The following is a 144,179-nucleotide window of genomic DNA, read 5'->3' as shown; positions in this document are numbered from 1 at the left end:
CTTCACAGGTATTCAAAAGAAATCCTTATTAAAATATCTCCTGAGTTAAAGTAATAGATTTGGAGAAGATTTCAGTGTTGAGTGGTCAAAGAAAAGAGTTTTCTTCCAGATGGTATTTGAATTAAGGCAGCTGAGGCAGGCAGAAAGCCCTCACCCACGCAGCCCCTGACAGAGCCTCAGTGAAATGGGGGCAGCGCTGCTGCCTCTCTGCAACTCCCCTCCCCTCAACCCCTCCAAATTTTCTGGTAAAAGCAAGCGCCAAAAGCCACCATCCCAGAGTCCGCAAAGCACCTTTTCTAAAAGCAGTGCTATAACCCTTTCCACTGCCAAAAAGTATCTTTAGAAAGACTAGTTTTCCTTGTTTACTTGCGTTTCCTGCTCTCCTCTTTGCTCAGCCACATTTGATCTTGGAAAGAGCTCGAAGCTGAAATGTGTTCTTAAGGGCCAGAAGCTGTCAAGGCTTTTGGTGAGCAAGATTGATCGCGCCCAGACTTCCTTCAGAGCTTTGTTTGGAATAAAAGCAAGAAAACTGAAAAACCTCACATTTTCCAAAATAGCATCTCTATCTGTAAGGCAATGCTCTGGGCTAATCAACGATGGAGGCCACTTTGTATTTAATTTCTAACCCAAACCCTCTTTGATGCGGGTCTCAGAGATGGAGTCTTGCCCTTGGTCATTCGTCGGCCTTGTTTTCTACGCAGATTTTTCTCCCCACCAACCTCTCGCTCCCTGGCCATCAGAATGATTTATTTTCCTGCCACTGATGCCTGCTGGCCTGGGGGAGTCTGATCACTTGGTCCATTTCAAAGGAAGCAAAAGCGAATCGCCATCCTCAGGGTTGGGGGGGTGAGTTACCTTCTGATCTCTCTCTCTCTCAGCCTCCTCTTCTCTTTCTGGCTTGGTGGGTTTTTTAAAAGTTATTGTTTGGTACTTCTAGGTGTTATCTTTTGAACCCTTCAGCACCGTCCAAGATTCACTCAGTCCCAAGTCTCCGAATTGGGAAAAAGAGAGAATGAGAACCTTTATAATTCCTCCTTGGGTGGCACTCTCTCCCCCGCGTGCTGTTTCTCGCAACAGAACCCTGGTGCCAACATCTCTGGTGCCCAAGAAGGAGGAAGGTGTGGGAGGCAATTCGGGCTGCCAGGGAACACTCGCTGCATCTGAACCAACCAGCCCCCAACCAGAGCGACAAGGACAAGGAGAAGAAGGGTAGGAAGAGAGAGAGAGAGAGAGAGGAGAGAGAGAGAGAGAGAGGAACACGTATCTTCTCCCTCCCTGCTGGTAATTTCCAACAGACTTCCTGGAAATCGGAAATACTCACCACACCCGAGCCCTATGGGTATGAAACCCAGAATGCCAGAAGCCGCACGCTCCTGCTCGGGGAGGCATTTCTTTGGCTGGCCGCCGCCCTGGCTACAGGGATTTGGACACATGGACCTGGGGTTGTCTCGATTGGCACATGCATCTATCTTTCTCGAGCCTCTCCGGAGAAGTTGATGGCGCAGGAAGGTCGGGAAGCTTCGAGAGCCGCCTCCCGTTTTCCGCTTCCCGCCGGAGCCAGATGCAAAGCCGCCGTGGAAAAGCCAGCAAACAATGGGCCGGGGGCGCGGACTCCAGGCTGGACATTGGAGGGGGTGAGGGGCTGCAGGGGGGGGGAAGGAGAGGCGGACAGAAGAGCGAGAGGGAGGGGGAAAGGGGATAGAGGAAAAAGAGGAAAAGAGTGAAAGACAGAGAGGAAGGAAAACAGAGACAAACACAGAGAGATTGGTTCTGAGATCCATCCAAGAACTGTCTTACAAAAAGTGGAGGAGAAAAGGGGAAATAAAAAGGGAAAAGAACCCTCCCAGATCTTTCTTCCCTCTTTCCTGTCTTCTCTCTCTCTCTCTCCATCCCTCTCTCATCTCTTTCCTCCCTCTGCTCCTTCCTCTTGCCTTAACAGAACTTATGTGGCTGGGATGCGGGGCCCTCCGGTGTCAAAACTTTGAAGATTAATGGATTACTTTGTTAATGACTCCAGGCGTCAGAGTGAGGTGCTTAAATGATTTGTGAGGTGCGAGGCGTCTTCACGACAGTCCCAAACAATGCGCGGAGTGTGCGGGGGAGGCAGAGGGCAGTCGCCGGCGGGGCTGGCAGCAGGGCTCACACTCGCACACACTCACACACACTCCCAGGCGCACACACCAGATCCTCGTTTACCAGGAGGCGGGCAGGCACACTCGCCCCCACGCACTCCCGGGCATCCCCACCCACATCCACATATATGTATTTTTGCCCTGAAAAAAGTGTAAATAAAGCCTCGCTGGCCCCCAATGAGGCGTTCCTTCCCGACTTTTTTGGATCAATCAAACAGACAGTGGCTTCTTTTGATTAAAGCCCAAATTGTCATTGGGCAGAAGCAATCATGTGACAGCCAATTCGGTCCAATTTCAACCTTGTCTCCATGAATTCAATAGTTTAATAGTAGCGCGGTCCCCATACGGCTGTAATCAGTGAATTAGAAAAAAAACACCCCGGCAGCGATCTTCTATGATAGATTTTTTTCCCCCTCCGCTCTCGCCTTGTTCCTGGGCCTTGCCCCCCCAAAGCCCCTCCAAAAGAGGGAACTTTTTCTCCGAGGGGGCTCCAAGGAGAAGGCCATGAATTACGAATTTGAGCGAGAGATTGGTTTTATCAATAGCCAGCCGTCGCTCGCTGAGTGCCTGACATCTTTTCCCCCTGTCGCTGATACATTTCAAAGTTCATCAATCAAGACCTCGACGCTTTCACACTCGACACTGATTCCTCCTCCTTTTGAGCAGACCATTCCCAGCCTGAACCCGGGCAGTCACCCTCGCCACGGCGCTGGCGGCCGCCCCAAGCCGAGCCCCGCGGGCAGCCGTGGCAGCCCGGTGCCCGCCGGCACCCTTCAGCCGCCCGAGTACCCCTGGATGAAGGAGAAGAAGGCGGCCAAGAAAAGCGCGCTGCCGGCCGCCGCCGCCGCCGCCGCCGGCCCTGCCTGCCTCAGCCACAAAGGTCAGTCCAAAGACTTGGCCCCAGGTCCCCGGGACCCTCTTCCGCCTCTGGGCTGCCCCGAGAGCGGTCGTGGGGGAGGGGAGTGTGGGCTGCAGAGAAGTGGGAGATGCTTGGCTGCCTTTCCCCTGCCCCTGTGGGCTCAGGAGTGGGTTTGGTGGAGAGGAGAGAGGATCCTGTGCTCCACATTGAGACACATATATTTTTAGTCAGAGGGGGGGAAACTTTCCCTAACTTGTGTAATGTGGGATGATTTATTTGAGTTGGAACTGACCTCCTCTTGTCTAGTTGTCCTAGAGTTTGGCTTTTTGACAGTAATGAAGAGTGATAGATCGCTCTTGCTCAGCTAAGCAGCTGATGCATTAATTATAAATTGTGTGGTGGCTAATATAAAGTTTGCTCCCAGATGAAGAGGCTGGGGGCAGCTGCAGGCAGGAATTTGATGGCGGTGGAGGAGAGGGGGACTCCCGGGGCTGGGCTCCCAGGAAAGGCAGCACAATGGCCCTGGTGCATCCAGGGCGGCCATTTTGTTGCGGTTGATCTTTTCTGCTGTATTTATTCTCCAGTGGAATAACCCCGCTCGGACCCCTCCACCTCCAACTGTGCCCGTGTCTCTTGTTGGTTTCCCTTTCCGCAGAATCCCTGGAAATCGCCGATGGCAGCGGCGGGGGATCGCGGCGCCTGAGAACTGCTTACACCAACACGCAGCTTTTAGAGCTGGAGAAGGAATTTCACTTCAACAAGTACCTTTGCAGACCCCGAAGGGTGGAGATTGCGGCGCTGCTGGATTTGACTGAGAGACAAGTGAAAGTGTGGTTTCAGAACCGGAGGATGAAGCACAAGAGGCAGACCCAGTGCAAGGAGAACCAAAACAGCGATGGGAAGTGTAAAAGCCTCGAGGACTCCGAGAAAGCGGAGGAGGAGGAGGAGGAGGAGAAGTCGCTCTTTGAGCAAGCCCTCGGCGTCTCCGGGGCCCTTCTGGAGAGGGAAGGTTACACTTTTCAGCAAAATGCCCTCTCTCAGCAGCAGGCTCCCAATGGACACAATGGCGACTCCCAAAGTTTCCCAGTTTCGCCTTTAACCAGCAATGAGAAAAATCTGAAACATTTTCAGCACCAGTCACCCACTGTTCCTAACTGCCTGTCAACAATGGGCCAGAACTGTGGAGCTGGCCTAAACAATGACAGTCCCGAGGCCCTCGACGTCCCTTCTTTGCAGGACTTCAACGTCTTCTCCACAGATTCCTGCCTGCATCTTTCAGATGCAGTCTCGCCCAGTCTGCCAGGTTCCCTCGACAGTCCTGTAGATATTTCCGCTGACAGCTTTGACTTTTTTACAGACACACTAACCACAATCGACTTGCAGCATCTGAATTACTAAAAACATTAAAGCAAAACAAAGCATCACAAAACAAAAACCCCTTTGACCAGGTGGTTTTGCCTTCTTTTATTCTGGGAGTTGATTTTTATTCTATTTTCTTCTTGACCGACCCCCTCCCTCCTTTAAATGTCGAGGATTTTCTATTTAGTGATTCCCCTGACCCAGTTTCAGAGCCATCTCTTACAGATTATTTTGGAGTTTTAGTTGTTTTAAACCTAAGCCAACAATCCTCTGTGTGATTTCCTGAGAGCAATATATGAGGCCTGCAAGAAAGTGATCATATAATTGTATCTTCACTTTCTTTTTATTTTTGTATTACATTAGGATGCATTGTGATGCGTATTTTTGGTAGAATAAATTCTCCTTTGCTATAAGTAGATTTCTTATTTTTTCTCCCCCTCTTTCTCAAGTCTCATAACGGTTTCTTTTTCTTCCTTTAGTCTAACTTGGTAAATAAAATTCTGGTCACAATTTATCTTTTTCAATTTTAATATATTTATTAAGGTGACATGTTCAAAGTCTTCAACAGACAGACAGCAAAAGAAAGCCAGAAAATGTCTAGGGCTTCGGACAAGTGTTTTTTGCGTTTTTTTTTTTTTTTAACTTTTTTATTTTTAAAGGCTATGGATTTGGTTTTCAGTGTAGAGGTTCAAGCCATAGATTTAAACTGGTAATAGAAACAGGATTGGGCAGCCTAAGAGGTGGGCCAAGCCAAACCTTTTAAAAATAAAGAAATTAAGTGCCTACAGAAACCCCCCAACTCCAGGAATGAGTAACACGGAGTTTCTTTAACAAGCTACCAGTCTCCAGGTCAACAACTAAGTTATCAACGATTCATTTATTTATATAACACGTTTGTTTCAAACATCTATATTACAACCCCTCACCCACAAATCCCTGCACATTTGCAGTGTGGTTGATTACTCTCCCAGCTGTTGATGGGTTCAGGCAAAACAGACCTAAAAGATAGAGAAAAACAAAAATAAAACAAAACGATGGTTACTAGCTGGAAAATGCACTTCAGAAAGGGTTATTTCCAATCCTCTGATTCAGTCATTGTAGGCTTCTTCTGCTTTTTTTTTTTTTTTCAGGGTCAGAAAAATCAATATTTCATTCTTAAATCTGTTTACATTGCTAATAATGGATCATTAAAGCTTTGAAGTCCGGTTAGCAAGTTGAGATTTAAAAAGGAGTGTTTCTGCACCCGGGGTTATAAATTAATACCGTTTCTAGAGAAAGAGAAAATGCACTTTAAATGAAATCCCAATAAAATGTGATCTAGGGTGTGTTACTGGGTTGTTCTGTTTTTTTCCCTCTTCTTATGTCTCCCTCATGTTTATTTTTCCCTTTCTGAGCTTTGCTCTAATGACTACTTACCGTGAGAAAACACAGCATGTAAGCAACATGTGTGTGGCGGGTTGATTTAAGAACCGGCTCTTAACAGCAAAGATTTGGAAGTTATGAAATAGCAATCTTTCTTCATGGGTTTGCTTCCTACCTCCCCTCACTCCTTCACCCCCTAAATCCCGGCAGCGGCGGAGACGTGTGGGGACTGCAGCCGGTTTCCGGCCCCAGGCTCAGCGCCGAGCAGGGCGTCCCGGACGAAGCCAGGGCTGAGCAGCTACTGGATGCGATTCGTCCTACGCTCATAAATCAAACGCTTTCTATGAATGAGAATGTCATCAAAGAGATCAATTGCAGGAACACATGCACAAATAAAAATCCTCTTACGTATTTGCTGGGGATCCCCGTCCGAAAGCATTAAGTTAGAAGGCGTTTAGTCATAATTCATTTTTATTGCTCTTTTAAAACAACAGCTTGGCTGAGCTGCGGATGCCATGAACAGCTCGGGGCCTCGGCGGCGTTTCGTCTCCTACTCGCTCCTTCCCTTTCCAGTAGAAGAACCCTTAAAGAGGCGCTTCCAGTCGAGCCAGCCGCTGGCCGGCGATCATTTGAGTAGTGACCAAGCTCACCCTTCGCCCACCCTCCTGGGGCTTTTTAAAGACTTTAGGTCGAGTCTTAGGGCGCGGGCCTACTTGCCCAGAGGACCAGGGGTCTCCTACGCCGCGGAAAGGCTCCCAGGCTTTCTTGGGGGGTGGGGAAGGAACCAAGCTATGGAAGCCTATGGGCTCGAGGCCAGAGGAGGCTGCTTTTGTGAACCGCTGGGGAGAGCGGCGCTCTGGGCGGCCGGCCGAGGCGGAGCCGGCTAGGCTGAGAGCGCGCGGCCTGCAGCGAGCCAGGAGCAGTGCGCGGAGGCGGGACAGTCGCTGGCCTGTGCCTCTTTGGACCTTTGTGCGAGTGCAAGCTTGTGATCCCAGGAAAAACACCGAGCCAGGCTGCCCCCGAAAAGAAGCCAGGGGAAAGGACGAGCGGTGGAGAGAGAAGAGAGCGGAGGACGAGAACTAGTAGAAGGGGGAGACAGCTGCGGCCGTCCGGGAGGCTTTGTGGCTGGCGCCCTGCGGCCGAGGGGGTCGCGCAAACCCGGGCGGAGGAGACCAACAAAGGTACAGGAATGAGGCAAGGAGGGGAGAATATATCGGCTGGCTCCGGCTCAGAGAGCAGATGGTCCGCACTGCCGGCACCGACCCCCTCACACCCTGCCCTCTCCCCTACCGGAGGGCCTTCTCTCCCCATTGCTGGAGGCTTGGCATTCCCAAGGAAGCCGCCTCCAGGAGGGCCGCCTTGCCTTTTCCCTTCTCCAGAACGAAGATTCCCCAGAGCTGAAATTGGGGTAGGGACGACCTTTCCTGCCCGTGCTCCCTCTTAACCATGCTTGGGGAATGGGTGAAAGGTCACAGAGAAATACCCTTCCGAAAGGAAATGTTTGGGGGAAATGTTTCACTGCTACTGAGAGAGTCCAGAGTCAAAGGTCTTCATGGGTTTTGTTTCTGGAGGGGACAGGTTTGGGGGGAACTTCTATACGTGGAGAACAGAACATAGAAGCCCGAAAGGGTGACTAACACATTTGAAATGTGCCTTCCTCTAGCAAAACTTCCTTCTTCTAAGAATGGTTGGGAGACTGCAGGGGAGTAGGAACCCCAACCCACATACAACTCTCACTGTAAATTTCATCTGTCTTATTACAATGCTGTAAACATGGTCAAAGTAAAATCTATACAGCGTCGGTTGTAAAGCTTCTTGGATGATCTCTGGATTTCTTCTATCTAAGAAAGCATCAATTAATTCTCAGTCTCCATTTGGCCTTTTCTCTCTACAAGCCCAGGGCTGACACGAAAACTAATAGTAAACAGCAATTAATGACCCCATCAGGATCAGGGAAGGATGAGGGCGATGGAGAACAGGACCCCCTGGCCTGGGATGACGCTCAGATTTGCACGTGTCTCTCCAGGGAAAGATTTGAAGGTTCACACAAGCAACTACACAGTCAGTTGAAAAGAGGAGGACGTGTTGGGAAGAGGAAAGTGTTCTGTCCACCATCAGCCATCTGTCCACCTCCCCCCCCCACCTGCCAGCCCCCACCCCCACTCCAGGCGTGCAGTAGAATGGGGGGGGAGAGGGGTAAGAAAAGGCTCGCCTACTCCAAACCTCCCCCTCCAGAAAAGGAGAAAAGTGGCGGGGGGAGTTTAGCATACTTTGTTGGGGCCGCGGATCAGCCCTTCCAGGCCCGTGCCGGAGCGCACAGGCTCCTGGGTCTTGGGGAGCCGGCGGATGGCCTGCAGCTCGCGGCCCGGCCCCCACGCTGGCCACGTCGGCTAGCGTCATCTCTCTCCCCCGCCTCCCACCCTTCAAAATCCAGCGGCAGGGTTGCTCGGGATCCCGGAGGACTCCCAGAGCAAAGCTGAGTGGGGAAGGAGAAAGGGGCGGAGAGCGAGGAGAAAGGGAGGGCGGAGAAGGACCCGGCCACCCCCAGCCTTTTCCGGCTAGCTCTGCTTTAAGAGCTCACCCACCCCTGGGGGTCGAATTACAGAAGGTCCTCATTGCCATGCTAATGGCGAGCTCGAGCTGTAGGAAGAGGGCTATGGAGAAAAGAAGTCTCTTTTCTTGCCCTTGTTCCCTCCACGCCCACCTGGGTTCCTCCCAGCCAGCCCGCTGCGCACGTTCCTCTCCATTCCGAGTTTGGAGAGCCGGTGGCCCAGCCTCTTTCTCCGCCACCGTTCTCAGCGCTCCTCATAGCCCCACGGCCTCACGGCAGGGACTGTGCCGTGGACGCGCCCTAGGAGCCTGGGGCGCTGTGTCCTCCGGTTTCGCACCCTTCCTGCTCGGCGCGCTCCGGGGTCGCCAGCGTACTTGCGTCCACCCAGCGAGCACTGGCCCGCTGATTCCCGCCCCGAGAGAGCCGGATGCCCTCTTCCCTTCTCACCTCTTACCAGTTCATCTTTCTGTGCAAGGTGGGGAGGGGGACGGAGGTGGGGGATGCCTCCCAGCCCCCACCTCCCGGAGGGTGGGGGGCGAGCGGAGTCGGGCGCGCGCAGAAAGCAGCCTCTGCTCCCCTTCGCCCAGCGCTCCGAGTCTGCCGTTGCAGCCGCCGCAGCTGCTGCAGCCGCCTGGGCTGCCTGGGGGGGCGACTGCGCGTCACCTAGACGGAGGAGCGCCGGGGATTTAAATGCCACTGAAACAGTGATCCATCACCACCGGAGCCGGCAAACTTTCGCAGGAGGCTCAGCCATTGGCTGACAAAGTCACGTGCCCCTCCCCTTGCGCCCTCCGCCCTCCCGCCCCCCCGCCCCCCCGCCCCCCCGCGCACTGTACATTCATATCATTTTTCTTCCTCGGCCCCATGGAGGAAGTGAGAAAGTTGGCACGGTCACCCAGGGCTTCGCAGGACCCGGTCACTCAGTGACAGATGGACAATGCAAGAATGAGCTCCTTCCTGGAATACCCCATCCTCAGCAGCGGCGACTCGGGGACCTGCTCAGCGCGAGCCTACCCCTCGGACCATGGGATTACAACTTTCCAATCCTGCGCAGTCACTGCCAACAGCTGCGGCGGCGACGACCACTTCCTAGTGGGCAGGGGGGTGCAGATCAGCTCGCCCCACCACCACCACCACCACCACCACCACCACCCCCAGCCGGCCACCTACCCGACTTCCGGGAACCTGGGGGTGTCCTACTCCCACTCGAGTTGTGGTCCAAGCTATAGCGCGCAGAACTTCGGCGCGCCTTACAGCCCCTACGCGTTAAATCAGGAAGCAGACGTAAGTGGTGGGTACCCCCAGTGCGCTCCCGCTGTTTACTCTGGAAATCTCTCATCTCCCATGGTCCAGCATCACCACCACCACCAGGGTTATGCAGGGGGCGCGGTGGGCTCGCCTCAGTACATTCACCACTCATATGGACAAGAGCACCAGAGCCTGGCCCTGGCCACGTATAATAACTCCTTGTCCCCTCTCCACGCCAGCCACCAGGAAGCCTGTCGCTCCCCTGCGTCGGAGACGTCTTCTCCAGCGCAGACCTTTGACTGGATGAAAGTCAAAAGAAATCCTCCCAAAACAGGTCAGTCCTGCCGGCCGGTGGACGCTCCTTGATGATTTTGGAAGGAGCTGGCATGCTCAGTTTCCAAGGAAAATTAATGATTTTTTAGAAAGGTTCTTCCTTCCGACTAGTGTTGTAGGGCGTGGGAAGAGTGCCCAGGTGTGTTGGTGCGAAGAAGCCCATGGGACTGGTGTGTTTTCAAAGAATTTTAGGTGTTCTGCAAGTAAAAGTACGGGGGTGGGGGGGTTCTGTTAATATCTCCAGGCTCCATTAATCACCGGTCTGCCCACGCTAATGGCTGACTTCAGGTTAACACTTTACACCTCATCACTCACCCTCCCAAGCCCTGTTTGTGTTGAGAAGTTCTTGATCTCCCCTTTATTTGAATGCTGCTCTGAAGCGTGTAGGGGATCTCATATCGATTTAAAATTTTTACCTTTTCCTCTCATCGCTTCCCCCTTGCCCCAGGGAAAGTTGGAGAGTATGGCTACGTGGGTCAACCCAACGCGGTGCGCACCAACTTCACCACCAAGCAGCTCACGGAACTGGAGAAGGAGTTCCACTTCAACAAGTACCTGACGCGCGCCCGCAGGGTGGAGATCGCCGCGTCCCTGCAGCTCAACGAGACGCAGGTGAAGATCTGGTTCCAGAACCGCCGCATGAAGCAAAAGAAACGTGAAAAGGAGGGGCTCTTGCCCATCTCTCCGGCCACCCCGCCGGGTAGCGATGAGAAGGCCGAGGAATCCTCGGAGAAGTCCAGCTCCTCGCCCTGCGTTCCTTCCCCGGGGTCTTCTACCTCAGACACTCTGACTACCTCCCACTGAGGCCGCCTCAGCCCCCGACTCCGCAGCCCAGACTTCTTCTTGGGCTGGGACTTCTACCCAAAGCACATTCTTCGCTTATCTTTCCATTTACAGTCTCTCTCTCCTTCTCTGATCCTATCTGGGGAGCTCCTGGCCAGGATAATGTGTTTCCAGAGATTTCTGGACCAGAGGTTTGGTGAGGGGTTAACTCTTTAATACAGATTGGGTGCCAGCATCAATTTTCTGATGGCCCCTTTCCTCCCTCCCTGCTTTTAGGAGATTTTCACAGAACCTAGTGTTTTCTTTCAGATGCCTTTTGGAAAATAGTTCCCTCTGCCCTCAGAAATATGTCAGAGGGAGGCCTCACATCTTGTGTCTAACAGTATATTTACAGTTCTTCCTACCTTGCCCTGAAAAGTAGGATATAGAGAAAGGAGAAATTCCAGGAGCTCATGAAAAAGAGCTGCACTATGAGTGTGTTTACAGAATCAATTCATCCCTTAATTTAATTCAGTTTTGTGTGTGAGTTTGCTGGTTGTAAATACTTTGTCTGGAGAGATTTAACTTTATACAGATTTTCTAGAAATGTTTAGGTTAGGTGACTAAAACAGACAGGGTGGGCAAACTCTCAAAACTGGTACAATTTTATATGTGATTATAGGAGAAAAAATAAATTCCCTCATTTAAACCCATTTGGATGCCTCAGAGGGTAGCCTCAATGTGTTCTTTCAGTGAGTTAGGAAGGCCTGCGAGCACAAGGTTAAGAAACCTGGCTTCCTGTGCTAAGTCTCTCCTCTTCCCTACCCTTTTCTTCTTGCTTCCCTGGCCACCCTCCATTTAAAATTTATGCTAGATTTTTTGGAACCTATAGGTATTATTCAAACCAACTTCTTCCTTCTACAGTTATCTTAGCTGGATATGATGTATTTTCAGCTCAATTAATGTGATGGATGGCACAATGAATGTATATTTTGTGTGATTCGTGAATAGTCTTTTGCATGTCGCACAATGTTTTGATGTCCCTGAAGTACCACACTGAGTTCTATCAGTTATCCTTTGTGAGCCTGTGATGTTCCCCATTTCCTGTACAATCACGAACAGCTCTGAGATCCTGGAGTGATGTGATCCAGAGCAGAATTTACGGGTCTGATGTCTGTAATAAACATATTCAAGTTTCAGGTATGCTTAAGCATCCATGTATTTTGCTGGGCTATAATTTGTTGATTCCTTCAAAGCTGGCTCATTTCATGTGGGGAAGGGAAGAAGGTGATGTATATTTTCAGGGAGGTGGGCCTCTTCTTGAATAAAAGTGAATGCTTTCCATTATCGTGTAGCTGAAACTTCCCCCATGACTGTAATTCCACCTAACCAATGTCTATCTAATAGGTTGATTCTCTTTAAAGTAACAACAGCTTCTTTATTATAATCAAATTTCATAATGGAAAAAAAAAAGAATGGTGAAGAAATTTATGAAGCAGATCTATTTTTGAAACAAACATGGATACTTCCTGGGTCAAGTGCTAACCTTTTCACCTCCAACTGAATGTTGACGTACGTATAAACAGAACCCCCTTCAAAAGCCAAAACTGTCTTCAGTCCATCTTTCCTCACATCAGTGAACCAAGAGCTAAGAGATTCACATTTAATTAGCTCCAGTATAAAGCTGTTGTGAGGATGGGTCCCCCACCCCAACCCTCTTCCTTTTTTTTGGGTTGTCAGGCAGTGTTCCAATATCTTCCACCCTTTAAATTGAGTGTGGTCTGTTTTCAGTAAACTCTTGCATTCCTCCCCCATTCTTCCTGTCAACATCCATCCATTCCCGCCACTCCTCATCCCCTCATCCCCATCTTTGTGTTACACATCTCCTTCCCTTTAGACTCAGCTTTGATATTGTAGCCACCAAGGCTGTAAAGAATCCACAGTTCCAAATCCATGCCACATAAGCCAGAAAAAAGAAGCTTTTGTTTTCTTCTCTGTGCTCAACAGCTTCTCTCAGATGATCCTGTGGAAACCACCTTGAATTCTTTCAACATCCAGTTGTTTCTGACTAAGGCATGAGTCTGCTGTCACACAGAGGAAGCCAGCAAATGATAGAGTTCAAAGTGGCTCTCCTCCCAGACCTCTTACTACTTTTCATTTGCTTTCACACATTTTTGGAAACTTTAATTTAGCCTCCAGTGTAGAGCAGAAAATTTACAGCATCACAAATAAATACAAGCATATGACTTCCTTCCTCCTACAGGGTGTTTTACAAAGGATGAACTGGGGGAGAAAACCCTACAAAAATATGGAATTTGCAGGCCTTCTAGAGCACCTGTGAGATTTCCAGCACTTCCCTGTCAAAGGGGGCAAGCCTGGGTTTTGCAGGCACAGTTGTTGCGGCCATATCAAGGGCACTGGGTGCCCTCCCCTGAGCTGCTGGCTTCTGAGGTTGCCTCTAAAAGACTCAAATGGATGAAGGAGAACTTCAAAGAAGGCCAACCATTTCTTTCATTTCCCGCCTGGCCTTATACTGTATCTTTTGTTTATTGGTGTAAGGCCACACAGCAAAACAGATGGCTGGTTTCCAAATACTTTAATGTGTTAAAGTGCATTTGCATGCCACTACCTCAATTTCAATATCTAAAAGCAGGGCCCGACCCTCTGGAATCCTGGAGATTCCAATCTTCAAGGTGCTGGTTTTAATGTAGCTGAGAGAGAGCAGAACGATAAATTATGGCTAAACATCCCTAGCCTTCTATAGGTCACAGAATAAATCAGTTAACAAGCAATGCATTTAGGAAACATTAATATACCTTTCAACAAGGAAAACATTTGTATCTTTTTAGCTGTCCCAATCAATTAAATCAAAGGCGCTTAACACATTCTATTTCAAGGTCTCTCTTTTTTCTGGTTTGGTCTCTGAGGAGCACAGTTAGCTCCTTGAAAGATGACAGCAATGGTAACTGAAATGACATAAAAAGGGAAAACAGAAAACATTTTACTGATAAATTTAAAAGGGAAACAAGGGTCTCTAAGGGATCTGGGATAATTGCAATATAAAATTCCAGTTTTCGAATGCTTTGTTCTCACTTCCTTTACATTAATCCATATTCCCAAAATTCAGGGTGTCCCCAAACACCCTGAGTAGAGTAGTGGTCTTGCTGTGGCTCTGAAGTCTGCTCTGGGCTTCACCTTTGGAAGTTTACTTTTGGAGGCTATTCTGATGCCGTGGTGTTTTCCTCTGGGGCAATCAGATTCAAACCGATCAATATTTACTCAGTCTGAAAGGGTTGTTGAAAAGGCTGCTAACAACAAACTGCTTAGCTGCTCACCCCTGTTTAATCTCAGGTTCACCGAAAGTTCAAGAAGAGATGAATGCAGTGATGGGTCACTTTAGAATGAGTCCCAGCGGTTTATCTGAGCTCTCAGCTAAAGGCAACAATTATAGTTCCATCCCTCTTTGGGAAAGGGGCAACTTTCCTATTATTCTTTTGCTAAACAATGTTTACTAGAAACTTAAAACACTTTCCTCTCCCCTCTGGTTTTTTTTTTTTTTTTTTTTTTAAGCTTCCAGCTGCCCTCCTCTTGCCCCTTCCTCCAGTTTTCTGCCAACCCACTACGTTTTATTTGACTTAAAATAAATTACATCGAATATTCTTAAAGTGTTAAATTAGTCTGACAGGAGAGATCCGATTTATTTCAGATGCCACGAGCTATGAAATGAAGCTCTCTGGGCCATTAGAGTTTATCTTCGTGAAAGTACAGGGCAAGATAGAATTGAAATCCATTTGTGTTTGAGTAATATCGACAATTAGAGCCCCAATATCCATCTGAGATGGCGATTCAGATGCGGGGGTGGAGGAGGGGAACCTGGCTTGTGCAGTAGCAAATACCTCAGGTGGAAAGTCAACTTTAAGTTTTTATGCCCTCCTAGTGCATGAACTACCGAGAGATAAAAAGAAAGACCCAAGGAAGCCAGTGGGGAATGGCGTGTAGAAAATGTTGGACACTGAGGCTAATTGCTACAGCTCTTCAGAGGTCAAAGTTCATGTAATCACTGCATAAATGCATACTAAATAGGGATTTATTAAGCTTTCCTGATGGCTGAGCACGTCTGTGAAAAATGGTCACTGCTGTTTGTGGTTTCTTTCTTAAGTATAATCATTCTTGAAGTTGAAAGCTCTAGGCGTTTGAGTCTTTAATTTACTATTTTGAGAGGCAGGCAACCCTTCTGTTTTAAAATTTTGAAATCAGTGCAAGGACAACATCTTTCTTTATATTGGATGGGACTGTAAAATACCTCTCTCACTTTTAGAAATCCTACAGCTTTTTGTATTGAAAAAGATACACATGATACAGACAAGAACACAGTCAGCATGGTCTTATCAGATAAGCTACTCACCGGATGGCTAACTTTGGTGATCCTCTGCCTGCATTTCTGAGAGCATACAAAAGTTTTCCCTTAGGACTCCATGTGTCAAGATGACCAGAATTGAAAGGGACCCATCTACCCAAACCCTCATTTTATGGATCAGGAAAAGGCGCCCGGAGGTGGATTGATTTGCCTGAGAGCACACAGTCAGCATCAATATCCTTATTCCTAAATAAAAACCAGGGTAGCTTGAACCTGAGTGCAGTGCACTTTTTAATTCTAAAGTCCTGATTTGATTCCTGCCCCCTTCCCTCCAACTTGTTCTTTGTGATTTGTTTACTGTTTTCCCATTTCTGCTTTACTGGCCACCATCTCAGTCAAATTCTTGATTTTGAGGCCATCAGGATTACTGAATCTTTGAAACAACCTCCAAGTTCAATGTTTCTGCCATTTTGTTCTAATAATAAAATGTTGGGATACTTACCTTTAAAGACATAAAATCTTAAAATATAAAAATAGAGATAGAGAAGGTAAAATTCAATACACACACACACATACGCACATACATATTTGTTTTGTTTTTAAGCCTAGGCTAGAGAAGAATAAATGAAAGAGGAGTTGCTTGCACCCAAGTTTGACCTCCATTAAATTGTCAAGAGGTATCAGCTAGAGAGGGCTTCAAGATGCAAAGAACATTCCAGGAGGGGTGCTAACCTTGAATCTTTTGTTTGTTTGTTTGCTTGTTTTCTTCTGTCTGGTATGTAGCACAGCATAGCCTCCTGAACTGTTCTGACCCATATTTCTTATTTTTTTCCATGATTCACTTATGCATCTAATACACATGCACACATACCCAAAGCCCAAACCATTAACATAAAGTTTCCTTGCAACACAACTTTCCATATTCTCCTTCATTTCATCTCCATGGGGTCCTACTGATCTCAAGGGAACTCTTGCTCAAAGGGACATCAGTGGCTGTCAGTGTTTGAGGAGCTGAGCTGGAATCCTCAGTGTTTTAGTGCCTTACTTTTAATAACACCAGTCGTCAAATACAGCTGGCCTTTGATTGCAGAACTGCAAGCCAAGTAACAAGCAATTCCGGTCCGTAGGCCTTAGTTTGTGAAGGCTCTTTTTTGTTGTTTTTTTGGCAACCCCAACCCTCAGTTATGTACTGCAAGATATCCTTGAAAGACTGCGTTTGAGTTTATTGAAAGTAAATGAAGAGACCAATGTTTCTTTTTCAACATTTCCAGACAAAACTAAAATACGTCTCCATTTTTTAAAACAGCCCATTAAATCTTACTCTTTTACAAAACGTGTTGGTAAAACGTCTAGTTGCAAGGCTAATCTACAGAAGTCAGATTGTTTCGTATTTTCATTTTAGGCTTGTGTGGTTCATCGGTCAGGAAAAAATACGCAACTGCTTGTAACAGAAAATAAAGGAAAAATTATTGAACGACTTTTTTCTTCTCACACTGGGATACTTTTTAGCCGCGCTGGACATTTTACAAATATGCCCTGCTCCGTTTGAAAAGAAAATCACCACAGAACCATAACGAGAATGCAGAAAGCAAAGATTTGCGATCGTAGGACCCCCCTCCCCAAACATTCGCAACAGGCTTCTGCTGAAGTATGAACGGGAATTTGCCATTCAAATGGGTGCCTTCCTGCAGGGCGCGCAGGGACAGCTGTCCGAGCCTCGGGGAGAGCGCGGCGGGGGCCACCGAGCCGCCCGGGCGGTGGCGGCCGCGCGAACCCGGCTCTGCCGGCGCCGCGGCGGGCGCGCGGATCAGCGCCGGGGAGGGACAGCGCGGGGAGCCCCGACGCCGCGCGAAGACGGCTTTCCTTGCGGGGCTTCCCCGCCTTCGCTCCCCGAATTCTTCATCGAGCGCCGCCGCTCCCGCTCTCGTCTCTCCCGGGCCCCACGCAGAGCACTAAGGCGGCAGCACTCGGGCCCTGGCCGCGGTCCCCGCGTCGCTGTCGGGGCCGGCCTGAGCCCGCGCGTTGACCGGCCCGCACCCTTGGGGACCTTGCAGTGAATGGAAAGTGAGTCGGGGCACGTCCGCCGAGGCTGCGAACAGCCCCGCGCGTCTCAAGGGACCTCAAGGCCTCGCGTGTCCTCATTCTTTTCCCGCCAGCATAGCCTGCTTGCAGGTGCTCCTGAGGAGCGGCCTTGCGCTGCTCCCTGACTCCTCCCGGAGATGGCCTCAGGACTTCATCCCAGGGTGAAGAAGGCTGCACATGTCTTCCCCTGAGGACATGTTTTTAAGATCAGAGGCCTGACCCCCTCATCGATCTTTTTAAGAATTTTAAGGGGGAGGAAGATTTGACTCCCTGCCTGCCTCCTTCCCCAGATATCTTCAGAATGTACTTAATTTAGTAACAAAGTCATTGCCCTTCTAGTTCAACTCAGTTATTTTAAATAGTGAGGTGGGGGTTGCAGGTGTGATGGGTGGAAGTTTCCTGGCAGTGGATGTTCAGGGAAACATACTTGCCTTGCATCTCAAACGTCCTCTCCTCATTCATTTGCCGAGTCCAACCCTGCCTTAAAGCCTTGCCCCAAGTCTCACTTCTTTCTAGAAAGTTTCCTGTATTACTTCCGGCTGAGCCCTTTCTAACAACTCCACCTTTCACACAGGAAGCTTTGCTATATACACACCTAACAGGGAGTGTGAACTAGACCATCTGTATGTGTTAAACTTGACTCCTCAAACGGACCTCAAGCTTTTTGAGGGCAGGGACCTTGACTTCCAATAAGGTGGAGAACAGTAACAATAGGGGAAAGAGCGCTGGACTGGAATTCAGAACACCTGTGTTTAGTCTTTCGTCATTCACAGTTTGAACTTGGATGGGATACTTAAACGTTCTATGCTTTCAGATTCTTAAATTATAAAATAAGGTGACTGTTCTTGTTGACTTTTAAGTTGTTCTCTAAAATTTATGTGCTTTTTCAGTATTGTGAAAATTTGATTCAGGATTAATCTGAGCCAAGCTCTATGCCAAATACTTTACATAGTATTCCTTACACAGTCCCAACCAGGAGAAGCAGGAGTTATTTTTATTATTCTGATTTTACAGATGAGGAAAAGGAGGAGTCCAGGATGTTAAGTAACTCATCCACTCAATCCACAGCCTAAACTCCTATCCACTTCATTGCAGTGTCTCTCCAGAGGCCATAGGACTGGGCATAAGTCCTTTACAGGAGTTACCAGGCTGTCGTGTTTTGACACAGGTGGCATACTATAGTGGGTAGTTGCTCACTGGTAAAAAATTAGAGAGCTGGACAAACTGACTATTTAATGTCAGACACATATGCAAACTGTGGCTATACATTCTTGGGGAAATAAAACAAATGACAAATACTTGACTGAAAACAAACCTAAAGAGAGAGGTCAAATTTAAAAATAAAGTCAAAGAGAGAACTAATTTAACAAAAGAAGGCTTCTCCCCTTATAACTGACACTAATTGCAGGAATTATTTAAGGGAGAAGAAAGACACTCTTTATATTCATATGTCTGTGGCATGCTTAATGTTGACAAAAATCATAATATTCAATATAAAATACAAATGTTTCATTTCTATGAAAGCTGGCATCCACATGGTTGGAAGCGTGATTTTCTACTCCCCAGTTTTCATTTGGATATTTTGCATTCTGCAGATCTAGTCACAATTTATATTTAAAGAAAAATAGAAAAGAATAATTTATCTTCACCCCAAAGGGTTAATCCTCATAGTTTACAACTTAACACTTCTTGACTAACACTAACCAGAAAAACCATGTTCAACAAAAATTTGAAGGAATATATTATGAGGCCTAAATAGAGCAAGTCTTTAGAAGCCAGTCTTTCTCAGAAGTCACTTGACACAAAGTCAGACTGAGTTGTGTGTAGAAGATCATGCTGCTGCTTCCTCCCACTTTTCAAACTTTCCTAAGTGAACTGTCATAAATGAACAAGGACTTGGCATAATTACAGACATTACTTAGTTATATATAGAATCACAGAATCGAAAAAGAGACAGAAGTCATCTAATCTGGTTTCTCCATCTTTCAGGTGAAGAAACTGAGGCCAGAAGGGTGTTAGCAGCAATAGTGGCAAGAAAAAATATTTACTTATGTTTTTCATATACACTTAAGTATATATTAATAATAACAGGCAAAATTAATTCCATGCTAGATATATTAATAATATTAGTAATAGTAATTACAGTAATAATTGAATACTGAAGATCTAAAAGTTTTTAAGAATAAGGAGGTTTAAATAACTAGGTATTTGGCCAAAGGGTTTCTTACTTCCTTCTCACCTCCATGAACCCTACAGAAAGGGTAGCAGCTCAGATCTCTCCTGCCCCATGGGTAAAAAAAAACTTGCTGATTCATTTTCTCTCTTCCATTTCAGAAATTCATTACATGGTTTGCCAGAGAGGCAGAGACAAGATCAAGACAGCCATGCTTCTTAATTGCTCTGCCCGAGCCACTCAGATGGCATGTTAGCTCCCTGGTCACTGTTTGATTCAGGCACCATAGAAGTTGAGGACATTCTGGCTTCATTGATGTATTCCCTATAGAACATTAAGTACTTAACTTGCAATTCATCACCTTATGCAAAAAATGCTCCCTCTGTGAGATTGATCCAGACTTTAGCAAATTGTAACAACTTATTATTATTATTGTTGTTAAAAAAATTTTTGGGGTGTTTGGCTGGAAAGGGGATCCAAACCCTTGACCTTGGTGCTATAACACCATGTTCTAACCAACTGAGCTAACTAGCCAGTCCCAACAACTTATTTTTCTATGTTAACATTTATTGAATACTTTCTTGGTACAAGATACTAAGAGTTTTATATGCATTATCTCAGTTATCTCTCATAGCAAACCTTATGAGTTTTGTTATTCCCATTTATAGATGGAAAAAGTGAGGCTTAGGGAAGTTCTGTAAGTTCCTCACCATTACACAGTGAGTGATTAACAAAGTTGGAATTTGCAGGCTATGCATTTAGTCATCACATGTTGAAGTCTCATATCTTAAGAATGCAAGGATAATGATGTAATTAAGACTAATCTTAATTTAATTACAGATTTAAAATATGTTTATATTTTAGAAGCCTGGTGTTAGGTTGCTGTAAATCTATCTATCTATATATATAATATGAATGATCTTAGTTCTGTAAAATAAAAACATATAACCATATACATGCATAGAAAAAAGTTTATTTTCTAGGGGGGAGACAGAATTGAAGCTCTCAGAATAAGAATGACTTACTTGCAATACTGACAACCCAGTGGTGAAATAGCATGTTTCTATAGTATTAAAAATATACAATTACTATAGACAATAAGGAAATATATACTCAGTTACCATCACATTCCCCCAAGTATAGCTGTTTTCTACAGTCCAGTCTTTGTCCGTATGTGTGCTTTTATTTAGCAGGAATTATTATGTGCCCACAATTTTGAATTCTACTCTTTTTTCACTTAATGGTATAACAAACTTTTTTGTGTGTTTATGTGGCATGATTTTATTTAATGCTTGGTTGAAACATTGGATATACCACTACTTATTGAACCAGATATTTTTCTTTTCTTTTCTCTCTCTCTCTCTGTCTCTCTTGATTGGCTACCATCTGAACCTTTTGTGTTTAGGGAATTTCTCATTCAGAATCTGAGAAGACCATCTTGGTAGCCTCACCTATTTCCAGCACAGCCAGGTGAAGGTGTTAGAGATGGCTTGGGGCAGGGGCAGTTGCCTCCTCACCAGAATGGCTCTGTGGCAACAATTAGCTCTGGCTGCCAAGCTTTCCACTTATCAAACTTGATTTCTAGTCTTTCCAGCAATTTTCTGAGCTACCCAGATGTTCCTGTTCCAATTAGTACACCAATGGTCAGTTTCTGTCTCACACAACTAAGAATCCTCATACTTGTACTACATGATATATCAAATAATGGTGCTTTGAAATTTTTTAAGGCCTGTGGCTGTGACCTGGAATTTTGGGAGGAGAGCTGGACTACATGATTTAGAAAGTATTTGTAGAAGATGGGCCAGATGGCAGCTTCTTCACATTCCATTTTCTTTCCTTCTCCAGCTTTGGACTGTTTTAATGCACATCCTCTTTGCTTTGTTGAATTTAAACAAGTACATAAAAGGAACCAAAGATGGACCTTTTCTTTGTCCACCAAGAAAACACAAATTTGTCTAATTGCACTGGAGAACAGAATTTACTTTCTATTTTATTTTATAACCTTCCTATCTTACCAGCTTGAGTATTTATCCTTCTGGGGTTGAGTCTATGTGTACAAGAGTAGCTGACACTTGTTGGTTACTTATATTGTGCTAGGCACTGTGCTAAGCACTTTATATGGATTGACTCATTTAAATTCTCTCCACAACCCTATGAGGTGTAAGTACTAATATAATCCCCATTTTACAGAAGAGAAAACTAAGGGTAGGAGGTTGCCCAGCCAGAAAATGACAAAGCCCACTTTAAACTGAGCAGTTTGGCTCCTGAGCACTCAATAACACTGTGTAGTCTTTCCCCTAACTGGTCTAACTGATCAGATTTTTCTTTTCCTTTTTTTCTTACCTTCCCTCTTTCTCATCTCTCTCTCTCTAAGTTATTTTTTCTTATTTGAGAATGACATGAAAGCATCCACCGAGTCCCTGATTGAGCATCTATAATTGTGTGAGGTGTGTGGTTTGGTACCTGTCAGCAGCAGGTGCCTTTGATTTGCCGGTAGATTTGCTCTTCTGGCTCTGGGAATTTCTCCTGGCTTCACCTCTTCCTGACCCATGCCAACTCCATCCCTCCCCCCACTTGGAATTTCTGCTCTCATCCCCTTATTCTGGTTTCTATCTTGCTGCCTCATATTCGAATTCTGTCTCATTACTTTGCTGCTTCATTAATTAAAACACTCATTAAAGAATGATGTAAAATTTTATGGACAGAAAATACCATCCCCTTTCAAAGAGTTTACAATTCATTGTAGAACAAATAACCTATTACCTAATTTACATTGTATTGCATAATAATATCTTTATTAGAATTTAGTTAGATGTTTAAACTTTAAGGGTTTTATTATAAAAAAAAAATCCTATAGAGTAATTAGAGGTAACATTCATTTCTCCCCAAAATGTGCAGCTTGAGAGTAAGCCTTTAGTTCTGGTTGGGTCCATGTAATCAGCATGTGATTTGGTTCAACTGCTAAGGTTTTATGATGACATTTACAGGACAAGGCAAGGGGTCTGGGAAATGTTAACATAAACGTCATGACCCCAGTTTGTGGAAGTCAAGAGAATGGAAAGAGAAGAGGGTAAAAATTAGATAAAGTTGGGTCTTTCCAAGTTTTTGTGAGTCAGAAGGGTTGAAAAGAGAGGCTGAGATCATTGGAAATGGCCCTGGGAGACACTGTGTGCTTAGGAAAAAGGGAATCTGCTTTTGGGAAAACTCTGTAGGTAGAGTCTAAGGACGCTACCAAGTCAGACAGAGTTCTTATGGTTTCAAAGTGACCAGTTTTTTAAGATCTGGTGCTGTGATATGTGAGAGACTAGAAGACGTGCTGGTTTAAAAAAGAAAGTAGAGTCAGGATCAACTGTAAAACTAAAGCTAATTTACCCATAGTGTTGTTTAATGTGTCTATGTAATTATATGTATATATGTATACATGTCTTTCTTTGGGAAAGCCTTTCTTCTTGATGCCACATTGTTCACATTGTTCACCTGCTTTCTTGAGTTTCGTCCAAAGAAACACAGGTATTTCTTGCCCCACAGACCTTGCAACCTGGAGTGGTCTCCTCCTCCCCATTTTTTTTTTGTGACCTTGAGGCATTAGCTAAATGATACTTCCTCAGGGAGGCCTTACTGGACTACCCAACTCAAAACGGATCCCTCTCTGTTATTTTCTGCCTTAGCTCCCTCTTTTTTTCTTTAAAATACTTACTAACGTCTGAAAATTTCTTTTTATCTTTTTTGTTAGTCTCTCCTAACTATAAGCAACCTACATCCTGGGAGCCTTTCTATCTATTCACCACTTTGTGTTTCCCCAATGCTTGATAGACACTGAATGTTTATGTTAGCTAAGGTTCAGCTAAGCTGCTGTAACAAAGAGACCTGAAAATATAAAGTGGCTTAAATATAGCTGAGGTTGAATTCAAACTTAAAATTTCAGAGGAATGGAAGAGCCCGGACTAGTGGGGTGCCTTAGCACCATGAGGTTATTCGGAATCTGGGTTTTTTCCATTGTGCTGACATTCCCTAGGTCTTGTCTGCATGGTTGAAGCTATGTCACCTCCACCTTCCCCTTCCAGTTCTTAGGAGGAGGAATAGAGCAAAGTGGAGGGCAAGCAATGTCCTATAAAGTTAGTGACTTGTAAACTGCACACATCACTTGCACTCACATTCTGTTCTGATTAGCTTAGTCACATGGCCACAACTAGCTGCGAAGGATACTAAGAAACACTGAGTCTGGGTGGGCGGCCACAAGCCCAGCTAAAATGGAAGGAGAGAATGGGCACTGGGGGATAACTAACCCTCCACCTCAGTGTTGGATAAATGCTGTTGAAAGAATGAATATTTATTATTACATTTTCAGAGTTTGGAATAAGATAGTGGTTTAAGGACTGTGTTTTAGAACTCCAGGAAACATGGGTGTGATACAAAAATATTAGACACTGACTAAAAAAATACCAAATATGCTTCAAATGTAACCTATTCATCTGCACATTTTGGGGCAAAGGAGGGTTAAAGATCTGAGAGAATTGCTTAGGCTAAGAAATTGTGCCAAACATGGGTTCAGGGCAGTTCTGGGGCTTGTGGGGACACACTGGTTTTGTTAGAATTTGGGGACAACAGAATGGGAGCTTCTCTGCATCCAGCAAGCTTCCAGAAATAAGCCTTTAACTGGTACAGCTAGGTAGACCTCCTTCTAATTTTTCCCTGGATAGAAGGGAGCTATTTTGATGCAAGGACATTATTTGGTTACAAATCTTTATTGTCCTAAATTCCACACCAACAAAGGCTTTGAAACTCTAAGGCCAAAAACAGAGCAAAAACAAATGATAGCTTTTATAGGATATGGATAAAATTTATGTTCCACTGACATATTCTGATGCAAAAATAGCTTTTTGAGGAGTGTAGGCTGAGCTTAGAGTTGCACGAAAATGCTCACACCTGTCTTCCCCTGTAAGTGGGTGAGGGAGTCTTGGCAAGCCTTGTCATCAACTGGCCTCTCCAAAAGAAGAGGCCCAGCTGCTGCCACAGACCTTTTTCTTTGTGGCTACAGGAGACACTGGGCTTGGAATTAGCCTCTTCTGCTTTAAACTCCCTCTGCACAAAAAAGGAAAGAATCCATTTTCTTCCCATCTCCCCTCAAATTTGGCTGAAAGTTTGGGGAAACACTTTGACTCTTTCCTTGCCTTTCAACCTGTCAAATTCCTTGAAGCTGAGATCACAGGTATGTCTTTATGAAACTGGCTCTGACTCTCCCCAGGAGGAGTAAATCCCTGCTCTGCTCTCCTCCTTTAGCATTTTCTATTCATCAAAGCACTTCTCACTTTTGGACTTCAAATATTTTTAACCTGTTTGTGACTCTTTGTAAACTGCTCCAGGATAGAAACTATATCTTATTAATCTTTGATTCTCTCTGCCTCATATAATACCTGGCACACGTAGGCACTTGGTAAATGTATGCTGAATGCATGAATGAGTGAGTAAATGAGCAAATGATTCTTTGGATTGTTTCTGTAGCTTCTCAGCGCTTCTAATGTGGTTCATGACTCCCCAAGGCAAGGAACACAAAAGTGTGATTTCAAGTTCTTCCTTGTTTCCAAAATATTTTCTCACTTGCTTACTGAAGTTAAATTGAAGCTCAAAATTCTTTAGTGGAGAATCAATGGCTTTTCATTATACAATGAGGGGTAAAATGTCTTAAAATGTAAATGTTGCTTGAATTAACATACTGACTAAAGCTTCTTGAAACTAAAGTGTAACCAGTCAATCAAAAAGTGTAAATAGGTGATACTAGAGTCTTTTCTGTTTTGACAGAGGGTGGAGGTCAGAGAGAAGTTGGTGTTTGAGTCTTATTGGGGGTGGGAGGGGATGGAAGGGTCAAAAGGTCATCTAGGTAGCTACAGAGCACAGAAAGGGAAACTAGAGGGCACTGATTTAGCACTTCCTCAATGTCTCAATTTTAGGGAAGAAGAATGGCATAACTGCTCGTGTTTGCAGTTTGTGAGAACATTGCTGGGAACTGTATGGCATAGGAACACTTGCATAAGATTTGTTATGACCTAGGGTGTTTCTGTATGTGCGCACTTAAAGAAGATGACTTTGTTGCAGAGGAACAGCATTTTCAGAGGAGCTAATTAAGGGGGTCATATAATCTAAATTGTACCCTAAAATATCTCTCTCAGTAGTAAAACAGTTTAGGTACTTTGCATGACTGACTAAGTGATATTGGAAATGGCCCCAGACAGGGAAAGGTAGAAGATATGCCAAGATTTGATTTTGAGTTAGAACCCCCTGTATGTGGGCTGCCCTGATCTACATTTTATGGTAAATTGCTATATCAAGGGATCTCTGATACCTCAGATCAGTCAGGTAAAGCTGCTTAAATAGCTCAAGGCACTTTGCAAATTTCTAATTTAAATATGTGCAAAGAGGCCCAGTGCTACAAACCTGTTTGAAAATGTGCTGCTTATGTAGGGCCAAATTATCAGTTTGACTTTTTTTTTTTTTTAAATCTCCCTTGAACTAGAAATTGAACTAGAGTCTGAGAGTCAGACGTTGTAGGTTTTTGTTTCTGGCTGCACCACTGATTAGCTGTGTGACATTGCATAGATCATTTCTCCTCTCTGGATCAAGGTGAAATGATGTGACCCTCAGGGCCCATTCCAGACTTAACACTTTCTATATATCTGTCCAGTAGCAACAATTAAAGTATATAACATAGCAAATCAGTAGCATAGTTGGGACTGGAATACATGTTTTAAAACCCATTTAAACTCTACATGGAAACTTTTAAAGCTTTTTTTATTGACATATAACACACATACAGTAAGTGCATAAAGTGCACTAGTCTTAAGTGTACAGATTGTTGAATATTTTTAAGTAGGTAATTAATTATAGCTTAGCTATAATACAGTTCAACCTTTTTAAATGTATAGTTTGATGAGTCTTGATAACTGTATGCAGTCGCATAACCACCACAACAGTCAAGATATAGGCAATTTCCGTTGTCCCAAAAAGTTTCCTTGTGCCCCTTTGCAGTCAGTTCCCTCCTACCCAAAACTTCTAGCAACCACTGATCTGTTTTTAACCCTATAGTTCTGCCTTTTCCAAAATGTGAAGTTTGTGTTTTCACAGACTTTGTGTCTGACTTCTTCCTATAATGCTTTTAAGGTTCATCACATACTTGTATAATTGTCACCTAGATCAAGATATAGAATTTTTCTAGCACCTCAGAAGGTTTTCTCATTCTCTTTTCCAGTGAGTCTCCCCACCCCCACTATTCTGACTTCTACCATTGGATTAGTTTTCTTGTTTTTGTATTTTATATCAATGGAGTCATATAGTAGGTAATGCCTTGTTTTTTAGCTTAATGTAATGTCTGTAAGATTCGTTCATGTTATAGCTAGTGTAGAGGATTGAATTATGTCCCCCCAAACTCACTGAAGCTTGAATTGTGTCCCCAAAGTTTTATGTATTAGAAACTTGAGACCCACTATGACTATTAAGAGAGTGGGAAATCCTATTATGGTAATTGAAAGGTGGAGCCTTGAAGAAGTGATTGGATTGTAGGACCGTGCAGTAGTGAATGGATTAAAAATGGTGGCCAGGGTTGTGGTTCTGAGAGCTTTAAAAGAAGAGAGCTAAGAGTCCCTCTCTCTGCTCCACCATTTTGCATGTGATACTCTGCCATCATTGTCACCACCACGAAGACCCTCACCAGATGTGTTCCCTGAACTGTGGACTTCCTAGCCTTCAAAACTGTAAGCAATAAATTTCATTTTCTTATAAATTACCCAGTTCTGTGTATTTTATTATAAACAACAGAAACGGACTAATACAGCTAGTAATAATACCTTGTTCTTTTAAAAATATGTGTAGTATTCCACTGTATAAATATACCACGTTTCATTTATCTATTCTACTGTGATGACATTTGGGTTTTTTCTCATTTTTGGTTATTTTGAGTAAACCTTTTATGAACATTCTTCCTGGTGTCTTTTGGTGAGAATATGCATTCATATCTCTTGGCTGTATTCTGAAGGTCATAGGCTGGTTAGGTCATAGGCTAGGAATATGTTTAGCTTTCATAGATGCTGCCAAACAGTTTTCTAAAGCCATTGTACCAGTTTATACTCTCACCATCAATACATTGTTCCTATTACTCCATATTCTCCCTAGCACTTGGTATTGCCAATCTTATTAATTCTAGCCCTTATGGACAGTGTAGAGAATAACCATTACTTTTAGAGTGAAATTGCATGTACAGCACCAATAGTGCCATTCAGATGTGTGGATCTCCTTACTTGCCATTTTACCATGGTGGTGGTGAGTGAGAACCTTCCTTCCCTAATTCAATAACTCCCTATCCCCTTTAATATTTATTTAGTCCCAGTTTCCCTAGAATAAAATACCTGGGGGGTTGGTTGGTGAGGACCCCCTTATTCAGCCTTGTGGAAGAAAATAGGTGAATTTATTCCTCCTTCACTTGAAATGGCCTTTGGAAGCCTGTATCTCACCTCCACTGAAATCAGAGTAATAATTATTCAATAATGGCAAAGTGACTGCAGAGAATCCATGAATGGAGTGTGGGTCCATGTGCATGTGTAGAGCAGAAATATGCTTTTTATTTGCAAAGATAATAGTCTCCAGGAAACATAGTGAGCCTACAGGGTCCATTTAGGATTCCAGCTATTATCCTTGAAGCAGATAGCATCAGGCAGGTTTGAGCTGGTGGGCTATGGGTGGGCCCTGCAATGTGGTTCTTCATAAAATAACATGCCTATGAGAGCACAACCGAAACTGCCAGATTTTTTGTACTCTAAATCTGATGTAGACTGTATAATGGGGTTTTTATGTGTGTCTAAGAATCACTATGCATTTTACAGTATTTCTGGCCACTCTACAAATACATGAATCAGATTAAAGAATAGTCGGTCAGACATGAATTAAATATATATTCCCATAATAGTGATTATCTTTTTTTCTTGGCTTGACATTAGTATAGCAAGCTAAAATAATAGGAGATAAGTAGCTATTATAAATGAACCATTAAAAGCAACAGTAGGCCAAAGTTATCATTGATCTCTCCCTGTCTCTTACTTTATAAAAACTAATGTATCGAATTGCTATGGAGTTACCTACTTTGGTAATAAATCTGTTGTGTCAGAGTAGTGACCTGATGTTTTCTTTTACATATAATTTATAGTCTATTGATTTAATTCTCTGAATATCTCACCCTATTGGTATAGCATAAAACCATTTCTTGATTGAAAGGCAAAAGAAGCCTGGGATGGAACCACATGGCAGAATATTTTTATTGAAAATTTCCACTTGATCAGTAGCCAAATAAATATGAACTTATTTTCAATGACAGTTTCAAGTTTAAAGACCAGAAAAGGAGATGCTTTGGTTCATCATCTATTTGAGTGATTGACTTATAGATGTATTTAGAAATTTAGAAATTTTTCCTGTGGTCAGGGGAGTGAAGCTTATGGAGACATTTTAAGAAGACACTAGCTTCTTTTTTTAGTGAGTCATAAACCAGAATGTGGAAAATGAACTGAAGTAGCAGACAGTTTAATGTTACTACATAAAACATTGATGCTGTGCTGCTAAAGCTCTTCCTTCCCTCAACGTGTAGAAGAGAAAGCCAGTACTTTAAGCTCTTCCAGCCAATATCTGGCACATTGCCATTTGGCTACACATACCAGGATGCCAGGCACCACACCACCACTCTCTAACTTGAATAGAGCTGCTGGCTTCTTCTTAAGTGCCAGTTCCAAATTTCTGGCAATGACCAACTATTACCATAAGTCCTGTCATCCCTACTATCCATCTGCACAAATCCTGAGCTTAGCATCCAGCTCCTGAATTTTTTTCACCTGTCTCAAGCAAAAGTATAATGAGTACCTTTAAATATCACTGAGAAAAAACTGAGAAATAGCAAATATAATAGAAATTAACACAAGTTAATTTGGGAGAGTGCTTTTCTCTATTTTTGCCCACCTCCCTACTTATTCATTTGTTTGTTGCTTTTCTTTAGATGTCACAGATCTAACCCAGCTAAGCTAAAAAACAAACAAAAAAATGATCATGCATCGTTGTCATATCATAAGCATAACTACTTGGAGGGGGGCAATTTGAGGATGGCTATCCTATTGCTGGGCCTTATTTTTTTCCTTTACCTAATGCACATAGCCATAGAGATTATGGAAGAACACCTCAATACTCACTCCTAGAAGAGAAAGCAGTGACTTTTTTTATGGTCCTTGTAACTCATGCCATCAATTTTATCTGTGATAGGTTCATGTCAAAATCAGAGTAATTAAATGGAATGACAATTCTGTTAAATGTGTTCATGCCATTGCATTGGCAATAAAGCATGCACAAATTTACAATTAAGTCCTGTCTTTCTCCTTAGCCATAGAGAATTGTGACAAAAATTAAGTTGCACAGGCATGGGGATCCAAAAGGGTATTCATCAAAATAAAAACACCAGGTGGATACTCTCAGGATTATAACGTCTTCTTATGCAATTACTCTTTTTCACTGCATATTTTTCGACTGAATAATAATTACCTTTGCACTGAGAAAAGGCAGGATCAGCTAGTTTCAACCTGTTTTATTACAACCTCTCCCTCCCTTTTTAAATTTGCAAGGCAGCATAGAACCATAACTGTTTATTCAGATAAAAGTATATTTGTTCCAGTTCTTAGCTTTCAAAGGCTAACAGGCTTTCAAATGTAGCACACTGAGCTTTTAATACAGTCACTTTGGTGCTTCAAAACACATCATTTAGATGCATATGGATGTTATGGTTAATTTCCTAAGCGATCACTAGGAATCATCAATATAACAAATAAAGGAGACTTGAAACCTAGCCCAAGCAGTGAATTGACAGCCGTCTTTAACCACCGTGACCTAAGAATGACCCTGAGCTCTGCTGGGTGCGGGAGTTAGATCTGTTGCAGAGCACAGGAGTCAGATGTCTAACAGGCCTGGAGACTCCCACTGTGCAGCAACTGCAGAATCACTTGCAAGGTCTGATATACACACGGGTGACAAACAGTGACGCAAACTTCAAGCTCTTTTATTATATATTTTGAAATAAAGAGTTGTGAGTGCTTGGTAGTTATTTTAACTGCTTCCTGGTTTGTAAAGTTAACATTCATAAAAGAACAACTAGGGCCGAGCCCCCTGGCGCACTTGGTAGAGTGCGGCGCTGGGAGCGCTGCGACGCTCCCGCCGCGGGTTCGGATCCTATATAGAACTGGCCGGTGCACTCACTGGCTGAGTGCCGGTCACGAAAAGGACAAAAAAAAAAAAAAAAAGAACAACTAATAAGTTTGATGTATTATATAAAATGTTCTAATTTGACTATGTCTTCAAATATTGGTACTGTGTGTAAATACATTTTGCACGCAGACACACACGTGTCAAGAATTAATTTTATGGTAGCGGAACAATATATTAAAAAATGCTTATAATCACATGTGGCCCTGTACCCGTTGTTTTGTTTTTGGTAGCTTTTTACCCCTAAGATATGCTTACATTTTAAATTTCTTGCTTACATCTTTATAACTAGATCAATAATGATAGTTTAGTGGGAAAACACACGTACAGCATGGTAGAATATAGATTTGGGCTTTATTGCCATGCTATCTTGTTGCAGAAATGCTATCTGAAACAATTATTTTAATAAAGCAGAGTTGTTTATAAGGGGATAGACATTTAAAAGAACTAAACAATAAAAATTCAGGCTACCTTACTAGCTTTTCAGTCGTTAGTGACTAAAGTGGAGAGTTTTGGAGTTGTTTTCTCTTTTGAAATGCTTCTTTTCCTAAGATTCTAGCAAATGAAAAGTAGATAAACTTACCCTAAAACGAGACATAAATCCAATTATTTGTACTACTAGCATATGCATAATGACTAAAATGATTACATATTAGTGAAAATGCAAATGAATGATTTTTGTACAATCTCCATATGTAAAATGCATTTTAAAAATTATTCACAAGCAATAAATAATCATAATATTTGATTTATTCCTCAAGTCTCTCTGACTTTCAATTTTTCAAAGGCCACTGCAGCTTGCAGGTAGATTCTACATTTGGAATTTGCCAGAGTGAACCTGGGAGTGCCGTGGGCAGCACCCTGGGATCTGGATTCCCGATCTTTTTGGGGTCTATCACCCACAAAAGAGGTAGTGCTAAACACTGGACAGAGCTGGAGTTCCCATCCTGACTGCATGGGGGGGTGGGCAGCCTTCTGGCTCATGCTTGCAGTGCTGAAAAATGATAAAAGTTTTGAATCAAATCCTTACAAATACCAAATTTTAGCTGAGTCGCCTTCTCAACTGCCATATTTACTTTCAAGAGCTTGCTTTTCCTAAGATAGCATTTTATGGTTTTTATTCTTTCCTGTGCTTTTAATAAGAGAAATAGGTAGTGGTATGCATATTATAGTTGGTAATGCTTTCTCATAACATTGTGATCCAGGTTTATATAACATTTTTCTCAGAAAAGTATAGAGGGATCTGTGGCTAAGAGAAGAGTATTACCTCCCTGGCTCTGTGACAAATGAGGATTTTACTTTGATTCATAACCTTTTACAAACAGCTCCATCTTGACCAGACCACTGTATCTGGTGACCTATTCAATTCATTAATGTTTCACATTGGGCCTAAGTGCCTACAATGGGGAAATGACAACAAGTGAGTACCAGTGACCTCATTAACTTGGCTAACACTGCTAAACGAATGGCTTGGCATTATGGAAGTTTGGCCCGTCTACCTGAGGACAATAACACAAATCTCACTATGGGCTGCTGCAGAGATTTACGTGGTCGCCACTTTGCTCGCTTGCACACACCCCAGTGCTTTTTCTTTTATAAATACTATTTTTTGTGCCCAAATGACATCTCCTTGTAAATAGGTTGCATCTTTGGCCTGATGTGCTTATCATCACAAATCTGTAATGCTCTAGGAAGTAGAATGTGTCAAGGTTTAGTTTCAGGATGCAGAAACAATTCTAGCTCTTTTTCTCTCTCTTTTTTTTTTTTTTTTCTTTTTTTCTTTTTCGCGACCGGTACTCAGCCAGTGAGCGCACGGGACATTCCCATAGAGGATCCGAACCCGCGGCGGGAGCGCCGCTGTGCTCCCAAGCGCCGCACCCTCCCGAGTGCGCCACGGGGCCGGCCCCAATTCTAGCTCTTTAAAGAAGAAAGAGATTTAAATATAGGAAGTTATCCTTATAAAATTGGAGTAGTGAGCTCAAGGTTGGGCTTGCAGGATTGATTCCCAGAACAATACTGCTAAACTGGCCTGAAATTTTAGCTGCTACTTGATCGGGAAGGTGGGAAATCAGAAGGCTGCCATGGAACTGTAGAATTCAGAGCTCATAATAGCCTCACAAAACTAGCAACTGGACACTGGAACTCTGCTGCAGAAAAAACGCAATATCTATCGCTCCTCCTCAACTGTGCTTGCCAGCAGCAACAGAGAAGGCAGCAGGGTGATTGCCCTCACCTCTCTTCTACCTGTCAGATCTCACATGGTTGCATCTAATTGGCAGGTCCTGATCCAGAACTCTTGCCGCAAGGGAATGCCGGGAAATATAGTTTTTAGCTTTCTACCTTTGGCAGTACTGAAAGGAAGTTGGAATGGACGTTCATTGCTAATTTGCCATTTCTATCTCACAACCTAAAGAAGCAAAAGCTTGTAACAGGATAAGAAATCCCTGGATTTTCTTTCTCTTCCTGATGTCCTTTGATTTTTATTTAGGTGAGTGAATTTTTTTCACTAAAGTATTAAAAATTGAAGGCGGCTCTCCAATATTTTTCTACTGTTTGTCTGAAGTAGCTTGGCATCACCACAGATCTTTCCCAGGTGTTGACTGAAGATGTAATAACTAGGGTCTCAGCTTTCCATTTCCTTATATCTTCTGTTCCAACTAGCTGCTCCTAATTTCTCCATTGTCTCCCACTTATTTCTGTCTCTCCCTATGCACGTTCTCCTCATATTGTTGTTTTGTTGGGATTCTGTCGCTTGGCCTCAGCTTTCTTTCTGGAAGCTATTGTTGGGATCTTCCTTGTTTCTAGGCTTAGCAGTCGGTGGATGCCTTGCTCAAATTCCCACTCCTGTTCTTAAAATCCCAGAATAGAAATCACCTGGACCCCCAATCATCCAGGAGGGAGTTGGGCCAGTAAGAGTTATGTTACTGAAATGCTTTTAGAATGTTTTGCTATTAAAATTTCAAAGAGAGCTAGATATGTCAATTGAGCAAACTGAAACATTTAGGGACTGATTTTATTTTCCATTGCTGAGCTGCCTTGATCTTGCAGGAATCAGCACTTAGCACAGTCACAATATAGGCATGCAATGTTGGCTAAATTAACCACAGAATGTAATGGCTATGAAGCACATTTGCAGAACTCATTCATGTATTTTGATAAATAAGAATTATGCTTTAAGTTTATGCTTTTCCTTTGGAGTGCAAACCTTAGAAAGTACTATGTTGTCAAGTCATTCGACTGTACCATGTAGCTTAATTACAAAAGGGAATGATTAAGCTATGGATCAGTCAGAGCTCTTCAGGTAATTTATTGGCACACATAACTGAAAGTCCAGTGCAATCTTTGAGGGCAGCTGGTCAGGGCTCACATGATGTCATTAGAACCTGTTTTCTTTCACCTTCAGTTGTTATATGGCTACCTTCTGCTGTATTTGATTCATTGTCAAGCTATATATGATGGTTTCAAGGAACTACAAGAACACATCAACCTAACACTAAATCCAGTATTTCCAGCAGGAAAGAGAGTTTACTTCTCAATAGCACAAACACTAGTCTAGACATGAACCTCCTTAGCCCTGATTGGCCTGACTCAGGTTATTTGCCCATTTATGAACCAATCAGTGACTGGGGGGATGGGACGCAATGATTGACTTGGTTTTGATCTTAAACTCCACTTCCAAATTCAGAGGTAGAATCAGCTTCTTCATAGACTGAGAGTAGGGTTGGGGTGGATCCCCAAATGGACATTCAGGAATTGTTATCACAGAAAGCAGGGTAGATGCTGGACAGCAAAAGCGACACATGTCCAACACAAGCAGAAAGCAAGATACCCCTACCAAGAAAATACTGTGTCTCCAGAAACTTAGAAATGAGATGTGAAGTCAAGAACCTCCTGACGTTTCTGGCTTTGTTTCAGTGGTCTGGGCCACAGGTCCAGTTGACTTTCTGAAAGCAATTTTTTTTTTTTTTTTTAAGGAAACAACTGAAATCAAAGCTGAGAGCCAATATTAAGGACATAAGTCTAAAGTGAAACCGATGGAATACACCCTGCAGTTCCGAAGAACGATTCAGGACTATGGGCACTATTTGTCCAAATTTCTATTCTTAATTTAAAATTGTTTTTGCAATAAAGTAACACTTAAAAAGAAAAAAATTCAAACATGCAGAAATGTAGAGAGATAGTACAATGAAACCCCCTCTACTCACTACCCAAATTAAGTCACTATCTGGATTCTGTCATTTCCTTCATCCATCATCTCCTTTTCCCCCTTGCTGAAATATTTTAAAGCAAATCCCAGATATCATGCCATTTTACCTCTACATACCATACCACAGTATCAAATGCTCTTTTTTTAATAGCCTTTTATTTGTTGCTGTTATTTAATGCTATAAATGATTCAGCTATAAATCTAAATATGGTGGAGCATTAGGAGCTTAAACTCCTTTCTCCTAAAACCCCAAAAGCCAAGTACACCTCTACCAGACCTAGAGAGCATTCCACAAGATTGCAGCATTCCAAACAATGAGAAAGAAATCAAAAGGATAAGTTTGTTTTATTTCTAAATGGACAGCACTTTGGCTGGCTTCCTGTTGTAGCAGTTTAGACATTTGAAAGCTACTGCAGCTGCTAGGTCTGTGGATCTGATCATCTTTAACTGTTGTCTTTTTATGAGAGAATTAAGGTTACCTCCTTTGGGATTTCAACATAATTGTTTCCTGAAAATTGAACTCCTTAGGAAACTATAAGTGTGAAGCTCAAAGTTTATTTTAATGTTTTTAATTCTATCTTGGGTTTTAACACCAAGATAGCTTAGTCTGGTTAGCCTGAGCCAATTTCTATATACAGTTTGATGTGCAGGTTTAAGCAGGTTCTAAAAGAAACTGGTGGTTGGAATTTTTATGCTAAAAAAATTCAATTGGGACTTCTGTCAGAAAGATTATAAATCAAAGTTTAGACATGTGGTTTAGCAGTATCTTTTTAAGTAAAATATCTTGGATAGTTTCTACGAAGTTGCCAGTGAACCTTGTCCGCTAAACCTATAATTCAGAAGGTCCCCTGAAGCTTTGATCTCTGGCAGCATTTCCATTGATATTGATCTAGATGAAACAGGCAAAGTAGAAAGAGCAGCTGGAAATAGCTATTGATTTATTCACTTGACAAATATTTTTGAAGCTTCTGTTATGTGCCAGTGCTGTGCTAAGTTCTGTGGGTAATTCAAAGAAGAAATGACAAGGGTCCTGGTTACAAGGAGCTTGCCATCTACTGGAGATAAGCCTGCACATAAAGTAGAATATGAAGTGCCATAAAAGGAATATGGGAATTTTGAAGAGGAAAAGATGTACTACTAGATTCTAGGATTTGAGATGGCTATATGGAGAGATGAGAACTGAAATAAGCTTGGGCATATATATTGGATTTGGACATGCAGAAACAGGCAGGCAAGAAAATAAAGGCCCTGCAGTTGACATAAACTGTTGTATCTTTTAGGGAAGAGCCATAGGGAGATTGCTGGCAAGGTCCATCAGGTGTGTGGACAAATAAGTGGTATTGTGGTTTGTCAGCTTATGCTTTATATAGAACTTCTGTGTTATATATGTTACACACAACTAGTTATAAAAAGGACAAAAAATTACATGTCAGATATTCTGATGTTATACCTAATCAGCATTCTGTAAATCTGTTGAAAGCTTTACTTTTATAAATTCTCCAAGATTTTGGGATGAATAGAAGAAAGATATTGCTTCCATCAGTATTTAATGTGAAATAGTGTTAATTCATAACTTTTAAACCCCCTCCCCATAGGTAAAATGCACAAAAGTATAAATAAAAGGGGACAAGATGTAATAAACAGCACTGATTATGTCCTGTTTGTTTTACCTCCTTAATTTTTCTTGAATCTGTTTGTTTTTCCTCATCTTTATTGCCACTGTCCAATTTCAGGTGGATAGCTCTCATTTAGGACGCCTGGCCTCTAGCCTTGTTCTCTGTCAGTCTATCTCCATCCTACAGAGTGAGATTTCTAAAACACCCAATCTGATAATGTTTCTCCGTGCTGTGGAATGATTCCATGGCATTGCATTGCTCTTAAGATAAAGTCTGAATTCCATTACATGATTTGTAAGGTGATCGTTTCATCAGGGTTGATGTGTGTGTGATCAAAGAGTATCTAAATATAATTTAAGCCACTGAAAAAAAATCAGTTGAATGTTATGTTTTGGGTGGTAGGCAGTAATAGTTACCAAATGATAATATATTTACTCTGGCTGTTACTTGTTTGACATTTTTCTTATCCTGTATTTTACATAAGCCATTTAGGTGAAGCTTACTTTATGGAATAAATAGATTCTTTAAAATATTCCCTGTAAAATTAATTTTTGTATTTTAAGCCTTTTCCACACTAAATTTCATTATTGAATTAGAAATTGATTCTCCTGTAAGGACCGTTTACCTTAAGATAAAAAATTTCAATGTTGAAAGGAAGTGTAGGTATATTAACTTGTTTTAATAGGTAAGTATCTATATTTAGTATATAAATTTAAAGCAGTTTTAGGATTATTTATATTTTTAATATAATAAAATAAAGGTTAAACTAGAAAGATGTCAATGACTTGATTGAACATAATACAGCAGAATGAATAATCTTATGGGAAAGCACATTTATTGGCACTTATTGAAGGGGAATTAAAGTGATGAGAGTAATATCATAAATGTGTTACTAACACCTAGGTGAAGGTCTCCTGAACTTTTCAACAGTCTGCCAGGGTGATGCTTTCATTCATTTATTTGTTTATTCACCATTTATTCAAAAAATATTTGCTGAGGGTCTATGCCATGACAGCACAGTATGTCAGTCCTGGGGATGTGATGGCAAAGAAGTGAAGTTCTGACTCTCTTAGAATTTACAATCTAGTGTGGAAGTGAGTGGGAACAGACAAATAAGTAGATAATAAATAAGAAAATTTCTGGAAGAGGTAAGTTCCATGAAGGAAATAAGACAGTGGAAGGTGATAGAGACTATAGAGAGAGTGATTATTTTATACAGGCTGATCAAGAAAGGACATTTTTTTTTTTTAGTATTTATTTATTTATTTAATTTATCAATATACAGTGTAGTTGATTTTCATGTCCCTTTACCAATTCCTCCTTTCCCCTCCTCCCTGTCCCCCCTCCCCCACAACAACATCATATCTGTTCACTTGTCTTAACAAGTTCAAGTAATTGTTATGATTGTTGTGTCTTCTTCCCCCACCCTGTTTATTTGTTTTTATCATTACTTACTTATTTTTATTGGCTCCCACAAATAAGTGAGAACATGCAGTACTTCTCTTTCTGTGCCTGGCTTATTTCACTTAATATGACTTTCTCTAAGTCCATCCATGTTGCTGTAAATGGTAGTATTTCATTTTTTTTTATAGCAGAGTAGTATTCCATTGTGTAGATATACCACATTTTCCGTATCCACTCATCTGATCATTGGCATTTAGGCTGATTCCAACTCTTGGCTATTGTAAACAGTGCTGTAATAAACATGGGAGTACAGGTATCTCTTTGACATGATGACTTCCATTCCTCTGGGCATATACCGAGCAGTGGAATAGCTGGGTCATATGGTAGATCTATCTGTAATTGTTTAAGGAACCTCCATACCATTTTCCATAAAGGTTGCACCATTTTGCAGTCCCACCAACAGTGTAGGAGGGTTCCTTTTTCTCTGCATCCCCACCAGCATATATCATTCTCAGTCTTTTGATATTAGCCATCCTAACTGAAATGAGATGGTATCTCAAACTGATTTTGACTTGCATTTCCTGGATGCTGAGTGATGTTGAGCATTTTTTCATGTGTCTGTTGGCCATTTGTATATTTTCCTTTGAGAAATGCCTATTCAGCTTCTTTGCCCATTTTTTAATTGGATTACTTGTTTTTTTGCTGTTAAGTTGTTTGAGTTCCTTGTATATTCTGCATATTAATCCTTTGCCAGATGTATATTTTGCGAATATTTTCTCCCACTCTGTTGGTAATCTTTTCACCTGTTAATTGTTTCTTTTGCTGTGCAGAAGCTTTTTAGTTTGATATAATCCCATTTGTTTATTTTTCCTTTGGTTGCCTGTGCTTTGGGGTTCATATTCATAAAGTCTGTACCCAATCCTATTTCCTGGAGTGTTTCCTCTATGTTTTCTATAAAGAGTTTTATTGTTTCGAGACGTAAATTCTTTAACCCATCTTGAGTTCATTTTGGTATATGGTGAGAGGTATGGGTCTAGTTTCATTCTCCCACCATTTACTGAAGAGGCAGTCTCTTCTCCAGTGTGTAGTCTTGGTGCCTTTGTCAAAGATCAGATGGCTGTAGGTGCATGGGTTGATTTCTGGATTCTCTATTCTGCTGCCTTCATCTGTGTGTCTGTTTTTATGCCAGTACCATGCCGTTTGGGTTACTATAGCTTTGTAGTATAGTTTAAAGTAGGTAGTGTTATGTCTCAAGCTTTATTTCTTTTGCTCAAAATTGTTTTGTCTATTCATGATAAGAAAGGACTTCCTAAGGACAGAGCAGAGACCTCTATGATGAGAAGAGTCAGAGAAATAGACTTGGGAGAAGAATATTTCTAGTTGAGGGAATAGTAAGTGTAAAGGCCTGGAGATAGTAATAAAATTGGCATGTTCACAAGAAACTCAGGGGCCAAAGGGTGATGTAATGTGGACAGGCTGGGAAAAGATCATACAGGGCTATGTAAGCCATGATATAGAGTTCGAATTTTATTTTAAATGAAATTGTTGAATACTTGCTATGCCAGATATCTTCACGAAGTTCACGGTCTAGTAGAGAAGACAAAAATATAAAGAAATAATGGCAAGTCATATGATAAATTTGGAAAGAATTGATTTCTATTTCCTATTAGTGGTTCTCAATTCTGACTGCACAGTAGAGAAAATTAGGAACTATATGTGCCTGGGTGCCATCCCCAAAATTTCTAATTTTAATCGAACTGTGTTTGGGCTGGGGTTATACAAGTTTAAGAAGGTACACAGGTGATTCTAATGCCATTGAGGTTGTGAACTGCTGCTGAAGACAAAGACTTAATTCTAGTGGGCAGATGTTAGTTTCCAGGCAGGTTCACTCAAGAAACAAAAATTACAGCACCCTGGAAAGTTTCCTTGAAGATCAAGCCTAGAATCAAATAGCTCATACAATGTCCGGAAGTTTATGATTATGAAGAGATGTGTTCAAAGGATAATCACAAAGCAGGTGGTTGATGAGTCTTATGTAAAAAGAAAAATGGAGAGTAGCTTTTCAATAGAAAAATGGTACAAGAAGAAAATCAGAGGTGATATACATATTTTAGAAGAGAAATAAAAATGAAGCTACTAATTCGATAGTCAAATTATTGAGTCCTGATATGGGACCCTAGGCTAGGGGAAAGGGTCCCTTTGCTAAAATAAGAGCTGCTGGGGTACTGGAAGGAAAGCACCCTTAACCACGCAAGAGCATTTGAACTAAGTTTGTGTGGTGGTAGTAGGAGGTGCCAGTATGGGGTTGCAAGTGATTAGAATAAAGGTCCTGGGGCTCAAAATTGAAGTAACTCTAACCAAATAAACACCCTTAACAAAATGAGAAGCAAGGAAGTCCCCCCTCCAGAATAAGGGACCCCAGGTTCTGGGAGGAAGGCTCCTTCACAGGATTGGGATGGGGATTGGGCAGACTTGGCTTATGTCTTCTGACCCCTCATTCCCAATTCCTGACCTTAATAATACTGGATTTTTAATGAACTGTAAAACCAGGTCAACCAATGTCTATCTGTCCTTGTGGCATGGCCATGGGATGGCTATTCTGACCAGTGTGTGCCTGGCCAGGCCTAGGAGAGCAGGGAGCAGGCCAAGGGGGTGGGCCTTCTTTAGGGGGGTTGAGGAGTGGATCCTCAGCTGGTGTTTGCATCCAGGGGTCCAGCAGGGTCCTCCAGTGAGGGCCGGGAAGAGTGTTTGGGGGAGATAAGGGCAGGGGAGTGGAGCTCAGCCTCTCAAAGATAATGTCCCCATACACCATGTCATAGAGGAGGATACCCAGTGACCAGACAGTGGTTGGAAGTGCATGGTACTGGTGTTCAGAGATCCACTCCAGGGGGCTGTCCACCCTTGTCCCATCAAAGTCAGTATAGGATTCATCATGAAGCAGGGCACCTGAACCAAAATCAGTGAGTTTGGCACAGCCCCAGCAGAGGTCTATCAGGAAGTTCTCATCCTTGATGTCACAATGGACAGCTTCATGGGCATGGCAGTGCTGGACGGCTGCCATTACCTGGGCAAAGAAGCAGCAGCTTTGGCCTTCACCCAGCAAGCCCTTCTCTGTGATGTAGTCAAAGAGATCCTGGGCAGACAAAGGCCTCTCAAGGACCAGCATGAAGCCCTCTGGTGTCTCAAACCAGTCAAGCAGGGGGATCACACCAGGGTGCCCACAACTGCACCCACCTTCCATAGCAGTGCCACTTCTAGTTGCCCACTATTTGATGTTCTAAACAGTGTACGACATCTGCCTATGGCAAGGGAAGAACAAAGAAAGCTATAGAAATGCTAGTTTTTAAAAAATGGAACCCTGGCAGATGCTGTCTTCCGTAATCCAAAGATTCACTTTATGATTTGTAGGATTGATCTTGGTACATTCACACAAAATAAACAACAGCTTTATCAGTCTTTACTTTTTCTTTTATTTTATACTTCAAGAAAGCCAAGGCAGTGACATTAATTTTGGGTCACTGTCATGCTCCAAAATTAAAATTGGGGTATTACTAATTCCATTTACAAAAACATTAAATAACAATACATCTTAGTTTAAAAAAAAATAGAGCAACACTTGAGAAAATACTCTTTTCCTTAGGTTTGTGAACATCAGAGTCGAACAGAATATATTCATAATGTATTGAATTGATTCTACTATCTCAATTTAGTGCACACATGCTGACCTTATTGTCACTGGGTTGTATGGGTGGGTGTGTGTGTATTTGGAAATAGTTTGGATCATCGAAGCTTATATCCTCATTCTATTTGTATTTCATATTTTCTATTTAAATTATTCTATCAGTAGCTTCTCCTTTTATATTAAAACATTTTTTACATTTTACTAAATTACCTTTATTAAAGTCTATTAAGGAGATGTCAACAAATAATAAGCCTCTAATCCATTTCAATTATACTGCTCCTAGCTTGTCATTCCACTACTATGAGACTGTTCCAATTGCTTACAGAATTAAATATATACTTTTCTCTCTGTTACCTCTAGGACAATAGTTTCTAAACTTTTGGATTTCATGCACTTGTAAAGTTTTAAAATAAAGTTGGGAAACTCCCACATGTTTGCAAATGTTTTATTTTCTCAAATAAGGTCACTAAGGAAAATAAATATCTAATAGAATAATCATCTCATTTAAAAAAGTGTTAACTAAAAAAGCAAGGACTCATTGCTTTAATATTCCTTCTAATTCTAAAGTTCTATCTTAAATGCTGATTCTGTAGAAATGATAGTTGTCTGTCCACATTCCTCTATAATAATTGCCACCATATTTAGCATAGTGCTAAGTACATAGGTGATAGCCAGCAAATATTGTAAAACTGTATTCTAGTTGTTATAGACTCACATGTTACCTGACAGAGAGTGGTAACTACTCAATAAAGGTTTATTGGAAGACTCACTGAATAAATGAATGAATGTTCTTTGTTAGTATATTCAGAGAATTTGACACTGATTTCCAGCACTTTGAGCAGGTGTATATGATCACCAAAGCCTGATGAATGAATTATTTTCTTTATCTGTCACTGTTGCTGTAAATAAAACAGCCATAAATAGAAATACAAATTGTGATTACAAATGATCATGTTTCTGCTATTGATTAATTAGCTCATCTTATATAGGTAATTTTTAATAAGTACTTAAAAATTTTCCAATTTAATTTTTATTCTTATACTCGAATGTGAACTGATCAGTAAATTTCTAAATTTTATCTGTTCTGGCCTATCCGCTAAGTACAATAATCTTTTCTTTATCTACCCAGTACTTTGCCATTGAAAAGCTGATTTAAAAGGTCAGGTAACTTTTTAGGGAAATGATACATGTGTTTAAATGCTTCCCAGTCTTGCTTTGATCTGCAGGCTGCATATTCTATTGATTATTAAGTTGGATACAAGTCACTTAACTCATTACTCATTCATTGGAAGTTATAGCAATTAGAGTCAAGAAATCATGAACGCACACAGGTCTCATCCCAATTTTTTTTTGGAAAATTGTGAAAGTAGTACCAGCTCACTGAAAATATTTATATTATACAGAAGGATATAAAGTAAAAAAACAAACAACAAACCCTCCTGGCCATCCCCTTTCTCCATTTCTAACAACTGTTCTTGCTAACAATTAGATGTTTTATCCTGATACACACCCACATACATACTAATTTTGGTATAATTATACTTTTAAAAATTGTGGTAAACAAAACACGTAACATAAAATTTACCATTTTAACCATTTTAAGCACACTAAACACCAATTCAGTAGTGTTAAGTGTATTCACATTGCTGTGCAACAGATCTCCAGAACTTTTCATTTTGCAAAACAGAAACTATATCTATTAAACATCATCCTCATTTTCCCTTCCTCTCATCCACTGGCAACCACCCTTCTATTTTTCATTTCTATGAATTTGACTATGTTTTTATTTTTTTAAAATAGGATCAATCTATATCCACTGTTAGATAATCTGCTTTTTAAAAAATTTGACCAAATATGAAGAACTTTCTTCCATGTTCCTGTTTTTTAAAAAATAAAGTTTATTTGCTATCAGTTCTCAACTCATTATTTTTCTATGATTACAAAAATAGTACATTCTTGTTATAAAATAATTAGAAAATACTGAAAATTTAGAACCAGAAAAAATTTACCCACAGTCTCCTCAAATTAGAAGAAATAACACTGTTTTTAATAAGGAGAAATAACACTTGTCAATAACATTCCCGCTTGATCTTTCTTTTTCTAAAATCCACTTTCCTACAACTATTCCTATTTAGATCATTAGGTCACAGAGCACATACAATTTTTTTTTTTTTATTATTGGCAGCTGGCCAGTGTGGGGATCCAAACCCTTGACGCTGGTGTTCTAATACCATGCTCTAACCAACTGTGCTAACTGGCTAGCCCTTCACATACAGTTTCATATCCTGCCTCTTTCATTTTATAAGCATATTAGCTTGTCACTAAAAATATTTGTACATATGATTTTTAATAACTACAAAATATATTCCATTCTTTCTATTACCGTAATTTGCTTTAAGCATTGCTTTCATTAGACTTTCAGATTGTTTCTGGCATTTTGCTTTTATAAATATCTTTAGCACATCTTTGGGGGTAAATAGTCAACCTTTTGCATCACTTCCCAAGGATGACTCCCAAAGTAGTAATACTGGGTCAAAGGGTTAGGTTATTTATGAGGCTCTTGATTCATACAACCAAATTACTTTCCTGGAAGTATCAGTTTACTTTCCAAAATGGAGTGAACATATGCGTCCATTTCATTGCACCCTGGCCAGCATTAGAAATAAACATAAATTTAAATCTGTACCGATTTGATTTTTGGAGAGAGTATTTCATAATTTTCAAAGATTTTAAAATACAGAGATTGTTCTCTTCTTTTTATATTGACCCATATGTTTTATATTTTATCAAGCTCCCTACATGGAATCTAGAACATATGGGAAGAAAGCTAACAAATTTAGTATCAGAGATCTTTGAATGTAAATAATTTGTCTACTCTTGAAATAAATACCTGGCTGATAGTGCTAGACTGGGATAATGTTGTAGCTGAAATAGTGTCCTCATATATCAGATTGCAAACATTGTTAAATTACACCAACTTAATAACTTCTCTGCCACTGTCTCTATAGAACAGAAATTGGAATACAGAGGTTAAAAAATATAAAAGCCATCTGAAATGGCACTACCGGGAAAATCTTCCATAAATTCCTACAAGAAAGATCTATCAAAAGCAAAATTTATTGTGAAGTAAAGAACAAGGACGTTTATTTAAATAGTTGAAAAACATTTCCATTCAATTTTAATGTCTTTAAATGATACATTTCCTACTGTTAATAGCAGTAATCCCCATGGTGAATAATCTTGTTGAAGTCATAATAGATCTCTATTCACTCATTTAACAGCTTGAAGTCAACACTTTCTAGACAGTAGAAAGGTAATTAACCTTTGCTGCAATATTTCTTCAATGACTTGTGAAAAAGCAAGATTTTTTAAGTTTATCATTACAGTTGATAAATCTGTGGAATTACTCCCACATGGTTTAAAAGAACTTTAAAATTTCTTCAAAGAAATTTTTTTCTTTACAACTGCACATCCTAACTTGGACCCATGGAAAAAATTATGTTTTTACATGTCATACTATGTTTCTCATTTAAAATTTGTCAGAATATTCTGATATTTAGCACAGTGTTTTAATATACTAATAGTCTAATTCGATAGTCAATATTCTCTGAGAACACATTTCTATCAAATAAGAATTTCATGTATTATACTAGGAAAGTTAGCTAGCTGAACTGGGTCTTTATAATATATTAGTTTACATTTGTTTCTCATTTTTCACTGAAGGATCTTAATATAAATATACTTTATAGATATTTTCCCAACTCAACAATTGTTATTATTCTTTTTGAAAGAGAAGCAGAGGTTATAGATGTTAAGTGGCTTGCCAGGGCCATAGAACTAAGAGGAAGATATTACGATGCTGATTCAGTCCTTATCCATTAGGCCAAACTGTTAGTATATAATGATACATAACAGTTGTTAACCTTTTGGGGCCTCTGGAAAACACACGTGTGCATATGAAGGGAGGTATGTTCTAAAGTCAACATAAAATTAAACAAAAATATGATTAAGGAAGAGCTTATTAAAAAGGAAGCATTAATAACTACAGTATATTTCATTGAGTTACCTCAGCATGCCTGTAAAGTATTATGATAACTATTATAATTTTCTTTTCCTTTTCAAAATACAAAACGAATATTTTTTAAAAAAGAACACAAACCTAAAATTATATCATTCTAACTTAACTATTTAATTGTCTGTAAAATGCATTGCTGTTTGTGGGTAGTTGTTTAGGCTTTGCTCACATCCATAATTTTTCTCTTTATGTAATTGCAATTATTATATATACATATACAATTTTTTCTATGGAGTTGTATAATTTTATTTTACACTGGGATTTAAGTAACTCAAGAACTCATACGAATTGAAAATTTATGAAGAAGGAAGTACACGCACTTTAATTAATTTGTTGGGTATAGTTGTGAAAGGACAACAGCAATACAGAAATTCTTAGTGATGTGTCAGAACAGAATCAAGTATGAACAGGCCATTTGGGGCACAAATGGCAGGATGGTAAGGAATAGGTCTGTAATTGAACAGAGGTTTTTGAAATGGTCATTATCATGAGAGACTCTGGGTAGGTTTAAAGAGGAAGTCCAGTCTGATTGGCTGTCCATGGTATATGAGGTGGAAGATGTGCCAGTAAAATTATATATACCTTGAAAGTCCCATGTGGAGATAATGGTGTTCTTCAACAGGCATGCAAAGCACAGGTGCGTCTGAAATCCGTATGGTCAAATTGGCATTACAATATCCTTGCCTCGGGACTTAGGATCTGATGCAGGATTCTCTTCTCTGCGCAGAGCCTGACAAGAGTCTGGCAGGGTCCCAATCCCCAGGGACTGAAATACCAATCCAAGTTCAGGGAGTGAGACTGTCAAGGATTGACTTACCATAAATGGAGGTCTGGATGGATACCGAAGCCCTTTGGAATAAGGCCAAAGTGCTCTCTACAGAACTAGGCTAGTTGGGCCAGTCAGAAGGGATAAATTCAGCCTGGTTCTATAGTATTGAGTTAAAACTCACTAAACCACTATTGTCTAAGGTCATAATTGATTGTAGAGACAGGGGTCAGAGTTGAGCCCAAGGGTGGGGGAATAGGGGAAAGGGATGAGGACAGGCATGGAATGCTGTTGAAGTCAATTAGCTTGAACTGTGAAGGGGTGAGAGAGGATGGGGAGCCTGGCAGGAGAGGATTATCTGGAGGCAGGTATAAGGCACTGGATATTTATAGTATTCTTTACAAGTAAAATGGAAAGTCAGAAAATTTTTTAGTTTCAGGGATACTTAGGGTAAAAATTACCTGGGATTTCTCAGTAAAGATGGACAAGTATTTGGGCAAAATAATATAACTGTTACACCAGCCACATGAAAGCTTTAGTTGCCATTTTTAGTGGTTTGTCTTAATGATCAAATTAGCTTTTTATTTTTCCTGAAATAATCTCTTTCCTTCTAAATCAGTGCTTGAAGTTCTCTTCATTTAGTGATTATTAAAATGATATGGATGATTTGACTTTACCCCTTTTGACCTCCATTCTCTTTTGCTATTTGATTGACCTGTCAAGTTCAGCAGTACTCTGACCAGGCAGAGAAATTTTTTAGGAATTTTAAGTGTGGTGACTGTATAATTTCTTGTCCAAACTGGGATCCTTGTGAGAGTGAGAGGGGGTGCTGTTAATAATTAAGCTGAGACAATAGGTATTAGCCAGGACTGTCACAAGCAAACCAGGACATATTGTCACCCTAGCATTGGGTCATAATTCTCCATGGTTCTCTAACATTTATGTATGTCTTTTATTCTGGACTTTCCCCCCCTCCATGACTGTTGGCATAGCAGACATCCTTGGAAGAGAGAAAGTCTTTCTCTGGAGCAGAAGGAAAAGACTGGGGTTTTCTAAGCTCAGGGTTCTTCTCCTGTAATACAACCCATTGTGTGTGCAGCTGTCTCTTGGCCTTCATTGTGTCACCCTGTGGGAATTGGGACTTGGAGAACTGGTACAAGAAAATGAAGATGCTCTGGGTACTGCTATTGCTATGAATGACAAACTGTCCTTTGTCTCTCATCTAAGAATCTCTTATCCTCTGCCAGCATCCATGGAACTTGGAGCCTGTTAGTTTGCAAATAGGGTAAAGTCTCAAACACTTCATAGTTTTTGCCAGCTGGTATAATTATAAATCATTTTACAAACATAAGGTATCATAACAACTGTTATTATTGGTGTTCTTATTAATTCAGTTGAAATTTCATTCCATGCATTTAAGAATTTCTCTTCCAAAGAATGTTCTAAGACATTAACAGCAGTAAAAGCAAAGATAGGCATTGTTGGATCTGGTCTTGTTGATATCAGACAGACTCTTTCAATTAATCAGATTAAACATATAACTGTTATAGTTAATCATTAAATTATAAAATAAATTATAACTTTATCTTGATGCACAATTTAATTGCTTAGTTGTATGTTAAATTGATTTCTTTTTTTTTTTTTTTTTGTCGTTTTTTCGTGACCGGCACTCAGCCAGTGAGTGCACCGGTCAGTCCTATATAGGATCCGAACCCGCGGCGGGAGCGTCGCTGCGCTCCCAGCGCAGCACTCTACCAAGTGCGCCACGGGCTCGGCCCTTAAATTGATTTCTTAAAACTACATAGAATATTTTGAACTCAAATATGTGTGGCTAAATTTTTTCTTCTAGAATAATGATCTACAATTTCAAGAGGTATGTGCTATGGGTTGAATGTGTCCCCCAAAAGTTCAGGTGTAGGAAACTCGATCTCCACTGTAACTATGTTTGTTAAGAGGGTGGGTAATCTGATTTTGATATTTGAAAGATGGGGCTTTTGAGAGAATTGGATCATGAGGATGTGCCCTTGTGAATGGGTTAATCTATTCATGTAATAATGAGTTATTATGGGTGTGGACTTGTGGCTTTATAGAGAGCACATTGGAGAGCTCTTCCCATTCTAGCCTTGTGATACCCTGCATTGCTATGGAAAGTCACCACTCAGAAGAAGGCCCTCACCAGGTGTGTTTCCTGGACCTTGGACTTCCCAGCCTCCAAAACTGTAAGAAATAAGTTGCATTCCTTTAAGAATTACTCAGTTTCAGGTATTATGTTATAAGCAACCAAAATGGACTAACAGAGTGTAACTTGGTGTAACAAGAAGCATGTAATAAAATGTGCCAAATTCCAAATTTCCCTTTCTTCTACCCTAATTTAACCCACATGCTTTTTTTTAAAATTTCTTGAACTTTCTCTAACCTTTGTGAGTATTCCAGCAGAGAGGCACCCTTACAAGCCATAGCATTTTAAGGTGGCAGATAATTGCAAAGAGATATACAATGTACACTAATGATAACATTTAGCACTTAGGCAGTGCTTTAAGAACATTAACCAATTAATTCACACAGAACCCCCTGTGAAGCAGAAGTAGCATTATCTCTGCTTTCACAGCGAGAAAATGTGCACACAGAAACTGGTTGACTTTCTTGAGATATTAAAGCTAGTGAGATCCTGAATACAAATTAAAATTCTCCTGTGACATAAACTCCATTCATGATAGAAGTTTATTTGGAGGTCCTTGAAAAAGGTATATTTTTTAGGCTATATGTCTTACATCTATTGGAATTATTTATTTTGCAAAGTATTTTATTGAAATACTTTTATCCAAAAAATAGAAATCCTTTTATTAACCAAATGTTTTTGTGACCGGTAAGGGGATCAGAACCCTTGGCTTGGTGTCAGCCGCACCGCGCTCTGCCAGTGAGTGCACTGGCCATCCCTATATAGGATCCGAACCTGCGGCCTCGGCGCTCCCAGCGCCACACTCTCCCGAGGGAGCCACAGGGTCGGCCCCAAATGTTTTGAATTAAATGCCCTTTCATAGCAATTACAAAAAGGCAATTATCCTTAGAAGTGGAACTCTGTGACAAACTTTCCAGTTATAATAAAAGTGAGACAGATATTGGATATTAGTTCGATTAATTTAAAGGTCAGTAGTTAACATTATTATTTTCCTCTTATAACCAAGTCTTACATACTGAAATATTGGAAATTTCCGTATCAAAAGGATGCACAGCTCATTTATTATTAGTTTAATTGCTAAATTATTTGTCTTAGAATGGCGATGAACTGTGTTAAACTATTTCTATCCCTCTGCTTGTCTAATTCTCCTTGCATTCATGGGAGAGATGGCTTGTTGGAACAAGATATGAAATTGTGACTAGAACAAGGCCAAAAGACCCTTTTGAAAATTGAGTCCTCGACCTCAGCTCCTTGCACAAATAAACTGAGCTAATTAGCCACAGTGCCTATTGCAATGTGGTACAGCTTGGCAATTGCTTTTCAATGAGTCAATTACGTTACTGGGTCACTAGTTTAACAAACATTTATTGAGCACCTACAATGAGCAGGCAATGTGCTAGATACTGGGTATACAAAAGTAAAAGAGACACTTCTTGTCCTTGAAAGACCTAGATGATTATCTGTAGCTAGCAAGTAATTTCTAAATTCCCTAGTTGTGAATCAAAATATGTGGTTTCATGTATTACCCATATTTTTGTTTTAAAAAGTTTCAGTGCATATCCATAGATAAAATAGTCAAATCATTCAGTAGGAATGAGCTACATTGTCAGCTTGTCACTGTTTCTCCTATTGGTAACATGTAACATGTACGTGCCAAAGATATGGTGCATTTTGACAGAATAGGAGCTGGTTTAGACTCAGTGCATTTTGTTTCCTCTTAAAATAGCATCACTAGCAGCTCTTATCTTTGACTTGATTTGGGCACTTGATAAAGCATTTGGGTCAGTTAGATGTGAGTGAACAAATTCAGTGAAAAAGCATATTAATAAAATTAACTTGGGAAAGAGCAATGGCATAGTCAAATAAAGCAGCTTTGTTATTCAAGTGCTCTAAAAGGAAGATTTAGGTTTGGAATAAATTCGAGGGTTTGATTTCCTTTTTCCTCAATAAAGACTATTTTTATGTAAGTTAAATCAGTACAGGTACTACTAGAAACAGAAAGAGAACTGTAACCTCCAGAAAGAGATGTGCTTTTCAAGGTACATGAAAAGTACCTGAAAATGAGAAGCAAATATTTGCAATTTTGTATTTAAGATAATATAAAATCACTTATGTTCAAAATGTGACTTTATGAAATGAGATTTGATAGATAGTAGACACTTTCTTTTCTTCCTCTTTTTCTGTTAAAAAAAAAATTTATCCAGTATGGAAACATTTAGTACCATGAACTACATTTGAAAACCCTGTTAACCTTGACATTTGCTCAAGACCTAGAAAAGTACTTAAGCTTGCTGAACACATGCTCAAATATGATTCTTTCAAACAGAACAACCTTATTTAAGAAGGATAAGGTTCAGATGTGAAAGTAAAAGGTAACTGCAGATTCTGAAATACTCTTAAAAATAACATTAGGGCATTTATGACTCACATATAAAGCTAGAAGACAGGTCCTCACAGTGAGTGACAACATATCTAAGTAATAAAAAGAGGAGTGACTTTTTTACTCACTGATTAAAATTATTGAAGTTATTTCTTAGTATGGGCAGAAGAAATATGGTTTAAATTTCTCCTTGGTTGTCTACCAAGTACTGCTTAAATACAGCATAGCTTAATTTAATTAGTTTATTTTTATTTAAGAAAATGAACTATCCTAGAGCCTACATATATATAATGAAGTGATACAATCCAAAGACACAATTTTATTTTTATTTTTTTTTACAATTAAATCAGCTTTCTGCTTCATGTATTTATTTTTTATTTTAACTTCTCAATATACATTATAGTCGATTTTCATGACCCCTTACCCATTCCTCTTCCCTCCTCCCAAAGACACAATTTTAATAGCTTGCATCTATATAGTTTTTTAGCTACTGTTCAAAGTTTACTTTTCTTTATATTTTCAAAGTAATATGTCTTTATTTTGCAATATTTCAAAAATACAAAATAATATAAAGAAGAGACAATACTTATTATCTTCTTACCCCTAAAAATCTTTTATTCGTATTTTGTTGTACTTCCCTTAACCAAATTTTTTTTGTGTGTTTCTTCTTTACACATTGTCAAAGTAGATGTACAATTTTGATACTACATTTTTCTTTTAACACTAGATCTTATACATTCTTCATGTTTGTAATTATATCATCTTTTAAAATAATTTCTATGATTTAAAAATGGTTGTATAATGTTTTATCAAGTCAATGTGCAGTAATTTACTAAGGCACTTTGTTGGATGTTTAAATTATTTCACACTTTTTACTATTATACATAGTATTTGAACATAGTTGTACTGAAAATTATTTCATGTTTACAGTTTTTCCTTAGGATTGATAATTGGAAGTATAACTAGTGAATAAGAAAAAATGAAAAAATTAAGGCTCTCGATAAATACTGTCAAATTGCTTGCCAGCGAATGTGCTATGGTCTGAAGGTTTGTGTCTTCCCCCAACCCCCGCCATTCATATGTTGAAACCTAATTTCCAGTCAAATAATATTAAGAGGTAAGGCCTTTGGGAATGGGATTAGTGCCCTTATAATAAGAGGCTGCAGAGAGCCTTTCTGCCCTTCTACCACATGAAGACACGGCAAGAAGGCACCACCTGTGAAGCAGAGAGCCCTCACCAGACACCAAATCTGCTGGTGCCTTGATCTAGGACTCCCCAGTCTCTAGAACTGTGAGAAATAAATTTCTGTTGTTTATAAGTTACCTGGTCTAAGATATTTTAAAAATAGCAACCCAAATGGATTATGACAAAACATGTAGTACTTGTAGTTTTCAAGAACACTTTCACGTTTATTATCTGATTTGATGGCATGACAAACTCCAGTTAGGCAGGACAGATATTATTATGCTCGTTTGCTAGATAAGAAAATTGAAGTATGCACATTAAGTGTGAATGCATTCACTGGGCTCACTCTCCTGATCCTTAGGAGAATTTGGAGGGGGCACTGTGTGAAGTGCAAAATGAATAAACTCAAAAGTTTAGTTGAAGAGACAGATATGGAAACCAATAACTATAAAACAAGGTGGCTTAGGAGACGGTGCAAGAGAGGTCAGAAGGGCAATGAATTGGTGCCCAGATTTCTCTGGGTGCTCAGATTTCTTCTGGCCAGGGCCATGTGAAAGCACCCTGTGGTGGTAGGTGAGGGTGAGGGCGGGAGGGTGCAGGGAATCTGAGCTGAGCTGAGCTGCGCAAGGCTGAAAAAGATTTCCATGAGGCATGGTGTGGAGATAGGAGGGGAGATGGAGAGGTGTGGCAGGGTATTCCAGATACAGCAAGCACACGAACGTAATGATGTGAAGAGACTGAAAGAGGTGATATTTGAAGAATACTTCTTAGCTAAATAACAACCATTTTCATGTTATTTTAAAAATATACTAATCTTAGGCTGTGTTAGAAGGATTTTGTTAAAAATATTGTTTCATTCTATCCTGTTGCTGGCTTTTAGTAAAGCACAAAGCATTCATTTGTGGTGATACTTTTCTTTAAACATCCTGGGATTGTTTTCATCATGTTTGTTAATTAACCCCTAATTATGGTGCTACAATACTGGACTTGTTTTGGGTACTAGATGACCAAACTCATGTTTTGAACTAGTTAAAGACTTTCTTCAGGCAACTGAAAGGCAGACAATCCCTAGTAGTGTGTGCTCCCAGTAGCTAATGGCCTAACAAGCACTGTCAGGCAGACGTGCATTTCAGCTGTTCGTTTTGCTGAAGGCAGATAATTTATGCTACATCCCACAGCACAGACCAAGTACATAAAACCAGAGAGGAATGTTAATGGAAAAACATTACAAATTCTTAAAGTGACAGGGTTTTTATATTTAATTGATTTCATCCTGATGGCAGTATTATCAGATCACAGGAAAATTTGAATGAAATGTGGATAATGACAAATAAAAGAACTTTGTAAGAGTGAACAAATACAGTATATTTGATATTAAAACAGAGGGCAGTGTCTGGCACATAGTAGGCATTCAGAAATGTTTATTGAATAAATAAATGAATGGGTGTATTTATATTTTCTGATGTCCTTAATATGTATTTTTATTTCATTGCTGCTTAATTTTACTAAACTAGCAAACTTTTTAAATATGTGGAATGAATTATTGTAAGACTGACAAAGCTTTAAGCAAATGTGTTTTGTTTGATTTTTGCTAGAATTTTTTTTTTTTTTTTTGCCTTTTTTGTGACCGGCACTCAGCCAGTGAGTGCACCGGCCATTCCTATATAGGATCCGAACCCGCGGCGGCAGCGTCGCCGCACTCCCAGCGCCGCACTCTCCCAAGTGCGCCACAGGCTCGGCCCGCTAGAATTTTTTTGAGACATTTTCTTTACTGCTTTTATGGCTATGACTTAATTATAAAATACAGTGCATAAATATGGGTGGAATATTAATCATAGCTCCCAAAGACAATTCAAATTTTTCAATTACCCCAGATAACTTTCCTGCATAGTTTAGTTAAAGCATAATAATGACAGCCAGATTGTAGGGTGGTCTAATCTAAAAAAGTTATGATACCCTGGGTAAATCAATCTTTCTAGGGAAAACTGACAAATTTTCTTCAGAGAAGAAAAGTTGCTTCTGATGAGAGCAAGAACTGATTCACAATAGGCAGTATATTTTGCTTTCCTTACTCAGAGAAGTGGGCTTTAAATTTAATTAAAAAATAGCCCTCTGATTATTATTATTTTTTTTTGCAGTGAAGGAAACAATAATACCTGTCATTATTAATCAGTTTTTATTTGCCAGGGACTGTACTAAGACATACATTGTCTCATCTTATCCTTACTCCAAGCAGCATTATGAGGTAGGTACTGTTATTATCATCCTCATTTTACAAATGTGGAACAGAGGTACAAAGCTTATGTGACTTGTCCAAGGACACAGAGCTAGTGAGAGGTGGAGCTGGAATCCAAACACAGCTGTGATTGTAGGTATTTAGTCACTGAGATTGTTGCTTTTTTATATGTGTGTTCAACTTATCTAAAATAGTTCATAAAACAGAAACATTTGAAATTTATCTCAGTTGCCAGTGAGTGTGATAGGTCTCTTATGTTTGATGCTGAGAAAAAGATTTCATTCTCTTCCACTCTAATTTCCTATTCTTTAGACCCAAGGAACTAGGTAAGCTAGTAAACTTGCCTTTTGAAACGATACTGTAATAACAAACATTTATTGATTGCTTACTTTGTGCCAGGCACTTTGTAATTGCTTTACACACATTATCTTATTTAATCATTTCAACATTGTTGAGGAAGGTACTCTTATTAGCCTGTATTTTACAGATCAGGAAATGAAGCTTAGACAAGTTTGTTACCACGGTTAAGCAATTTAGCAAAATTAAGCAACCCCAAATCACACAGGTGAAGTTAGTAAGAATTGGAATTGGGACCTGAACCCAGGTTGTTTGACTAACAGTTGGTTTGCCTAACTGCCCCGCTCTTCTGCCACCTTAAATCATGAGCAGTAGGCCTGTCTCTGAGCAGGTTCAGACACCACTTCCCCTCCCCTGTGAAACATGCCTCCTGCTGACATTTCTAGTGCACCAAGTGAGAAGCCTGCAAGAGTCAGACTCCCACAGAACATTGCTCTGAGCTCTATCAGGCCTCCACATGTTGGAACGTTCTGTATAGATTTTTTGCTTTCTCATGGCTAGAACATTGACAGCCTTCAAGATTCCCCTGAGGGAGGACAAACTTTTTTCTGAATATGAGCCACTCTGATTACAGATGGAGGGTGTGGATTGCATCTGTCTTGGGGCTGCTTCTCTCTTTCTCACTCACCAGCTGAAATGCCCCAAGCACTTGTCTATATCTTTTCATTCTCCCACTATTTCCCACAGGTTTTTTTTTTTTTTTTTAAGGTGAAACATAGATCTTTCTGTTTCATGCTGCACCAGATGTCTGGTTTGTCCCCCTTCACCTCTTACCACCAATACCAACTGGAGCAAATGGAAAATAATACATTTGCTAGGATGGGACTGACCAAAGTGACCTCTGATGGCCCAGTGGGTACCCTCCACAGGGTATGAGTTTTTGTAATCTTGCTACTCTTTCTGTGAGGTCTTTTAAGGGCTGGGTACCTAGAAAAGTTTTTCTACCAGGCCTTCTTTATTCTCTTACCTAGTTTGATCTTGCATTCCTCTGCCAAATCAGATAACAAAAAGTAATACCTGTGATAGAACTTTACGGTTTACAAACTACTTTTATTATTATTATTATTATTATTATTTTATATAGTTCTATGAAAAAGAGAAAACTTTATTTCAAAATCTGGAGGGAGAATTCTTTTTTTTTTTTTCACAAACTACTTTTATATTCATTCTCTCATTTAACTCTTACACCTGTCTGGTGGTAAGTATTATTCACACATTTTAGGGATGAGAAAACTGGTTTAGAGTGGTTAAGTTGTTTGCCCAAGATCATGCATCCCAAGATCTTTTGCCAGGGAATCCCTGATCTTTTCTACTATATAAAAGCTACTACCGTAGCTTTTAAGTAGCATGATCATCAAGTTGAGCAAAACTCTGAGAGGTGTTTCATACCATGTAAACTCTTTGTAGCAGAGGGCATTTTAAAATTTGGAGGTCAGCACAGTGGCCAAACTCTAGCAGATTCCTTAAATTGTTGAACTGAGCTGGTCAGATATTGTCACTAACTTGCAATATGCAATTTAGCTTCAGGCAACCCTCTTAACCTCATTTGCCCTATATTCTTTATCTGCCTTAGTGGTCTCAAAGGGTGGTTGTGAGGATCAAATGAGATAACCTATAGCTTTACAGAGCGATTAAAGGATTCTCTTTATGCTAATGTTTTTCATTCTTAATTTCCCTGGCAAACACCATACTTTCTATTTCCTTTATGAACATCTTTCTTTGGGATGATCTTGTTTCGAAAACTCTGTGGAAGTGTTTTAGTGAATGATTGTATCCCTTCTTTTAAACAAAGAGAGGTGGAAAGAAAGGGGAGAGAAAAAAAGAACAAGGGTTAATGGAAGGGTAAGTATTAGACTCAGTAGGCAGCACTTTTGAAGAAAGACAAACAGCAAAACAATTGAAGAACAAGTAAAATAGCAAACATTTACAGAGTTCTTACTGTGAGCCAGATGTTGTTCTACATCTTTTTCGCGTATTAACTCAATTAATGTTCACAGGGCCCTGACGAGGTAGATACAATTCTTGATCCCTGCTGTAGAGATGAAGAAAGAAGGCATCACGTGGCTAAACAATGTGCACAGGTCATTCAGCCACCAAGAGGCAGAGCTGAAATTAGGGCCAATCAGCCTCAGTCCAGGGCTCAGATGCTTTGCACTTCACCACACTGGCTGCCGTTGGAACCTGAGGTGTGAGGGACGCAGCACATGCGATATCTTTTAGAAAATTGAAGAAAATGCTTAAGGACAGAGCATTCCATCCTGCTGTGATGTTATTCATCTTCAAAACACATTTTGCTCATTTTAAAAACATGGATACAAGTCAACAAAGCCATAGAATTAGTAGATAATATTTTGGAGGTTTTCTAGCCTGTCCTTAAACCAGAACCAACCCTAGCTTCTTTCACTGGAGCATTTCTAAATATTTTTTTCCCAGTTTCTTGATAATAATCTATTCTTTCCACCAAACTACAGTGTCAATAGCCTAAGAGGGAGACGTTCTTAGTATTTTCTTTCTTTCTTTTTGCCTCCTCCCACTGAAAAACTACTATTTCTTCCTTTTTTAATTTAAATTTTTGAATAGGCAGTATATTAGTATAGTTTAAAAATAAAGAGTATAAGAAGGTATATCATGAAAATTCTCTTTTTCACTCCTGTCTTTCATCACACCTAGTTAACACACACTACAACCCCAGTAACCAGTGTTATTAGTTTTTAATGTATCTTTTCAGTGTCTTTATAAATATAAAAGCAATTATGAATGTTTTTCTCCTTTTTTAACACAAAAGATAGTACTATTCTACATCTTCCTTTTTTACTTAATATGTCTTGGAAATGTTTCCATATTTTTACCTGAGAGCATTCTCATTTTCTTTCTTTTTTATTTTTATTTTTTACAATGCATAGTAATTCACTTTATGGAGTATCAAGTATTGGGGCCAGTACTCTATTGATGAATAGTTAAGTTTTTTAGTATTTTCAAAGCTACCATTTTAAATGCTCTAGTGACTGGTTGGGGGTGGATTGGGGTGGGCAAAGGTAAAAACTAGGACAAGAAGCAAAATCTAGAAAATCTCCAGATATGAAGCTGTAATCTGGAAGGCAGGAATAAAAAGTTCTGGCTCTGTCCTGTGATGTAGCACATCTGGAGTGCCAGAGGCTTGCGTTTTGACTAGACCTGTTCTAGTTGGAGGAAGAAGAAAAACAATCAGTTCTGGTGAACAACACACCTGAGTTTGGTTTGCTTCAAAGTCTGAGTGAGGACAGATTGACAACTGGTGTATGAGCAGCCCAAAGGTAAACTCCTGTAATAAAGAAATTGATAGCATGATAGATTGAAGTGAGATAAGGGCTATTATCCACAGGTAAAGTTCTTTCAACAGGCTGCTACCAATTCTCATATATAACTTGCAGGAGAAAAAAATAATTAGTTCAACAGCTCTATTCTTAAACCTTTAAGTAAGCTCTGACACCTTATCAAAGAGCAAGAGAGAAAATCTGTCTTTGTACCTTGGACATATGTTAAATAAAAAACCTCAGTAGAGGATAAAGTACTTAAAATGAAAATGAAATATCTTAAACATGATATTTAGTAATTTGTTAAATGCTTATTTTGATGACAGGATCAAGAAGCAGTTTATCTTAGGCTTTCTACGGTTAATAATGTATGTGGGATTTTATGTCATAGTTTTGATACGGATTCATAGTTTTCCACTGTTGATAAATATGGAATAGCTTGTAAGCCGATATCATAGATCATCATTGTATTAAAAATGAAATATACCTGAAAAACGCAAAAGTATAATTTACATCAGTGTTACACAAATGCTATTTTGTGGATTGACAGTAAAATGTAAGCTATTTTAAATTTTCTGTTGTTGCAAAGAGTTTTCTGATTTGCATGGTTAAGAAGAAAACTTAATAGTACTTCTGAAGTTCAGATGTAAACCTGAGTATTGTTTTCTTTTTCTTTCTTTCCTTTCCTTTTCTTTTCTTTTTCTTTTTTTTTTTTTTTAGTTTTGTTCTTTTCTCTCTCTCTCTCTCTTTTGTTTTTAAAGAACCAGATGAAAGTAGAGAAAAATTTCAAGGAAATATTGGCTTGAGCTTTATAAATATTGGTCCTCAATGGGGGTGATAAGACAAGTAAAAGAAAGGAGCTGAAGTATGATCGAGGCATACAATCGGATTTCTCTAACTTTGATTTTCAGTGGAAGCCTTTTCAAATGGTGCCTTCTATGGATATAATTACTAGAAATAGCAAGGTTCTTTAACATTTGGAGTGAATTAAATTGTAAGGAGCTTATCGGCACACATTTTGTGTTCCTTGTTAATTAGGGAAGCTTTTCTGAGGTTCATTGAGAAAAAAACTTTTTTTTGACACCGTTATGGGAACTGAGAGAAAAATATTTTTAAACTCTGTGAAATTCAAGTAACTCTGAAGGAAAAGCAAATTGAGCAACTTGTTTTCTTTTCCAGGAGATTATCAAATATTATTTGACCAAAGCAACTTTTTTCTTTTAAAAGTTTTTTCTTCTTTAAATTCAGTTCAATTTGGTAATTTTATGCTTTTGAAAAATAATTATTTTTTTGGCAGATTTGAAGGAGACAATTTTAAAAACGTAACTGAATATCTTTCTTATTCTTGAACCAAAAAAGTTTGAATCCATGATTAACTAAATCAAGTTGTGCCTTACTAAGTAGTCCACTTGGACGCTGATATTTACCTTAATTCACAGGCCAGTGGTCCAATTTTCCTGAAACCATAGACCTTAGGGTCACTCTGGGTCTTTAGGTGTGATTATTTTATTGTGGTCACATTAAAAAAATCTTTTTTTTTTTTAGAGATACAAATTAATGTATAAAATGTTAAGATACCTTAGGTTATCTTCAAAATAAATTAGTATGAAGGGAAGTGGGCAGCAATGTAGATGTAACAAGACTGGCCATGTGTTTATTTATTGAAATTGGGTAATGGGTATGTCAGTAATCTTATAGTATTCGCTCTAATTTAGTATAGGTCTAAAATTTCCATTGCAAACAGTTAAACAAAAGAATTGCCTGTGGTCTTGCTCTTTGTCAAATATGCCATGTTACCTGGCACCCCTGAGACTTTACATATGGGATTCCCTTTGATCGAAATATTCCTCAACCCTCTCTCTTTACCTGGTTAATTTCTATATCTGCATCCCACAGCTACCACCTGTCACCTACTCAGGAAAGCCTTTATTGTATACGAAAGGATGGGTCAGGTTCTACTCTTTTATGGTTCCATGATATGCTGTGATGCTGTAGTGCTGATGTGCTGAACATGCTATGGCACTTTACATTTTGTCTTAAGGCTCTATTTACCTGCCCTCTTCTCTCTCCCCCACTAGACTATAATTTTCTATTGGTTAAGTATTGTGTTTTGTTAATGATTGTAACTCCACTGCTGGCATGTAGGAAATACTTACTGAATGATTGTTTGGTGAACAACTGAATGAGTTTACAAAATATTTTGGCACTGTTTTTCTAACATGCCTGAGAGTCTTAAGAAGGGTTGCAGTCATTCTTTAAGAAAAAAAAAAAAAAAAAAAAACATTTCTGGATGTAAAAAGGACTCATTGATTGTAAATACCGATCTTGGAAAAAAGTTCCCCAAAAGAGGCCAGGACTGCACCAACAATTTCTGTCTTGGGTATAATGTTGATAATTACTTTGTTTCTATGCTTAACCTTTTTCATACATCTTTATTAATTTCCTGTAATTATATCTCTTGACCTCAATTTTTTCCCACATTTTATTGTGAAAATTTTCAAACTTCCAAGAGAGTCTAAAGAATTGTATGTTATACCCATATTTCCAGCCCCTGGATTCTACAATTAAAACAGGTTGTCCCAAAAGTGTAAGTGTGTTTTAAGCTTCAATAATTTCAAAAGCATAAATGCCACAAACACATAAGAACATCATTTAAACATGTATTTAAGTTAATTATATATTTATTTAATTTTGTGAATTTTTAATAAAGATATTTTCATTTTAGTTTTTTGTTTTGTCATCTTCAGAGAGACTGAAAGAAAAAATTAAAATGAACAATTTATTAGTCAAAATTTACAAAACTAAACAAGTTAAAAATTTAAATAATGAAAGTTTCAGATTTTTTTTTTATAGTTTGTAGCATTTTTTTTTTCCTGAAATTATTAAAGCTTAAAACTGAAGACATTGTCAAAAGGGTGAAAAGGCAGCCCACAAAATGGAAGAAAATATTTGCAAATTATATATCTGATAGGGGATAATATACAGAATATATAATGAACTCCTACAACTCAACAACAGCACAAAAACAAACAACCTGATTAAAAATGGGCAAAGAACTTGAACAGACATTTTTCCAAAGAGGACATACAAACAGTCAATAAGCACATGAAAAGATGCTTAACATCATGAATCATCAGAGAAATGCAAATCAAAACCACACTGAGATACCACTTCATACCCACTACGAGCGCTATAATAATAAGAAGAAAAAAACCAAAACACAGAAAACAACAAGTGTTGGTGAGGCTGTGGAGAAATTGGAAACCGTATGCATTGCTGGTGAGAATGTAATAAGGTGCAGGCACTACAGAAAGTGGTATGGCGGCTCCTAAAAAATTAAACATAGAATTACCATGTGATCTAGCAATTCTTCTGGATGTATACTCAAAAGACGTGAAAGCAGAGACTTGAACAGATATTTGTACACTGTGTTCATAGGAGTATTATTCATAATAGCTAAGAAGTGGAAGCAGCCAAAGTGTCCATGGTCAGATGAATGGATAAACAGAATTTAGTATGTACATACAATGACATATTATTTAGCCTTAAAAAGAAAATTCTGACACATACTGCAACATGGGTGAACCTTGAACACATTATGCTAAGTTAAATAAGATAGTCACAAAAGGACAAGTACTGTACGATTTCACTTTGAGTAGTCAGAATTCATAGATATAGAAAGTAAAATGGTTACTAGGGGCAGGGGGAAGGGGGCCTGGGGAGTTATTGTCTAATGGATGTAGAATTCAGTTTGGGAGGATGGAAACATTCTGCACAGTAATGTGAATATACTTAATGCCACTGAAGTATACACTTAAAAATGGTTATGGATAAGTTATATATGTATACACACACATATATATTACGACAATAAAAATTGTTCTTTTAGAAATGAGCGAACATTCATAAGTGAGTAAAACAAATTTATCTTTTAAAATATTAATACTAAAAGAAGGAAAAAGGGCTGGCCAGTTAGCTCAGTTGTTTAGAGTGTGCTGCTGATAACACCAGGGTCCAGGGTTTGATCCCTGTACTGGCTAGCTGCCAAAAAAATCAAAAAATGGAAAAAGAAGGGAAAAAACTAAAGTTTTAAAGCAAATTAAAAGGGAAAAACACATTGCTTCCTTTTAAAGAAGATGTTGCAACAGAAATGGCATTGTCAAACAACTAGGTCAGGCAACAGTTTGGTTTAGTCTGCGACCTTTTGCTGTGATGAAGTCAATATAGAAAGAAAGTAATGGGGAAAAATTGCTGACTCTGGTAAACTCCTCTTATGTATTCCCATTAACTTATCCCTCTTTCTTTTTTACTTTCTTTTTTGCCAATTCAAATGTCTTCAGATATAAATAGCTTGTCCATAGATTGCAAGTAACATAGTGCTTCCCCAAAGGCAGAATTTATTCTTATGGTAATTTAGAAAAGACAATTTAGCTCCCTAGTGTAAATTGCTATGACTAACAGTTATGCTTCCTGGAGTTGGGGGCAGATAAGATTGAGATTATTATGACACCACTATTTTGGCCTTATTGAATTAGCTTTTTCTGAAAGGATCTGAGTTGAGTTTATTATTTAGCCTAATTGGAGATAGTTAACAAGAACCCCCCAAAATCTCACAAAAGTCTTTGTTTAGTGTGCACTAACTGCTACAGTGCTGATGAGCTGAAAGGAAAACAAATTTGGGCACTATAAATATTCCATGTATAATGTTTGAGCTTTCTGAAAATTAAAGATACAGAAGACTAGAATGCAAATCATGTATATAGATAGGTGGTCTTAATGCTGACTCCATCATGGAATAAACACTGCTTTAGAGATCACTGTCATGTTTCCTTCAGCTTCAAAATAAATTGATATAATGTGTTACACCATCTTCCTGCCACAGGCAGCACCAGGAAACACAGATATTTTATACTATTTGTGCCTACAAAAAGAAAGATGAGAAAATACCAGAGGATTAATGGTCAATTCAGCCTTAAGATTTGGATATTTCCTTTTTCTGAGCCATTTTTTACCAAACCCCAATAACCCAGTTCAGAAAAATCAGCTTTTATGGAGAAGGGAGTGAAGAAAGGAAATTGAGTGAGAATTTTTTAAAAATGGAGTGGTGGGAGAAGAATAGGTAATGTGTTTTCCTCCCTATGAAAAATCGATAGATAACAAATTCATACTGTGCAAACTTTGATTTTTTTATTTAAAAAAGTGCTTTGAAATTAGCTTCTAATGTACATCTGTAAACTCAGATGTATTCTTTTTGGAGAGGGGTATAGGGCTTGAACCCTGGACCTCAGTGTTATCAGTACCACACTCTAACCCACTGAGCTAATAGGCCAGCCATTCCTTTTGTTTCTATATGTCTCTGAATTGATCTACCACCTGCCTTGCACACAGGGACACATCTAATTGCTTGAGTCATCTCTTGTCCAACAGGCTCCATCTTGAATTAGGGATTCAAGCCGTTTTCCTGCCTCCCAGAGAAACATTTGTGATTTCATTCACACCTTCTTCCCAGTGAATCAAAGCAAAAATTTGAACTCAAAATTCCTTTTGAGTGGTAAGGCTCTTTAAAATAAGTATGGCTATCATAACATTGTATACATAGTAACGCACGCACAATATGTATACACACACATATGTAATTTTTAAAAGATTCACACTGTTTAAAACAAAATCTGAAATCATGTGTCCCTCTAGACTTTTATTTGGAATTACTATCTATAGATCTTTTTCAGTTATGGGCTACAGTCCTTGAATGTGCTAAACCCTCCTTGGAGAGCACTGTGGAAAACTCCTCTGAGTGTCACTGCTCCTGTTATTGATGTTGATGGCAGAGCCTTCTAATTCTAACCCCTGCTGAGTCTTTAGAAACCCGGTAGATTGTTAACGTAGTTAGCAGGAGTTCATGAACTCTGCTCTGTATAAATGTAAAATCCTGGAAATTTGATACGGAATTGGTATTAACAGATTTTTCCTTATATTTTAAAAAATATTTTAATGGTTTAAATTTTAAAAGGACAAACTTACAATAGGTTGATGGATTTTAATATAGTTTCTACTGTATACATATTGCATTTTCAAACAACATATGCTTACAGAATTGTTATAAAGATTTTTTTTTGTCACTATGCTTGTAATCCCCCTCCCAGCCATTTAAAAACAAATAACAAATGTTTTATATGTACTAATGGAAGCATTTTAGAAATATTTAGTAATTTACATAAAGGAAATGTATGGTAACAATGCAGTGAAAAATCAGTCATTTGGAAATGATTAGAGCCTGTAGTCGTTAGAGGGTGTATTTATTACTCACGTAAAATTAAGGAAATATCTAAAGGAACAATCATTATGTTAGATTTACAGTTAAAATACCTAGTAGCATATGTGTAGTTGTAAATCAAGTGTATTTTTCCAGCCGGTATTCGGGTATAAAGCCTAGAAAAGTTCCTGGTGGCCACTTTAACTTTTCTCTGCTTTTTGGAAATGAACTCAGCTAAATAAAGAAAATAGAGACTGAGAAAGACAGAGACTGGTGAAAGAAAAGCTAAGGTATGTGAGATGCTGAATTTTTTATTTCTAGGCAAATTTCCCACCAACTAGATAGCGTTCACCTGTAGATTAGTTTATTCAAGTGCTCTTTGAGTATCTACTAAATACAGAGCACTGTGGAAAGGTTCTGTTTGTTCTACAACTGTGTGAACAAGGAAAAGTCCCTTTTTCAATGGGGGAAAAGGACACTGAATTATCAAAGGAGTGGTCATATATCCCTCAGATCCTCTCGTCTCTCTCTCTCTCTCTTCCACCCCTCTCAATCTCTCTTTTAAATTGAAGGAACATATTCTGATCTTAGTCCAGCTATGGGCTGATTTATAGGGCAAAACTACATTGGCCTGAAGCTCTCTCTGGGAGAAAGAGGCACTTTCTGGAAGGTCCTTTTCTGGACATCTATTAGCATTTATTGAGTGTTTGGTGAACAGCTGGGGACACCAAAAGGAATACTCCTAAGTGCTGATACCTGTCTTTCAGGAGCTCCCAATCTTAGTCTCATTTGTCCAGGGAGACAAATACCTAAACCAATACTTCCAGTGCATCTTTAAAAGTGGCCCAAAGATCCCGCAGACAGATATAAATAATTCATTGGGCAGTGAGGAAAAGATTTACAAAGAAGTGACATTTGAGCTTACTCTTAAAGAGTGTGGAGGAGCTCACCAGGTAGGGAAAAGCATTTCATATAGAGGGAACAGAACATGCAAAAACGGAAAATCACAAAAGATCATGCTATATTTGGGGACTGACCAACAGCCTGGTGTGGCTGAACTGCCGGGTTTGAAATAAGGTTTGTGGGGTGCAGAATGGGAAATTGCAAGGGATGTTAAGGAAGACTGAAACAAGATTATAAAGAACCTTGTTCAGGTTTGGATTTTTATTTTGGGAAGCAGAGGGGACCCATAAGAAGTTATTAAAGTTATTAAGAGAGAAAATAACTAGATTTACATTTTAGAAAGATCACTTTGATAAAAAGATTGGCCTGAAAAGAGATCAGACACAGAGAAGTTAGGAATCCAAGTAGGAGATGATGAGAGCTTTGTACAAAGCAGTGACAGTAGGATTAGAAGGATACAGATTGGAGAGAGATTCAGGAAGTAGAATCAATAGCACTTGGTGACAGATTGGATTTGGGAGTTGAAGTAGAAGGAATAATGAAGAATCACTTCAGAGCTGCTTTTACTTTGGGAACTGGTAGATAGGGCGCAGATGTTGGCAAGAGGTTTAGGGAAGTGGAGATAGCTTTGATTTTAGACATGATCACCAGTCAGCTGGTGATGGTCAGTTTGGCTTGTGGGTTTTAGGAGAGAGAATGGGTTTAAAGATGTGTATTTGGGAGTCAGCATTAAGCAGTAGTAGAAGCCACAGAAATAAATAAAATTGTTCAGATAGAGCTTCCGGAGTGAGAAGAGGAAGCTCAAAGGAGTGAACCTTGGGGAATAATCAGGGAGGGCACAGGAGGAGGACTAGAAGAGGGGTGTGTTCAGAAAGTCAAGGGGCCAAGGAGTTGAAAGAAGAAAGGAGCAGTTAGCAGTGTTGCTTGTTGGAGGCAACTACTCCCCAGGTGCTTTTCTCCGGGCTGCCCACTGAAGGGGTGCTCTCTTGGAGGCTAGGAAAAGAGAAAAATTACTTCCTCTTGAGTAGGTGTTTCTTTCTCTCCCTTCCTTTTACGTTCTCCTACCCCTTTACTCTTTTTTTTTTTTTATTGTGGTTCCTTTCTGCAATGAATTTGGAGTTTCTTCAATACCCTCAAGAAATCACTTCACAGTACGTGTATTGCTAGTTAAAAACTAACAAATGCTGAATTATGAATTATGATTCAACTGAATTATGATTCACTTTGAACACAGAATTTATTTTTCGCTATGGATGCAGTTTAGATTAACTTCTCTGCTCTTGAAACTTGCTTTTCATAGGCCAGTCTCCCAGATCCCAGGTCTTACTGTTGTGTAGGAGGGGATAATGGCCTATACCCCTGCTCAGGCTGCGTCAAAGTCTATTCAGCATCTTGGAGTCTCTGCCTACCTTCTGTATCATTGTTTGAGAGGGAATCCAAATATAACAATCTCTGGTTAAGAGGAGCCAGGCATTCTTCTGTTTTAATTCCCAGATTCCCTGAAACTTCCTGTTATGAAAATAGTTCTTCATTAGATCAACAGGAAGCTCAGCTTTTTGGGATTCAGCCAACCACGAAAGCTATCAGCCCTTGTGACTGAACATCCAGCCCATTTACTCCAGGTATTGGGAAATCTTTCTATCCATGGTCATTGACCCATAGAAAATGAGTAATGAAGAAAAGGGCCCAAAGTTCTATCAAATGTGAAAGAAAGTTTAAAAGAAGAAAAATAGACTAAAAGTATAAAAGAAGGAGGATAGGAAAGGCGCTAACACATTTTTCAAGCCCGAGACCTGGCTATGTGTTGTGTCTTATTCAACCCTTACACCTCAGTGAGGTATCATTCTACCCATTTTACAGATGAGGAAGGTGAAGTTTAGAGGTGTCAGATAAATTATCAAAATCATACAATGAATACCTGATGGCCTGAGATTCAAATCCTGACAATGACTCCACACACGTTCTCACAAGCATGAAAAGGTGGCGAAAGAGAGAAGGTGTAAAAATGGGAAGGAAGGAAAGAGCAATATTTCAAGCTTTCTTAGCTTGTGTTTTCTGCAGCTCTAATTGCAGGGTTTTCAATATTTTTTTTCCTTCTTGCTAGCTGTCATAATCTACCCTTTTCATTGCCCAAGAATCACCACTAATCTGTCTGTATCTTCTCTTCTGGATTCAAGGCTGGAGTTGGCCTTTGCCCACGATCTTCTCACCCCTCCTTGAGCCTGCTGACTCTGAGAATAGTGCACGTGTCGGAAAGAGAATTCCTCCAGGCAGAGCCAGGGCGTGCATCTTACCACAGGAACACACATTCCTGCTGTTTGCACAGCTGTATTTGTTGCTCTTAATGGTAGAGGCTCAAAAGACACTTGGTTTTAGAAAACTTTTCATGGTCTAGCTAGAAGAAATTAAACTAAGGGCCAGAGGTTCCCCACTGCTTTTTCTAGAGGCCAAGATTCTTTTGGTTTTGAATTCTCTCTCTTATCAGTGAGCAAGCATTACAGCAACTACTGTATAAATGTTACCATTTATTTTTGAGTTTGCCTGAGAGAAGTTTCTTCCTAAAGAAATTATTTTTCTCTCTTTCTAAAAAATATTTACGTTCCCTTTCTTAATGGCGTGTTTGTGGCTTTTTAAAAATCAGGACTGGGTCATTGTATTCAGTGACCACATTGCTCACCAGGGCTGAATTTTCCTGCTCCTTCTGCCCACAACCCTGGGTCTGTTTTTACAATTTAAAGCAACTGTTCATGGAAATCCTGCTATGAAGGAAAATATTGTGAGTCAATACACTTTGGGCCAAGTCCAACTCTCAGATAATGAAGTCAGTAGTATTTGTGCAGGAAGGAATTTGCTCTGTGATAGTAATAAATCTGCTATTTGTATGTCATAAACATAAATGGCTAAATGTATTCCAAGGTCTTGCTTGAAATTAGTTAAATGGATTTCCCTATGCAACCATAACTAATTTCGTGACTCTTTATAGAACTATTTTTACTTAGATCCTAATTACTAGTGAGTAGGATTTATTTAAGGAATGAAATGGGGAAGAGATATTTATTTTTAGTAAATATGAGGGTACTTCAAAAATTTCATGGGAAGATTTTTATCTTTTAATTTTATTTTTCCATGAACTTTTTGAAGTACTCTCACATAGGACTCATCAATATTTCTTTGTATTGATTGAGCACTTAATGCCTTTTGGGGCAAAAGTGGTAATACCTTAGTTAACTCAAAGGGCAGTCTGAATAATTAATAGTCAAAATATTGGGTCATGTAATGAAGGAATGTTAATATTGCAATGACTAGAAAATTGTTGCTATCCACATGAAATGTTACTGAAAAGTTTCTTTCAAGGTAGGTGCCTGTTCATGTCTGACTGTCTCTAAACTAAATGGATCCCAAATCAGATTCTGTGAAGTATTAAACCACATTAAAAATTATATTTGGACCAAAAGTTCCTTCTCCTTTCCGCAGGAATTACAATTTTTTTGTTGTTGTTGTTTTGGTTTGTTTTTTTTTTTTGTCGTTTTTTGTGACCGGCCGCCCAGTGACCGCACCGGCCATTCCTATATAGGATCCGAACCTGCGGCGGGAACGCTGCTGTGCTCCCAGCGCCGCACTCTCCCGAGTGCGCCACGGGGTCGGCCCAGGAATTACAATTTTGATTAAATCAATTCTGAACAATATTATTTTTTCTTCCTAGCTATGGTGTGTCTAGAAATGATTTGTGACAGAAAGTCTTTTTATAGCTTTGCTTTCAACATGCATTTACGTTTTAATGATACATTCTCCAGTAAAAATGTAATTGTAGAACACAGAAAATCAACACATTTTCAGCTTTCTGAGTATATTTAAACTGTCAACAGTGTGCCGTCTGACATTCAACATTACTCTGCTTCCGCCTTTAATAGCTAAGTTGTTTTCTAAAGACAGTCTAATGACACAAGACTCCCAAATCCTGTTGGACTATGTGAACTATGAATGACCTGAGTGGATAGGGATGGCTTTGGCCATCTGTCACTGATAGCCATATTGATCTGGAGATGGTGGCTGAAGACACTGTGTGCTGAGTGTATGGCAGTTTGCTGAGGTGATGATAACCATCACTGATACCTTTGTGATGGGTTTGATTTCCTATTGTGACTTCCCCAGCTATAGAACCCTTGGGGGGTAAGTAACCAGGTTTAAAAAGTACACTTCTAGGTCAAAAGGGTGCATCGGTCCTCATACATTATTCTCCCAGGTCACCCTTCAGCATGTCTAAGTAAAGTACCAAAGAAAGAGCTTTTTGACAAGTTTTTAATTTGAAAAAGTTCAAGCATACAGGAAGTTATACTCACCACCTAGATTTACCAGTTGTTAATATTTTGCCTTATCATCTATTTGTTTATCTGAACCATTTCAAACAAAGTTGCAGACACACCAGTTCACCCCTAAAAACCTCAGCAAACACTTTCTAAAAATAAGGACATTTTTCTACCTACCCACAATATCACTATAACACCTGAGAAAATTAACAATAATTCCCAAATATTATCTAATAACCAATCCATAGTCAATTTTCCCTATTCCTTCCCCCTGCCCACAATGATTATAGTGTCTTGTTTTGTTTTTTAAACTAAGATCCATTCATGGTTAATTTTTACATCTGATTGTTATGTCTCCTAAGTCAAAAGAACCCTTTCTTAGTATTCAAAAAGCATGGCAAAAGTTGAGAGAAATGCTGATCTCCAATTACATTACAGGTAGAAATAGATAATTAAAGTGTTTTGTTCACACACATACTCTACCCCCTAAATTCTAAAGCACTTTAGATTCTAGCTGATGAAATTCTCACCAAGTTGAAATGTTAGAGTGAGGCCTTTATGACTACTCTTTTAGTAGAGAATGATTTTTCTTTTTGGGATAATCCTCTTTTTCAATCTCTGCGTGGTGATAAGAAATTAAATTTTTAAAAGACTGCCTTAGATAGGCATTTACATATTAGTAAGTAATCAGAGAAAATTGAATGGTCACATTGGAGCAATGAATACATAATGAATATTATGAAAAGTCATAGTTATGAATGACAGATCTTCTCAGAAGTAATATTCAGATCTAAAAGTTGATACAGATACATAGTGATCTTAATCAATGTGGTTTGGTGTTGCATATAGTGGCAGCAGGTCCATTTGGATTAATACAGTAAGCAAGTGATAACAAGTATAGTAGAATTAGAACATGTGATAATAAACATGAATGCTATGAAATGCATATTCTATATATTGAGATAACCTTTATTTCTTATACCTGCCTGTAGGTCTTATAAAGATGCTTCTCAATAGATAAGACTGTGTGCTATTATCTTATGTATTAAAGAGTCTAGTACAGTGCTATGTTTTTACATAGTGGGCACTCTCTCTGTGTTAATTACTGATGATATAAAAGACACTTTTCACCCTTTGATGTGATCTCTAGATCACAAAATAAGGGAATAGGGTTGAAAAAATATGTAATGTATACAGGAAATAAACACCAAAGAGACACAGTAAGATAATATAATTTCTCAATGGTTATGGTAATCTACATTGGAATTTCAAATTGTTTCTAGTTGTTAGCACACTTTATTCAGCACACATTTGTTAAGAATTTTCTATGTGTCAGGCACTGTGTAGAGGCATTAGATTTTTAAAGAACCCTTTTTATTATGGAAAAATTCAAGCGTACACAAAAGTAGAGAGAACACTATAATGGAACCCTATGTAACCAGCATTCAGCTTTGCCAAATCATAACATTTTGCCAATCTTATTTCATCTAGTCTTCCCACTCTTTGGGAAGGGTGGTGGAAGAGAATTTTAAAGCAAATCCAAAATATCATGACATTCACATATAAATACTTTGTTATGAATTAGAGGTATATTTGCAAACTATGAAGTTTGCATTTCTAAAACATTTTTGACTAGAGCTAGGTTAGTAATCTTAAATGATTTAAACTCTATAGTTAGTACTTTATCATTGACCAATATTCATTTAATAAAAAAGTATTTGTTCCACAGCAAAGTTGAATAGTTTGGGAAAGCATTACTTGCTTATCTAAGGCATAAAATGATGAAGTGTTAATAATAAGTATTTTTATATAACTTGGATTACAAAATACTCATCAATATATTGATTTAAATAATGTAGATTATGGTTTTTATGAGGATATTTGTGTGTATGTGAAGAGAACAGCTTTAAATTTAAAAATATATACACACACGTACATGCAATGGGGAAACAGTCTATATGTCTTTCAATCACACACTGTTCTCTGCAAAGTCTAGGAGCAATAATAATGCAGAATTTCTATGAAATTTATCACTTTCTGATGAACTTATGATCCAGAAGAAAAATCAAGAATGGTTTGATTGGAGCAATCAGGAAAAGACAAAGAGACAGAGGTTCCAGCAAGGCTCAACTCAATTAGGTGACTTTTAAGGGTGAAGGTAGAAACAGAAGTATGAGGAGGGCCCTATTTGCTAACCTTCTTATGTGTTTCTGTTGTGTCCTGGACTATGACACAATATAACACATGACATAAGACTATGTGTTTCTGGACTATTTTCTTGGGTTCCTGTGCTGTCATACTTGCAGGCAAAGCCTTTTTCTGAGTTTGCATTGCTCTTTGAATTCTAGTCCCTTATTTTATAATAGAATCATATGCCATAATATCAAGCAGAAAAGGACCTGAGAAAATACATGATTCAACCAACTCTTTTATTTTAGGGAAAAATGCTGAGGCCCAAGTTTCAGTGACATCCTTCAATTCAATGTCAGTTGGATTTTATTCAGGTCTGTCTTCACTGTCTAGTACCTTTGCACTCAGTCAGTCTACAGCAGTGGTTTCCATATATTATGAATGGGACATAGAAGTAGTCTAATTAGAATTTTCTTAACAATTTCTTAACAATAATTCACACAAAAAAATGCCCAATAACATTATTAGTTTTCAGTGCTCCTACAAGTTACCATGTGGTGTAATGGTTAAGATCACTGAATCATATATTTTGGTTTGAAACTGACTATGAAATTCTCTCTCTCTCTCTCTCTTTCTCGAAGAGAAAAGTGGCTTTCTTTACTATTCTGGTAGGGCACAAATGAGAGACTAAAGAAAGAGAAAATCTATGTGACATGGTATTCATTCTCACTTGGGCTGTTCTGTAAATGTTCTCTGAAGATATTTTCCTGTGTCTTTTCTGATTTTCAGCTGGACTGTGAGCAGTTCAAGGTTAGGGTCCATTTTTCTTTTTCTTTTCTTTTCTTTTCTTTTTTTTTCTTTCTTTATGGCAGTTTGATTGCACAGAAAGGTGAGCCACATAAATATTTTTGACTGGATGATGTCCTGGACTTTCTAGGGCATCCTGGATGTGACACTGACCCTTGCTCACCTGCTGGCACAATCCTGGTTCAGACCTGATCCCGTGGCAGCAGCTGCCTTAGAATTCACCTATGTACAAGTCCTGGGGCCTGCAGTATGACAGTTGGAGTTATATGTGTGTACATATATATATGGATACACACATATATACACATACATAAATACACATGTATATTATCTATATACATACATACACACACTCTTAGAATTTCCTACATATGTAGAGTGAGTTCAGCATTGGTGTTAGGTTAGGGAGAAAATGCTGAAATATTTGTCTTTTGCCTAAGGCCATGGTGGCAGGGCTTTATATCAATTAAAATGACAGTTTTTTTTTTTTCTGTTTAGTAAGACATCCCCCAAATTCCACATTTATGTTTCTTACTCTGATATTAAGTACAGTATTTCAAATCAAATAGTTTGTCAAATTAAATAATTCCCTTTATTTCTACAGGGCTTTGAAATTTACAAATCTCTTTAATATCCATTATCCAGCATAGTACCTAATAAGCACTAAATACACACTGATGAATCAAAGAATGAGTTCTATCAACTCCTCAAAACAGACTTATAAGATAGGCAGAACAAGTATTAATATTGAATATCATTATCCCCATTTCACAGATGTAAAAACTGAGAGATACTGAGTGAGACCATCTTGCTCAGACTCATACAACTAAGAAATGGCACAACCAGGATTCAGCTTAAGTCTTCTGATTCCCAAATCAGTGCAATTTCTACTACCAGCAGGGATTACAGGAAAGTCATTTTTAAAAACTCTAGTACTATGTGAAGATTGTATTACTGCAATTAATTCTGGCTTCACATCAGATAAAGCTTGATAGGACTTCTAATTATGGCTCATTTGTGTATCTCCTCTGTATGTTAACCTTTAGAGTAACTTTAGACTTAACTGTGAAATACTTCATGCCTCAAGAAATAGTGTAAGAATGGAATGGAGCTATTGATCAAATCTAATACCTACAAAGCAATACATTCATATGTATCAAATCGGTGATCTAGATAGATTTGTATATATGCTAGCTTCTTAACTAACATGTTTCTCATACTTCCCTGAAATTACCAGTGAAACTATGACTAACAAAATTGGTTTAGAACCAAAGTTCAATAAAAACAAACTTAATTACGTGTTTGTAAGAGAATAAGCATACAGTTAGATCAATATGCAAATTGTGACCTTCAATGGTCTTTTCTGTCTTCTTTTAAGCCTTTACTCTTGCAAAGATTAACTTACTACCTAGAACTTCATTTTATGAAGCCACTGCAACTTAGATTGCTATATTTTTAATTGCTTACATATCAATGACATATATGATACACACATACACTATATAATCTCTACGTCTTTGTTGGGGAGCCCTGTCCTAACATCACATATAGTGGATGAAACAAATAAATATGTTCAGCTTCGTATTAACAAAACATCAGACCAATTTAGAAAATTAAGTTCACATCAACATTTTCTAGGCACCATGATTTGATACCATGTTTGACACTGGGAAATCCAAAGTTAAGTAAGATGTTTTCTGGCCCTTAGAGAGTTTGCTGTCTAGTGGAAGAGATAGTCGTGTTTACAAGTAAGTAAAACTTAGTTTTTGTTTGTTTTTAAATAGAGACACAAACGGAAAGCAATAGTATGAAAGACAGATGGAGAGATTTATTCCATAATTGGGAAGGCTTCACTGAGATGACATTTGGTTTGATCTTGAAGAGCATATAGGATTTTCACTGGAGGAAGTGGGAAGGCAAGGCTAGGAGGCATAAGGAACAACTAAAGCAAGGGCACAGAGGACGTAGTGCAAGCATAACTGAGGAACAGCTGAGAGTGTCCTCCATCATGCTATACAAACATATGGTGAAACAGCATCTGCCCTCACTTTCATATTATGACATTAGGTTAGTTAGCACAGTGGATGGCAGATTTATTTCTGAAAGTCATTCTTATATTGGGGGCAGCTGGTAATAACTCATTACACATGGAAGTGACCGCAGACCACATAAATACCCTACTAAATCCAAACTAAATGTATCACCAACTTAACTGCTCGTCGGATCTCAGGATGTTAGTAGCCACACCAGCACCCCTCCCCATGGGAGGAAAAAAGTCAGAGTGGAAAGAAACAGTGGTCTTACCTGATTGAGGTTAAATATCTTACCTTTGCAAATTTTACAAAAACATATGATCATGTAAACACATTACTAGAAGTTTAAACTTCATTAGTTTTGTGGTAAATTAGCTTGCTCATAACCCTGCTGTTAACCTCCTTTCTGTAAATTCATGAAGTACTTTTTCCAGAGGTACTCCTTAAATCCCTGTTAATAGGTTAGAGCAGAATTTTCAAATGTCTGAAGATTTTAGAGCATACTTATAGTAAACAAAAGCATCTGAGCCCATAGGAGATAGACAGGAATAAAGCAGAGAGCTTTTAGCTCCCTGTTCGCACTCAAGCTACTGAAAGGTTCCGTCTGAACCAGTGTAGAAGAGTATGTATTTATAATCTTATTAAGAGTGAACTACATAAGAGAAAAAAAAGGGCTGTTTCTGCTATTTTTATTGCATTTTGTTCTTAGGCAGTCTGAAAAGTTGAAATAGCTTGTTTAATTCCCAGATAATTTGAGATTCTTTTTCTTGGCTCTGTTCCTTATTTCAGTTTTCTCCATTATGTTGTTTTTAAACAAAATTTGCATTTCTAGAGATTAATTTTCTAAGGTCATTTTCCTCCCTTGTCAATATGTAATCTGGAATAAGGAACTTCCTTTTTATAGCTATCAATTAACTGAGACCCTTTGTGTTAAGGAGAAATGTTGCATTTTGAAAAAAATAAATTATTTTTATGAACTTCCCATTCACTGGCCAAGACAGACTTCCCAATAATGTTTACTTAAGCCTCTTTGACTTGCAGGGTCATTCTACAACCTCTGTCTGCAGCCATCAAATGGCTTATGCTTCCTGTGCAAATATGAGTGATCTGGGACAGTACCATGGGGTCCCGTTTTATGTGGCAAGAGCGAACCACAAAAGAAATTCATTAATTTCATAAACATGCAGTGAGCACTTATTTGAGGTAGGTGCTATGATTAGTTTCTGGAAACACAAATATGAAGAAAACACAGTCCCTGCCATCAAGAGATGGCAAAATCAAATAATCAGATAAACATGATATATTTGTTGGTTTTCTGTTGCTTATAACAGAATACCTGAAACTCGGTGATGTACAAAGAAATGGAATTCATTTCTTGCAGTTTTGGAGGCTGGAGAGGTCCAAGATCCAGGGGGCACATCTGGTGAGGGCCTTCTTATTGGTGGTGATGTTACAGAGTCCCATGGCAACACAGGGTGACACATGGCAAGGATGACAAGAACATGTTTGCTTATTAACATGCTCAGTTGCTCTCCTTATGAGGCCACCAGTACACACCCATGAGAACCTATTAAACCATTAACCCATTACTTCATGAATGAATTAATTCATTCATGACGGCATAGTCCTCACTATCCAATCACCTCTTAAAGGCCCCGCCTTTTAACACTGCCACACTGGGATCAATCTTCCATATGAGCTTTGAAGGGGACAAACATTCAACCCATATCACACAGTATCATAAAATAAATCCTATTGAGGAGAAAAGTGTGAATCATGGTCACTTACTTGGCTTGGTGAAGATAGGAAAAACTTCACTGTGGTGGTAGCATTAAAGGTGGGTCTTAAAGGATCCATGGGTCTTTGCAAAAAAAAAAAACCAACCACCTTACCCCATAATTTAATTGAAGAATTATATTAGAGCGAGTACCATATATCAATGGGCATAGTAAAATTATACCTCAGCTTAGATAAAGATTTTTATTTATTTATTTATTTAAACCACAGACAAATACTTCTAAGGAGATACAAATTATCAGTCTGAAGTTTAAAAACGAGCTCTCTTTTCTTCCAGGCCACATAGTGAATGTACAACATAGAGAATAAAATAAGTAAAAGACACCAAAAAGTTTTTACTAAGAACTGTAAAAGACTACCTGCTCTACCTCTGGTATATATGGCCAATCAGCCAGCTTGGATAGGTGTCTCAGCTTTCTAGTGGACACTGTTGTCCTCTGGGGCTGCAGCTGTCCTTAAATCCTAGTCCATTTGGCTGAAGCTTGATTTCCTTTGCCTTCTTGCTGTAGCCTCCATTGCCTCTAGTAAATAGAAAGTAATGTGTATTTTAATTCCCAACATGGTTGGTTTTCTAAACAATAAATCTTGATTTAATGCTGTCATGTGGTTATCTTGGTCTGAGTTTTCTATTTCATTTTTTTATTAAAAAATTTAAGTAGCTCTTGTTTTATAAATTTTAGTTTTCCACATAAATTTCATCTTTGATGATTTTCATTTAGAAAAATTCAGCCTTTAAAGTATTGTATGAACACTAATTGGTGTTAGTCTATATTTAATAGCACACTAAGGAAAGATCACTACCAAGTTTTTTTACTTGAATTTTATTTACTCTAAACTCTAAATAATAGAGTTGCAATCAACTTTTTCGGCCAGTCTCTTTTTACACAGTATTTTCAGAGTCATCTATTTTCCTCTTAAGTAAAGATATAAAGAAACTAAAAGCAGTCATTTCAAACAAATTAAGCACAAATAAATGTTTCTGGGCTTGTATGAGGTTTTTCAGAAAAAAAGCTGTAAATCTATTATAATCCTTGTTTAAAAGAAACAACAGCTAGTTCCTTTTATCTCAACTTTCCTTTAGTGTATTCAGGATAGTTCACAAAAGTTGGAGCATTTTTTCCAAATGTAAGATAAAATGATTGGTCTCTATAAATAGAATTTTAGAATAATACCATTTAAAAATCATATTCAGAGTATTTCTAAAATTTCTAACACAATAAGTATTTGTATGTTTGAGGCAGAAGTTTAGCAGAAAAAAATTTAAGTCCTTCAGAGAATAATTTCATCTTCTTTGCTATCTTAGGAATTGTTTTAGAAATGCTCAAGTCACTCCACAGTGATGGAAGGTCAATCCATAGCAATCCTGACAGTAGACTCTAGAGCTTTGCTTCCAAATATGCTCTTTTAAAACTGTGTTTGGGGTTTTTTCCCATAATAAAAGCAGATTGTGAAAGTCTTTTGAGATTTGAAAAATATCTCTTTCAGTTTATGGTTGTGGGAGCTTCCAGGGAATGTGTTTATAACTTTGATATTTTTCAGCAAGATAAATTTTATTTTTTACCTTCTCATTGCTGTGCTTATAGACAAAATAAGAAGCAGGTGGAAGGAAGAAGGGTACATGCAATAACTAACCTAGATGAGAAATAACATGGCCATTGCAATCTAAAAGGCAGGGAGGGTTTGATCTTTGGGCTCACCTATAATTTGTGCACCATAAATGTAGAAAGAAGTCAGCAGGGACTTTTTAATGACAGTGCTGTCTATAACAGTATCATCAAGCAAGACATTGGCATAAATCATTGGCACTTTGCAAAGTGTCACTTCTGTCAACCTTCTAGTGATGTGATCTTTAGTCTTTCAAATCCATAGACTGGCATTTGGATCAGCTAAGCATCTTACATCCTGTCTTGCATATTAAAGCTCTTTTAGCCAATATTGCAATGCTGAAGGAATACATGTTCTAAAATATTTTTAAGCAACTGACCTAATAACTAAGCTTTGTTCTCGGTATAGCTTGCATAGTTTCCTGTTTGCAAATGCAAATGAGGCTGTTATTCCTTTTAGGAAGTTCCCCAGGAAAAAAATAAATAAAGCAGAGGTGATTTTTATATCATTTCAAAGGACTTTTATTAATAAAGCTTTTATTTTAAGTTCAAAGGCAATCTTACTTTAGGTTTAAGCTTAATTCAGAAAATAAACTGCTTATTAAAGTGATTGATTTGCACAGAAAACATAATATTGATAAACACAATAAATTATGAAATAAAAATTAACCCATATCTATACATGATAAGATGGGAAACCTGTATGCTTTATTCTAATTTTAATTTGAATGAATGCTCGCACTCAGCACGATTGCCGCTTCCGTCTGTGAAACTGAAGTCCTGTAGAACTTGCATCGGGGGTTTCATGGTTCTGAAGTTAAACTGAAAGATGTCTTGAGAGGCATAAAGCTTATTCATACCTTCTCGTTAAGTTTTCATCATCATTTTCTCCCTAAAAGTTATGTTCTGAGTACAGTGTTTTGAGAAGACTACATTTGGGGAAACAGAGCTCTAGTTATATTAGATCAACATTATGGTTTAGGGTTGTAACACTGCTGTAAATTTCATTTTTTTTAAAAAATAAAAACTTTTTTGTGTGTGCAGTTTTAGGTTCACAGCAAAATTGAGAGGAAGGTACAGAGATTTCCCACATCCTCCCTGCCCCAACACATGCATAACTTTTCCCCATTATCAACATCCCCTGCCAGAGTGTTACACTTGTTACAATTGATGAACCTACACTGACACGTCATTATCACCCAAAGTTCATAGTTTACATTAGGGTTCACTCTTCTTGTTGGATATTCTATGGGCTTAGACAAATGTGTAATGACATGTATCCACCATCATAGTATCATACAGAGTATTTTCACCACCCTAAAAATCCTCTGTGCTTCTCCTATTCATTCTTCTCTGTCCCTGAATTCCTGGCTACAACTGATTTTTTACTGTCTCCATTGTTTTGCTTTTTCCAGAATATTATATAGTTGGAATTCTACAGTATTTAGCCTTTTCAGATTGTCTTTTTTTCACTTAGTAATATGCATTTAAGTTTCCTCCATGTCTTTTTACGGCTTGATAGCTCATTTCTTTTTAGCACTGAATAATATTCCATTAAGCGGATGTACCACAGTTTATCCGTTCACCTACTGAAGGACATCTTGGTTGCTTCCAGGTTTTGGCAATTATGAATACAGTTGCTGTAAACACCTATGTGCAGGTGTTCGTGTGGACCACAAGTCTTTAACTCTTTTGGGTAATACCAAGGAGCATGATTGCTGGATCATAGATTATGTTTAGTTTTGTAGGAAGCTGTCAGAATATCTTCCGAAGCACTATACCATTTTGCATTATCACTTGCAGTAAACGAGTTCCTGCTGTTCCACATCTTTGTCAGCACTTGGGGTTGTCAGTGTTTAGAATTTTGGCTGTTCTAATAGGTGTAATAGTGGTATATCATCATCATTTTAATTTGCATTTCCCTGATGGCATGTGATGTGGAGCATCTTCTCATTTGCTTAAATGCCATCTTCACTGGTAAGGTATTGGTTAAGGCCTTTGGCCCATTTTTAAATTGGGTTGTTTGTTTTCTCACTGTTGAAACGTAAGAGGAGTCGTATGTTTTAGATAACAGTCCTTTATTAGATATGTCTTTTGCAAATATTTTCTCATTCTCTTGACAGTGTTTTTCGCAGAACAGAAACTTTAAATTTTAATGAAGTCCAGCTTATCAATTCTTTCTTTCATGTATTGTGCCTTTGGTGTCATATATAAAATGTCATCATCAAACCCAAGGTTACCTAGATTTTCTCCCTTGTTATCTTCTAGGAGCTTTATAGTTTTGCATTTTACACTTAGGTCTGTGGTCCAGTGTGACGTGACTTTAGTGAAGGGTGTAAGGTGTCAGTCTAGATTTGTTTTTTTACAGGTGGATGTCCAGTTGTTTCAGCACGTTTTGTTGAAAAGACTATATTTTCTCTATTGTATTCCCTTTGCTCCTTTGTCAAAGATCATTTCACTGTATTTATGTGGCTCTGTTTCTGGACTCTCTATTCTGTTCCATTGATCTATTTGTTTATTCTTTCACCAATACCGCACTCTCTTGATTCTGTAGCTTTATAGTAAATCTTGCAATTGGGTAGTGTTGGTCATCCAACTTTGTTCTTTTCTTTCAACGTTATGGTGTCTATTCTGAATTTTTGCCTCTCTCTATAATATAAACTTAAAATCAGTTTGTCAGTAGCCAGAAAATAACTTGCTGGGATTTTGATTGGGATTGCATTGAATCTATACATCATATTTGGAAGAACTGACATCTTGACAATACCATCTTTTTATCCATGAAGATGGAATATTTTTCCACTTATTTAGATCTTCTTTGATTTCCTTCATTAGAGTTTTGTAGTTTTCTTCATATAGATCCAATACACATTTTGTTAAATTTATTCTTAAGTATTTTGTTTTTTGGATGCTAATGTAAGTGGTATTGTGTTTTTAATTTCAAATTCCACTTGTTCATTGCTGGTATATAGAAAGTAATTGACTTTTTGTATATTAATCTTGTATCCTATAACCTTGCTGTAATCAATGTTAATTTCATTCAAAATTGTTTCAGACAGATACATATTACCTCAGGAAGAGAACATTGGAAGTGTAAAACACGCTTTCTGTCTTCCCTGTCTTTTCATCACCACCATTGCTTTCTACCCTCTGGTTTAGCACCTCAGGAATCTAGTAGCCTTTCAAAGCTGTACCGTGAATTTACAATAACCCAGCATCCTTGGAACAGTCAAATTCCCCTTTGTCCTGTTCCCTTGGGTCTCACGGAGAGCAGAAAAGGATCCTGTGTGAAACTTTCAGCGTGGCTGCAGACAAGGGCAGTAGTCTGAGACCTGCTGTTTTAACTCAAACTGAAGAAGCTTCTGAACTTTTCCTGGATTCTCGGAGTATCACTGAGACAGCCAGAATCCAGTCAACCTAGGAACACAAGACATAGAGCGAGAGGCTGTGGTGTTCCCTGGGGTCAACCTAATTTTTAAGGGAGTTTTGGTAATAGAAACACCTTTTAAGATGCTTAAGACTGCCGGCCTGTGGCTCACTCGGGAGAGTGCGATGCTGATAAGATGCTTAAGACTTCCTGAATTATAAGACATATTCTCAAAAGTTGCTGAATGTTTTTTTTATTTCTTCTACCTTCTTATTTGTAGCATGTTTCTATTTGATTCTTGGCTGCCTGCCTCCAAAGCAACTGAACATTAGCAGAAACTATAAAATGTTGGAGCCTCTGTTTATATTTTTTATTCGTTTTCTGTGTTAGAATGTGTGGACCTGTAGCTTTGTTCAGAGCAAATCCTGGCTTTATAGGAAACAATCAAATCACTCTCTTCCAAAGCTAAGTTTGGTAGAAGAATAGTTTTATTGGACATAGTATTATGCTCCCAGTTTTAGTGTCAATTCTGTCAGTGACCTTGTGCATAATTAAAATTGGGGAGAAAGTGTAACAACAGAAAATAATGCTGCAAATAAAACAGTTACTCAGTCCTTTCCCCAGCTCTGTGACTGACTTTCTTTGAGATTTCATACAAACAGCTCTCCCTATTTCAACCTTCCAGTTATAAAATGGGAATGAGCTTTCATATTTTGATTATAAAAATATTTTTTGACAATTCCAAATAAAAAGACTTCATCAATCCACAGGTTCTGACCAGACTTAATTGTACATCAAGCTAGAAATGGTAGCTTAGGCTTATTGTGTAGACTCGATTGCCCTAGATTTATTCTCCACCTTTTCCTTGCTTGGTCTGCATTCCAGGAGGGCAGATTCCCTGCAGGCTCTTTCCCTGGCTTCTGAATGAAAGTGGGAGACTAGAGGACAAGAGGAAGGGAAAGTCCCTCTATTTTTCTCACTCTCTCTCTCGGCCTCAGACAGCAACTCTCACAAAGCCTGTGGCTCCTCTGGACTTCAGCTGTGGTTCAGACTTCTCTGAAATGACGCTACCTCCAGGCTCCGGTAGCACTGCCTGCTCTCTTGGCCTTCTAGATTAGAAGTGCACTGGCTTCCTGCTTTTGCTTATCTCAGGCTGCCTCAGTTTTCATTTTAGATCTTCAGTCAGTCATGTAACCTATTTTCTCTGTTTCAAATACTACTACTGGGTTCCTTATGTGATTGAACTCTGACTAATTCACAAGTCTGTGAATATTAAGGATAATCATTTTACCTTATTTCTTTCCCAAGGAAAGATAAGGAAGGAGACAAGATACAGGTAGAAAGGTAGGAAAGAAGAAATGGCCTTTAGCATATTTCTGCCTCTTTTTAACACCTTCCACTTGACCCCCTTGCTCTGTCTCTACTTAAGCCATAGGGCAGCCAGTTTGTGAGTAATGCCCTTTTGGTAATGAATGAGTACCGTAGGATTCCTCTTCATTGTCAGCCAACATGTGAGAGGCTGACTTAGTTGGAGGAATCCCTGACCTGTGTGTATTCAAGTGCTTACCACTATAGCACCGCCAATCACACTCGCCAGACAGAACTTAAAGGAAAGTCTTTTTGTTTTGGAAGACGTTGGCCAGGTGACAGAGGGTAAAGTCCCACCTGCCTCCTTGATTGACTCAAGGCTGGGATTTATATAGGGTAAATGCATCAAGTGAAACAGGATGCTTTGAGAGATGTGTACAGGATGTAGGATGTCTGCAAGTGTGATGGACAGCTGCTTCCTGCTTTGTGAGACAGGATGCTTTGAGAAGTGTATTGGACAAGATAGGATGTCTGCTTTTGATACAATCGTAGTTAATCATTAAGGGTAAGTTATGAAGGGAAAAGAAATTTAGTTCTATAGTGTATATACAAGTGTGGGGGGTTTTCTACATTTATAATTTCAGGGCTGAGACCAACAGATGTAAGTAGGCTGGGGGGAGTGGAGGATTGGAATGGGGAAAGAGTGCAACAGTCACTTATAGAAGGATTTCAGGTGAACTCAAGTTCCTCTGGAACTGGGAAGCCTATGATTTCCAATTAGATTCAGGCTCCTCCCTGATGGCCCCATATTTTCATCCTCTTATTTTTTCTCCATCCCACTGCCCCCACTCCCTTCAAACTCCCCATTAACACTCACATGTTTTAAAAATAAAGTTTTAATTTTAGAATGGTTTTGAGTTACAGAAAAACTACAAAGATAGTCCAGAGAGTTCTCATATATCCTATGCCCTAATCATAACTTCCCCCATTATTAGCATCTTATGTTAGTATGGTACATTTGTCATAGTTAATGAAGGCATATTGATACACTATTATTAACTAAAGTTCATACTTTATTCAGATTTCCTTGGATTCCACCTACTGTCCTTTTGCTGTTCCAAGATCCCATCCAAGATTCCATATTACATTCAGTTGTCCTGTCTTTGTAGGCTTCTCTTAGCTGAGACAGTTTCTCAGACTTGCCTTATTTTTCCTTGTTTTTGATCATCTTTACAGTTTGGGGAAGTATTGGTAAGCTATTCTGTAGAATGTCCCTCAGTTGGGATTAGTCCAATGTTTTTCTCATGATTAGGCTGGTGTAATGTATTTGGGGGAGGAAGAGCACAAAGGTAAAGTGCTATTTTCATCACATGAACATCAAGGGTACCACTATGATCTGAATGCTGAATCTCCTCCAAAGCTCAGATGGAAGCTGGATCTCCAGTTTGGCAGTGTTGAAAGGTGGAGGCTTTGGAAAGTGAATAGATCATGATGGCATAGCCGTCATGAATGAATTAATCCATTCACGGGTTAATGGATTAATGGGTTAGTGGATGAGTGGGTTACCACAGGAGGGGCACTGGTGGCTTTATAAGGAGAGCATGTCAACATGCTGTTGTGCAGCCCCCTTGCCATGTGATTTCTTACATTGCCACAGGATTCTTCAAAGTTCCCACCAAGAAGAGGCCCTCACCAGATGTGCTCCCTTGACCTTGGACTTCCCAGCCTCCAAAACTGTAAGAAATAAATTTCATTTTCTTTATACTTTACCCTGTTTCAGGTACTCTGTTACAAGAAACAGAAGATGGAATAGTACACGCACATAATATCAACATGACTTACCACTGTTGATAGTCTTCATCTCCTGGTTGAGGTGGTGTTTGTCAGGTTTCTCTACTGTGAAATGTTAGAGGATGAACAAAACCAAAGCCGTTTTGTGCCCTACCTGCAATGTTGACTCTTGCTCAACCTCATTTCTTTGTTTCACCAACCAGTTACATCTTAACCCTAAGGCAAATGTAAAGAGAACGTAAGTTTCAGGGAGTGAGTGATTTATTACAGCAGGTGGCTCAGTGGTCTGAGCAAAGACATCACAAGACCCCTGCCCCCTACTGACACCCCCATGGATCATAAGACATCTGGTGAATGTTGTTGTTACCTTAGTTTTCTTGAGATTTTTTTTTAAGTTATTCTCAGTAATGAAGCTTTTGCTATCAACATTGTCTAACCTGCAGAGAGGGAGAGCTCTCATCTGCTGATGTCTGATTCTTCACTGTGGCCAGCTTTCCTATCTTTAAGTCACCCCAATTAATAAATATCTCTGATTACTGAAGGGACTTGCCTACTTCCTTCTTTGGTCTCAAAGTACCTTCTCAATTTGGAGGGCGTTATGCTTTAATTCCCTCCCCATACAGAAGTTACTCTTTTTCCCCCCTTTCCATAACGTATTCTCTCAAAGTAAGTAACTATGTGCAGCCCACATTTAAGGAGTGGAGAGTTATGTTCCTCTTCTTTGAGAGTGGAGTATTTACATAAATTATTGGGAATTCTTCTAATTGGAATATTTGTCTATTCTCCTTTATTTTATTTATTTGATCATTCATTTATATCAGTATGAACTCATAGATATCTACTTTAGTTTTTTTTTTTTTTTTTTTTGACCAGGGAGAGGATCTCAACCCTTGGTGTCGTCCACACCATGCTCAGCCAGTGAGCGCACCGGCCATCCCTAAATAGGACCTGAACCCGCAGCCTCGGCACTACCAGCGCCACACTCTCCCGAGTGAGCCACGGGGCCGGCCCTCTATTTTAGTTTTTTGATTGTAATACAATAGTACTTTATTTTATTGCTCAAATTGTGCTAGCTTTGGCTATTGGGAAATCTTTCATTTGGCTGCTACTGCCCTTTGACATAGTCAGTGTGGATTGTTTTTGAACACTTCTTATGTTCTGGCACTACAAGGTACTCTAGACTCATCTTGTGTATTTCCTGACCCAGTTCTAGAATCAGTCATTTCTCCAAGGGTCCCTGGTTCCTTTTATTGTAGATTGGTGTTAGAACCCAAGACCTGGGCTCTGGGTGTGCTTTTTGCCTCCTGAATGCCCCTATTTCCTCTTTTCCATTCCATTTGTTATTAGAGTTAAGCAATAATTCTTCAACATGAGGCTCCAATTCCTTTTGCTTTCTTTACTCCTGAAGATAATTTGTGTGTCAATAAAGCTCAGAATAAAAAGCAGGAAAAAATAGGTGTTGAAGTCTAGGTTAGGTCACTTTTTAGACTATCATAGATTATGAGATTGGACCAAGTGACCTCAAAACTCACATCCAGTGCCAAAGTCCTATGATATTGTATCCTGATGGCTTGATGGACATTTCACTTATCTTCCAGGTGGCCTGAGATAAGAGAGATGAGAATTTGCATGAGAATGGGAGAGTATACAAGTTTGGCTGGAGTGGAGAGTTTTTATAAACAAGTGCTGAGAGATATGGTTGGAAAAGAAGGTTGGGACTATGTATGGGGTGGAGGGACCTGGCCTTGACTACCAGGCTACATTCTATAGGCTGTGGTGGCCATTTTATTTAAGAAACCAGGTTTATATGTTCACTGTTTTGTAAGGTATATTATAGACTATTCAGTGTGAGGTTGACCTTGCAGGGGAAGAGAAATAGTAATTATTTGCCAGGCAGTATTTTGACTCCATTCGGGCTGGGGATGCCAATCTCCTTTCTGATTTTTCATTGATACTTACTACTTGTTCTCTTTATTACCTACTGGACATAGATTGTAAGTGAATTATAGGACTATTTTAAATACATTGTATGAAATTAAGTCTGAAATGAACTGTACAGACTCATTTTCTTTCCTAACATTCTGTTCCCATTAGATTTCCAGCAATGCTATGAAGCCCTAGAGGAAGTAGAAAAATGGCCTGTGTAACCCAATTTTCTCACTGGATGATTGTGTGTGTATGTGTAATCTCATTGTCTGAGGCTGGAAGATCATAGGAGAGTGAGAAAAATTTTGAAGCCCTCGGCAGGATATATTAATAGACCTTAGTCTTTAAACTGGCATAATAAATATTGTCCTGCTTACTTTTTCTGAGTTTGTGTTATTTATTAATTCCCCTTGTAACCTGAAGTTTGACATTTTCATCTATATATGCGAGTGTGCTTGTGTGTGTGTATAATATATGTATGTATGCTCCCCCCGCCTCTGTCTTATAATTCGTCCTTCTGTGTCTGCATTTGCCTTAGATGGTTAACCTAGTTAACAGTATAATCACTCTCTGAAAGGATAATAATTTATACAAAGTCAGTTTATCTTGCCCCAAACCTCCACTGAATTGATAACTTTGAAGAGGGAACTCTAATCCTCACCTTTTAAATTGTTTAGTATTTTTACGACCTGATTTTCCCATCCTTTTCTTGGCTCTGTAGCTAACTATCTTCATCTAATCCTTAATCAGAATATTTGTATTAATTATCTGCAGGTGATAATTGTTCAGATAACAGGGAGTCATTATTATCACTAAGAAGACCAAGTTTTAGGTTTTTGATCCACTCTATAATTCTTGCTTTTTAAGATATGGACGCTTAGATGTTTCCCTCAATAACATTTAGAGGACAAAAACATTTTAATAAGGTTAGTCTCATTTGTCAAATATTTTAGGAGCATTTCACAGTAGTGTTTAAAAAACAAAACACAACACCACATTCTGCCTGTATTGTATCACACATAAAAAACAAATCCGATTGAAAGCAAGAGAGAGAAGTAATGCCCTGGAGGCAAACCAGAGTACCAAAGGACTTGGCTGCCAGTGTGATAGGAAAGCCGAAGTGACATTAGGAAAAGAGAAAAGAATTTTAGAAGAGTGAGTGCAAAGACTTGAGGGGTGGTTGCTTCTTCCTGCCTTTGCTGGAAAATGTCACAAGATTTTAACAAATGAATGCAGACAGTAAGAACAAAATACTTTTTTGGGTTCAAAATAGTGAAGGGAAAAGGAGAAAGTCAAGTTCATCAAAGCCAGTGATGAACATAAACTGCAAATCAGGGCAAAGGTGAGTTTTTATTTATGTTATTTATTTTTTAAATTATCACTAGTCTTTTTTTACAGATGGGGGGGATAAGGTGACATTTAACCTTCTGCAGGCCAGTGAGTGAAAGAACAGGGAAAAGACAGACTGATTCTTAAATTTGCTGCAAGTGACTAGACTTCCCTTCAGATGATGGTTTCTCTTTGTGATTTTCATTATTGTTTCTGCTAGTTTGGCAAACTATTGGGAAGATGGCATTTTTTTTTTTTTTTTTTTTTTTTTTTCCGTGACCGGCGCTCAGCCAGGGAGTGCACCGGTCATGCTTATATAGGATCCGAACCCGCGGCGGCGGCGCCGCGCTGCTAGCTCAGCACGCTACCGAGTGCGCCACGGGCTCAGCCCGGGAAGATGGCATTTTAAGTGGGGGTGCGATATGACTGGAAAGAGCTGCGTTTTCATCACTTCCCACCTTCCTAAGCATTACAATGTAAGCCTTGACCAAACAGGAGTGGAAAGGAAGGGGCCATGCGGACGTTCTCCGGCTGGCCTCGGACAATGCTGACAGCACACATCAGCCACTCAGCACTTTTCCAAGTAGCAGCTAATGCCCGGCTACTCAACTTTAACCCTGGAAAAGGAGGTCATCTCAGGAAAGAAAAGCACGTCAAAGATTGTGCTGGTGGTCTGCTGAGAAGGTCGTCTTCTGAGGTTTTCTTTAGCTCAGTGTCAGCACCCTCTTTGGGGTTGGAAATGCAAGTGCTTTTCTGACAAGGAATGAACGATATGTAGATTCATCATTACAACCTAAGAGAAAGAAAAAGGTTTTTATCTCAAGTATTGGAAGAAATCTTAATAATTAACTTTTTTGAGCATTTACTAAGTGTTAGGCACTATGCTTAATGTTTTACATAAATTGTCTCATTTAATTCTTAAAACAATCAGAGCTGCACCTCATTTTTCTCCTAAGATTAGCTTCTTCCTTTAGCAGACATTGTGATTAAAACACCACTTATTTAAAATTACATCCTGTCTTTGACCTATACTTTACAATAATGTACTATATTATAAAATATTTTGTCTGACCTGAGTTTCACTTAGGTTCAAATATGCCTTGTTTTTCTGCAAAGCTCCTCCTATGTCATTATTTATTGCCATGAATTATGAGGACGGAAAACGCCTGTTCCAGGGTCTGCCTCTTCCACACTCATATCTGTATGTGTGGTTGATAGAGCTTTAGAGGTAAGCAAATAGAAGAGTCCTTCTCATTTCTATACCCTCATAATTAGGCCAGACAGTCCTAGCCTAGGCCGAATAATGGTCCCCAAATACATCTATACCCTAAGCCCCAGAACCTGTGACTGTTCCCTTATATGACAAAGGGACTTCACAGATGTGATTAAATTAAAGATCTTGAATTGGGGAGATTACCCCGAATCATCAGTGTGGGCACAGTGTAATTACAACAATCCTTAAGAGGGATGCAGGAGGTAGAGAGAAAGAGAAAGAAGGATGTGATGATTACAGAAGCAGAGGCTGGAGTGAAAACTCTTTGAAGATGGAGGAAGGGTCCGCAAGCCAAGGAATACAACCACTAGAGGCTGAAAAAAGGCAAGGAAGCAAATTCTCCCTCAGAGCTTCCAGAAGGCACCAGTTCTGCTGACACCTTGACTTTAACCTAATGAAACAGATTTATGACATGACCCCCACAACTGTAAGAAAATAAATTTGTGTTGTCATCTTAGTTTGGGCTGCTGTAATAAGAATACCATAGGCTGAGTGTAATATTTATTTCTCACAGTTCTGGAGCCTGAGAAGTTCAAGATCAGGGTGCTGGCAGACTCAGTGGCTAATGAGGGCCCATTTCCTGGTTTGCAGATGGCTGTCTTCTCCTTGTATCCTCATATGGTGAAGAGCAGAGAGAGGAAGCAAGCTCTCTCCGTCTCTGTTTATAAAAGTCACGAATCCCATCTTGAGGACTCCACCCTGGTTACTTAATTACCTCCAAAAGGCCCCATCTCCAAATACCATCACATTGGGGATGACGGTTTCAACATATGCATTTTGAGGGGTCACAAACATTCAGTTCATAGCAGTTGTTCTAAGCCACTAAGTTTGCAGTTATTTGTTACAGCAGCAGTGGGAAACTAATACACCTATAGTTAGTATACATTTAAGTCATGTGAGACAATTATGTAGAACAACTGTCAAAACTGATGTGCAAAACACAGGACACAACGATTCTGAGTTCTGACAATTGCATGTTGCTGGGTAGCACCTCCCATCGGTCCTCCTGTCCCTGTCTTCCCTTTCCATTGCTGGCACTCCACCCTCGAGGACACGCACACAGGAACAAAACATCTTTTCTCGGGGTGATTAGTTAATCTTTATTCTCAAAACAAGAATCATTTTACATTGTTTTCAAGGGAGGTCTTGGGGAAAAAAAAAAACTTTGATTTAATCTCAACAGCCCTTAGCTCCCAACTTTGTCTTCATTTGTGGTGTGCTGAAGACGTCATTCAGAATAGCAAGCTGGGATACCAAGAGTAAACAGAAAGGAAGATCTATTTCTTTTGTCCTTTGTTTTCTTAGGATAGTAAAAGTAATTAATTTGCTTACCTTTCGGTGCATATCTGTGAGCCGAACTTCAATGTGCTTGAAATTTAATACTATTTGGAATCTTTGCAATCAGGAGCTGTATAAAAGGCTCTGGTTAATTCTATGGCCAATCAGAGAAGAATCCCAGGAATTGTGTTGTAAGGACAGTGACAATCTCAATTAGAGGCAGCATCTCAAGAAAAGCATTAAAAATGACAGTGGAAAAAAAAGTAATTTTAGTGGAGTATCAACTACCAAACTATTAAGGAGCATTTTATTACTAACATCAACTCTAAGATGATTGAGAGTAGGTCTATATCAACAATTGATTTTCAAATAATATGTTAAAATTCAGTTAATGCTGAAGCTAAAGTGCACATAACTTATTCAAACTTCAGCAATTCAGATCTTCTACAGGACTATGCTGTGCACCTGAAACATCACCAGACTGTAGAGGTACAGAGAAGAGGGTCTTTCTTTGCATTTCTGGTCCTCACCACACCAGTAGCAACTTTATTGCCTAATTGGCCCTGAAGAATCCAAAATGCTGAAAAATATTTCCTTATGATCATTGTTATAAATTTAAATCAATGTAGTTACCTTTTCTCAGAGAAGAGTGTATGTATTTTTCTTTTAGCAAATTCTAAAAGAGTAATTGTAATAAAATGATCAGCCTTTCCAGAGTCTGTGTATGACTTCTCCTCTCCCCTTCACCCTACAGAGAATGAAAATAGTAAAATTGAGCTAAGGAAATAGGCTTGCATGTTTTTAATAGCATCTTAATTTGAAGTTGCAGTTTGAGGAGACTAATACTGCTCTTAAGAAATGTTCTATGCATACATGCATTCAATTAAAATGCTTGTATTTAGGCCAAATCACTTCATTGTCATTATATTCCTGGAAGTGCTCTCCTTCCCCTGACTGACATTTCCAGGAATAATGTTACAACTCAGGCCAATCAGAGAAAAACAAACGGAAATGATAAAAATATTTCTACTAATTGCAAGAAAACATAAAGAAACATAAGGAAACAAATGACAAATGTTCACACAGAAAGTGAGCTGCTAAATGAGTTCCTTTTGGACAGTTATTCCTCCTAAAAGCACAATTTAGAATTGTTCTGTCACTGATCATTTAATCATTGAATGGTAGAAACTGAAAATCTGTAGGCATGAAATTGTACTGATTTAATCACTTCAGGAAATGGAGAACATTAGAATATGTAGCACATATATACAGGAAATATTAGAAAGTAAACCAAGCAAAATTCTCTGTTACTTTTTATTACCTACTGAATGGAAGATAAATATTTTGGGGTATACTATTCTAAAACAAAACCAAAACCAAAACCAACACCAAAAACAAGAAAGATTTTCTTTAAAAATCTTTATGCTTCTCTTTTTTGGTAGTAGTAATTTTTTAAATAGCTTGATCTAGAAATAAAAAATGGTAGAATCATCATTATCACTGAATATTTTAAAGTGGGAGATGGTTGATTACTGTGAAAATCCTGCTAGTTCTGAAGCCTGTGTGTACAGAGAATGTTATCCATGTCTAGGATCATTAGTGGGGGTACAGACCATATGTGAACTCTAACCCTAGACTTATTAAAAAGTCTGAGCTTTTTTGAGATGTGTTTATATAATAATTTTCATCTTTTATCATACAAATGAGTTATTAAAAAATAGTTATATGGATAATCAGCCAGTGAAACTGAATTTAGACTCTTTTTATAATTCAATTTTATTTTATAGAAAAACAATAATAATGTATACAATAATGAAAGAAAGTGAGCCAAGATGCTGGGTACCAGTCAAGCTTTATTAAAGGAAAAGAATCTACTGAGCTGCACTCAAAGTGGAGGGCAGCCTGGGACTGCCCTCAAAATGGAGGACAGCCCCAGATGTGGGGGTGAGAGAGCTTATATAGGGTACCAAGGGCTGGCTGATACCATCGAGGAGGGGCATTATGCTAATAATGCCTGAGCTATGGACCAGGGTGGAGAATTGCACCCTTGCAGCAGGAAAAGGGTTTCTGTTTTGCAGAAGTCACAAGGCTTCTCGTAAAGGGAAGTGCGGAGGGGTTTGGTGCTGGAGTGGAAGACAAGGCCGGCGGCTATTTTGTGCTTATTGTGTGCACAGTGGCCCCGGTCATGTTCAAGATCCATCAATAACATGTTAATAAACATAACTTTATAATATACTTGAAGCTGTGATCTCAAATGCTGAAATAGTAGATCTCTTTATTGAGTTGATTTAGCATTGTCTTTGCTGATGGTTTCATTGATAATTGAGTCATTCTCTAGTAAGACAGGCAGATTTAAAAAATGTGATTTATATTTCTTTCAGCTCATTTCTAATTTTAGGGATATACAGTAGTCTAATTTTACATACTATTTTTCAATAGTATTAGAATGATCAAAGTAACAGTTGTTACTGAAAGTTTCTTTGGGGACTTGAATGATTTAAAATAATGTGCCCAAAATACCAGTTTTCCCACTTTTTGCCTTAGTTATGATCCTCCAGGCAGGCTCTGTCTTTCAAACTGAGATATAACAAGTTAATGTTTTTATATGCCTTTTTAGCTTTGATGAACGATTACACTTATATTTTAAGTGAGCTGATGAGAAAAAATATTGTTCATGTTCACCATTGGGTTTTAAGAAAACTTAGAATTAACGTCATGTTTTTTTCCTCCTGTTAAAACAAACCTCTGAGATTTCACCCTCAGGCTTTGACAGTTAACAATTAACAAGGGTTTGAAGAATGCTCTTACCGCCTTTTCCCCCTTGAGAACTTTGGAAGCTTTGCCCGTAAATGCAAACAAAAATTTTAAGGCTTTTGATCTTGCGGATTTGATGAAATCTCCAAATCTCCAGAGCAAATTTAAGGATTACAGGCTACACACATGAAATCATGACAAATTAACAGTAAATATGTAGTACTGATCCCAAACAAGAATATGATGGATTTATATCTTATGATGACATTCTAATCTGTCACTGAAAAATAAAAAATGTTACTGGAATGAGTGGGAATGGGAGGAACAGAAGTCTATCTATTGACCATATTCATATTCATTTATATGCAAAAGAAAGGACACAGCTCACTCAAAGGCTTCATTTACTATAATCCCTAAAAAACAAAAAAGTGTTCTAAGCAGAGTGAAATTCAATTCTGATCAATCCTGGGTCACCAGGGAGTCGATACCCCAAAGGCCTTTTTGTTTCCCTTGTGTCAAGATCTGAGTGAGCTGGTATTTAGCTGTGGGAGCATAGGAAGTTTCTTGTTAAGCAAGACAATGACTGGGGCTTGTGAAATTACCATAGCTCCACATCGTAATTGTCATTCTGAGAGGTGATCTTTACATTCCCTCTTCCACTTGGTAGCAGTAGTAGCAAGTTGACCTGGTCATCCCATGTTCAAGTGTCATTGATTTGCTGATGATGGACAAGACAAGACATGAATCTACTTGACATTTCACTCAACAAGCATCTTAGATGTTTTATCTAAAACAGTCTTCCTTTTTCCTTTTCTTTGCTTACAGTTTAGCAACAGTAGCATGCAGGGACATATCACCTTGTTTGCATCTGGTAGTGACTCTAGGAAGAAAAAAAAGGTCTCCCATAATCTTATGTAGACATTTCACATTCCACAACTATTGGAGAAGTTTACTGAACCATAGCAGGTACTGAAATGATCAGAAACGGATGCAGTTGTCTCTAAGGAAAAGGAACAGAAAATGAACCTGATCCTGTTTCTTTTATTCCAAGGGTTAAATTGTTGCTTTCTTCTTTTTTATCGTTTGAATACTGAGAAAAATGACACTTAGTAAAATGATGGTTCCTCTTTGGAGTTCCCCATGGAATTTACACAAATCTGCATATGTGAAACTTGAGAAATTTCTTTAATTTCAATATAAAAACTTGTGACAAGGAGCATATTTTTGTTTATATGCTGAATACATATTTTGCCTTCTATAATCTTTGATGTCTATACTAAAATGAAGACTTGACCAAGGTCAGTGGTGGTTAATGAAAATGATTAAAAATCTGAAAAATAAGATTTATAAGGAAATGATAAGGCAACTGACAATAATATCTGGGAAGAGGCCAGAAGAGTAAACAGTGAGATAGTAATCACACTCTTTGGATTGAGCCCATAGGAACCATCTATGGAACTGGGGAGACTTAGATCTTAAGTTCTGTACCTACTGTTCTGGATGATATGATTGATGACACTCACAGAGCAAAGCATATGGAGCTCACGTATTTTTTTATTTGCACACCCACACATATATCTTCAATTTTCTAAAATGTATATGTAAAGTCTTGCAATGTTGATTTACATTGTAAATAGTTTCTTTAGAAAAATTTTTGTAAAAAACGCCATCTACAGCATTCAGGTACAGGATATAATTCCACATGATATGGGATTGGAGAGAAGTCACAAGACAAAGAAAACTTTCAACACTGAATTTTTCAGTTGAGAGTCATTTTCGATTTAATTTTCTTTTTACCTTGGCTAAGACCATAGTTTAAAACTTGTGCCTAAAACAGGTATTCCCAACAATTCTGCCAATGTGATGCTGAAAACTTCTAGAGGATTCATTATAAATATTGAAATCAGAGAATAGAGGTAGACAGATACCTAAGATAGCAGTCAAAATTGAACACATACATAGTTTACGACTGACTGATGACCCTCATGTTAACTCATTGTTTATAGGATGAGGTTTATTACTTAAATGTTACCCTAAGGATTTAGGCCAGATATGGCCTCTCTTTATCCTTTCCAGTCATTTATTCTGACTGCGGAAGAACGTTTTTCTGGGGAGGAACTTCTCATGCCAGCTTCATTTGGTACTAGCAGAACTAAAGTCACTCAGAAGTCTGAGGCCCATGGCCTTCTATTATACAGATGAAGACATGTAAATACCCACAAAATACTCAGGCCACAGCTCAGGAATTGCAAAGGCATAATCAGGCAAGGGAACATAATAGAAGTACCACTCAGCAAGTCTTTATTTTAGGATATAGAGGATCTTGATATTACTCTTTGTAATTCAAGAAATCCAGTGAATAAAGAGTATACGGACATCAATATAAACAAAGTTAGGCTACAAATTATTAGTAACAGTTTCTGAGCAATATCCTATTGTGGTTGATTGTATTATTTTCCCAGTAACTTCTATGGTAAGAGAACATTTTAGTGTGAGCAGAAGTGCTGTCCGCCAGATCCTAGTTTAAGACACACTGCATGTTTCCAACAGTTCTTGTTCTTTCCCTCTGTCATGAGAATGAGATGACCTAGGGAATGCCCCAGATAGGGGGTCACTGCCTCAGCCTGGGACAAGGAATGAAGACCATTGGGGCAAAGCTACAACCAAGCTACAGATCACATTAAAAGTGAGCAAGAAACAATCTTTTTTAAGTCTTGAGATTTTTGGAGTTATTATCGCTGAATAATATAGTAAAAGCTGATTGATAAACTTACCCAAAATAAAATGTTCTAAATGTTTAAGTAAAATTCCTCAGTAATCACCAGTATTCATTCATTTATACATCTTTATTTGGTATACTGTGTATACATAGTAGGTATACTGTATTCCAAGTGCTTGCTAGGTCCTGGAAATACAATACCTCACGAAGCTTTCATTCTAGTGGAGGAGAGAGACAAGAGATAAGAAAAAAAGTACACAATTAAAATAGTTGTGTAATAATTTCATGGAGATAAACAAGGTACTGTGATGGACAATAACCAGGGATGAAGGTTGAAGGAATCTGCTTTAGAAATGGTAGAAATGACAGATCTCCTTAAGAAGGCGACATTTAAACAAAGACCCAAAGAATGAGGAGCTGGCATGTGAAGAACATTCTAAGTCAGGGAACAGCAAATGCAGAGGCTTTGTGTCTCTCTTCAACTTTCCACTTGATTGGTGTATAAAGATAATAGTCTTCTGAGAGATTCTGCTGTAAGTTACTTCATGAGTTGGATCTGAGCTTGGTCCATCAGAAATGTATAGGATTGCACCACCTTCCTTAAATAGAGCAGAATGTAAAAAGAATCTTTTCATTTGATTATAGCATGCTGGGCATAGAAATGTAGAGAGGGTAATGGTGGCAAATGCACAAATCAGTGTGAAGGATAGTTTTACTTTCTCTGGGTGATATCCCAAGGCAGTTTCCCTGCTAGCCATTTCCCAGTTAGAAATTTCTTGTCCTCGCAAGAATACACTGGAGCAGGCCTCACATTGTTCAAAATCATAGCCACTAAGAAATAATGTGGAATGCCAACTCTACCCAAAAGTCCCATGCCAATGTGAACCTACACTTTCAGGGGTTGGCTCCAAACTGGTTTGGGAGGAGTGGGCTAGTCTTGCACTGGCGCTAGATATTAATCATCTAATCATGTCATGCAAATGCTTCCAATGGAATCATGTTCATCCTGCATCTGGAACAAAGCTGGAGAACTACCTGGATGTTTAACCTAATTTCCAAACTCTAGGTTTCTCTTATGTTCACACTGGTATGGATTGCTGGAGACAGAGAGGACTCTTACAGCCACCTGTGCTGGCAGGGAGATCCACAGGAAAAGCAATTAAATTCACTTCAATTCAGATGACTTCCCCCAAAGGGCCATTCCCCCACCCTTTCTCTCCCGTAAGGCAAAAGGTGCAGAAAAACAATTCTTGACTTGGTGTCTTTAAACTCTAAATTCTGCTTCTGTGATTCCTAACTCGACAAGTACATTTAGAAACCAAAACTCAAGGCTGGGTTGGGAAGACAGCCAACTCTGCCCATTGCACCTGGTCCCTTAAAAGATAATTTGTATGAGAGGCAAAGAAGGAATTGGGAGTGTTCTTTCTAAAGGGGGAAAAATGCTTTTATCTTTTACAGACATAATCTATAGACAGCAGCAGACCATTTATATGTATAATTCCCTGATTTGATGTAGTAGTTAAACTATTTTATCTGGCCTTTGCAATGATAGAAAACACACCCTTATATGGTCCCAATAGACAACATAAAGCAGAAATAGAATACAGACAGATAAAATTGCTTAATGCTCTCATGATGGTGATTTGAGAAGTAATTGCTACATTCCATTAAGAACAGGGAGAGTGCCTGCAATCCTCTCAGAAGAAACCATTATAGTCTAATTAGAGATGTAGGTAAATACACCCATCTCTTCTGATTTTTCAGATTTATTTTGTAAATGAATTCAAGGCACAATTCTAAAATACAGTTAGTATTAAACTAAGCAGCACTTTTTTCTCCCTTTAGCAAAATGAATGTAAAAGCGAATAGTTTATAAACCATTTCCCTGGCTGAAATGCTAGTTGCCACAAACTGGTCATCATTTGGGTGAAGAGTGTTACAACTGAAAAACAGGAAATGTGGTAGGGAATGAGATTGCTGCTTAAGCCAGCTTTAAATTAGTTGTCAAATATCAGAATAATCCTCCAATAAAAGCCCTATGTACAGTTTATATAAAATCTAGGACATTGATAAAATGTGTGCCATGTTTGAAAGACTTTGAAAGATAATAGTGAAAAACAAATCTGGGAATGTACCAGATGTCCAATTAAAGCAATACTTTCATTGTTATATTTATTTATAACTGTAACATTAATGTGTTCATTTTACATTTGTTAATGTTTTTTAGCTAGAACCCTGGAGTACTTAGTGCATGTTCTACTTAATAACATAGCTTATTTTTACATTAACTGTCTTAGCATACTGTATGATAACATAAACACCCTTCCATTAGATCTTTTAAATAGTTTTAGGTGATCAAGAGATGTAGTATTTACATAAGTTCTTCTCGGTAGTAATGATCTAAACAGAGTAGAACGAAGTAAAATAATTTTGAGTACTTTAAAAATAATCAGTTTTTAAAAATTCCTTCACTTTTACTCAATGTTGGTAAGCAAAATAAAATCTTTGTTTCTTAAACAGTTTAAAATTCTCAATTCAGATGTGTTGATAAAGGTTAGAAAAACTTACTTGGTAAAGTATGTCAAATAATCAGAAATCTATGTGAGAATTTTTCTTTTGGGGGGTTAATATCAAATTTAGTTTTTATTTGTATCCAAGTTATACATGCACATAGTTTACAAAGTTAAATTGTCTGCAAGCCTTATATGATAAATAGCAGGCCTGTCCTGTCCCTCCCTTTCCTCTACCCTTACCTTATTTCCCAATCACTGGAGGAAACCACTTTTAACTCTTTCAACTGTTTCTTTTGGTATTTGGCTCTACATCTCTAAATATTCTTATTCTGCTACTTCTTGACTTTTTTTTTTAGGTACTGTTGGGAAAATAGAATAATTTAATCAGGCCCCTCACCTCAGGGCAGCTTGGGGGTGGTGCAGCGTTCTTTGTGGGCAGGTTGTGTGTGGGTGGACTTAGTGCACCTGTGTGGCGACGCCACCTCGGCTGGAGTTTACTGCCTCGGGAGGCCGCCGCACATGCAGCCATGCTTTCCAACCTGCGGCTTCCAAGGACCTGTTTGCCAGTTGCCTGGCTCGGTGGACCTGCGTGTGAGGAGGTCTGGTGACCCAGCCTGGCATGTGAGGGGTTTGTGACCCAGTCTGTGAATGGGCTTGAGGGGTCTGTGAGCTCCAGACCCAGCCCTAGCTCGACAAATGGCCCAGTCGGTGCAGGATGACCAGCAGGTAAAAGTAGCTCGACAATAGTCAGCATTGGCAGGATTCCGACATCAGCCTGAGTGCTACAGGTACTATCTATAGAAAATAAGAATTTTTCTTTCAGCCTCCTTTTCCCAGCAGTATTCTCATTACTGCCTGGTACATTTCTGTTTTCTCATTTTCCTCATTTAATTATATTGTAATTTTGTTTTGTTTAATATTCAGTGCTTACGTTTTTATGACCATATAAATGCTATTCACATCTGAATGGTGTAGTATACTATAATAACTTTTCTTCCTGTACTACCTTTTAAAAGTAATTTATTTTACTAATGCTCTTGTTTTTCATTTAATTTTCTATGCACTTATAACCAATTTTTCCCCACATTCTTCCCAAGTTTTACAAATCTCTTTTTGGTATATTTAAACATTTCAGGGATTTTATTAATTTTATTTTATTATTATTATTTTATTTTTTATTTTTTATTTTTTTGGTGATCTTTCTCCTGTGAACTTCTGATTTGTTTTAGTTTGGGCTGGTCACTCCCTGGGCTTGCTGCATAGCCATTATTCTAGGATCATCCTTCACCCTCCTTTAAGGTAAGGCAAACTTTCTGTAAAGGGCTGCATAATAAATATTTTAGGCTTTACAGTCCATATGGTCTCAGGTGCATCTACTCAACTTTGCCATTACAGCATGAAAGCAGCCAGAGATGATACCTAAATGAATGAGTGTGAAGTGTGACTGTTTTAATAGAACTTTGTGGACACCGAAATTTGGATTTCATATAATTTTTATGTCCTGAAATATTCTTCTGTTTTTTAAAAACCACTTAAAATGTAAAAACCATTCTTGGGCCGGCCATCTTGGGCTGGCCATATAAAAACAGGTATCGGGGTAAATTTGAGCCATGGGCTATTCCCTGCTCCAGGGAATTTGCTTCACTTCTCCTTTGTGTTGGATGCCCTTGGTCTCCTGGATCTTATGTCTTTCTTCTTCCCACTTCACTTTCTTATTTTAATAGATCATCTCTTCTAACAACTTCCTGAGATATTTTTGAGATTTTAAATGACTGAAATTCATTATTTTACCTTCATATTTAATTTATAAAATTTATAAATTTGAAGGCATTTCTCCATTGTATGCTAGCTTCTGTTACTGTTCCTAAAAAGTCTGATCCCACTGTGATTCTCAATCTTTTGTATTTTTTAAAAATCTAAAATCTTTAAAAATTTTTTCTTTGCTCTAGGGTTCTGAAATTTCATAATGGTGTTTATTTATTTATTTTTTTTTGTTGTTGTTGTTTGGTTTTTTTTAGAGGTGTGGATCTATTTTTATCCATTCTGTTGGTTGCTCCATGGATATTTTAATTCTGGAAACTATATCCTCCAGTTCTGAGTTTTCTTGTGTTATTTCTTTATTGATTTCCTCCAATCTCTTTTTGGATCTCCAGTTAGCATATTTTGGATGTCCTGAATTGCTCCTCTTCCTTTTTCTTTTTCTTTTTTTTTTTTTTTTTTGTTTATACAGACACATTTTTTTCCAAATTTTTTTTTTTTTTTAATTTTATTTTGTCGATATACATTGTGGCTGATTATTGCTCCCCATCACCAAATTCCTTTTTCATTTTCTCTCACCATTTTTTTAATCCATTTTTTTCTCACCTTTCATAAAGATGACCTCAACCCCTCTGTGAATTTTTTATTTTTAATTTCAAAGCTCTCTTTCTCATTCTCTGATTTTTTTCTTAAGCATTCTTTCCTTCTTTCATGGATATAGTAACTTCTTATATCCTTCTGAGGTGTGATAAGAGAAGATGTCTTGTTTGTGTTTTGAAAGTTTTCTTCTCTATGCATAGTCTCTGTTTCCTCCAAATTGCTTTTTTCTTTTCACTTGTTTTGTTAGTTGACTTTCATGTTAATGATTTTTTTTTTCACATGTCTTGGCTGTCTGTTCGTGATTAAGAATGGTGAGATTAAAAATGTGATTGAAAGTTCTGAGCATGTGGATAGAGCTTGTTGACTTGAGCCTTACTGCAGGTTGATCTCTGTGGGCTATTTGTAGGGGAACACCTCAGTATCAGAATCTTTAGGTTTGCCATCTTGAGCTGGTCATATTAACCCCAAATAATTACATGACTCCTGCTTAGAACATATAAATCTGGCTTCTGGCATTCTGGGAATGGAATAGGGCAAGAAGACCAGGGTCTTAAAATTCAGCATGTAAACTTTTTTTTTTTTTTTGTCATTTTTGTGACCGGCTGCCCAGTGAGCGCACCGGCCATCCCTATATAGGATCCGAACCCGCGGCGGGAGCTCTGCTGCGCTCCCAGCACTGCACTCTCCCAAGTGCACCACGGGGTCGGCGCTCAGCATGTAAACTTTCATTTAATCTCTCTATTTGTGGTGTTATACTTCTATCTTAATTGTGCCTGGGTTCCTCCAGTCCTGAAAGCCTGTATTCTACCCTCTCTAGAGAATAAATATCTTGTCTTCTACTGAGATTGGGGAGGGGCAGATGTCTAGCTGCATGGAATTGAGGAAAGAACAGATCTATATTCACCTCTTCACCTTCAGAGTAACTTGTAAGGTTAATTCCTGGGCCTTTTGGGAGTTTTATTTGAAGCAAATTAGGTTGCTTCTTAGCTATCTCCACTGCCAGTTTACGATTCAGCTTTTTTGGTCTTATGCTCGTTCATCTGTTTTCCAGCTTCCCAGATTTCAGGATGTCATCCCTTCTCTGACTATTGTTCTCCTTGTGGGTTTATGTTTAAAAAACTCTTCTGTTGGTGGGGTTGGGGGAGAGAATGGAGATAAATCAAAGTGTTCAATTTTACTGAACCAATTTTATGTAAGCATTTCTCCCCTTATGAAAACATGTTAACTTTTTAATATATTTTAGTCAGGTATCATTTGGCTTATAAAATATGTCACCATGTGAGGCATAGGGTGTGAAGAAATAGTTTGATCCCCAAGGGGGTAATAGTGAGTTTGGTTTCTTATACTTGTGACAGGTACCTGGAATGATGTTTTCTAAGGTTTTACATATTTTAAATGTATGATCATATAAATCTATACTAGTGTTCTATAGTACATTATGTGTTCTTATAATGTTATGAAGATAACTTGTATTCATTAGTAATAGATTTAGCTGGTATTGACAAAAACCATCAGATAACAGTGGCTTAAATAATGCACAAATGTATTTCTTTTTCATGTAACTAAGGTTTGCAGGTAATCAGACCAGGGTTTGTAAGGAGGCTCCAAACCAACAGGAACCAGTCTTTTTCTATACTGTTCCTCCACCGTCCTCAGTATGTGGCTTCCTCCTTATGGTCCAAGATGGCTGCTTGAACTCCAGCCATCACGTACCCATTTCAGCCAACAGGTAGAAGGAAGAGGGGGAAAGGGCAAATCCCTTCTCTTTAAGGGCACTTTCTGGAAATTGCATGCATCACTTCTACTTGTATCCATTGACCAGAAATTAGTCATATGGGTATATCTACTTGCAAAGGAGTCTGGAAAATGTAACCTTTAGTATAGATAATCCAACAAAAATTTGGGTGTTCTTTTCCAGGGAAGAAGGAGGAAATGAATACGGGGATATAAATAGCAGCTTCCACCACAGTGTCTAAGATCAAGAGAGTAGTATCTAATATCTGTGAGTAGAAACTGGGCCCAATAAAGGCATATGGCCCCTGGGAGTCGAATGCACTAAACAAAAGAAAGAGGAGAAACAAGGAAGAAGAAAGTAGTGTTTGAGCGGGGGATCCAGAGGGCCTCTAGATAAGGGAGGGAAAGAAGAAAGCCCTGGAGAGAAGATCTGAAGACAGGGTGCGACTTTTGGTTCTATAATTAATTCCGTGCTCTTAGGTAAGTCCATTACCTCTTTGTGCCTTGTTTCTTTATCAATATGTTGAGGATCATCTAGTAATCAATGCATAGACAGGAAGGCCCTGGGAGGTGGGGTTAGTTTCACATCCACAGGTTTACTGTGCAGATTTAAGATCTGTGGAACCTAGTTAAATTTAAGAACATAGGCTTAAATCATCAGTATTTTAAATACAGCTTCTTATTTTGGCTTAGCTTCTAATTAGCTGGATAATCTTGGGAAAGTTCCTTATTCTTGGTCTTACTTTGCTTATCCATAAAATGGGATATTAGTCTCAACTCACAATTCCCAAACTGTGCAGCAAGATGCCTTGGGGTGCTGTAATGAACTCACAGGGATATTGCAGGATATTTTAAATTTTGAAGGGATGTATGGTGATACTTGACCTCTTTCAGACACCAGGCAAAATAACAGCTTGAGACAGTTCACAACATTAGCTCATGCTACATTTCTTTCGATGCCATATCTTCATAAACCTGTGTGATAAAAAGCAAGTACTACATGAAAATCAGTGCAGAATAAGAACGGAGGGTGGTGGTATCCGATTTGATTTCAAGGTTTGAGATGTGAAGTTCTGAACAGGTATGTATATCTCATTAGGAAGTAATTGTGATTGTTTAAGAATGAAATAAAAATATGATTTGTGTGTGTGTGTGTGTGTGTGTGTGTGTTTTTAAAAAACAACTCCTAAGTTGTTAGGGCATAAATATTTATTAATTTTGGGGATCTAAGTGCTTAATGAATGGGACCGTTATTTATTGCTTTTGGCCTAAGGGTACTGTGAAGAAAATTACTGACACATTTCTTAGTGCTATGACTTAGAAAAGTTTGAGCACCTCTGGATTACATAATCTTTGAGATGTTCCCAAATTGCCTGATTCTACAACTTCAAGCCCCAGCACCATTCCTGGAGTACGGTTAACAGGCTGATACATTGGGACCTGAATGTTGTAGGGAAGAAAAAACTAGGGTTAGACTCAGAGGAGTAATCAGGGCTGCCATGTACTGCTAAGAGTAAGGACAGTCTGGTTCTAACAACTCTCACACGAGAATGTGTGGAAAATCTGTCCCTAGACCACTCTTTTGCTCACAATTTGGATCATCTTAGGGGAGTATATACCCAAAAGATTTTCCTTCCTGTTTTCAAATTTAGATTTTAGGTTACTGGGTGTTGAGAATATCTACATTTTGCTGAGGGAGGTGCCTTACTGGGTAATGAGCTAGATTGTCATCCAAGGGGCTGGGCAGGGATTTGTTCCTAGCAAGGCTAAACCAGAATTTGGAAATACATTTTCATATAGAATGTTGTTATGAATACTTTATACAGTTTAACCAGTCCAATTGTTAGCATTTATCAAATGTGCAAGAATATATTTGTGATGTTCAGATTTTTGGCTTCCTGTGGATAAAACACCCAAGTGACTAACCGAAATCTTTTCCTGGAAATGCTTGGTAAACAAACCATTGCATCCGAAGGTTCTTATGGCATCTTTCCCAAACTCTATTAACTTTATAAAAGAAGCCAAATTCCCCAGACCAAACAACCATCCAAAACTCTGGGAAAATCAAACATGCTTTAACATTCAGATATGCTAACTATTTAGAAAAAGAAAATAATGTTTATATCAAGAAAGCTCTGAATGGTTTAATGAAAATACTAACAATAATGAGTTGCTAAGTTGCTACAAGTTTAAGAAGCATTCCTTTGAATTTATCCCTCAATTGAGCAGGGACTCATCCTGAATGTAGAATCTGCTCTTGTGTATACAGCATTTTATTTGTTTTTTCACATTTCCCTGGAATTTTATTTCTGATCAATATTTCCTTGATTATCGTTTAACATCTCAGACACATCAAAACAACAATACCAAACAGGTTTCTTAAAAGAATACTCAGACAATTTTGAAAGAAATATTTTCAGAAGAGAATAAAAATGTCTTAATAGTTTCGATTATGAATGTCATGTAAGAATATTTATTTATTTATTTATTTATTTTTAAAGGGATAACTTTCTAGAGCCACAGCATTTTTCTTCTTCTTCTTTTTTTTTTTAGAGATTTTTATTTTGTTGTGTTTTGTTTTGTTTTTTTTGGAGCCTGGCCAGTTTGGGGATCTGTGTGTAAGAATATTTAACAGTAAATATACTAAGAAACCAAACATGTTATATGCAAATCATTGTTACTCAGCATGTTTTGTTTTTGTTTTTTTAATTTATTTTTTAATTGACACGTACTAATTGTCCATGTTTATGGGGTACAGAGTAATATTTTGATACATGTATACACTGTGTGATGATCAAATCAGGCTAATTCATATAATCATCACCATAAGCATTTATCATTTCTTTCTGATGAGAACATTTGAACTCCTCTGTTCTAGCCTTTTGAGAATATACAATAAATTATTATTAGTTATAGACATCTAGCACTACTGTCGAATACTAGAACTTATTTTTCCTGTCTAGATGTAATTCTGTATCTGTTAACCAACCTTTCCCTATTTAGCAGTTTAATCAAAGAAAAAACAAGAAAATTAGGTGGCCTTTCTCTAGATTATCCAAATAATGCCCAGTAGATTCAGATTTGCAGTCCTAAGCAGACACAAATGCAGGGCAAATACTTTCCACATGACCATCCTGCTTTTTTTGATTCTGGGTTGAATTTTTTTTTTTTTATTATTGCTTTGTGAATCTTTATTTCAGCCATTTGGTTGGAATTTTGGATGTTATAAATGAAGCATCTTTTTTCAACTGAGCTAATGTGACTAAGAATAATTTTTATTGTACATAAATAGGGTTTGGATGGTGAACCCTAGATTTCTCATTTATAACTATTTAATTTTTTTCCTGAGATATCTGTGTTTTTCTGATACTTACAGTAAACCTGGTATTTTCTTTTACTAAAGAGAATGACATGAATAGTTTAGTTGATACATCTATGAATATCTTGTTGCATGTGTAACATGTTTATATACCCCATATTGAGTCAACAGTTTTTTCAGGAGAAACATTGTGTTGCAGTGAAAATAAAAAGCACTGAGTTTAGATTAGCTCTCTGTGGTCTATCCTGCTACATACTAGTTGTGATCCTTGTCAAGTCATTTAACTTTTCTGTGTCTAAAGTATTGTCATCCATAAAGTATTAAAAATGATATTGGCTGCATATAGTACATATCCCATATACCAGGTCTTGAAATTTTACATTTTTAGTACTCATGGGTTCAACATGAAGCCAGATATTCATCTGCTTTACTCTCTAGCTGTACGCTTCCTCAACCCTTTTCTTCTAAGATTATTCTTCTAGAAATTTCTTGCTTAGATTTAAAAGGGGATCTAAAGTTCTACCAGTTATATAAAGGCCATGTATAGCCATAATAGGGTTGGAGGAGATGAAGTGTATGACCAGGAGTAGCAATTCTGAATACATTCCACATACTGTCTTGTCACATTCACTGTTATGCTTTTAATTACAAGGCTAAGTTTTTCAGAATTGTAGAAGAAATACTTAGTCAACATATGGGTAAATGTTCCTGATGCTACACTCCTGCCTCCAACCCCCTACCCTTATGTTTCTAACTGCTTGTCACTGCAGACCTTAATAATATCCTCATATCCTTGACAGATTTGCAACATGTAAGAGTAAATGTTTCTGGAGGAAATCAATGGATTCCAAAAGTCTAAATTTCCAGACACATTACAAGTTGGAACCAGTTGTACAGAGTTATTAGGTCTTTGAAAGAGAGTGTTGCAGAATAAGGAGTAAGATCCACCCTAATCCTGGGTGCTGCAGAACCCAGAAAAATATAGGCCTCAGCTTCCAACAAAGCAATTCATAAGAAATATGTATAAGAAAAAGTTTTAGATGTCGCCCAAGGATGCCTTACAATAAAGGAAAACACAGTGATGTCTGCTGAAGCTAAAAGTTATGTTTAAAAAACAGATCATTTGCTACAAATATTATGAATTGGATTCTGCTAGTGTTAGTAAAAACTTGGGCTGTACATCCCAGGAGCCCCAAACTTGAAAGCTTCAGCTATTTGGGGATTAATTGAGATCACACCATCAAATGTGCAGTCTCTCTTGACTGTGAATGTTTTTTCAGTGGTTTGCCTTCTTGGCTTACTCACTGAAGTTTGCCTGTTTTTCCTCATTCTCTGCTAGGTCTTCAGACAGTCCTGTCTCTCACAGCAGGCTGAGTAAATCATCAGTTGCATGCTGATGAGCTGGTTTGCCTTCTTTTGCCAGATTAAATCAGGACAGCCTTAGAGTCTGGAAAGGGTGAGAATGATCTGTGCCATTTCTTCCCACCTCCCCTTCCTTTTATTTTGTCTGGGACTCTTTCCACTCCAAAACGCTCCTCTGTTGTTTCCCCAGTTTAGGACATTTCCTTTCCTTCATCTTTTCTGCCACGAACATAACTGTTTCATTGTCCTACCAATTTGTTTTCTTGCTTGTTTTTACTGATCTTACTTTGGGTTCCTTTTCATAAATAAGTACACAAGCTTATGAAAATTTTAAGGTAGTTCAAAAGTAAAGTAGAAAGTCTACTCCACATCCTGAGAAAAGAACTAATATTTGCAAATTCAATTTTTATGTAAGATGGTAATAACAAGAAAAAAGAACATAAAAGCCAGCATTTCTAAAAGTTGTTTTGAGAAACACATTCCAGAACCTTTAATATGCTAATATTTATTGTAAATCTCCAAGAAGAGTATATTGTATGCTGCATTTCCCAAGCTTTAGATGATGAATTCCAGTTTCCAAAGTATTTTCGATAGAGTAGTGTTCCCAGGAACACACTCTTGGAAATGCTGCCATGTTTCATTTTCCTACAACATATGTTCTAATTCACCTTTAGATGTAATCTGGTGATCAGTCATAATTTCAAAGAACCACAGACCTCACATTTTTTTAATAGTGATCTTTGTAGGGAAAGTTGTCCTGAGATTAGATAAGGATTTATTGCAATTAGAATACGTTAAAAAAAAATTTAACATCCTAGAAATCTTTAAGTATCTATTTAAGACAAGAAATCTTATTAGTTCAATTTTATCTTCACATTTACCTTAAGAAAAAGTGTCGAAAGAGGTGTGGCTGGAGTTTAATTTTTTTCCCCTAATCTTACTTACCTACTGTTTTGTGTACAATGGGAAAAAGTAGCTGAAGCCGTGGATACAAATACTGAATTTTACCTGCCAATATGAGTCTTGTGATTTGTCAATATTTCAGAAGATTGCTCTTGGGGCTGAGCATGTCACATTAGTATACAATGAAGCCTTCTATTTCTCCCAAAATATGTTCTGTATCATGACTATGCCCCAGTCAAGGCCCCACTCATCAACTTTAAACCTACAAGGTCACCTGGTCATCTTGTGATTACAACAGCAGCTTTACTGCTTGTAATTGTCCTACGGCTGTGGCAGGTCAATGGAAAAATGTTCTTTAAACACCATAAGCATCTGATTGTGCAATACCTAAATGAGTGTCATTGATTATTCACACTGCTGGCTGGCCAAAGCTGGGGAAGTAATTAGGGCTTTTTGTGTGGATTATCCACTGAGAAAAGGTCAAATAACTACAAACAGTGCCAGCAGAGAGGAGCCACCAAGGACCACAGCATCCGTGATCAGTTAAGAAATGCTAAAGCAAGGCTTAATAATGATGTGCTTATGCCAGGTTCTACAGAATGTGATCATTCTGTCATAGAAATCCGATGAAGCATGAGTGATGGCTACTTTTTCCCTGGAAGCTTTGCTTCAGGTCCCTGACGCCTATCAAACAGGTTTGTCAGGGAAACTAGACTGAGAAGAATTTAAAAAGCAAGGCTTTTTCTCCCCTCTCCTTTCTTTAAATCAAGAATAAAGGACTTTTGGCTAGAAACCATTCTTTTAATCTCCCCTTTTGAAGTATTACCGCAATATTTTTTTTTCATATTTTTTGATAAAATATCCCCTCGAGTGGACTGTGTTATGGGGAGTTGAAATCATTCATTTGCTGATATGAATTAGGAGCTTGGAGAAAACCCTCTTTGAGCCACAGTTCTATTTATAGTGATATAATGCTGAAAACATGTTTTAGTTTGCTGAAGGGTCTTCCATATTTTCCAAATTTAAGATATTTCTTCTAAATCCACTTAGTCATACTTGGGACTAACCTCTACCCTCAATAATCGTAAGATTAAATCTTCCTTGTTTTAGTTTAAATTATTGGTTTTTATTAAACTGAAGATATTCTGGGAAATCCAGCAATCTAGCCATTTTTTCATCCTGGTATTAATAAAGCACCTGAAAATCAGGTTTGAGAAGGCATTAGGGAAATGGTCTTTGGAAAGTAAAGTAAGTGGCTGAGGGTACCCCAAACAAACATTCTTAGGTTATTTCCTAACTGTGCCTGGAATTATATTAGTACGATAGGAAGAGAAACTCAGTAGTAATCAAGAACACCAACTTTGTGAGGGTTCAGATCCTGGTTCTAATATTTACTCTGCGGTATTGGGCAAATCATTTAAATTTTCTCAGCCTTAGTAGGAGGTAGACAGAATTTCAAAAAACAACCTTTTATTAGAAGCCAGTGAAATGGCATGTAGGAGATGAACTAACCCAGAAATCAGGCTCTGAAAACCTCCTTGTCCTTGTAGAAAACAGACCTAGTAGGGCCTCTTAAGAAAGAGGAGTTGTGATCAATAATCTTGGCGTGGGGACAGCACCTTGGGCCAACCGCTAGACAAGGCAATGGGTTCTCTGATTCCTATTGCCTATCCTTATCACCTTTTTTTTTAGGTTTGAGCTTCCAGAACCTATGTGTCTGTGGTCATGTTTGATTATGGCTTAAAGAGGATCCACTTCTAAAACTAGACAGAAGAAACTTCAGACCTAATGATGGGATTTAATGGTGGAATTTCAGGCACATGAATAAACCAAAAGAGGTACTTTTGAGAAGGCATCCCCAACTCCATTTTCCAGTTGACCACCACCCTTTTTCTCCACACTTGGTTCTTGTCCCAGACGGGATGTCTCCTGAGTTGACAGAATTGTGATGAGAATAAAGTGAGATAACATGTGTGAAGGACCAGCACAGTGCCTGGCATGCAGGAAGGCTCGGCAACTGATATATGCACACTAGAAGCCTAGGAGAGACAGGGAAATTTGCCTTCAAATTATTGACGTATTTGTGTTTCTGAAGCATTAGTTCCTAAATTCTGCAAGTTCTGAATGATAGAGTTGTGAGAGTTGACTGTACAAATTCCCTTCTATTGATCTTTTAAAGGAGGGATTATCTTGTTTTCCCCTTCTAAACTGAGGATTAATTGTTGAAAGCAAGGATGGAGTATATTGGGGCTCTGAAAGTTAGACTATCCAAGGAACAATACAATCACATTTTTCTATATTTTGTGATAGGAATTTTAATTGCTCAGTAATAAGAGGAAAAGAAAATGGAAACAAGGTGGTTTAAATGGTGAGAAATTCCCTCACAATTTGTAATAATGAACATGCTAATATGTATTTGATCATCACATATTGTACACAAATACTGATAGTCAACTCTGTACCCCTAAAATATGTATAATCAATTATGCTTCAGTTAAAAATAAATAAATATATAAATGATGAGAAAGTAAAAAATTTATAATTCAGATTGCCATTATCTTTACCTTTAGAATGTTTTAAAGGTCAAACAAAAATTACTGTTATTTTTTGTTTTTGTTCATAAAGATGGAAAATTTTATATTTCCTGTTTGTATTATTGTAATTTATTAGGAGAATGCTGTCCTAGATGAAACCAGGGCAGAGCTGGTTACGGACTTCATTGGGCTACAGAAGTGGGAGTTTGGTAAAATGATTTTCTGCCACCTCTACACCTGTTACTGTTTCTGGGGGTGGCGGAGCAGGTGAGTGCCTGGGGGCAACAGTGACAGAGTGATTGAGAGGTGTAGTGGGAGGACCACTGTGGAAGGAAGCTGAAGACCCAAGTTTTCATCTCAGCCTCATCTCATATTAGTCTTCGAGTCCAAAAAAAAATTGTAAAGGAAGGAGGGTTTTTTGGTTTTTGTAACAGCCTTGTTAAGATATAATTCACGTACCATGAAATTCATTCTTTTAAAGTATACTATTATGCTAATAATATTGATTTGATGATCACATACTGTACACACTGTACCCAAATACTGATGGTCAACTCTGTGCCTCATAAATATGTTTAAGTAAAAATAAAATAAAAAATTTTTAAAAACCCAAGAATGTAACTTAAAGTGCATAATTAGTGGTTTTTAGTATATTCACAGAGTTGAGCAACTATCACCATTGTCTAGCTTCAGAACATTTTTGTCACTTTAGAAAGAAACCTTGTACCCGTTAGCAGCCATTTCCCATTTTTCTTCCCCCAGCCCCTGAAAACCAGTAATTTACTTTCTGTCTCTATGGATTTGCCTATTTCAGACATTTCATGTAAATGGAATCATACAATTGTTTACAAATCGAACAATTTGCGTGGTTTTCATTTTTTGGCAATTATGAATAATTCTATGAACATTTGTGTTCAAGTTTTGCTTGGACATGTGTTTGCATTTGTTTTGAGTATATAGCTGGGAGTGGAATTGCTGGTTATAGGGAAACTCTATGTTTAACTTATAGAGGAGCTGCCAAGCCATTGTCCCAATGGCATTCTACATTTCCACCAACAATGTTTGAGGGTTCCAATATCTTCACTTCCTCGTCAACATGTTTTATTCTGAGTCTTTTTAGGTTATAGCCATCTTAGTGGGTGTGAAGTGGTATCTCATTGTCGTCCTGATTTGCGTTTCTCTGATAGCTAATGAAGTTGATGTCTTTTCATGTATTTATTAGCCATGTGAAGAAATGAAAGAGACAAGGTTTATTTTCAGTGTTTTATTTTTTGAGGCCTTCTGGCCTTTTATGTTGTTTTAATCTCTAAAGTTTCATTTTATTAAGCTGTTTTTAAGGCAGGCTCAGCTGAGAGTTCAGCATCCTGAGAACTCACTTGCATGGGCTGGTAGGGAGAAGGAAAGACGGTGGAAATAGGAGTCCAGTGGCAAGGGGATGTCCAACAGCTCACACTGTGTCATTTGAAGCCGTAAAGGCACTAATAAGTGGGTTTAGGTGGATGTTAGTATCCAAGGGGGTTGATCTGGTGATTAGGATACAGTACCAGAAATCTCTAGTTAGGGACAGTTCTCAGAGCCATTAATCCATTCATTCAACAAATATTTATCAAGCACAACAAATATTTAACAATCAGAATCTGTTTTATGTGCTAGGGATAGCTCAGTAAAATAGCAGCAAGTTCTCTTGCTTCATATTGCTTATGTTGTAGTGGAGGCGCAATCTAGTTTAGAACAGAAATTTATGACCACAGACTGGCAAAGGTTGGACAGTGAAACAGGCCCAAGATTTTAATAGAGCTCTTCTTTCAAGAGATTTTGACATCATATCAGAAAATACTAGCAGAGGCCTGATGGGTGAGGGTGTGTGAAATATTCACAGTAGGATGAAGGACCAGAGGGCCTTATGCAGGCATGGGAATTCTTACTTTGCTGTGGGCAGCAAGACTAATTCCACAACCCTCTTTCTACTGGGTCGTGATTGGTTCAGGAGTGGAGTGGTGCTGTGTAGATAGAGGTCATTGATGCCTGCAGCCAAGCTAGAGAAGGAACATGACATCTCTCCTTTAAAATGAGGATTCCCTCCCTTGAGTCTCTGCAGTAATTTTGGGGGGGAGTGATATGGCTGTTAAGTGGCAGAGACTTCAGGGAGAGAATTGATGTACAAGCACTCTGAAATATTGTCAAACAACATTCCTATGTAAGGCATTAGAACAATAATGACAATCATTGCTTTTGGCAATTGATGTCTGAGGGGACATCCAGCTGTATGGTGGCAGGTGACATAGAAGAAGAGATGATGGACATAAAATTGGTCCATCCCTCTCCTGCTCAAGGAACCCAACTAGTTAGAAAACTTTAGCATATGTTTTGCATCACAAATGTGGCTCTGTCAACAATGATGGTGTGGTGTCCTTTATGTGTCTTTGTACTAAATACAGCAGAGGGAGAGGTGAGAAGCAAGTAGGTGAAAGACTATATTTGATTTTTACCTTTCTGTTTTCAATTAATAGACCATTTGGATGCAAAATATTTACTACAAGACCTGAGGGTTTTTTTGTTTTTCTGTTTTTAAATATTAGAGGAACTGATCAATAGACTAGTTTCTTGTGGTTGATTATTAGAAACTTTGTTTAAATAAAGCCAAGTAAGAAGAATGGACTGGGCCCTGTCTCTCAGATGGTTCAGGTAGAGGTAAGAAATAAGCAGACAAAGCACTGTAACAGAATACATTTGACCAAAAGAAATAGAAAACTTATATGCAGAGGCCTAAACCAATGGGGCTTCATATTTCTCTCTTAACAAGAAGTCTGGAGGTAGGCAGTTGCCTGTGCTGGTTCAGGGATCTAACGATGTCAGGGCCGACTTCTGTGTCATGTTCCTGGCCAGAATATAGTTGCTGTGGCTCCACCCACCACATCCATGTTCAGGACAGGAAGGACGACAGGTGGAGACTTCCTCCTAGTGCAGTCTTGTCTTTTTATTTAGGAAGAGAGCCTTCCCTTGTGGACCTCCCGTATGTCTCGGCCAGGATTGAGTCATGTGTCCACTCTTTGACCAATCCCTGAAGAAGGGGAAGGAGATTACTGTGACTGATTTAGCCCAATTTTAGCTCATTCCTTGCTGCTGAAGTAGGGGCCTACCCTTCCTGAAATCCAGGATCTCTGCCAACAACCTGAACATGAATTTAAGTTTTGTTACCAGGGAAGAAGAGAGAAATAGTTTAGACAAAGCACAGTGGCCCATGTGCCAATGGGTCCAAAAGTGGCTGCACACCCAGATTGGGGGTGGGGAGACTCCTGGAAACAGTACAACAAGATCCATAGAACTTGCCACATTAAACTGGAAGGGTATCCCTGGCTAATCTTGTATTCTAGTGCTTCCATTGCAGTCTTATGTTTTTTTTTCCTTTTCACTAAAAACTAAAGATAAAGGATTCTTCAGTCAGCGCACATGCCACTGCCTTGGATAGTCTCTCACCCGCCTTTTTTTCATTTTTCTTAGCTGCCAGAGCCTTATAAGGACCTAAGGAAAAAAATAACTGGCACCTGTTGGACTCTTACCGTGTGCCAGGCATTGTGCTGAGCATTTGGGTACTATTAGTATCATCCTTATTTATGATTGAGAAATTACAAGTTGACCTTCCTAGCCAGAGGCAGTCACTCAGAAACTGTGGACTGCTCCGATTCCCTGGTTCAGGGCTACCACCCCATCATTTTGTTCTTTCATTTCCAATAAGCTCAGTTTCCACATCCCTGTCACTTTAAAAGTGTTTCGCAGAGTGTTCTGGAAAAGCCTACCAGGTAGGTATAAGCTGACTACAGTCAGACAGTTAGTAAGTGGTGAGGCCAAGTCTTGACTTCAGAGTCTGTGTCCTGAAGAAATGCATTTTGCTATCTAATCTCTCCAAATAGAAGCAGAGTAAAACGGAGATGGAAAGGGCTGATCGAAATATCCAGCACATGCTGTCAATCATCGTAGGTATCGTGTATATTTAGCAAGAGCCTTCTGAAGACATAATGCTCCAATTTAATGCTAATAGGAGAGCTTTCATATTCCAAGGAATGCTTGTGGGGCAACTGTCTGGAAGACAAGTTCTCGTGACTTCCTCCAATAAAAGCCATTTTAGCTCTCAAAGAAATGTTGATGACATGGTGATCATTCATTTTCCACATGTCTCCTTTGTCTGAGGCCCTTGAATTTATCAGAACAGTACCTTTAAAAAGGAATAAAACCGTGGAAATCTTGCCTTAGATCGAAAACCCTGCCTCTTACAGGTGGCATAAAATGAAACACACCTATTTGAACATCATTTCTTGCCCTTATTTTGTTTCTTGAATATTTTTGTTGAAGCTGAAAAGCTTTTCCTGAGCAATAAGTGACCCTGACAGAAACTGGCTTTACTCAGCAGATGTCATAAAGTTATGGCAGTCAGATGGACACACCTGATTAATATTTTTTTCACACCCAATTCTCTGCTGTTTATTTTAACTTGCGTAACTTGCTTGCATCAGCCTGTGCTGATTCTAACTGCCAGCGGAGCATTCTGCAGTAGTTTTTTTATGGCAACCTTCATACAAAAGCAATTTATGGTATAGTTTAAGTCAAGTTAGTACAGTGAAAAACTAAAAGGACTGTTGTGTATTCAAGATTGAACTGGAAGAAGACTCCAGGGCACTACCCTTCCAATGCCAAGCAATGAACCAATCTAAATACTCTGTCATCATTATATATAAACATCATTTAATGAGTGCTCTATGGAAAACTGCATAAAGAATATGGGAGAATTCTTTTTTCCTTTTCCTTTTCACAGAATGTAAAAGCACAACAGGTTTTGCCAGCTCAAATATGGTCTTATTTTTGCTGGCTTATTGACTTAGAAATGAAAGAATAACCTGTGTTTATTTTTGAGGGGGGGAGGATTTCTAATCATTTGATCTTTCATTGAAATGCCATTTTTATTCCATTGTGTTCAGGTACTGTGACAACTTCTTGTTAATGGGGGGAATGGGATGGGGTGGGGTATAAAGAACTAAGAAGTATTTCAGAGGGCATATGTTTGCCCTTTCTATACATTCTCCACTTAGACCTTTGTTCTCAGATCAATTTTCTTTATAGAGAAAGTACATTTGAATTTCCCATATATATTTAAACAACTTTTGTTCCATATGCAAAGTATAACACATAACTTAGAATAAAAATTTCCATTTGCATGCTTATGCATCCAAGTATGCAAAGACTGGTTCAGTAACTAACAAAACAAACAATAAATGCCTTTTCCAAAGGGTCACCCATTGGAGCTTGGCTATTAAAAGAATTGTGCTTTACTGCCAAGGATCTGAACTGGCCTAGACATCCTGCACTAGTTGTAAGTCATCCTAGTGATAATGATGTATAGCGGAAATTTGTAATTATCCATAAAGAGCTTTAATTTAAGGAACTTTTTTCTACAAATGTTCTGTAACGTAATAAATTGGCCTATAACATACCCCAATATTATTAGAAAGTTAACAAAAGAGAAGCAGCTTATATATTCTTTCACAGGAAGCTAGCCACTCAAAGACTAAAATGTACTCATGTTTTAATCAGCCACTTGGTTATTGCTGGTTAGGATGTTTACTTCTGGAGAGAGGCTTTAGGTAATCTCTGGTACAAGAACAGAGATCCATTAAACTGGCAGCCATTTAAATCAAGGTTATAACTCCTTTACTCTCTGAAAATGATCTAAAATTAGATTGTGGTGATGGTCGTACAACTCCTGTGTCACTATGTACAGAAAGAATATTAAGTCACCCATTCAAAAAAAAAAAATGAATGAAAAGTAGCAAAAATAAAAAACTTTTCATTACTTTGAGACATATAATGGACCAATATCTGCCTTTATCTCATGTCCAACAGTTTCTCTGTGTGGGGCTCCAAATGAGAGAAAAGAGCATGTTTCTACCAAACACCTTCAAAAGTAAATATTGAACTATTTTGGATACTCTTAGTTAAGCTGTCTATTCATAACATTTAGGAATTACTTTTATATATGTCCTCTTTTTAATGCTATTTTATATATATATATATATATATATATTTTTTACTGTATGTATCATTATACAATGTAATCATTTTTTGTGGCTCCTTATCAATTTCTTGCTAACCTCCTCTCCCCTTTTTCTACCTCTAGTGGCCTCAGGTCCATTCTTTCCTTTTGAAAATTCAATGAATCATTGTGATTGTTGTGTCTTTCTTTCTTTCTTTCTTTCTTTCTTTCTTTCTTTCTTTCTTTCTTTCTTTCTTTCTTTCTTTCTTTCTTTCTTTCGTCCTTCCTTCCTTCCTTCCTTCCTTCATTCCTTCCTTCCTTCCTCCCTTCCTTCCAGCTCTCATGTAAGAGTGAGGACATGTGGTATTTCTCTTCCTGTGCCTGGCTTATTTCACTTAACATCCATGTTGCTGTGAATGGCAATATTTCATTCCTTTTTATGGCAGAGTAGTATTCCATTGTGTACATATACACCACATTTTCCTTATCCAGTTGTCTGTAGATGGGCATTTAGTTGGTTCCAGCTCTTAGCTATTGTAAGTAGAGCTGTGATAAACATGGGAGTGCAGATATCCCTTCAACATGATGATTTCCATTCCTTTGGGTGTACACCCAGCGGTAGGATTGCTGGATCGTATGGCAGTTCTATCTGTAGTTGTTTGAGGAAATTCCATACTGTTTTCCATAATGGCTGCACTAATTTACAGTCCCACCAACAGTGTAGGAGGGTTCCCTTTTCTCTGCATCCTCGCCAGCATTTGTTCTCTGTCTTTTTAATCATTATTCAATGATTAAAAGCCAGTCTAACTGGGGTGAGATGTTATCTCAATCCCTGTACCAACCAGCCATCAAAAAGCAAAGAAAAATACCTCCCAAAGTAATGCTCCCACTTGGTAAAATATAGATTGGATGTATTGGAAAGATTATCCTTCAAATAGTGCTAGAAAAAGTGCGAGATATGTGGACAGCATGTTTCTCTTCTCTTCTCAGAGCCATTTTCCTCTGTTTTTATTCAATTTAATTCCTGCCCAAGTCCCATTACCCTATCCCCACTGGTTTCCACATTCTCCCTTTCTTTTTTTGCCCTCTCTCTTCAGGCCAGTTTTCCCTCTGCTATGGTTTGAATGTTCCCCCAAGCTTATGTTGGAGCTTAATGCACTGTATAAAATTCAAAAGGTGGGGCCTTTAAGAGGTGATTGGACCATTAGGGCTGTGGCCTCATGAAGAGATAATCCATTTGTAGATTAATAGGTTAATGGATTAATAGGTTATCATGGGAGGAGACTAGTGGCTTAATAAGGAGAAAAAGAAGCACATTAATACTCTCTTGCCACCCTCACCATGTGATTCCCTGCACTACCTCGAGACTCTTCAGAAAGTCTCCACCAAGAAGGCCCTCACCAGATGCACTCCCTTGACCTTGCACTTTCCATCTTCCACAACTGTAAGACATACATTTATTTATGGATCACCCAGTTTCAGGTATTATGCTATGAGCTACAGAAAATGGACTCATGTACACGCTAACCTTCAAGATGCCAGATATCCTTTGCTTTGCTGCCTTCTCCTACCTTGAACTCTTTGATAGGGGGCACCTCTCCCCATAGTAAAACTTAATGACACCTTACTCTGCAGGGTCACAATTTCTCTACTTTATGAGAAGTCAACTAGAAGTTTGGTGTGATTTGAAGTTTTCAGACCTCCTCTCAGCTTTGATCCTTACCATGGATAACATTTTTTGAGCATGTGTGACATATAATCCTCAAAACAACAACCCAGGGAAGTGGTTATAATTGTTATTCCTATCTTAGCCCTGGAAAAACTGAGATCTAGACTGAACATATAACTTTCCCAAGTCCACACAAACTAAGTAGCTAGGATCCAAATCAAAAAGTCTGATACAGAGCCCATGTTCCAAACTATTACCCTATGCTTCCTCTCCAGTAATAACATCTATGGAGTACTTACTATGGGCCAGCATTGTACTAAGTAATTTAATAAAGTTTCTCATTTAATTGTTAAAACTGCCTTATAATATTAACGTTAGTACTTTTCATCAGTTTCCTCTTCTATAAAATGAAGCTATGATACCAATAACCCTGTGTTGCCTCAGTACTTCATCATGTCTGCATTATAACATGTCATAATGATCTAATGGCTTATTTCTTACTAGAAAATAAGCTTGCTGAGAATTTGTCTTATTCACCTTTGTGTCCCCAGTACATAGTGTGATGTCTGGCACCCAGCAGGCATTACCAAAATGTTTGAGGAAGGAATGAATACGTGCTTTTAATAGGCAGGTGAGAGATTATGTTACAGTACCATGTAAACTTAATTGTTGTACAGAGTGACATGGTTAAAAATAATCACCCATTCAACTCTGCTTAATAGGAAGTAAGATGTTTTCCTTTTCTGGGTGAAATGTGCATTTTTACAGTGGTTTCTTGAATCGTTGCCCTTGCCAGTGCTACCCAACCAAAGGCAGACTCTTGTCTGAATGTTTCCAGGAAAAGAAAAGATCACTTTCTCTTGAAGATTTTTACTCTATTTATAAAAGGCATATCTAATCTAATTTTTAAAAATCTTAAGCCTCCTAATTGTAAATGCCTATAATGATCAATTTTTATCTATAGAATAAGCATGATGAATTCAGCACAAATGTATTTGTAGAGAGCCGGAAGAGCCTCAGATGACAGGCAAGTAGATCAGAACAAACTGTTGTTAATGATTACCCCGGATACTTTAGGAAGAGTGCAGAAGATCAATAGATCTATTTATCCTTCTAGAAGGCATGAGCATCCTGATTTTATTTATTTAAGATTGATACAATTGACTTATATTTTTGAGAATCTAGTGGAAGAGAATCATATCATCTCTCAGGAAAGCAATCCTCTAAACTGCACCGGCTAAGCTTCATCTGTTAATTCTTTCGACTAGTGAAGTAGTTGGTATATTCTTGTGAACTTTCTGGAGGCAATTTATCCATTATTAGGCCTGAGCTTTAAACAGTTGAAGAAAGAATGGAAAATCCAACAACTCCTCTTGCATCAAAATAATACAAGTGAATCTCATTTTAATAAAACCCTAGAGTACAGTGTCACCTAGCAAGTAACAGGTACTCAATAAATGCTCTTTGAATAAATGGATGAAAATACAAGTTTGTGAAATAGATCAATAAAGATGTGATCATTTACACTCCAAAAGATTTATCTGCTCATTTGCTTCAGAGTGCTGATTTTAAATATGGATCTTTTACATTAGTATTAAGGGATAAGAATGTGAGATTTTTCTTTTGAAGTCACTTAGTCCTTTTCCCATCTATAGGGTTGTACCTACTACCTCAGCAGCTTATCACTTTACCTATCATATGTATGATAAAAAAGAGGACTTCTAGTTCCTGCATTTTCATAAGTACCAATATCTAATTTTTAAAAAATAAAAACCTGCTGGACCACCATGAATTATAGATTTTAAATGTGCTGTAATATGTTACAACTTAGCATACGTAGCTTTCCCTCCAACATCTGTATCCTGATTTGTAGTCTAATAAACCTTTCTGCTGCAGATGGCATGTGCATAGTTGTTCTGAGATGTAATACATCAACACAGCATTTCTAAACACAGAGCAATAATGTATTCAATTAAGGGAGGAAATAAAACATCGAGCCATTTCTTATAATAAATCTTTTACTAAGCTTCCCACATCACGTTTGCTGAGGAAATAATACATGTCATTCAGACGAAGGGTTATTGTAGACTGCCGAGGGAAACATGAAATTTTGGAGGTTTCAGCAGTCCTGTGAAACTCTGAAACATGGAAAGTGTACAAATTAGAAGAGGATGTAATATGTGACTAATGATACCTCTTGGGATGCCTTTGGAACCTGTATTTACTGTTATGTTCACTGGATTCATTTAAGCTACAGGAGTTGAAAAGCAGTACCCAAGTACGTGAAAAACACCTCTGAGTTCATTAGATGTGGTTGTAATTTAAACTCTAAAGGCTTTTTACTTTGCTGTCATTCTGCATATTTCTGGAAATGTGGTACTTGAGCTCCTAATAAAAGTGGTCTACATCATGACCATATAATCTACAGTTCCTGGAAAGCACATTTACACCTCTACATCTGTAGCTAGAGCTGGGACTGAACAGAAACTTAATTCACCCCAGATGTCAACCAAAAGAAAGTTCTGAAGAAAGGCTCTTGTACTGAGAATTTTCTAGCCACTGATTATGTCCTAGGCAATGGTATGAATATTCAACCCAAGTCCAAACGTTGGAAACTTTTCATATCCCATGCCAACTGCAAAATTAACTGAATCCCACAAAGTTAATCTCCAATCCTACTCCTCTGTTTGTGGAGGCTAACAAGGGCTATTTGGACATTAGACAAATGATTCCAAGTCTTGCTGTCTTAAGCATCTTAACAAGAAATTTTGTTCTTCTAGCTTTGTAAGACATCATTCCATAACGCTTTTAAAAAAGCTTATGTGACAATTTCTTTGGGAAAAAAAATGTGTATGTATATGGTTTGGGCTGCTAATCACCAGAACAGCATTTGGTGGGTCAACATAATCAAGCAGTCCGTTTTTATCCAATGGTCCTCTTACTCTGCAATAATACTCTTCCTTCCTTAGCTTTAGGTTTCCCTGATCAGTTCTTCTGTTTCTCAGTGATGAACCAGTAGGTATGGAATCAGTGTTTCCATCCCCAAGTGATAGGCCTAATTGGAAGGGCTTTATGGATTAAAAAAAAAAAAAAAAAAAGATCAGTGCATGAACTATAGGATTCTCTATAGTATTCACAAATCAAGTAGGGCAAGACTTCGGTCCTATTCTTACCTGTTTATACTTTTTAGTTTTGCCTCTTAAACTTATGGGGTTTTTTTGTTTGTTTGGTGCCTTGCTTAAAGTGATCTTCTTGATATATGAGGCCCACCAAATATATGGGTTGGTGAATCTGCACAATTTCCCAGAAGGCCTCACTGATGCTGCAGCTTCTTAGCTGTAGTTCATGGAAGTCCACAGCAGGCACATTGTGCCTTGGGAATACTGGTGCTCTCTCTAGAGGGAAACAATTTGCTGCTGTGTCAGGTCGGACACAGAAGCCAGATTATGTAGGTTGTAACTACTCATGAAAATTACTATTTAAGGATTTATTAAAGGATTTATTAAAGGAACAATATAAAAATGGCTATGTAAAAAATAGTTGTGCCTCTTTCCAAAACTGCTGCTAAAGACATTGTTCATTGAATATTAATAATTAATTAGAGATTCATCCACCTGACAAATTCCTCTTAAAATGTGTCTCCTGAAAACCTGAGGTGTGTTTCTCGACATTGAAGTCTCCCTTCTAGTTTGGCTACAAAGATTAGAGCTAAATTTCATGCTTAACGGTACTGATAATTTGATTCTAGTTTCCTGATACACATTTTCTTTCCACTTCCTCTGTGGTAGTCTGTGGAAGGGTATTGGTGTTCTCTGAATGCCTGAGTTTATATGCAAAAGTTGTGTATTTTGTTTGTGTGTGCGTGTGTGTGTATGTTCTTACTTGCATTTTCTGGGGAAAGAGCTCAAAGTTTTCATTAGATTCTTAAAGTCATGTATTATCGGAAAAAGTTAAGGACTCTCGTACTATGTGGCGTTTTATATCTCTGATGTCACCTTTAACTGTTCTGTCTGTTTAACAATTATGTTTCGATTACAAAAATGTAAATCCTTTTTTTTGTGGTGGGAAAGGGGAGAAAAGCTAACTGGCAGTAAAAATTATATAAATATGAATACAATGGTACATTTCGTTGTCAAGTACTCAGTCTGTTAGTAGGCATGATTTCAGAGGGCTTTTCTTCCCCTTCCCCCCAGAAATAATGGAGTGAAAAGAATAACCATAGATGGCATATATCTATATAAAATTGTAATCTGATGTCTTTTCTCTTTTTATTTTTCTCCTATTTTAAGAAAAAAACAAACTATCTAAACAGGTCTATCTAGAGGATCCTCTACAGGAAGCATCCCCTGAATACTATAGGGAGATAATATACATAGAAAATTCCTCACCATGTGACATTGATATACATATTGACCTTGGGACTGAAAACCACCACTGTGTTGTACATATTAATGTGGGATTTTTAGGACAACCCCACAGGACTTGCCTTGCTAATTTGGAAACTAGATAAATCCAGTAAAATGGAAACTTGTTCAGAGAAAAAACCTTGATGAGAAAAATACCTCAGGAGATCAAATAGTAACACCAAACCATTAGAGGAGAAGATATATTTTCCCCTAGATCAAAATATCTTCCATCTTGATTTTTCCAAAATAATTTTTTATGAACATATTGTGAATTACATGGGACAACAACCCTGCTGCTTTGAGAGCAAAGAGACAGAGCTGACAGATGTACTTATTTGCCAGGAACAACCATGTGAATTTATAAATATTTTACAAGTGCAGCTTTCAGAAGGGTGACTTTTACTGCCATATTAATGCAACTTGCAAATTTATAGTCTGGGCATTTGTGGGTTATGAATGTCCAGCATTCGAGGCTAGTGCCAAGAACATGGTTTATGTTTTGAAATTCTTTTTTCTCTGATCACAGACTTCTTGGCTGTTAAGATCTGCATTATAATTCAGCTGCACATGAGGTGCAAGGCTACATAATACATTAGTTCCCAGTCCCAATGGCTAGACTCATAAATATACTCATTACAACATACTCCATGTGAAAGAATGACACACAAAATATAAAAATATCTCCAAAGAACAGAGAATTTGTAGTAGTAGAAGCAACAGTGGCATGATTACATGCCTCTGGCCAGACCCATGATATGTGACCTAAAAGTCTAATTATGTGCCATGGTTTAAGGAAAACTGGAATCATATGTTTGGGGAAATAATATCTCAGTATATATTAGATCAACATACTCATAAGTGTTGTCCTATGCATTGAAGGCTACCCTACTGAAAAGACTTTTGTTACTCCACTTGTCTTTCAGCAGGGGGGTCATGGAGGAAGAGCACCACAGCAATTCTTTCCCTGTAATTTTGTAAGTTGCTTTTCTCACTGATTGTGCCCAACCAAACAGTCTTTCAAGTGTTCCAGACTCTGGAGAAAGAGGAGCAGATTTCTCTGGGCTTGAGCAAACAAAGCCTGGGATGAAATCTCAAAGTGGCCAGACTTTGGTCACATATCAGAGGGCTCCCCTCCTTGAAATGTTAAGACCTAGATAGAATTGTTGGCTGTTGATGAAAGTCAGCACTGTTGCCCAACCTTTCTGTCATCTACTAAGTAGCTCTTGAACACGTCACTTCACTTTTCAGGCTCTTATTTCCTCTTCTGTAAAATGTTCAAGTTGTACCACGTGATTGCAAAACACTTTCCAGCCATGATGATTTTTTTTTTTTCTAATGCATGTGTCCCAACATATGGAGATATTGATTAACACTATATTATACTTTGGAATATTAGTTATTTTATTTATCACTGTACACACTTTTTATTCCCTACAAACCTCAGGTGGCAAAATGCTTCACTGTTTCACTCCCCAATATCCACCATTTCTTCCTCTGTATTAAGATTGTATATTTAACCATAGTGTATTGTATATTTAACACTAGCTAGAAGAGAGGATTTTGAATGTTCTCACCACAAAGAAATGATAAATGTTTGAGGTGATAGATATGCCAGTTACCCTGATTTGATCATTATACAATGTATACATGTATCGAAATATCCCACCATACCCTATAAATATGTACTATTATTATGTGTCAATTAAAAATAATATAAAACTAAAAAGGAAGATTGTATTATCCCTAAAAGAGTTCACTGGGAGTCTAACCTTAAATAATGGAGAATCTTGTGTTCTTACAAAAAAATTATGATTCGTACAGTGAGTAAAGCTCTTCTGAATTACAAAAGCTATAAAAATAAGTGAATGAATGAATGAATAAATAAATAATCTTTGTTTATTCCAAGGCTTAATCCTACTGAGGACCCCAACCTGATTAATCATGCAGCAGGCAACAAACTGCCCCTTCTTAGCTGACCTTACACATTTCAGTGAAATAGACTACACCCTGTGAAAAATGACACACACACCCAAATCCCATGCTGTAATTATTTTAGAAAACACTTCGTTAATGTTTTAAAGACAACCTTATCCTTAAGAATAAGATTCTGTGAAGAGCAAATCCTTCTTCTCTTATTTGCTTCTAACCTAAGGGATAGAAGAAGTCAAATGCTTATTATGGTTACCCAGGAAAACTTCAGCTTTAAAAATGATTGAATCAGTTTCATTCATCTTATTATCTTAGACTATGGCAATTTTAAAGAACCCAAGTAGAATGATAGCAGTCCACAATTCAGACAATTTCATAAATCTCTTGTTTGTTTGTTTTCTTCCTTTTCTCTTTATCTCTATTCTGAAATTTCTTTTCTATCCCCCGGTGAAGGTAAAAATCAAAAAGCAAAATAATTACAGCAGCTATTCATATTCTTCTAGCACAGCCACATGATAAATGGAACATTACCATACAAAACGACATCCTTATTGCAGGCTCAATTTACTTAATTTTTTGTCTTCCAATTATTAGGACAAGGGTCACTCATTCTGCAGAATTAATGGCTGATATAAATTTAGAATAAAAAGGAAAATATTCCTTCACCCAATGTATGGCCAACCTGTGGAATTTGCTACCTTTGGAGATCATAGACTCAGTGAATGGATGAATTAGAAGGGCTAGATAATTTTATGACCAGTTATAATACCGTAGTTATGAATACTAAGATAAAGGTAATAGAATCTCATGCTTCAGGGCACAAGCTGCTCTTAGGAGCTTTGAAGGAGTTCTCTTATTTCCTTATGATGCTCTGAGCAAGTGGCTGGATTCACCTTGAGATTTTGCCTCTTTTTGAAAGTATTGAGTGCTACTGTGGACAGGATACCACATTTAGGTCAAATTGTTTTTTGTTTTGTAGTTTTTGGCAAGGGAAACCACAAGTGTCTGCTAATACAATACTATTAGCAGTGAAATGACAAAAGAATTTATTCTTTAATTCAATGAATATTTATTAAGTGTCTACCATGAGCCCATCACTGTTCTAGTTGTTTAGGATGCAACAATGAACAAAACAGAGAGAAATGCCTGCTTTCATAAAACTTTCCCAATTATTTTATCCTAAGGTGTCAATATCAAAGTCCAGGATCTTGTGATATGCAACTAGTCCATATGTAGATGAGACTCCCTGAGTGCAGCTTCTTAGGGGCAGCTCCTCTTGAAGCTATCTGTTGCCATACACTAAAATGTAGTGAGACAAGGACAGGGTAACTGCAATAAGCACTCTTATTCAAAGAAGGGAAGAATGGGAGACATGTAGCTGTTAGGGATTCACAGCTATTCTGAAGTCTAGCCTTGTGCATGTTGCTAGGTTCCCTCTATTTAAGAAGCAGGGAATGTTTCTTGATTAGTGCTCAGTTATTTCTAGAATTGACTTCATAGCTTATTGTCCTCTAAGGTTCTTCTTAGAGGAAGGGGGTTTATTGCCCTCTGGGCTCTTTCCTCCATCCTCTGAAACATGCTTCATTTTATATATATATATAAAAAAAAATAGCTGATGTTTGTAGCTGGATAGGAAAATTGAGGACCCAGGAAAATCTTTTCATTTTGAACACTTTCAAGTTGGCAGGGATTTTATCAGTACAACTCCTTTAAAAACTTTGTAGGCTTCCTATGAATCTGATTTGGACCTACTCTATGCCCTAAAGACCACATCACTAATTTTTTTTGAGAAGACCACTCTCACTTTTGGGCTGCACGTCAGGCTGCTGTGATACAACATTCTTAAGAGTGTAGGCACCATCTTAACCATTCAGTGGCTTAACAAAGGGTCTTTTAGCCACATCCTTGATTTGGATCCTTACTGTGAAGTCAGTGCTTACTTTGAGAATCTTTTAATGGCTAGAGAGACCAGACATACGAAGTGGTTTGTTTCCCCAGCTTTTAAGTCCTGGCTTCTTTATGAATTCTTCAGGAAAATTGTACTTCTCTCTTTAGCTTATTTCTCTCTTTTTTTGTACCTTATTTTATGCAATTAAAAAAAATCTGCTTCTTCAATATGTTGCCTGGGAATCTCCTTACCTGATTCTACAAATACATTAGATAAATTTTCTGTCTTCCAAATTATTATAGGCAATAGTCTTGCCGTTGTTTCAGGACTACATAACACAGTTTGACATTTTACCAGGGTGCTATAGCAGTTTCTTACCAATTTTCTAGCTCCTGCTAAATGTTTATTCACCATTTTCTCAATTTTGGCTCACAATTTTCCTGCCACATTTCCAGCCTTTGTCTACCACCTTGTCCCAAAACCAATGCTGCATATTTTAGGTAGCCATTATAGCAGCATCCAGTCCTGGTATCACTTTCTTTATCAACTTGCTTTTGCTGCTTAATAAACCGTCCAAAACTTTGTGGATTATGACAATATGTATCATTTCTCACAGTTTTGTGGGTTGACTGGGTGTTTGTTCTCATCAAAACCAGCTCAGCTGGGGTTAAGTTGTCTAGGATGGCTGCATACATGTCTGGTTGCTTTTCTATGTCTGGTGGAGTGATAGGCACAAGTCTGTCATCAGTAGGCTAGCCCAGCCTCATCCACATGGTAAAAACTCATAGTGCACAGAGGCACACATGCAGGAATTTGTGAGCCACCTTTTGCAATCGGCCGCAATCCTTTTCTTTTCACTTCATTTTCCCCATTTTCTTTATTCTTGTACTGAGGGGAACTGGTTTTGTTAGCAGCTTGGCTGGTGGCCTTACTGATCATTGGCTTTTTTATTGTGCTACCTGATCAGGACTGTGTGATGGTTTACTAACACTAGGCATTTGGCATAGTAGTTGTTCAGTACTTCATTGAACTATGTTTATTTGGGTCTTCTTAGTGAGTTTAACTCTTCCCAGCTTTTATTTGAGAATTCCATACTCAGTAACGTTCAGCGCTTGTTCCCCACTATTTGAGATCTAATTGAGTTCAAACCGTCACACTTTGGGGAGCATAGTTTACCACTCGTGAGCTTCTATACTCCTTTATCATTACGGAACTCACATTTTCCATAAGACTTACCTTGCCCTTAAGATGAATATTGAATACAATTATGAATTTGTTTAAAGAATTGAATATAGTAGTGGTAGGTCATGTAAAACTTTTTTAAACATTTTATTTTCTCTGCATTGGGATTAATGTTTCCAGAGAAGGAGGGAATTTGAGAGAGATCCATTTTGGGAGTGGGAAATGGAGTTATGTTTGGAAGAGAGAATCTCCTTAAGGTTTCTGCATTCTTTAATCCATCAAAGGAATCATTTATTTCTCTCATAAGTCTGTAATAATGGCACAGTTGCATATAATGGTTTGTAATTTCCTTTGGTCAGCAAAGAGAAAAATGAAAGAAGTAAAGAAGCACATGAACCCAGTAATGTCCACTCAATATTTCTTAATAGTCCCTGAGGTGGCAGATCTAAATGATCTTGCTTGTTGAAAACCATGGCAATATTTGAGGGGATGAGTTTCCAGTTATACATGCAACACAAATAATGAGATGATTTCTTCTGCCCTGCATAACCTGAAATGTTAGCCACAGTTTTGTGCAATTTATGAGCATTCTGCATTCATGCAGACTTGTAATAGAATGCTCAGTGTCAATGCCCATTTTCTATTCTGATCACATTAAAAAAAACTTTTTGACATGTTTATAAGCTGAAAGCTTAAGCCACAATTTTGACTTTGTTTCACTGAACTTTCAAATTCATATCTTGTCATTTCAAGACAATTTTTCTGTCCGCCTCTCTCAAAATGAAAGAGTTTGTGTTAGAATAAATAAACTTTAATTAAAAGTGTCTTTTTAAAGCTAAGATGCATCTTTATATCTGTTATTCAGAATAATAAGTAAAAAAAAATCAATTTAACTACCTGAAGGAATTATTTTACGACATGGTTACTGGGAATGATGAATAAAGAGTTTGCCCTTCAGATGATAGTGTGTTTATTCATTTTCCTTGAGCAGCTTATAGCCAGTAAGAAGATTTTTTTTTTTTTTACATCATATCAGATATATCAATACTCCACCATTACTGGAATATCTGATGCCTCTGGTCTGAAATATTTAAAAGGCCTCCTAACTGATCTTTCTTACTTCATTCTTTGACCACCACCAAATCATTTTATGCATTGCTATCAGAATAATTTTCTTTAAACTGACATTCCCTAGTTTAGCAATATTAACCATTTCTTCATTGCCTACGAATAAAGACCAAATTCCCTATTTGGCATTCAAGAATCTCTATGTCATGTCTATTTTCCACCTTCTGTATATTGTTGGATATACCTCTCTCAAAAACTAAAAAGGGTCTGAAATTTTATCTTATTTACAAGCTAACAAGTTAGCCTGCCACAGTTTCATGGGTGCTGGCAGAAGACATAATACTCATGGTCAGAGACCAAGGACGGTTTATTATTCACAGAATAAGCAGTAGCTGGAGTATCAGCATTTGTGCCACTTCACTAAGGCTCAACTCTCTTCAAGCAGTGTGAATAGGATCAGGTGATACTTGCACATGCAATGGGTAGTATTATAGATGAAGAACCCTGAGTTTGAGAACCCACATAATTTATAACAGGCAGTAAGCATTTTATTCTAGGAGACACTATCTCTATTTTCCAGGGCTAAAAGCAAACCTGCCCTTTTCTCCAGAGCAAAACACTATCTGTATCTGCCATAGCTGTTTGCTACACATGCATCCTTGAAAAGACTTTGGAACAAAGGCAATCAGTGCTTTTGCTTGTAAGACATGCAGAAGTGTGAGAGACATATGGAAGGCTGTGTCCCAACACCCAATTTCTGGAGCCCCAAGAAACTTCAAGGCATGCTACCAATTTGAAACACTGAGTAGAAATAGAAGAGCAGTTGTGCCCTGTGATTGGAGTGCTCCTGCCCCCCAATTTAGCTACATATCTTGATTATTTTACAATTATCACTTCACTTCTTCGACTCAAGCTTTAGGTCTACAAATGAGTCCCTTATCAAACTGCAGATACTGCTAGAAATAGTTCCATTTTTATCCCTCCATGCTTTAGTACTGAGAGGCTGGGTATTATAGCAAAATATTCATGGGCTTAGAATTAGATGTGAGTTTGAGGCCTGGTTCTGCCACTGACTACATTGGCCCTCAGTTTTTCTGTCTATTATATACTGAAAACTAGGAAACAATGCAGAAATGCTATAAAAATTCTGAGAGAAAATGCTTACCAAAATAAAATTCTACACCTATCTAAACATGAAGGTAAATGTGTTTTCAGAAATGTAAGGTCTCAATAGAATTACTGCCCTTGCACCCTTTTCCAAGAAAGTATGTGAGAATACGCTCCATTAAAATTAAGTAAAATAAGAAAGAGCAGTGCATGGAATAAAAACACAAGGGGTGTAACACAGGATGAGGCAAAGGGAATTCCCACAATGGTAGGTGTCCAGCAGCCTAGAAAACAGTCCAGATTGTAACAGAAGGACAATGGAGTCCTCAGGGAAATCTCTAAGAAACAAATTAAACTGACAGATTACATAAGGTGTTTGATCATACAGAGAGGAGTTTTTTTCAGTTCTAATGGAGAGTTTCAGAATGAGTTGATAGTATATAAAAAAAAAATCAAACAAGCAAAAAAATAGAGGCAAGTATAAACTCTTGGGACAAGTTGTACAAGAAACATACTCCATGACTGAACTGTAAACAATATTACAAATTTATAATTATGTAAACTTTGATTATGTATTCAACCTAAACATATGCTGTAGTTATGTTAAAAAGATGGAGAAAAGGACCTATGTGTGTGTTTGTGAGAGTGTGTGTTGGAGATGTGGTGACAGAGGTAACTCATCTTCCATAGAATGAAGTAAATAACTAATGTTTAAAATCAAGAAATAATAGTATAAACACATTATTTAGAAAATGAATGTAAACACCACCAAAAGAAACAGCTAAAAAGAATTTAGAGGTGGAAAAGGTGGCCACTGGGCCTCAGGCAGCTGGGAAACTTGTGGACCTTCCTCTCGCCATCTCTTAAGGGAGGACTGCTGCTGCTGGCCGGTCGTGGGGGCTCAACGCCACTTTGCCCCCGGCAGGAGAGGCTGCCTCATTTACAGGCAACAGCTTTGGAGTGTGGAGCAGGAAAAGAACTGATTCTTAGCTGCAAAAGCGAGTCTTGAAACAGGGAACACGGCGCCAGGGCTGCTGTGGATGCAGCCAGGATCCCGGAGGCTGGGGCCTCACTGAAGGCGGCCAGCTGCCCTATTCCAGGATTCGAGGTTTCAGGCCGGCATTAAAGAAGATTCCTGGGAGCGCCCGAGCCGAGCCGCGACTGAACAGCCCGAGGCGGCAGCGCCGAGAACACGGAAGGCGACAAACCAGAGACAGAGCGAGCGCCCGACCTGGCACAGCACTGTGAGTGATCCCTGGCACAGCTCTGTTCGGGGGGTGGATGCCCACGCGGCTCCCGCCTGCACCACCAGGCCACTCACCGGCCGGTGCTGCCTCCATTTTCCCAGGTGCGGGCAGCTCCGCCCTGCTCGGCCATCACTGAGCCCATTTGCTTGGCCTGGCGCGGGGCTTTCCGGAGCCTGCGGGCCGGCCTCCTCTCCCACTCCCTCCGCGGTTCTCTGGCGGGGCTGGGGGTGTGGGGCGTCCGGACCAGTGTTGGGAGGGCAAGGAAGTACGGGCGGGCCGACTGTCACTCCACCACACCCTGGACTCCGGCCCGGTAAACTTCATGTTACTGGGAGGCAGATACCATCTCTGCGACCACCAGTTTGGAAAAAAGCCTAACGAATTTCTGGTTGGGAATAGTGTGGTAGGAGAGTTCCCAGGTCCGCTTGAACCTGCCGGAGAGCAGGCTGCAGGCGGGCACTAGACTCGGTTTATACCGGGGGGATACAAAGGTGAACAAGACCCGAGAAAGATCTACACAGTGCTACAAAGGCACCCAGAGAGACCGGTCGTCTGTGCCTAGCAGAAACCTGGTAGACTTCCTGGGCGAGGCGGTGCTGAGCAGGGTCTTGAAGGCCCAGCTGATAGACGAGGGGTGCAGAAGACACACCCCAGCCCAGCACAGTGTGCACAGAGGGGGGAGACGTGCGGACAGGGAGGCGGAGACTCGACAGAAACCACACACCCGGTGGGGTCACCACTGCACGATCTAACAGCCTGGGCCAGAGCACACGGAACGGGGAGAAGTCCTGTACAGGAAGTGAAAGCTCAACAGAGATCACACACCCTGTGGTACGTGATCCACCAGCCCAGCAGAGTCCAAGCTGACCAGAAAGGTGGATCCCCGGAGAAGCCCAAGACCCGAGGAAACCACACACACAAGACACTAGAGGCCAACTGAGCAGTCACGGCGGGAGCCATACCAAATTGGCAACCACAGCAACATCCTAGTTAGTCATTAGTCTCAAACCGGTGGACTGTGAAACCCCCTGCCACAATGAATAAACACCAAAAAAAAGACACCAGAAATACAAAAAATCAAGAAAGTACACCACCAAAAGTTAATAAATCTCATACTCTAGATCCTATAGAACAAGAAGCCCTTGAAATAACTGACAAGGAATTTCGAGTGATAATTCTAAGGAAACTGAATGAGATACAAGAAAACTCAGCTAGACATCATGATGAAATGAGGAAAAGTATACAGGATCTGAAAGAGGAAATATACAAGGAAATCAATGTCCTGAAAAAAAATGTAGCAGAACTTGCTGAACTGAAGAAGTTATTCAGCGAAATAAAAAACACAACGGAGAGTTTAACCAGCAGGCTTGTCGAAGTTGAAGAGAGAACCTCTGAACTTGAAGATGGGCTGTTTGAAATAACACAAGCAGACAAAAAGAAAGAAAAAAGAATCAAGGACATGGAAGAAAATCTGAGAGAGATATCAGACAACCTCAAGCGCTCAAATATCCGAGTCATGGGTATTCCAGAAGGGGAGGAAAATGGAGATTCCATTGAAAACATATTCAACAAAATAGTGGCAGAAAACTTCCCAGATATAGGAAAAATCACAGATCTTCAGATCCAGGAAGCTCAACGATCTCCAAACGTATTCAACCCAAAAAGGCCTTCTCCAAGACATGTCATAGTCAAATTGGCAAAACTCAGAGACAAAGAGAGAATCTTAAAAGCTGCAAGAGAGAAGCGTCAAATCACCTATAAGGGAGCCCCAATCAGGTTAACATCAGACTTTTCATCACAAACCCTAAAAGCTAGAAAGGAATGGGATGATATTTTCAAAATACTAAAAGACAAAGATTGCCAGCCAAGAATACTCTACCCTGCAAGGCTATCCTTCCGAAATGAGGGACAAATAGTATATTTCTCAGACAAACAAAAACTGCGGGAGTTCACTACCACAAGACCACCCTTACAAGAAATCCTCAAGGGAGTACTGGGTTTGGTTCCTGAAAAATAACTACCACTGCCATAAAAACCCAAGAAAAATCTAAACCCGCTAGTATAATAAAAATGGCATTCATGAAGAGAAAACAAGCTAACAAAAACACTATCTACAACCTAAGGAACCACCAAACAAAGAAAGCAAACAGTAAATCAGAAAGCAAGGAACAAAAGACACCTAAGACAACCAAACAACCAATAAAATGCTAGGAATAAATCAACACCTTTCAATAACAACTCTTAATGTTAAAGGCTTAAATTCCCCAATTAAAAGACACAGACTGGCTGACTGGATCAAAAAGCAGGACCCAACTATATGCTGCCTACAAGAGACCCACCTCACCCATAAAGATTCACACAGACTAAGAGTGAAAGGATGGAAAAAGATTTACCATGCAAACAGAAAAGAAAAACGAGCTGGAGTGGCTATTCTTATATCTGACAAAATAGACTTTAAACTAAAAACCATAAAAAGAGACAATGAGGGACACTACTTAATGATAAAAGGACTGATCCATCAAGAAGACATAACAATCATAAATATGTACGCACCCAATGTTGGAGCAGCCAGATTTATAAAACAAACTCTATTAGACCTAAAGAAGGAAATAGACACTAATACCATAATAGCAGGGGACCTGAACACCCCACTGTCAATATTAGACAGATCATCTAGGCAAAGAATCAGTAGAGAAACACAAGATCTAAACAAGACTCTAGACCAATTGGAATTGGCAGATATCTACAGAACATTCCACCCAACAACCTCAGAATATTCATTCTTCTCATCAGCACATGGATCATTCTCCAGGATAGATCACATATTAGGTCACAAATCAAGTCTCAATAAATTCAAAAAAATTGGAATTATCCCATGTATCTTCTCAGACCACAATGGATTAAAACTAGAAATTAATAACAAACAAAACTCTGGAAACTATACAAACACATGGAAATTAAACAGCATTCTACTTAATGACATATGGGTCCAAGAAGAAATCAAGCAGGAAATCAAAAAGTTTATTGAAACTAATGAAAACAATGATACATCATACCAAAACCTGTGGGATACTGCAAAAGCAGTATTGAGGGGAAAATTTATTGCATTAAATGCTCACTTCAGAAGAATAGAAAGATGGCAAGTGAACAACCTAACACTTCACCTTAAAGAACTAGAAAAACAAGAACAATCCAAACCTAAAGTTAGCAGACGGAAAGAAATCATTAAGATCAGAGCAGAACTGAATGAAATTGAAAACCAAAAAACAATTCAAAAGATCAACGAATCAAAAAGTTGGTTTTTTGAAAAGATAAATAAAATTGACAAACCATTAGCATGGCTAACAAAAAAAAGAAGAGAGAAGACTCAAATAACAAAAATTAGAAATGAAAAAGGCGATATTACAACTGATTCATCTGAAATACAAGGAATCATTCGAGACTACTATAAACAACTATACGCCAACAAATTTGAAAATCTGGAGGAAATGGATAAATTTCTGGACACACACAAGCTCCCAAAACTGAACCGTGAAGACGTAGAAAATTTGAACAGACCAATAACAATAAAGGAGATTGAAGCTGTTATCAGAAGGCTCCCAACAAAGAAAAGCCCAGGACCAGATGGATTCACAGCAGAATTTTACCAAACATTCAAAGAGGAATTGACACCGATTCTTTACAAACTATTCCAAAAGATTGAAACGGACGCAAATCTCCCAAACTCATTCTATGAAGCAAACATCATCCTGATACCAAAACCAGGTAAAGATATAACCAAAAAAGAAAACTACAGGCCGATATCCTTGATGAATATAGATGCAAAAATCCTCACTAAAATACTAGCAAACAGAATACAGCAACACATACGAAAAATTATTCATCACGATCAAGTGGGATTCATCCCAGGGATGCAAGGTTGGTTCAACATATGCAAATCAATAAATGTGATACACCATATTAATAAACTCAAACACAAGGACCATATGATCATCTCTATAGATGCTGAAAAAGCATTTGATAAAGTTCAGCACGCATTCATGACAAAGACCCTCTATAAGTTAGGTATAGAGGGAAAGTATCTCAACATAATTAAAGCCATATATGCCAAACCCACTGCCAATATCATCCTGAATGGGGAAAAGCTGAAAGCTTTTCCTTTAAGAACAGGAACTAGACAAGGATGCCCACTCTCACCACTCCTATTCAACATAGTGTTGGAAGCACTAGCCAGAGCAATCAGAGAAGAGAAGGAAATAAAGGGCATCCAGATTGGAATAGATGAAGTCAAACTGTCCCTGTTTGCAGATGACATGATCCTATATATCGAACAGCCTAAAACCTCTACAAAAAAACTGTTGGAATTGATAAATGATTTCAGCACAGTAGCAGGATACAAAATCAACACACAAAAATCAGTAGCATTTCTTTTCTCCATTAGTGAACATGCAGAAGGAGAAATCAAGAAAGCCTGCCCATTTACAATAGCCACCAAAAAAATAAAATACTTAGGAATTGAGTTAACCAAGGATGTGAAAAATCTCTATAATGAGAACTACAAACCACTGCTGAGAGAAATTAGAGAGGATACAAGAAGATGGAAAGATATTCCATGCTCTTGGATTGGAAGAATCAACATAGTGAAAATGTCCATACTACCCAAAGTGATATACAAATTCAACGCAATCCCCATCAAAATTCCAAAGACATTTTTCTCAGAAATGGAAAAAACTATCCAGACATTTATATGGAACAATAAAAGACCACGAATAGCCAAAGCAATGCTCAGCAAAAAAAATAAAGCTGGAGGCATAACACTACCTGACTTTAAGCTATACTACAAAGCTATAATAACCAAAACAGTATGGTACTGGCATAAAAACAGACACACTGACCAATGGAATAGAATAGAGAATCCAGAAATCAACCCACACACTTACTGCCATCTGATCTTTGACAAAGGCACCAAGCCTATTCACTGGGGAAGGGACTGCCTCTTCAGCAAGTGGTGCTGGGATAACTGGATATCGATATGCAGGAGAATGAAACTAGATCCATACCTCTCACCGTATACTAAAATCAACTCAAAATGGATTAAGGATTTAAATATACATCCTGAGACAATAAAACTTCTTAAAGAAAACATAGGAGAAACACTTCAGGAAATAGGACTGGGCACAGACTTCATGAATACGACCCCAAAAGCACGGGCAACCAAAGGAAAAATAAACAAATGGGATTATATCAAACTAAAAAGCTTCTGCACAGCAAAAGAAACAATTAAAAGAGTTAAAAGACAACCAACAGAGTGGGAGAAAATATTTGCAAAATATACATCTGACAAAGGATTAATATCCAGAATATATAAGGAACTCAAACAACTTTACAAGAAGAAAACAAGCAACCCAATTAAAAAATGGGCAAAAGAGCTAAGTAGGCATTTCTCTAAGGAAGATATCCAAATGGCCAACAGACATATGAAAAAATGCTCAACATCACTCAGCATCCGGGAAATGCAAATCAAAACCACATTGAGATACCATCTAACCCCAGTTAGGATGGCTAAAATCCAAAAGACTATGAACGATAAATGCTGGCGAGGCTGCGGAGAAAAAGGAACTCTCATACATTGTTGGTGGGACTGCAAAATGGTGCAGCCTCTATGGAAAATGGTATGGAGGTTCCTTAAACAATTGCAAATAGATCTACCATACGACCCAGCCATCCCACTGTTGGGAATATACCCAGAGGAATGGAAATCATCAAGTCGAAGGTATACCTGTTCCCCAATGTTCATCGCAGCACTCTTTACAATAGCCAAGAGTTGGAACCAGCCCAAATGCCCATCATCAGATGAGTGGATACGGAAAATGTGGTACATCTACACAATGGAATACTACTCAGCTATAAAAACGAATGAAATACTGCCATTTGCGACAACACGGATGGACCTTGAGAGAATTATATTAAGTGAAACAAGTCAGGCACAGAAAGAGAAATACCACATGTTCTCACTTATTGGTGGGAGCTAAAAATTAATATATAAATTCACACACACACACACACACACACACACACACACACACACACACACAAACCGGGGGGGGGGGGGGAGAAGAAGATATAACAACCACAATTATTTGAAGTTGATACAACAAGCAAACAGAAAGGACATTGTTGGGGGGGAGGGAGAAGGGAGGGAGGTTTTGGTGATGGGGAGCAATAATCAGCTACAATGTATATCGACAAAATAAAATTAAAAAAATAAAAAATAAATAAATAAAAAGAATTTAAAATGTTTACCATAAGGAATCAGGAATAGGGGTTGGAGAGGTGTGGGCTAGGGGACTGCTTTTTGTCATGTTCTATTTCTTAAATTACATACCTGTATCACTTTGATAAAAATAAAAATTAACTTTAAAATGTAATGCATTAATTGACCTGTTGCCAGTTAAATGTGTAGCAGAGATTAGTTGAAATCAGAAATGGAATGGAGCCTAGTGGAACAGAGGAGGCACATACCAGACAGCAGAAGCTGATGCTGTTAGGAGAGGTGTGATTTATATTTCCAGCTCTTTCGCAGGTTTTTTCCTAGGGCCAGTCTTGGCTACTTCTTTAATCTCACATCATAAACTGTTAGTTAGGGTATTAATCACATTTAGAAGCTGCACTAACTTGTTTGGGACACTAGGGTCTATATGGCAAGTCAATGTTCTAGCACACTAGATGCTATCATCTCAGCCTGAGTGAGTTAATGCATCTTCACTGAGTGCCTAATTCAGTACCTAGGGGTACTTTGACTTGCTGGGGGAATATTGCATTGTTTATTGAATACATGTAGGGGGTGGGAGATAGAGGAGAAAAGGCCATTGCTTTCTTTCCTCGTGTTTCAGTAGGCCTATAGGATTTAAATTACAAGTCTCTCGGGTAAAGATGATACCCAATTCAACATTCTGAATTGCATCTAGCAATTATTATTGCTCAATAAATATTACGGTGGTAATGTGTGGAGAGCTGGGATGCTTTCAGCTTAGACAAAACTGTTGCCAGTTGTGTGGAAATTAGCTCAAACTGCTGTCGTATTTCTAGCTGACTCTCGAGTGTTGAGCCTGTGCTAGGCTGCTCATCATGTGGAATTTCTACAGCTTCACTTCTCAGGACATTTCAGCTAACGTGGGTCTCAGAGCTCTGTGACAGCTGCAGCTCCTTCTCTATGGAGTACATGCGGTTTTTGTAATCTGTACTAATGGGCTGGGGAGGTGGATGGTAGGATAGAAAGGAGTCGTGTAAGGAAGCTATATTAACGTTGTCAAACTTTCACATCCTCTGTTCTGTTTATTCATCAAAGAGTCTGAGAAGCTATTATGAACAAGATACCATACTAGACATTGTTGGGATACAGAGCTACAAAGACATGGCCCCGCCAAACAAACAAACAAAAAACAAAGATATGCCCCATATCTCAAAGAGCTTACAGTTCAGATGGAGCCACAGAGTTATGAATAGTACTAGTAACAGGCAGGATGCTCTAAAAGTACGTTGTTTCTGGAGCTATAGGATCTAGATTTGAATTCTCCACCTCTTAGCTGCATGATTTTAAATGTTACTTAATCTCGTAGAGGCCCCTATAAGAAGTAACAATAATGGTGATGATTAAATGAGTTAATGCTTGCTCAGCAAAGTGTTTGGCACATAGTAAGCCTTAAATATGATAATATTTTTATTTTGTTGCATTTATTACATTATGATATTATTAACTCCACACGGAACAAGCAAACTGTCATGGGAGCAAGGTGGCAGGAGTTCGTTCTGATGGTGCTGGGATAAGGTTAACTAAGGAGGTGGCAATTGAGCTGAGCACTAGAAGGTGAGCAGGATTTTCATCTTGTTGAAGAAAGAAAGTGATAGTATTTCAGCATTTCAGACTTGAAATGGTATCAACAACAAAAGGCATGAATGTTTTTGACTTATTTAGGGATCAAGTGTGCTTGTGGATTGTTATTGAGAGATAATGCTAGAAAGTGAGATGAATCCAAATTGCGATATGCATTGAATGCCAAATTTTATGTTGTTTACAGACAGGATAGAGAAGAGTCAAGAAATTGTTGTTACCTAGTTGAGAGGAGATAAGGAGGGTACTTGTGAGTACCTCCCAGACACTGGGAATGTGGAAAAAGCAGTAGATGCCACCAAGTAACTGAGGAGATTGTGTTGTCGTTGACTAATGTGGAACCCAAGAGGGAAATCTGATTTACAAGGAAAATAGTGATTTTTTATTTTGGAAATTGGAGATTATTTTAGTCCTGAAGCTTAACATTTTTTTCTCTCAAGAAAAGATTTCTTAAATCAATGGTTACATGAAAGCTAAAGTGTTGTGTCACTTCAGAGACAATAACATATGAATAATTTGACCTCCCATGTGCCATGTCAGGAAGTCATATAATATGTAATGAATTATGTTATATGCTTTCAGCATAAGGAAACATTAGGATTATTAACATGCTAGACACTCTGTATAACCCCTCAACATCCCTTCACACCTTAGCATGAATTGTAGTATCTAAGGTAATGACTACTAATAATTTAGCAGGAAGACTACTTCTTCACATTTGTATTGATTTAACTTTGCAACTGCTTAAAATACCTCCAATGTATATTTAAAAGATCACAGTGACTTATCTATAAGGCATGCACTAAGAGCTGTTATACTATATTCACATAATGCTAAATTTCATTGAAAAGCCAGCAAACTGAATTTAAAACAAGATCTCCCTTTTTGGGTGGCAGTGCTTTTATTCTTCTCACCTACAGATTCACCTGGGATGTATCTCTGAATTCAGAGGATATTGTGCATGGCTCAGACTAGAGGCAAGGGAAATAACAATTAATCTTACAACTCTTTTTGACATTCCATTAGTAACATCCCAGGTAAGATGATTTTTGTTAATACCTTCAGCTATGAACTTATACCAGAGCTTGAACTCTGAAGGTTATAAAAAGATGAGCTGACCATGAGTTTGGATAAAGGGGTGTAATGGAACTGAGTGAAATGCATGTGCCTATTGAGAGACATCTGACTACACCTTGAATCAGTCCTCCAAGATTAAATGGGCATAGATAACAATCAGATATCTTCCCATTAGCTTGTAAAACATCTTAGTCCTCCTGCCCAATATTTCTAAGGTCAATGAGAAAATGTGAGAGGCCTATATCTGGTAATTGTCAAATATCTTTCATAATGGAATTTTCCTGCTGGACCCTTTCAGAACTAGAATTACTGCAGGGTTGGTCATTCATTCATTCATTTAACATTTTTGTCTTCTTCCTGTGTGTCAGGCAGTGTGCTTCTAGAGGAAGGGTTGCTTGCCTCTTGCCCTTTCCCTCTTCCCACTGGCTGAAATGCAGATGTGGTGATGAACCATCTGAGACCATTCAGAAGAAGGGATGGCAGAATAAAAAGATGGGAGCTTGAGTTTCAAGTAGAACCACTGTAGCAGCTCTGCATGGCTTTTATTTGGACTGTAATATGAGAGAGAAATAAACTGCAGTCTTGTTTAATTTGACAATATATTGGATTTTGTTATGCAGCTGAACCTATATGCTGACCAAAATAGGTTAACATAATACATGGAGTAGCAAAAAGACGGAAAGAAATTTTGAGAAAAGGAAAAACTAATCACTTGTGATCCTACCCTTCTAATTTGCATATTATCTTCTGAGCTTCATCTACATGCACGTTTTTACATAATTGTAATGAGTTACATACCATTTGACATTCTGCTTTTTTAGATTTAACCTTATATGCTACATATTCTTCTATGTTTTAAAATAGTTGTCATGGGCCGGCCCGTGGCTCACTCGGGAGAGTGTGGAGTTGTCATAATTATTTTTAGCAGCATTATACCATTATAATGTATTGCTGTACTATGATTTACGTGTCAAGTCAAGGAATACATTTTTAAAAATTAGGTTTATTAAGTGATCCAGTTACTGATTTTTTAATGAGTCTAGTTGGGTCTATGAGTACCTCTTAAATGCATAGCTTGAGCCTGAAATATATACTCGGTAGGAGGAGGTACATATAAAAAGCAATCAATAAATGCTAGCTGGCATTATTATTGTTGTTGTTATTAGGAATGGATTTCACTGCCTATCTTTAGAGATGTGAAAGTCGAAAACAAGATCTGGTTTGAAACAGCAGCTGGGGAAAGTTGGAAGACTTTCCCCAACAACTTTTACTGAGCTGTAACCTTCAATACTAAGTGCTGCTTGTAAGACTTCTAGTTGTTAGATGTGATTTGTGAGTTGTGCCTATTCTTCAGATCTCCAGTTCTGGGCTGGAATGCCAACTCAGACTCCTTCTATTCCTTACCTCTAATCATGTGTCCTCTCCATTTACTCACTCTGATTGTTTTACTCTGTCTTGGACATTTGATGTTTCCTCTTCAGGGCATAAGTGTAACTTGTGAGCTTGCTTAATGTTTTGGATGTGCTAAAAGGATGGAATCATTAAGAAAAGCATTCCACGTAAGGCTTTTAAATTTCTCATTTAGAATTGTTTTAGCTAAAAATCTAATATGGCAGTGAGTGGAGATGGTAGGGTTTCTCATGTTGATGGGTTCTCAATGGTAGAATAATCAATTAATTTGGAGATACTGCTGGTAAAAAGTATTTTAAAAATTATTAAATTGAATTTATTTTTTATTAAAGTAATATTTTAATTAAAATTGTGTATAGATAATATAATCACATTATTTCAAAGACCAGAAAGATATAAAAGATACAAAAAAGGTATAAAAAGATATACAGTGACATGTCTCCTCCCAACATGCTCATTTACTCAGTCCCCCCACTACCCCTAACCAAATTAACGATTGCTCATAATTTCTTCTTTCCAGAGTTTCCTGTTGTATATATAAGCAAATGTAAATGTAGGCTCTTACTTTCCCTCCTTTTTCATACTTTTCTATACTTTAAGAAGCATCTTTTGAAGAAATAGATTTTCAATACATTTTCAATGCATAAAAATTTAACAGACGACAATAGTTTCTAGCAATGTTGCAGATGTGATTAAATTTCCGGGGCATATTTAGAACTTAGAACTTGGAATTATTTTCTTCTTTGAAAATTCGTCGAAATAACACCATAAGGAAATTTCATGTAATTAGTTTGTGCTGCTAGAAACAAAACAAAGCGAAAGAACAAAGCCAAATGGTCAGAATACAGCTTGAAAATGTGTCAGATTTCAAAGCCTAGGTTTTCACGACTGAGCAGCACTTACAGTCTAAGTGTCTATGTTATTAAGACAAGATAATTGTGGCTGGCTACTCTATAAAAGATGTCACATTTCAGATTTGCCCTTTGTCACTTCTGATGTCTGATATCAACAGATAAGATCTAAAACCATTTATTTCAAGAGAACAAAGTACTGATGATACAATATGATACATTTTGGCTGTAACAAAACCCCCAATTCTAAGGGGCTTGAACAATAAGGTAATTTCTTGGCTCATATAACCTGAAGTCCAGTGGTAGATGAGTTTTCTGGATTGATTGGTATAACATTTCATTTCATCTTTAGGTTGATTTTTCTCATGTTTGTAGGAAGATTTCCAGTGGGAATCAAGATTACTCACTTTACCAAGATGGAGTGTCCAGAGTGGGGAAAGACCACCAAGGAATGCCGAACATTGAGGAATTCTGGGGAACTGACCCTCAGTTAAGACACAGGAATGACCAGCATGAGTGTGCTTGGGGAGTTTTATAATGAAGGGATAGACAGCAATGTGAGCAAGCATGCTTATTTAGAAACTAAAGCATATCTTGTTCAAGGTCAGTAGTTCTCAACTGAAGCTATACACTGAAATCACTATGATGCCCAAGTCAGTTCCCAGAGATTCAGATCCATTTGTTCAGATATTAGAATTTTTTAAATGCTCACCAGGGGACTCTAATGAGCAGCTAGGATTGAGAACCATCTTCTAGGAATGACAGCAGTCCAGTACTTTTAGGTAGAATACAGCAGAGAAGTAAAACATAGAAATTAACTTTTAATTGAATTCCTCATGAAATAATATTAGATGATAAAGTTGATTGTCATGCATTCCATGTTTATTAAACACTTAAGTTCACATAAAGCTAAAAAATAGTCCATTGTTCTAATGAAAATAAAGACAGAATCAGACAGAATACACATTTTTAAGGTGATAACGAAAATAAGAAGCTAGAAATACCTGTACTACTTTACCCTCCTTTCATTACTAATTAACAGCATATTTGCTAATCCTGCTACATTTTAATCCCCCAGCTCTTGAATCCCCTCCTTCCTCTCTAATTCCATTGCCCTTACTTAGATCAGCACATTACAGTTTTTTACCTGTGCCACTCTGCAATCTCAACCTCTTAACTAGTTTTGGTATTTCTTCCCTCCAGTCCTTCTTTTACAAGCTTCCAGATGAATTGTCTCTTAGTAAAACTATTATCATATCAATCATCTGTCCCTCTGCTCAAAAATCTCAAATTCTTCATCCTGGCCTTCTAATGCCTCTACAATCTGGTCCACATCTACCTTTTTGTTTTATCTCATACTTTACCTCTTCTTTCACTACATGCTTTGTTCAAATTGAATTAGTCACTATATCATACAAGCATTCTGCCTATTTATTCATTAACACCCTAATTAAGCTTAGCTTTTCCATAAAATGTTTTCTGGTAATTCAGCTGAAAGAAAGATTTTCTTTCTCAGAGCTCCATAGAACTTTAACTAAATTTCTCTTGTGGCACGTATCTTGTTCTACCATATAATATAGTGATGTGTGTACATGACTTACTTCATAGTCGACATCTCTGCATCCTTTTCAATGCTTAGTTTTGTTGAATGAATGAATAAACATTTTAGTTTCTTCTTTTTATGAACTTTGGGTTAGTTGTACATGTTTCTGTGGCTCCAGACTAGTTGGAAAATTTTAATATGGTGGCCCAGCGATAAAAATGTCTCATGTCTTACCTGGCAGCTTGGTAATGTTTACTATTATCCAACTAGTTTTACAGCTACTGTTGTGTGCCAGACAAACAAACTTAATCTATAATCCCCGCAACAATCATCTCATCGTCTTCTTTCAGATGAGTAAACTGGTACTCACAGAGGGTAAGTAACTTGCCCAAGTATCTTCATAGATTGGCAGAGCTGGAATTCCAGACCTGCTCTGTCTCATTCCAAAGTCATATAGGACAAGGTTAAAACTGAAAATAGAGATGTATCCTAGATATCAAGCTATTGATTATTTTTTCCACCTCCTCCAGACAAGATCAGTTTCCCATCTGCTCATTTTACACATCAGTCTATTTTGACTCTATTCCCAGATCTACCAGCAGAGTCACTTCTTATTCAAATGCAAAATCAAAAGCCAAATCTGGAGGAGATACCTTGAACCCAGCCCAATCCAATCCTGCAGAAACCAGCAGAAACCATTAGAACTTA

At 38.5% G+C, this 144,179-nt stretch overlaps 2 protein-coding genes and 1 pseudogene across 3 annotated transcripts; 2 read left to right on the top strand and 1 right to left on the bottom strand.

The window, feature by feature from the left end:
* The first annotated feature begins 2,636 nt into the window (after positions 1–2,636).
* HOXA2 (homeobox A2) lies at positions 2,637–4,389 on the top strand. Its single transcript, XM_063099779.1, has 2 exons — positions 2,637–3,012; positions 3,647–4,389. Exons 1-2 carry the CDS (start codon positions 2,637–2,639, stop codon positions 4,387–4,389), a joined length of 1,119 nt encoding a protein of 372 aa, XP_062955849.1.
* Positions 4,390–9,193: 4,804 nt separating this feature from the next.
* HOXA1 (homeobox A1) lies at positions 9,194–10,648 on the top strand. 2 transcript variants are annotated; one of them, XM_063099921.1, is made up of 2 exons: positions 9,194–9,845; positions 10,293–10,648. In XM_063099921.1, the coding sequence occupies exons 1-2, from the start codon at positions 9,194–9,196 to the stop codon at positions 10,646–10,648; spliced, it is 1,008 nt and encodes a 335-aa protein (XP_062955991.1). The 2 variants fall into 2 exon arrangements, with proteins under 2 accessions (XP_062955991.1, XP_062955992.1); XM_063099922.1 differs by lacking the exon at positions 10,293–10,648 and having other exon boundaries at positions 9,194–9,547; positions 9,751–9,810.
* Positions 10,649–40,273: 29,625 nt separating this feature from the next.
* LOC134380956 (serine/threonine-protein kinase pim-2-like) lies at positions 40,274–89,435 on the bottom strand (annotated as a pseudogene).
* Between the last annotated feature and the right edge of the window lie 54,744 nt (positions 89,436–144,179).

Source organism: Cynocephalus volans, chromosome 6, assembly GCF_027409185.1.
Source record: "Cynocephalus volans isolate mCynVol1 chromosome 6, mCynVol1.pri, whole genome shotgun sequence".
Classification (NCBI taxonomy): Eukaryota; Metazoa; Chordata; class Mammalia; order Dermoptera; family Cynocephalidae; genus Cynocephalus; species Cynocephalus volans.
This window is presented reverse-complemented; position numbering and strand designations above follow the sequence as displayed.

What these genes read in the sequence shown, in the direction of transcription:
- HOXA1 (XM_063099921.1), top strand. Translation starts at nt 9,194, where the DNA reads ATGGACAATGCAAGAATGAGCTCCTTCCTGGAATACCCCATCCTCAGC. An exon ending in AAGAAATCCTCCCAAAACAG is followed by an intron (nt 9,846 to 10,292) that starts GTCAGTCCTGCC and finishes CCCTTGCCCCAG; the next exon opens with GGAAAGTTGGAGAGTATGGC.
- HOXA2 (XM_063099779.1), top strand. Translation starts at nt 2,637, where the DNA reads ATGAATTACGAATTTGAGCGAGAGATTGGTTTTATCAATAGCCAGCCG. An exon ending in TGCCTGCCTCAGCCACAAAG is followed by an intron (nt 3,013 to 3,646) that starts GTCAGTCCAAAG and finishes CCCTTTCCGCAG; the next exon opens with AATCCCTGGAAATCGCCGAT.